Genomic DNA, 109,060 nt, shown 5'->3' with positions numbered 1-109,060 from the left:
GAAGTCAGCTGAGGTGGCTTGGCAATCTGTTTCGGATGCCTCCTGGGCGCCTACCTAGGGAGGTGTTCCAGGCATGGCCCACCGGGAGGAGGCCTCGGGGAAGACCCAGGACACACTGGAGGGACTATGTCCCTCAGCTGGCATGGTAATGCCTCGGGATCCCCCCAGAAGAGACGAAGGAAGTGTCTGGAGAGAGGGAAGTCTGGGATTCTCTCCTAAGACTGCTGCTCTCATGACCCGACCCTGGAAAAGCAGATGCAAATGAGATGAGATGAGGTGGTGGAATGCTTCCAATTATTACAAAGTAAACAAAAAAGGGTATATATTTCATAATAAATGTTTATTTAATTATATTTTGTGGTAAAACTTGATCTGAAAATTCTCGACAGATTTTGTGAGATTTCCCTTAAGCTTGTTGGGTGTGTGGGAAACTGAAATTGACCTTGCCAAGTATCCGAAATGACTGTTTGTTTATTTCAGTATGTACTAATCCTTAGCCTGCTTTAAAACAGCTCCGGCCTGCGGGAGCAGTGCAAATCCTCCTCTAGCGGTTGAGCTCAATTTTGCCCCTTGCATTTAAAAACCTGTATTTTTTCAGGCTTTGAGCTTTCATTTCTGACTAATGTCAGCCAGGCACCATGCGGACTCATCTTTACTCAGAGGGCAGATTTACAAAAGGCTAAGCCTTCCCTTAAACCCAGCCTTAACCCATCACTCATTTCATCTGGATTATTTAATCTGCCCTCAGAATGACATTTATCTCTGACAGTATTGATCAGCAGTTCCTGGGACGAATGTAATATATTTCTCACCTGAAGAAATGTCACAGTTGGTCACTAGTGATGGGAAGTTCGAATCATTTTGCTGACTCGGATCTTTGAGTCTCGTTCATCAAAATGAACGAATCTTTTTTCAAGTCATTTCGTTCATTTGGTTCAATTTGCCAAAATATTATTAAAATGTTACGAATTGCTTCCAAACACATCTACAACTAGCCCAAAAGGTTGATCACACAACAAATAATTCAATGTTTACCCGCTCTTTTGTCTATGAAGGTATTGTTGTCTCTTTGCTCAGCTCACCTCTTCATGTCTTCAAATGTCAGTGGTTCGTTCACGTTACACTGACAGTCGCATATAATCTTAATCAATGTACACAGTAGGCATAATTAGTTCACCTTTCAAGTCTTCTGGTTCTTGAGTCGTTCATTCATCATGTGACAGAATGACTCAAACCCGAGGACTCGAATCATTTTATGGGAAATGTTTAATCACATGTTTTAGGGAAAGTAACTAATCCCGTTATTACAATGACACAGCATTTGCGTAAATGTTTATTTTAAAGAAATAGAAAAAAAGAAAACGACCAAAAAAAGAAAATGACCTCATAAATTACTCACCCTCAAGCCATCCTCTGTGTACATGACTTTTTTTCTTTCAGATGAACACAGTCAGAGTAGTTTTACATTCTCCTGAGACCCAGAGAACTTTATTTTCTTTTCTTTTTTTCTTTCTATGATTTCCTACATCCTTTGGGATTTAGAGTTTTTACATTTTGTTTATATATATATATATATATATATATATATATATATATATATATATATATATATATATATATATATATATATATATATATAATTTTATTTTTTATTTTACAGCATGTCCACTATAGTGAACCACAGGACCATTTTAATAAAAAGACCCCCAAACTCAATAAAACTGTAAAGGATATGGCTGTAAAGGGATATTAATCCAATATGAATGTAACAAAAACTAAACAAAAACCATTTTTACTTTTTTATTGAAATTCCTGAAACGGCTTAGTCTGAAAGAACTCAAAACTAAAAAAAAGAATGGGAGGATATTGGGGGTCACTAGTCACAGGCATTGTAATTTTGGGGGTCGCGGGCTAAAAAGTGTGAGAACCCCTGATTTACTGCATAAACAGCAAGTAATACATTCATCTATACTCACATTCATCGAGGGGTGAGTATCTATTTTAAGCCCTGGTATCCAGAGCCAAAGAAATATTCCTCAGCCATTTGCAAAACTGTGGAGTTCAAAAATGGATTTTCTGTAAAGCTCTTTAAAAAGGGGTCTTTTCTCCACATTCAATGCGTTCTGTAATCAGCTGGCCATTTATTTATAAATCCATATCTTAATGTTTCCTGTAAGGCTGTGAGAAATGCTAATCTAATCCAAAAGTTCATGATAACAAAGTCCCAATTGAAGAGTAACACTTAAACACTATTCAGAAACAGAAGAGAAAATGTAAACCTAAAATGACTCTTACAAAAGCAAAGCAGAGAGAAAATCAATTGCAGGTTTGCATTATTCACTTTAGATAACTGGGGATTCATTTTGCGAAGGGGCTTAAAGAGAAACATTTCACAAGATTCCAAAACTAACCAAATCTCACACCAACATTTATGTCACAGGTCAATTCCAGACCTTCAATATTTAACCTTTACCACAAAGTCAATCTCCACTTACCTCAAAAAAAAACAAGCAGTGCTCCATGGGAAGGATTGACCAGCAGTTTCATCACTCATCCAAGCTGAAGCTGATAGCCGATAACTTGTGGTGTTTTCTTTAGCATGAAACCCTCTAAGCAGGGTGAGAATTACAGGGAGGTTGACCTCTCCGATTAATGCTTGATCCCCCTGAAGGATTCCAAAACAAGATATGTGGCGGATCAGCTCTGATCTGTATTTTATAAAATATTATTAATAATTAAAATAATAGATCATATAAATATTTGACTACACCTATAAGCATTCATACCATTGTGAATGCATGATCGTACGTACCCAGCAGTCTATACGAGGAAAATATTAAGTCGGCAGCCTGAAACCAGCAGATCTAGCTTAGATCTGAATGCTGTAAGTGTTCACAAGACACTTTTCTAGTAAATGATGTGTTTGTATCTACATATAATCTTAAAGTAATGTACAATTGGATGCTTAGTTTGTATTTTAATTGACATCTATGCTCAAATATGAAAGTTAAACAATAAAATAAGTGCACGGTCATCCATTTATTGATGCAGGGATTCACCGGTTGTTTTTAGTGATGAACAGATCATCTCTGAGAATCAGTGAATAGCTGAAACTACCAATCAGAGGTTATTGTAGGTCAGCATACACTGATTATACCTCATCATACTGAAAACTTCAATAAGGCATCATGGTGTTGCAGTGGGTGGCACTGTGGGATCACCTCACTGCAAGAAGGTCACTGGTTGGAGCCCTGGCTGGGTCAGTTAGCATTTCTGTGTTGTGTGTGCATGTTGGTGTGAGTTGCTCTCTGCTAAAGAGACAAAGAAGACAAGGAATATATGCAAAGCTGGTGGTCCTCCAGGAATGTGGTTGAGAAACACTGATCTAGATCCATGTGAAAGATGCCATCTATAGTTCCCACTAAGCAATGCCTCATGTACAGACTCTCACCACCAGACTCTAACCACATCTAGCCAATCATTCCAGTCACCAAAATTTTATTGCAACATGTCCGTGAACAGAATTTATGCAAAACAATCAACTCTTTGAACTGAAACACATTTTACGATCATTTAGTCAATGCATTGCACAGATCAGTTAAGATAGCTAATGAATGGAGTGATTTGTTACACAGATACACAACAGATCAAGAAAGCAACAACAGAGGAGAACAGTGATTGGGAGGGGGTCGTTTGAGGAACGTGCCTTTTGCAGCCTTCGGTGATGCAGTTGTCTTAAGGGCGGCACAATACACACACAATGACTTTATGAGGCTTGACAGGCTAGCTAAATAAGTGGCCGGCATTTTATGCGTAGTCATCTAAATTAGCTTACATAACCAAACAGATGTAGCAATTTTGCATGCTGCACTGGCTCCAGCTTCGGTTGACCCTACTGTTCTGAACACTCAAAGCCAGCTTAAGCAATACCTTGCATGAGATATTATACTTTTTGAATTTTGATATACATATATTACTGTTTAAAATGTGAGTGTTATTTTTTTAAACAAATAAATATAAGAAATGTGATTTTTTTGTAGTCTCCATACTTCGTTCGCTGTAGGCTTTGCTAAGCTAACTCTGTAAAAGCCGTTAGCTGCGTCCCAAATGGCACACTATACACTCATGCACTATGTACTTATGCACTTACACACTCAACAGGATAGTATATGTATGTAGTGTTGTCCCAAATGGCACACTAATGTTTTTTTACTAAGCGGAAATTCAAACCGTTTCCCTGATGACGTTTGACTGTTGCCAAATCAGGGAAATAAACGACCGAATTATCAAATAATACCTGCCGTGAGTATTGCCGCATTTACCATCCGGAGGCGCTATAATCACTCTCGTAGGAGAATTTTGCTTTCACAATCCAAAATAAATAAAGTTATTCAACATGTGTGTCCGATAACTCTGCCCCTTCCGCTACGTAAGCAAACCTGCGGTCGTTGAGTGCGTGAAGTGTCCATCATTACACACTTCATTTTAGCGGCTGAATGAGTGCATCATCCGGGTAATTAAAGTGCACTTATTATTTTTTAGAGTTTTCAGTGTGAACACACTACTTACACTATTTATACTACAAAATGGCGTAAAATAGTGCATAAGTATGCGATTTGGGACGCAGCTAATGTCTCCCTTTGTATTGAACTTTGAACGTGTTACATTCAGAGATGTTGTTCATGTTCACAAAGCTTCATTACACATCAACTAAAGTTTAAAATGTGATATTATAGTGGACCCCGTCTTTAAACATCATTTGAAAAACTCCACAGGAGGGCTAACAACGTTGACTTCAACTGTATATATCGTTAGATTAGTTCAAAAAGAGCTAAGATGTAATATGTTTGCAGTCTGATTTGGAGCACTTCAGCATGGACTAGATCAGGGGTCGGCAACCCGCGGCTCTAGAGCTGCATGCGGCTCTTTAGCGCTGCCCTTGTGGCTCCCTGGAGCTTTTTCAAAAATGTTTGAAAATGGAAAAAGATGGGGGAGTTTAATATATTTTTTCAGTTTTAATATGATTTCTATAGGAGGACAAACATGTTTAACGTTTTCAAATGCTGTAAAAGTGTGTAGAATTAATATTTATTTTCAACATTTCTGTCAACGAAGATTTGCATCATAACCAGCGACACACGTTTCTATCAGCAGGGCGGGATGCCAGGCAGGTGGCTGTTGTAAACAAACCGGAAGATAATAAAGCATGGAAAACCGTTCACAGATGGTGACTACATGGAGTCATTCAACATATTAGAACACCTATTTGCAGAATTCAAAAACAAAATCAAGATAATACAACAAAATTAAGGATATACCTTTCTCCGCAAAGACAGTGAAGGAAAGGGCTATTAAAATGGCAGGTAACATCAACGATCAGCAAACCAAGGACATTAATTCAGTGCCAGCATACTAAATTGCCTGTGATTTGACCGATATTCAACGCGCTTTTATGCAGGTAGGTGAACTCTAATGGGCCGCAAGAAGAAATTATCAAATTAATACCACTGCACAGCAAAATCTTCAGAGTAAAATTTACTCAGTTCAGAGAACATTTGGTCCCTCTCTAAATTGAGCAAAATTTACTCAGCAGCAGAGTTAAAAGCCCCTTTCACACATACAGACCTTTCCGGAAAATTACCGGCAATTTTCCAGAAAGGTTGTATGTGTGAACAGGCCCTTTTTGAAAATACCGGTAAATTCGTTCTGGCTATTTTCCGGAAAGAGAAGTTGTAACATTACCGGTAATTTGCCGGAATGCTGCGCTGTGTGAATGCAGAAGGAAGATTGCCGTAATAAGCGCGTGCACGTCTAGAACGGGCTGACGTGAGACACCTGCTTTAGCCAATCAGAACAGTCAGACGCATTCACGTGCGCGCGGTTTATGAGAATAAAAGCCTTTGAATATTTTTTCCAGACACCTTTAGCTGCTAGATGTTAGTCAGATAATGTTTCTATGTTCCTTCTTAATGCTGTGTAAATAATTATCGATAAAATGTTTATGATAATCCGTTGTTTGTTTACCTTCAAGCTTTGTGTGCCCGTGAGCGCCCATAGCGCCAGCACACACACATATCATGAACATCTCGACATGCGAAAGTGTTACCCTATGTTTTCATTAGAATTGTACTCAATACTGATCCATCCGAAGAGTTTGTAATTTAGTCAAATGTTTACAAACACAAGAGCAGCCGTTAAGAGGTAATTTCTGGTTAGCGATGTCAGAATTTACCGGCATTTTGCGATGGATGTGTGAATGCTCTTTTCCGGAAAAATTCCATAACGTCCTCGCCTGTGTGAACAGCGTTTTTTTGAATATACCGGTAAAGTAGTTCCGGAAATGTTCCGGATATTTACCGGTATCACTGTGTGAAAGGAGCTAAAGATAATGAGACAATAGCCCCTTTCACACAGTGATACCGGTAAATATCCGGAAAATTTCCGGAAAGACTTTACCGGTATATTGAAAAAAGCGCTGTTCACACAGGCGAGGACGTTACGGAAATTTTCCGGAAAAGAGCATTCACACATCCATTCCAAAATACCGGTAAATTCTGACATCATTCACCACAAATGAGCTTTAAACGGCTGCGCTTGTATTTGTAAACATTTGACTAAATTACAAACTCTGTGGATGATCAATATTGTGAACAACTTTTGCAGGATCACTTCCGCATGTCGAGATGTTCATAATATGTGCGTGTGCAGGCGCTCACAGGCTGTTTCACAGGCACACACAAAGCTTGAAGGTAAACAAACAACGGCTTATCATAAGCATCTCATCGATGATTATTTACACAGTTGGCATTAAGAAGAACATATAAACGTGATCTGACTAACTTCTAGCAGCTAAATGTGTCTGGAAAAATATTCAAAGGCTCTTATTCTCACAAACCGCGCGCACGTAAATGCGTCTGACTGTTGTGATTGGCTAAAGCAGACGTCTCACGTCAGCACGTTCTAGACGTGCACGCGCTTATTACGGTAATCTTCCTTCTGCATTCACACAGCACAGCATTCCGGCAAATTGCCGGTAATGTTACAACTTCTCTTTCCGGAAAATAGCCAGAACGAATTTACCGGTATTTTCAAAAAGGACCTGTTCACACATACAACCTTTCCGGAAAATTGCCGGCAATTTTCCGGAAAGGTCTGTATGTGTGAAAGGGGCTAATGAGGGGGTTAAATAAGTTGATTGAGCACTGATGATGAACACCTGCTGTTAATAAGCAGAAACAGAGAAGAAAAACACAAAATTACAACTGACTTCAGTCACAGCCGTAGATTAAATAAACTGAAATAAAACACATTAAATCTTTCCAAATGTCAGCAGAGCATCATTAAGCAACTCCACAAACAGCAGCTTAACTTATTAACCTGTTTGGCCTTATTTCAGCCACACTATACAAAATTACATATAGTGATATGAAGAAATAAGTAAATAACTTTTTACAACAGCAACAACAAAAAAAACACCACTTTCTGTGTTTTAAGCTGTCACCATTGAGGAGAACAGTAGCTGCTTTACTTGGACTCTGACTCAATTTCTAATGTTAAATTTTCTTTGTTTGTCAAATTGTGTTCTGGATAATTGACTCTGTGGTGGTTTTGTTGTCAAATGAGTAAAACCTGATCATATTTGCTCACTTTATACTTGTCATAGCAAGTAAAGCCAAATCACCATTATATATCAAGTCGAAGAGCCCAAGTAAATCCACCACTTTTCTCCATAATGGTGACATCGGGGGAAAAAAAAGTTTTTTTTTTTTTTTTTTTTTTTTGTAAAATGTAAATAACTAAAACAGTTCATTCTCAATAAATCTCATATGGACTTTTGTGAACATCTGACAGAAATAAAGTCAATCTTCTCTGTTTCTGCTTATTTATAGCAGGCAGGGGCGCAACTACACATTTACTGAGGGGTATGCAGGTTCAAATTTTGTGTGATCCCTCTTATTTTTGCAAACTAATAATTTAATTAATTAATTAATAATTAATGAAGACAAATTTTCAGATTAACCTTATAACTTTTGACATTATGTATGATTTGACAGTTTATTTTGATAAAAATAAAAACAAATCTAAACAGTTACATCTACATGAACACTTCAGGCTGTGTGACTGCATGTTATTGTGTTAAATGATTTTGAATTAAACAATAACAATGTTATATTTGTATAAAATGCAAAATAATGTTTTTTAACAAAGCATAATTATTTATTTTTATTATTTAAAACTTTTAATAAGGATAATTTTAAAAATAGTTTTGGCACAATGGCGCCCCCCCCCCCCCCCCCCCCCCCCCCCATTTGTGGCGCCCCTATGCGCCGCATATACTGCATACCCCCTTTTTGCGCCACTGATAGCAGGTGTTCATCATCAGTGCTCAATCATCACTTAATTAACCCCATCATTGTCTCATTAACTTTAACTCTGCTGCTGAGTACATTTTACTCAATTTAGAGAGGGACCAAATATTCTCTGAACTGAGTAAATTTTACTCTGAAGATTTTGCTGTGTGAAAGACCAGAGGCTGTGCTGAAGTGTTTAAATGACAACGAAATAAACACCAACCACCTTATTTCAGTGGCTATTTAATCATGAAGGCTCATTATGTATTTATAGCCAACTTACTCATTTTTTTAGAAGGCTAATATAGCTAATATAGATACATACAGCATGTGTTTCCTTCATTATGAGGCTTATATAAGGCTTTACATTTTTTGCGGCTCCAGACATATTTGTTTTTTGCTTTTTTTTGTCTAATATGGCTCTTTCAACATGTTGGGTTGCCGACCCCTGGACTAGATGTTCTAGTTGTTGTTGCGTCCCCGAGGGCTGCTGTAGTGAGCGAGTTTGAGGCGTCTGCAGAGATTTGTCACACCAGCTGTTGTGGAGCTTCCCGGTGACTCCCAGCGACACATTTGCACCAACTGCAAATCTATGTTGGCGCATGTGTATCTTTCAGCCCATCAGTTTCCACTTCAGCACACACACTGAGGCCCCTGCTCTTGAGTGTTTGTGAGCAATGTATGCCCTTAATTTGTGTGAGAATGCAAGCTTTTTCTTTTTACACGCCGGGTGAGGGATGAAAAAGAGGAGAGCAGATCATTTGTTCTCATCATCGTCTTGTTGCATCATAAATTTAACAGGACAGTTGTTTCGCATGATCAAGCGTGCCTCGATAATGAGGACGCACGGGCTCATTTTGCCAACTGCTAACAAATTACTGGCAAACTATAACCTTGGGGTTTAACCTAGGGGTTATGCGTACGTTGTGTGTTATTGTAACAACCTTAATAACAACAGTTACCGAGTTGCTCTGAGCATTTTTTATTGAAGTGAAAATGTCATACTGAATGCAGCCACTATGCTGACACATTTGTAGCTCCGCCCTCTTTAGCACAATCTAATTTGAATTTAAAGCGACAGTCACCAAAATGGTACAACTGAGATCAAAGCCTAAAAGGAGCAGTCAGTTTAAGACAATATGTGTGTGTGTGTGTTATTTTGAGCTGAAACTTCACATACACACTCTAGGGACATCAGAGAGTTATTTTACATCTTGTAGAAAGGGTAATAATAGGTCCCTTTTAAGTGTTTCTGTTCTATTGTGTCTGTTGCTGACAGACAAATGGCTGGTTGCTGGAATATTATCCTGCCACGTGTTGTTTGGATACGGTGCTGTACTTAACAATAAGGGGGATTTTTAGGTATGGATATTATACTCATCCTGAAGCAGAAGCTGATCCTTTCATTCATGTTGTGATGAACACCAGAATGGATTACTGAATAAAGTCTCAATGGCTATTTATAGGTTTGTGGATTTCAATATGTGACCCTGGACAACAAAACCAGTATTAAGGTGCACAGGTATGCTTTTAGTAATACATTGTATGGGTCAAAATTAGGGTGGCGCAGTGGGGAGCACTGTCACCTCACAGCAGGAAAGTCGCTGGTTCGAGCCTCGGCTGGCTCAGTTGTCATTTCTGGATGCAGTTTGTAAGTTTTTCCCGTGTTGATATGGGTTACCTCCAGGTGGTCCGGTTTCCCCGACAAGTCCAAAAACATTGGTACATTGGGTAAGCTAATATTGTTTGTATTGTATATGCTGGATTAGTTGGTGGTTCATTCCGCTGTGGCGACCCCTGACTAATAAAGAGACTTGGCCAAAAATAAAATAAATGAACGAATTGTCAAAATTTATTTTTATTTTACGCCAAAAAAATTATTAGAATATTAAGATCATGATCCATTTGGGATATTTAGTAAATATCCTACTGTACATACATCAAAACTCAATTTTTGATTAGTTATGTGCATTGCTAAGCATCTAATTTAGACAGCTTTAAAGGCAATATTCTCAATATTTTTATACATTTTTTTAACTTTCAGATTCCAGATTTTCAAAATCATGATATCTCATTATATCTAGTCAAATATTGTCTACTAAACTAGTAATACTTCTTTTAGAGAATTATTAAATGGCTATGAAGTTATTTTTTACAACATTCAGCATTGCTGACTATGTAAATTATTACATTGTTTATGTTCATTTTGAAACTAGAAATGACATACTTTCAATGAAATGACAGTAGAAATTACATTTTAAAAGTAGAAATAGCAACGTTTTTGAAACATGAGTTGGGGGCTTTGACTGTAAAGTCTCTCATGATGATTTTTCCAGCCTGATCTCACGAGAAAACGTAAGTATTTTACGTTTTGCCAGTTTAGTGGCTAATTCGTACGAATTCGTACGAGTTCAGTCGTACGAAATGGTACGATTATAAAAAGGAGGCGTGGCACCTGACCCCACCCCTAACCCCAACCGTCATTGGGGGATAAGCAAATCGTACTAAATTGTACGAATTAGATCGTACGAATTCATACGAATTAGCCACTAAATGAAAAAGTTACGAATTGCCGTGAGATTGTGTTGGATTTTTCAATTTATTTACAACCCCAAAACAGAAAAAGTTAGGACAGTATAGAAAACGCAAATAAAATAAAGAAAGTAAAAGATCTCTCTTTTAATGGTGCCATCAGTGAAGCGCAAGTTCCCTTTGCCAAGGGCACTGACACAACCCCGTACCATGACAGACCCTGGCTTTTGGACTTGTTGCTGGTAACAGTCGCCGAAGTACTGTTCCAATTCAAAGTTTACATCTTGCCAAGTACAGATAAAATTCCCAAATGTGTACTTGCTCTGCCCCTTTGGCCAAGGATGCTTCGAGAGGAGACTTGTGAGAACTTGCGAAGCTCAGGTCTCCCAGAATGCATTGTAGCTAAAGCAGCAAATGCTAATGGTGGAGGAAAAAACCCGCACGGTTTTAAAAATAATCCTTTACTATGTCACAAAATAAAGTTTTAACAGTTTTTCAGCCGAGAATGTAGTTGTTTTAAACTCGAATTGGCAGTTTATTCACAAAAACAGTGCTTCTTTGACGATGTGCCTCAGCTTACGCGGACTTTGACTCCCAGCATGTCAGCGGGAGCTCTGTCATCACCTCCCCTGCCAAGAGCAGCTTTACTTCGGCCAGTCCACCTCGGATGTACCGCTGGATCTCACACTTCATTGAAGTTAAAACATGATATTTAATTGATCTTGTAAATATCTAGCGGACAGTTTTTGGTCTTATAAATCTATTATTTGTTATCAGATGTATTATTTTGTCTGTGTTATTTAGTTACCTTTTATAATTGTCTTTAATTATATTACCGTGTTGTATGCTGCTTGTCTTTGTTTACATTGTTTGACGTAATCTTTATTTCTTATTGTGTATACACTTGTATAATTATCATTGCAGTTTATTAAATCTGATAATCAAAGACACGTGTCTGTGTATAATAACTCATTTAACTTCACATTTATATGAAATTCTAGGTAAATTTTCTTGAATCAAAAATGTAGATTTATAATATTAATATAATGTTAATTACAGGGTCGTGCTTTATACAATTAAATGATTTTATTGTTAATGTACAGTGAAACCGATAAATCTATGGTGAGGTAAGTGACGTTATAAAGTATGCTGCCGTTCCATTTGAAGAAGTACCCGACTTGTGTCCTCGCGTCCTCGGGAGTTCGTTCTTCCAAGTCCGAACTTTGCGTACTTGATATTGAGAAACAGCAACATGTTTATTTTGGAGTAAAAACAATAAAAATCATGAGGAACACATGAAATAATGTTTGTTGTTGGGTTTCCTATGAAATACAAGTCAAATTAAATTTGGAAATCACTACTTATTTTTTTTATTTGTGTTTTCCATTCTGTCCCAACATTTTCTAAATTGGGCTTGTATTTTTTTTAGACGTTTTTGTTAATTGAACGTTTGTTCATTGTAAAAGATGACTCACCTTGTATTTAAATTATACTGTCCTTTCTCATGGAAACCTAAAACTCACCAGACGAGAAATGAACTGCCTCTAGATATGTCTCAGGTCTCTTCTTTTAATTTACTTCTGTGTGGTATTTCACCCTTTTTATCATCGCAAGTCAAGGTGAAACTCGTAAGTCTGATCACGCTTTAAGTTATCATTCATGTCTGCAGCACAAACGGTGTTGGACGACTTAAACAACAGAGTTTAATACTAAAGGTTTGTGGTTTGTTCAAAGCCTCTGAGCACTAGCAAAACAGATGGCTGCATTAGCAAGCTTAGTTCATTACCAATAGGCGGTGTTGCGTAAGTTACTTAAAAAACAGTAATTAATTACTAATTACATCATTACAGTTGTATTCAAATCAACACTTCAGTTTAAGTGACAATTTCAACAGGCTTATTCTAAAATAAGCCTATTTTAGAATAAGCCCTATATACATTTCTGGAGATCACAAATTAAGTAGTCAGAAGTATGTATAGCTGCATTTTATCTTTCCCAGAGATGTTTCCCAGAGATTGCAGCTGGAAGGGCATCCGCTGCATAAAAATGTGCTGGATAAGTTGGCGGTTCATTCCGCTGTGACGATCCCTGATTAATAAAGGGACAAAGCCTTTAGGCAACCATTAGTTTTGTTGTTTTAGCAATAAATAGCCCTAATATATCTCTGACCATACAGTGAAATCATATTTGGAGAGAAAAAGCGATATTAAAAAATCAAAGTTTGACTGGCCTACACAAAGCCCAAACCTAAATGGCCAAGGATGACCTAAATGGAAAACGATGACCATTTTAAAATGTTGTACATGTTTCATAAAAAAAATAAAATAAATAATAATAATAATAAATAAATATATATATATATATATATATATATATATATATATATATATATATATTTTTTTTTTTACAATGTATAAAACAGTTAAATTTGTGCACAGTATTTAAGAAAAGTATATTATAAGTAACTGTGAAATGAAAAAAGTAATGTCCTACTTTACTTTTTCAGCAGAAAAGTAACTACACTCTCTCAGAAATGTACAGGAGCTGTCACTGGGGCAGTACCTTTCTTAAAAGATACATATTTGTACCTAAAGGGTCCATAATGGTACCTCAGAAACTTTACTTTCTAAATACAATTGAGCACTAATATGTTCCTTTGAGGTACCACTGGGTACAAATATGCTTCGTTTCAGAAAGGTACTGCCCCTGTCACAATCACCTGCAATCCAGCCTGTGCAGATTGCTGTTAAACATGCAGATTGCTGGAGAACCACATATCTGCCAGGAAAAGAACTACATATTCAGCCATGCACCACTCACACACCTGACCTAGATCCTTATGATTGCAAACAAACACAGCTGAAGCTGTTCAGGACTAATTACACAGACTATATACACCTCTCAAACACACACGTTGCTGAGTCTGTGAACTTTACAACAAGGTTTCCTTGCCTTCCGAGTCTGACCTTTGCTCTGTTTTGTTTGTTTTACGTTGCCTGCTGCCTGCCTTCTGACCGATTCTGCCGATTCTGGATTTCCTGTGTTCATCTGTTTGCCCCCTTGTTGACCATCCTACTAATAAACCCTGCATTTGGATCCTCACTCCTGTTGTCAGCGTCACTTCACGTTAAAGCCCCAGTGAAAGCTCCTGTACCTTTATTTCTGAGAGTTGCACTGTAAAAAATGGTAAGTACAAGTAAAAAAAAAATAAGATAAGTAGTTGCAAACAATCTATATGTGCAGAATTTAAACAAACACATCAGGCGAACATTATTAAATGCGATTTGTTTGTTTAAATTCAGCCCATGTCGATTGTTTGCAACAATTTTGCATTTGCTTTGTAACTAATTAAACCCAACATGAAACGTAGGCTACTTAAACCACATTATTACTCATTTCAAGCTTGTCCTCCATGACTAAAAGTCACTTCTGACATCCAATTATCCTCTCCAGCGATAACCGTCCTCTCCAGGACGCCTGCACGCTTTTTAAAGCCGCCGTTAAGGTGATTAAGCAGCGACTTACTCACATCTACGTTCTGCATTCCATCCAGTCAAAGCGCATTAAGAGTCATGTGAAGACAATATAAGATGCTTTCAGATGCATTATGACATGAGCTGAGCTAAAAATAATACTAATAAAATTCCCTGTTTAACAGCTGGTGAATTGCAGAGTGATGCAAGAGAAATATGTGAAGTAGAGATTTAAGATGGTGGCGCACAAGCATGAGGGTTTCATTGGCTATAGGTCAGAGTGCTGTCATCTTCCAGCGGTGTCTAAAACTGAGGTGAATGACTCAGTCCGGCTTCATATTCCTCTCACGTTCACTTGCGAGGCATTGATTTATGGCCAGGATCTTGGTGTGTGTGCGACTGAGAGTATGATTATGTGTGTGTGTGTGCGGCTTGTCAGGGCTTTGACTGACAGTCTCTATTAGCGAGCTGTAGAGCGATTTTGGACTCGGGAGATTTTTTAGTCTGTAGTGAAGTCAGTCAGCTGTGACCATCGGCACCCTGAATCCACATCTGAAGGCATCACCCACAGGTCTGCTTATCTCTCCTCCTTGGCCTCTCGTTCGCTTTCTCCACGTCTGGAATTTCTATTCTTCTTTGTTTATGCTTCTTTCCCACTTTCTCGCGTCTGACAGTGTGTTGCGCTCTTTTATGCAATGCTGTTTTTTCTACATCCAAGATTTAATGAGTGACTTGTATTGCTTGTAAGTAAAATAATAATAATACAAAAGTCTAGGAACACAATGTAGCTACAGAATTGTCCAGCTTTAAATAAGAAAATTATCAAAAACTCTTTGCTTGTTATTGAGTCAGACCTGAAATTACCATATTTTCTCTCTGTCCCTACAGTGAAATCATATTTGAGGAGAGAAAACCACTATTTAAAAAACAAAACTGACTTTTATGAACTGGCCTACACGCAGTCCTGACCTGAATGTCATACTTCATAATCATTTAAAATATATGTTGTGTCTTAAGGGGATAGTTCACTCCAAAATGAAAATTTTGTCATCATTAAATCTCCTTAATGTGGTTTAAACCCTGCTTAAGTGCTTTCTTTTGAAGATAATTTGAAGAATGTTGGAAATTATCTCCATGTCTGGAATTTTCTCCTTCTCTGGCGAGTTCATACTTTTTTTCCACTTTCTCGGATCTGAAGACTTCAGTTGTTTATTTCACAGTGTAACTACAGAAAAGTCAAGCTTTAAATAGGAAATTTTATTGAAAACCTTTGGTCATTTTTGATCGAGATGCTAATGGTCCAATCTGAATTAATAATCTATGCTAAGCTAAGCTAAAAACGGTCCGGCAACATCTGGAGATTGGCTAAATGGAGTCAAAAATAGGTCACTATTGAATTTGTTGTTTTAGTAAAGATAAATGACCATCATACATCTCTATTCCTAAAGAGAAGTCCTATTTAAAGAAAGAAAACCACTATTAAAATAAAATGAATGTCATGTCCTGGCCTACACGCAGTCCTGACCTGAATGTCATACTTCATAATCATTTAAAATATATGTTGTGTCTTAAAGGGATAGTTCACTCCAAAATGAAGATTTTGTCATCATTAACTCTCCTTCATGTGGTTCCAAATCTGTTTACGTGTTTTCTTTTGAAGATAATTTGTAGAATGTTGGAAATTATCTCTCGTTCACTTTCTCCATGTCTGTAATTCTCTCCTTCTTTGACGAGTTCATACTTTTTCCCCTTTCTCGCATCTGAACACTCCAGTTTTTTTTTTATTTCACAATGTAACTACAGAAGAGTCAAGCTTTAAATGGGAAAATTGTTGAAAATCATTGATCATTTTTATTGAGATGCTAATGGTCCAATCTGAATCAATAATCTATGCTAAGCTAAGCTAAAAATGGTCCTGCCAGATCTGGAGATTGGCTGAATGAATTTAAAATAAGCCACCATTAGATTTGTTGTTAAGCAATGATAAATGACCATAATATATCTTTGACTATACAGTGAAATCACATTTGGAGAGAGAAAACCTGTTAGAAAAACAAACCTGACTGTCATGAACTGGCCTACACACAGTCCAGACCTGAACGGCATACTTTATAATGATTGAAAATATGTTTTGTATTAAGGGGATAGTTCACTCCAAAATGAAAATCTTGTCTTCATTAACTCTCCTTCATGTGATTCAAAACCTGTTTAAGTGCTTTCTTTTGAAGAAAATTTGAAGAATGTTGAAATTTATCTATTGTTCGCTTTATCCACGTCTGAAATTCTCTACTTTGGCGAGTGACTTTTTCCCCTTTCTCACATCTTTTTTTATTTCGAATGTAACTACAGATGAGTCAGGCTTTAAATAAGAAAATTATTGAAAATCATAGGTGATTTTTGATCGAGATGCTAATGGTCCAATCCAAATCAATGATGTATGCTAAGCTAAAAACAGTCCCCCCAGATCTGAATATTGGCTGAATGGATTCAAAAATAGTCCACCATTAGATTTGATGTTTTAGCAATGATATATGACCACAATATATTTCTCTGACCATATGGTGAAATCACATTTGGAGAGAGAAAACTGCTATTAAATAAACTGACTGTCATCAACTGGCCTACACAAAGTCCAGACCTGAATAACATACTTCATACTTTCTGTTTAGGTTTTAAAGTAAAAAATCTGTCATTATTTACTCTCCTTCATAGTTCCAAACCTTTTTGAGTCCTGTCTTTTGTTGAACACAAGAGAAGATATTCTGAAGAATGTTGGAAACGCTGACTTCCATACTATTTGTTTTTCTTACTATGGATGTCAGTGGTTTCAAATTATTTTCTTCTTTTGCAACTTTAAAGAGAAACAGGTTTAGGACCACATAAAGGAGACTAAATGTTAAGTAAATTTTTATTTCAGGGTGAATTATTTCTTTATTGAAGACAGAACAAGTTTGAGTGATTTAACAATACTCAGTCGGTACTAAGGAGCCCAAAGTGAGCCAAGAAAACATACCTCACACTATTAAACCATCATCACCCTGAATCAACATCTGATGGGACCCCCCACAGGTCTGCTTATCTCTCCTCCTTGGCCTCTCTTTCGCTTTCTCCACGTCTGGAATTCTCTCCTTTTTTTGGCAAATTCATGCATTTTCCACTTTCCGCATCTGACGCTTGCTGTTTTGTAAGTCTGTAATCGAGTGATTTAAGGTTGTGTTGCTTGAAACCAAAAAATGTACAGTAACTGTACTAATATAATATTAATACTAAATACTAATATGTACCCTTGAGGTATTAATATGGAACTTTTAGGTACAAATTTGTAGCTTTTGAATAGGTACTACCCCAGTGGCAGCTTGCGTACCTTTATTTCTGAGAGTGCAGGCACTGGTGAATAACAGCAGATTTGGGTCTTGTTGGGTGATTTTTTTTTTCCCAGTCCAGTCCACAATTTATAAAAGCAATTAGCAACAGCAGCCCAGCCGACAAATAAACATTATCAAGACAGTCAATAAATGAATAATGGAGCTCAGCTGCCATCATAATGTTCCAAACTTCAGTTCTTGTGTGGAGCACTGCGGAAATTATTTAGAAAAAATGTTTAAAAAATGTTTTATCCATACAAGGGAAGTCAATGGGGTACAATGATCTGCTGTTTTGAACTGCACTGACAGACAACAATGTCTTAAAAGAAAACTGGCTGGAACAATTTAATCCTGTGAAGATTTCGGTCTGTTTTATAACACGTTAATAAGTTAATTTCTTAAATGGCACAAAAAAAAAAGCTATTAAGACTTCTCCTGTTTTACACAAGGACAAAACTATGATGTATAACACACATTATGAGAGAAGTTACTACCAAGCTGCCGTTTACCCAATATCATAAGCACAGTGATTAGGTTTTCATTTATAAAAGCATCAAAAATGTTCAAGATGATGATAAAAAAGATTTGTGAATTAATAAACGGCATAAAATAGTAAGCATTCAATAAACAAATAGAGGACATTCACAACAAAGGACTTTCATCATGCAAACATGAACTTGTCCAAGGGAATTTTTAACTTACAGCTGAAATATCGCAATGTAAACCAATAAACCATATTGTATGTGGAGTATTAATGTCAAAAAATCTATTATAGTAAAGAAAGGAGCGGGAAAGATCACTCTTTGTATTATAAAGTCCTGTAGCGCCCCCTGGAGGTGATTGAAAATCACAACCGCGATAACATGCAGTGGAGACCAAGAAAAACGATATTAATTTATTAAAATACGTATTAAAAGAAAATATTATTTAAGACACTACTCCAAATGTTAGTGTTATCGATTATTGTATAGTCTGAAAGCGATTCATGAGTAAGAAGTGTCAATTTTACCCATTTTCTGATCACCTCAGGCAAGATCTCAATGGTTAGTGCTGTAGATTTTGATGAAATACTTGTTTGAACAGGATGTTTCCAACAATTATTGGTGTTTTACTGTTTTTTTTTTACAAAGCAATAAGCAGCTAAACTCTATTATTATTATTATTATTATTATTATTGGTTAGCATTTTTCCTCACAGAAAGAAGGTCGCTGATTCGAGTCCCGACTGGGTCAGTTGGCATTTCTGTGTGGAGTTTGCATGTTTTCCCCGTGTTGGCATGGGTTTCCTCTGGGTGCTCTGGTTTCCAAAGATATGTGCTATAGGTGAACTGAATAAACAAATTTGTATGGAGTGTATGTGTGTGAATGAGTGTGTATGGATGTTTCCCAGTACTGGGTTATAGCTGAAAGGGCATCCGCTGTGTAAAACATGTGCTGGATTTAAGTTGGCAGTTCATGCTGCTGTGGCGACCACTGATGAATAAAGGGACTAAGTCAAAGGAAAATGAATGAATAATACACCACTGACATGAGAGCCCAAATAATTGATAATCTTTATTAATTTGTCATTAATTTACTGCATCGTTCTATTAAACGAGAAATAATGACGATTTGTCTTGCAAATGTAATCTGTATTAAAGTTTTCAAATAATTAAAAAGTGACCTACAATATGAGGATTCCTGAGAATCTATTAAGCATGAAACCGGCTGATTTCAAGCAATAATATTTACATACATGTCTGAGTAAATGCATATAAGATTTCATTTATTACATATAATACACACAAAACTGCATTCTTTGATTTAACCAGTGCATTGAGACAAATAGTATGTGACGAACCCAAAACCTTGTTACAGCACTGACCGAATACGGTCTATCCAAAGATGTAGGCTTATAAAATGTAGGCTTGATGCCATAATAATTCATGTGGCTAATAAATGTGTTTGAATGAGTGAGAAAACACACAGATTTCTCCTTTAGCACACACTGCAAAAAATACATTGTCTTGTTTGTAGTCCAAATATTTAAAAAATACTTAAATCAAGAAGCATTTTCTAGACACGCAAAAAAATATAGTTTTTTTAGAAATAACAAGTCAAAATGAAGTGAGTTTTTCCTTAAAACAAGCAAAATAATGTGCAAGTAGGGTAAGCTGAATAATGTTATTCCAAAGTGAAATCAAGATTATTTTGCTTACCCCATTGGCAGACTATTCGGCTTGTTTTAAGGGAAAGCTCACTTAATATTGACTTATTATTTCTGAAAACAACACAATAAGTTTTGCTTGTCTAGAAAATGCTTCTTAATTTAGGAATATTAGATATATGGACTAGAAATTGAAAGAAACTTTAAAGTAAGAAAAGCAATTTTCTGCAGTGTAGCTGTGTAACAGAGCACTAAACTCAAGCTCCTTTAACCTGATTGGACGCTGAAGGGATTTATGACACTTCCACATCCTCTTCTTTCACCTACAGAATAGAAGGGACATCAGATTAGCTGAGAAATGCCTCATAACACTTTTGATATTTTAATGATGGCTGGGTTTTCTCATTTTTCCTAGTAGTGACATTAATGGATTTAATGTTTATAAAAAGCTGAAACAAAGACTATTTGTTTATGGCAAAATTAGGACAAATTTGTATTTTTCTGTTTCAGAAACTTATCTGCATGCCATAATCTTGTCTACCTTGTCTTACTGTCTGCTTATTTGGTCTCTCACAACAAACGATATCTCGGAGCCAATAGCTAGACTGTACAATAGGGCCTACAAGATCCACAACAGACTTTCTGGATGGACACATCACTGTTTTGCTCTATCACTTCCTAAAGCTTTAACATTTCAAAACTACATTATGAACACAGGTATTAAACTGTGCTATCAAATTTTAAATAGCGCTACCTCAGCAGCCCTTTGTGCTTTGGTACCAAAACTCAACACTAGGACTGATCGTTCCACCAGAGCTGTATCAAATGGATGTTTGCCAGTACCGGCTTTTAAAAACTGTTATGGACAGAGATCTTTCTTTTATGTTTTCCCAAAAGGCTGGAATGAGATCCCACAACATCTCAAAACAATACCAACACTGAGGCTTTTTAAGAAATCCCATGCTCGTCATCTGATGGTCAACTATCGCTGTAGCCACTGAGATAGTAGCCTGCTTTTCTTTATTTTATATGTTTGGTGATTGTTTGTACTGTGTTGATGGATGAGATGTAAGTCTGTTTTTATGTTCTGCAGAGCAGGAACCTGCTGAAAAACAGCAGTCAGGCCCGATTATCTTTTAATCTTTTCCTGTTTAAAAATTATAAATAAAATAATATAAAAAGAGGTATTACACCCAAAATTTAAAATTTCCTGTTAATTTACTCGTTAATCGAACTACACTGCCAGTCAAAAGTTTGGGGTCATTTTTTTTTTTTTAAGATTTGTTCATCAAGGCGGCATTTATTAAATGTAATAAAATAGTTAAATTGTTAAATATTTATTACAATTTTAAATAACTACTAGTGCTTATTAAAACTTATTGTATTTAGTTTCAAATGAAATCATTACTCCAGTCATTATTGCTTTTATTACTATTACCATTAATAATAATAATAATAATAATAATAATAATAGTAGTAGTAATAATAATAACAATAATAGTAATAATAATAATAATAATAATAGCAATAATAATAATAATAACAATAATAATAATAATAATAATAGTAACAATAATAGTAATAATAATAATAGTAATAATAATAATAATAGTAATAATAATAGTAATAATAATAATAATAGTAGTAGTAATAATAATAATAATAATAATAGTAACAATAATAGTAGTAATAATAATAATAATAATAGCAATAATAATAATAACAATAATAGTAATAATATTAATAATAATAATAGTAATAATAATAAAATTAATAGTAATAATAATAGTAATAATAATTATAATTATTATTATTTTTTTTATTTTTATCATTGATGATATTATTATTATTAATAATAATAATATTAGAGTGATTTCTGAAGGATCATGTGACTGAAATTTTATTTTTAAAATCATGAGTGAGAAAATGATGGCAGAATTCTCCTATATCTAAAAAGCGCAGTCCTTCAGTGCTCACCTGCTCGACTCCTTCCACCTCCGGCACGTAAAACTGCAGCATGTTCTGGATGCCGTTCTTCAGAGTGATGATGGAGCTCGGACAGCTGGTGCAGGAGCCCTGCAGCTTCAGCTTCACAATGCCATCCTCAAAACCATGGTACAACACGTCACCGCCATCTTCCTGCACCGTAGGTCTGAGGATTTATGCATATGATTAAATGCCATTATTCCAGTTGAAATGTTTTCAAAATGTTTTACTTAGAATTAGGGGTTTAGTACCAGAGCTGAACCTAAAACTCTAGGGGCCTTAAAGGTTATTGCACACTGAATCCAACAATTCGACCTCAGGTTGTGTCCATTATATTCACACACTGCCTGCAAAACTTTCATCCTTCATTTAAAAATTCAGATTGGGTATGATTCGCATGAGAAAAAGCATTTTGACAGGTGTTTTGACAGTTCCGAGCCACCATACAAGCGAAAGGCAAAATCCAGAATGTCATCACTTCAGTGCAGACCACATGACAAAACACAGTGTGTAATATAAAGACAGAATGTGAAAGACAGTGCTGTAGACTACTGTATGCTGGAGTCATAAATAAATACAATAAGGCAATATTCTAATTGAAATAAACTGCTTATAGAATCGCCTTCATCATATAGCATCGCTCTTTAAGATCTCTAAATTGGGGCTTCTGGTAGTACCTAGAATAGTAAAGGAGGTCGAGCCTTCTCATTTATGGCTCCTAAACTCTGCAATAGCCTCCTGATAATATCCGAGGCTAATATCCGAATTCAAAACAAGATTAAAGACCTATCTGTTTAGTAAAGCATACACTCAGTGCATCACTTAAGCCTAGTTCACACTACAGGATTTTAAACATCAGCAGATCGTTGTGCTGTTCACACTACATGACTTGACTTTGTGTCTTTTGATCTCTGTGGTGTTCACACTACGCAACACTCCGTGAACGATCCACAAGAGGGGGGTCACACACTACATGATCTGACAACATCTCATTCCCCATCAGCTCATTCAAGCTACCAAACCACAGCCAATGAAATTTTGAGGGAGGAGTCGTCAGAAAAAAGCTGAACACTATTGGCTGCTTGTGTGCTGATTACATCACTGACAGCTTTTCAAGCTTTGGAGAAAGCATTTAAAAACATCGTCAAATCAGCTGATTTATCAGCGGATTAATCACTCATCTGCAAGGTTTGAGTGGATAGATACACAGAGAGTTTTTAATTTTTGTAATTTTATAACTCTTTGAAATAAAACTAACATATTTATAACACCCTGCCGTTTTCTAACTATTAGTGTATTTCTTTCTGACATTGTTATTTTTTTTATTACAAAACAGTAAAGAACTGAGCATTTCTGCCTTAAATTACCATATTGGTCAAAATGACTGCACGCATGTCTGATACTTTTCGCTGTGACTTTAAATATGTGTGCATTTTCTTGCCTGGCAACTTGCTGCTAACATAAACAAAACTTTCTGATGGCAAAAACATCAATTTACTTCAGATATCTTTCAAAACAGCATATTCTGTGCTGTGAAATAGCTCCTGTTTGAAAGTGAAAATGAAAGCCAAGCCTTTAAGTGTTTTAGTATCTTAACTACATATTTATAGGCTGTATTACCAAAAAAATATTATATTTTTAGGGTAATGTGTCATTAAAAATGATGCCAAACATTCAAAGCTTAATTTTAATATCTCAAAAATAGCTTTGAATGTAAATATGATGTGACAATATGGCGTTTCATATAAGAACCGTCAGAATGAGCAGTATGGTAATTCTAATAGTTACAGAATTCTAGTTCCACTGTTAATATAGCCTACTCTCATGTCTGTGTTAACGCAGAATGAAGCGAGTGCACCGATGCCCATTCTGACCAATCACAGATGTTTCTGCTTAGCTCCTGAACACACAGGCATTCAGCTCATGCTGATATGCTCTCTCATTGGCTGTAGTTCGTCACTACATCTGACCACACGTGGGGTTGAGTCGGCCGACTGCTCTGGAATATTTAGCATGCTGAATGTTGGATTTCCGTCTGCGAGGTGTCGGCGTTGATGCGTTGCTCAGTAGTTCACACATAAAGAGCGGCGAGCGGCGAGCGCCGAGCACCCGCAGATTTCTTCCCGATCACAGCCCGATCTGTCGGCGAGCTCGTTAACTTCCAAATCGGGCTCAAATCAGGCTTAAAATCCTCTAGTGTGAACTAGGCTTTAGCGGGTTTCCACACAGGATTCTGCATCTTGTTTATATTCACTATGAACAGCAGCTACGCTAATTATTCTCTTTATTCTCCATTTCCACCTGGGGATACTCGTCCCGAGGCTCGCAGACTATGCAGAGTCACTGATTCAATTTAAGACCGGAGACAAGATGATCCCAAGGTTTCCATATCCTGGACCAGGCCCTATCCTGAGCAGCTGCTGGGGTGGTCATGTAGGAGTGGAGAGCATGAGACTGATTCATGTGACGCCCCAGGGACAGACGAGTCCTCCGCCTCCGCCTCTGAGACTACAGCTCTGCACAAGACGTTTGGCCAGTGGAAAAATTGAATTGGTGGTGCCCAACTGAGTCTGGTTTCTCTCAAGGTTTTTTTTCTTCACTTTCGCCAATTTGTGAGTTTATTTTTTCCCTCTCCGCTGTCGCCACTGGCTTGCATGGTTTGGGATGTGTAGAGCTGGGCATCGATGGATTTGCCCTCCAGTGTTTAGACCCTCAGTAGTGATTATTAAACCACACTGAACTGAGCTGAACTGAACTTAAACACTAAATACTGAACTACACTGTTCCAATTTACTATGATCTTTTATGTGAAGCTGCTTTGACACAATCTACATTGTAAAAGTGCTATACAAATAAAGGTGAATTAAATTGAATATAAATAAAGTTACAAATGGTACAATTTCTTAAGCCTGAACGCTGACTAGTATTAAAAGGACAGTCCACTTTTGTTAAACAAATGAGTTTTGACCAATGACCAATTCTAAATCCAATCAGTCGATCTCCAGGTCTGGCAGGAGCACTTTTAGCCTAGCTTAGCATAGACCATTTAATCGGATTAGACCATTAGCATCTCACTCAAAAATGACTTAATTCGTTTTGATAATTTTCCCATTTAAAGCTTGACTCTTCTGCAGTTGCATTGTTTACCAAAACAGTCTAAGCTGGTATGTCTCATTCAGGCTTAATAATCAAGAAACTTTGCTGCTGTGCATTCTGCTGTGGCGACCCCTGATAAATAAGGGATTAAGTCAAAGAAAAACGAATAAAAAGCACAGAGACATTCTACTGTACCTAATACGCGTGTCCAGCAGTTCTTTAATCATAGCCACCACCTCATCGTCATCTTCTGAAGGAGCTGCAGATATAAACCAAGCATTACTCTTTTACAGATCTTAAATTTAGTGATGATGTCAAGACCACAAACACAAGAAGGACAGTACAGATCCTCATGTTCAACCTGTGTCAGCACGTGGAGCATCTGCTTCATTGACAACAGGAAGTCCAGAAGTGAAAAAGTCCATGATGGTTGCAAACACGTCTGGTTTGATCACCTTCCACTCTGTTTCACCACTGGTCTGAATGAAAAAACACACATAAAGATGTTTTTATCAGTGGGCTCTATTTTGACGGTGCATGCGCAGATTGCAAAACGCAGGGCGCAAACGTTTTCAGGGCGTGTCAGAACGCGTTTTTGCTAATTTAAGGACAGAAATATCCGCTTTGCGCCAAGGCGCATGTTCTAAAGGGTTGAGTTTATTTTCTTAATGAGTTATAGGTGTGTTTTGAGAATAACCAATTAAAGTCTCATCTCCCATTCCCTTCAAGAGCCAGCTGCGTCGCGCCAAGAGCGCATTCTCTATTTACAGGACGCAAAGTAAGTCTAAGTGGAAAAAATGAGCATTTCACTAGCAAACAGTTAACAATTGACAGTTTTTTAACAGAAACAGAAACAGAGCATCTACTGCGTGAGAAAGAGAGATAATGGAACTACTTTCACTTTCGCTCTTGGATAGGGAAACCTTTACGCACAGACATCAATTAGTCTATAAATAAATAATTTTGTTTGTTAAGCGCAAATATTCATTTCAAAACTATTTCTAAATTCAGTTCTTATTTCCAGTAAACGAATAAATGAATAATAATAGCAAAATGTGCTCAAAAACCTGTTATATCCTAAAACACATGATGTGCCCCATATGGTCTAAAACCTGACAGGTGGGCAAATCTAAGCTTGTTTTTAATAAAACAAATATAAATATGGATATAATAACTAATACTGCTAATAATAATAACATTATACAGAAGCAAATTGTTATGAATGAACTGAAAAAGCCTCTCGAGATGAAGAAGACATAAAAGCAGTGATTTTTCATATTTATGTAGGCTAGAAAATAATATGTTTTGTAATATTTTAATCCTTTATATTTATATTCTATATCTATTCTTATTATATCCTATATATATCCTTAATATTTACATTTTTTCATATGTAAAGATATTTGCCTATTGCTCTTTTGTGTGTATTAAGCAGTGTGTAAGCGAGGCGCAACTCTGCGCTGGAGTTTAGACCGGGTTTGTTTTGGTCTAATGAAAAATCTATTATAGTTTCTCAAAATAGCAACGCGCCAGCGGTCCGCCTCAGAACGCCTTCCTATTTAGACCAGAACGCCTATGGGCGCACAAATGAGCGCTAATGCATTTGCTATTTAAACAGCGTAGTGCAACGCCTCAAAACGACTCTTGCGCCAAGCTGAAACTACCAAAAGACTATTGCGCCACGCCTTGCGCCACAATGCGCCGGGTGTATGATAGGGCCCAAAGTGAGCAGGCCCAGAAGCTAGCCTGATTGCAGTAGAGTCAGGGAAGATAGACTCCAGAGGAGGAGAGGAGCATAGCAGGAGAGCGCAGACCAGGAAAAGAGCAGGCAGGAAGAGCCCGAGTTTACCACCTATTTTGTATCTTTCTTGACCATGTGACTAAAGCCCTAATGCTGAGACATTCAAACTGACCAATCAACATGTGACCACATCATAAAACCCCCACACAACAGGCCCTGATCTTATCAGTATCTGCCTTTGGAGTCAGTATGGACCTTTTAGAGTCAAAACGACATGTTTTGTCATATAAACAAATGCATATGATAATTTAGAATCTTACAGTAGTGTTTTTCTAATCTGGAATTCATATTGTGTGCAGATAATGCCTTCACATGTAAAGACCGTCGAGACAGATTCATTTGTTGATCATTTGTTTTAAATAAACGATATTATGAAGATGCTGCTCACCAGTGCAGCCTGTCTCTCTCCTGCTCTCAACAATGCAAACGTGTGAATAAATGTGTAAAAATACAGACATATTCACTGACTTTTTAATGTAATAAATTGATTTTTCGTCCGTTTTTTTTTTCTTCATCTGAACACATTTAACTCTGTCATAACTGCATTATTTACACTCCTGCATGAAATGTATAGCATATGTGACTGTATGGGCTGCTTTTCGCTGTACTTCGTGACATAAAAATAATACTGAATGTTGTTTTCTATCTGTATGGAACTTGCAGGCATATAGACATGTCCCTCACGCCTCATTTCTGTGTGCACGCGAGCGATACACTTGTTTAAAAATGTCTGATGATAATACTATGTAGGCACATTTACACATACAGTTTTAAAACTAACAACCGTAAAGCAAAACAGATGCACTTCCCACCTAAAAACGATCCAAAAAGCACGTAGGTCTATGCGTTTTTTGCGTATTTATTTGTTTATAGCATATAGCTTGTATTATATTATAATAAACAGCGAGATTAACTCTTTGTCATGTAGCATATTTCTAAAAATAAGCTTGATAAGTTGTCTGTAGGCAGTTTAGTCCGTTTATCCGCTTGGTAAGTGGTGACGTGTTTGTGACGTATGTATACTGTTTCCAGGTTCAAGCCGCCATTCATTTGAGTGGAGAAATCATTCGTTTATGATCACGTTTTATTCCTATCACACATTAAAGTTAATTTTATATAAAATCATAGTGTACACAACAATCTCTGGGCTTGCTGCATAACAAATACCAAAATTTAACAATTTGTAAAAAAATGTATCACTTTCTGGCCATCGGATATTAGGCATGGACATATATACTGCAATCGTGATTTTCGAAAGCATTAAATCGCTTTGTAAACGTTTATTATTACCATTTCATGAGTCTCCCCATTCAGTTGAATAGAGCGCTTGGACCCGGAAGCCGCTTCGCGTGACGTCACACTTAACAAGCGGATAGGCTAATGTTAGCTTTTCGGTTTTTGCGTTTTATTTTGTATTTTTAAAGTTGTATTTTCGTGTGAGGATTATCCGGCTTGACAAAACGTGTAAGTGTAATGAACATTGTTTGAACACAGAGCTTATTATTCGCAATCTTCGAAAAGCTTACGGGAAAATCCTATAGGGATTTTATTAAGGGAACCAGTTTTATGCTAGCAAGATAACGTCATAGTTCCTCCACTCTATTGGCTATTTTTTTTAAAGGGGAGGGGCTACTTTATGCCCCGCCCTCTCTTCATGTTTTGGTTAAGATTACGTCATACATCGAATTAAAAAAAAAAATAATGCCCATTTTTAAAGCACTTCACAGGACCTTCAAATATAATTGAGCATGGTGTTAGAAAAAACAGGTTCTTTACCTTGGTGATGGTTATGAAATCAGGGCCGAAGAAGACACTCTTGACTCCATCAATCCTGAACAGCTGCCTGAAGGATGAAAACAGCATCAGTACTGGCATGGTGCCCTTCAGGCGCTTCTAGAAACACAGTTCAGCAAAAATGCGCAGGAACATTCTCACAGATGCATTTCTGGATTTAAAGCTGCTGTTAGCATTTTTTGTGGAACATTACACATACAGTAAAACCCCACACAGCCTGACAGATATCACTATAATGGGCATCTTGAGAATCAGCATATCCATCAGAAGTGGTCTTTGCACAGTCATGCATCAACATTACTATTACTCGTGTCCATTTCAAGACGATTAATATTAGTGTGTTCTTCCATTCGAACAACTATCAACAGAAATATTATATTTTATATTTTTCTTCCTCCGTACAATAGAGTTTGATATTTTTATTATTATATTTAGTTGTTTGGCGTGCGACTACATACAGTCAAATATTTTGCTGAACAGATCCGCCACTTTTGACGCTAATAAATGTTGATGAAAGTCATCGTGCTGCAGGTATTAGGAGGTTTGCTGAAGGTGCAGCTGATGCGCAGAGAGGGGTTTGCATCTTTAGCCTCCTAGGGCCTGAGTGTCTGCATACATGGACAGCACATTTTTAGCTCTTAAGTGGCTATTAAAATACTTTGAATGTTTTATATTTTGTTATTGACATACAGTGTCATCCTGCAACTGTTTTGCAGCATATGAAATGTCCCAAACTCTATTTTAAACTGTCCAAAATGGAAAAAAGAAATTTGTTTTTACTCTCTGATAGTTAAAGCAAGTTAAAAAAAAAACAATTTCTATGTTAAATATGCATTAAAAAATTGGGGGAAAAAAGTGTTTTATGTAAATTCGGACCATGAGTCTACATATATGGACATCATTTTTCTCTAAAAGTACATCATATCAAAAGATGATACTTAGGTTTTTATTCTAATCAGGTTCTAATAAGCCCAAATAGCAAAGAGAAATAAAAAATGCATGTAAAAAAACACCTTGGGCTTTAAGAGGTTGATAAACTATGACAGTTTGCGTTCATTAAAAAGTAAGAATGATTAATAAATCTATATGAAACAGTCTCCTCAAAGTGACAAGGTGTCTTAATTTTCAGGCTCAGGTCCGTTTTGCATTCACACTACAAGTGTACTGCATCAAAGCCCAAACGAACCTGGCACACCTCTTCCAACCGGGCCAGGACTGGCCAACTGAACCATGCCCGGGAGCGATACTTGTCATACTTGTCAAACAAGCCGGGAAATGGGAGTCAAACGTGCCCGAGTGCGGTTCAGACAGCCTAGTGTGAGTACACCCTAGAAAATGAGAACTTTACCAATAAACTGTTAAATTGAAGAAGATTAGACTAAATTAGATTAAAACAGAAGATTATTATTATTTATTATTTTTTTATTATTATTTATTATTGTCATTCATTCATTCATTAAACCCATCTCTGGGAATTATCCACACACACATGCACACACACACTCATACACTACGGACAATTTAGACTACCCAATTCACCTGTACCGCATGTCTTTGGACTGGGAGAAACCGGAGCACACAGAGAAAACCCACGCGAATGCATGCAAACTCCACATAGAAACGCCAACTGAGCCGAGGATTGAACCAGCCACCCAGCGACCTTCTTGCTGTGAGGCCACAGCACTACCTACTGCGCCACTGCGTCACCCTATTTATTATTGTATTTATTTTATTATTTGTTTCTTTTTTTTTTTGTATTAATCTATTATCACTATACTTATGTATTTATTGTTTGTATATTGTGTCTTATTGTCAATTGTGGTGTGAATGTCTGTTGGACCAAATTTGCAAGTTGTTGTGTCTAAAAAACAATAAAGAAAGTTAAAAAAAAAAAAAAAGAAAGAAAGAAAGAAAAAGAAATGAGAACTCTGAAATAGCCTTGATGTGACATTAATTATTTTTTAATTCTGAAAATGCAATAAAAATAGCAAATCACAAAGAAAACTCAAAAGAAAGTACATTTAAACATAAATTAAACCCTTTGATCATTTGATTACCGCATTTTTACCCTTTTCAGTTCGTTACAAAGTTACAAACAATCAAATAACACAGAAGTAGTGGGAGAACAGTTTATAGTTTAGATCTAAATGCCAATGTTTATGGTAAAGATTAAAGTCAGCATCATCATAAGCCTTTAACTTCATTCATTCATTCTCCTTAGTCTCTGATTTATTACACGTCACCACAGCAGAATAAAATATAATAATAATAATATCAATAATAATAATTCCTTTCATTTATATAGTGCTTTTCTGGGCACTCAAAGCGCTTTACACATAGTGAGGAATCTCCTCATCCACCACCATTTAAATATTCAAATATTCTTATCGCTGTGAGGCAACAGTGCTAACCACTGAACCACCTTGCAACCATGCCTTTAACTTGACGCTCAAAAATGAAAGTTGTACCAATAACATTATTTAACCAATAGGTGGCAACGACCAGCAATCAAAAATATGCCACTGAATAATTCTTCAAAAATGACACATCTAGTAATGAAACGTGACGCTTTTTTGAATGAGTTACTCAATCACTGATTGAAAACGAGACTAAAAATAAATATATGTTGCAGAAATTATAATGTTAGATTTTGCATTATCAGCAACAGTGGCGAAGATCATTTTTCACAATATTAAATATTTTACAATATATCGTTTCAGCATCGATACTACTAATAATAGTCACATCACAGGATATGCAATAAACATCACAGGATATACAATGACCATATTTAATTATGATAAATTTATTGCATTATTTTAATTTTTATAATACTACTATACCTGAATACTTGAGAACTAAAAAAAAAAAACATAAAACACTGTTTATTTCAATTGTATTTTTTTCTTTACTGTATTTATCCATGTTTGTAGATTGCTTTTAAGATTTTATAAAGATACAGAATCTACAGAATCATCCAAATCAATCTAAAATGTTAAATTCTTTTCAAATAGAGATATTATATAATTTCATATAGGGTGAAATTGTAGTCATATCGCAATTTACAATTTTCCTGGCACACTTTGAGCCCATTAGTACCAATTGAGCATCGTGTCAACGCCACAGCCAACTTAACTATATTGTTGTGGATATGTCCATCCACAGTGTACTCATCTTCTGATGGCTACTTCCACCAGGATAACGGCCATGTATTAAAGCGTGAATCATCTCAGACTGGTTTCTTGAACATGACAATGAGTGTACTCCACAGTCTAATGGCCTCCAGAGTCACCAGACCTCAATCCAATAGAGCACCTTTGGTTCGCATCATGGATGTGCAGCCAACAAATCTGCAGCAACTGCGTGATGCTATCATGCCAATATGGACCAAAATCTCTGAGGAATATTTCCAGTATCTTGTTGAATCTACGCCATGAAGGATTAAGGCAGTCCTGAAGGCAAAAGGGGTCCAACCTGGTACTACTAAGGTGTACCTAATAAAGTGGCCGGTAAGTTTATATCGCAGTATAACAAAATATTGCAATGTTAGATTTGTCCAATTCCGTGCACCCCCTAATTTTTATTCAGTTGGTTATTTCTCGATTTTATTTTTTATTAAAATTACAGGCTCTGTTTGTTAAAGTCAATAGTTTCTTGCAGTAATGTTTTTGCAATAAATGGAAAGCAAATGACATTTGTCTCCTCCGATTTCTCGCTGATCTGAAAAATGAACTGATCCAAACCGTGAGATTTGTGATCCATTACACCACCATAAAACACATTACATGAGAGTATGAATTGATTATGAAACATGAGTGATAGTTTTAAGCAATTAGATCCTCCAGAAATGTCAAGTCTACGTAAAAATACGAACTCTACCTCGCTAATGGAGAACAAAAAGCATCTCTGGGTCCGGCGAAGTCCATAGTGCCTGAATCCAGCACGGCACGGCCTGGAAGAAACTTCAGGCTGTTTGGGTTTGGAGTGTCTTGGGTCTGAATGAACATGTTTCTGACTGACAAAATGGAATGAAAGGTTATAAGCCATTCTGACCGAATGCTTTATCACAAATAAGCGATCTGAATGCTGGAAATACTCACTAAACACAGTGGTTGTTTGCTGAGGAACTGGACTTCTGCCCATTGTATAGACGGGAGGTCTGATAAGCCCGCTTCCATGATAACTGCATGAACAGAAAATAATCTTGTTATTTATATTATTATAATAAATAATAATATAAATAATATAATATATTATATATATTATTATTATATATAATACTGTTATTATATATATTATGTTAACATTATAGTATTTTCCAGATTTCCTCAACATCGTGCTTTACTAATATCATCAATATAAGGACTAAAACTCCTTGCAAGAATGATTATTGTAACATTACACAATTAAAGACAACATTATTGGATTTTTATTCTTTTTTTAATATTTCTATGATGTTTAACAGAGCAGGAACATTCTTCACAGTATTTCCTATTGCATTATCCTTCTGGAGAAAGTCTTATTTCTTGTATAGTTAACCTAGTTAAGCCTTTAAATATCACTTTAAGTTGAATACTACTACTAGGCAATATAAATTACCTATTAAAACTATAATAAATATTTTTTGCTGTGCAATAAATCACAGAAATGACTGTGATAATTGATGATAATGTCATTTTAGGACCATCTAATGCCACTGATTATATAATAACATACAACAGCATGATAATGCAAACACCTTTAAATAAACAATCTTCATTTTTTTTTATTCTTTAGGTTATTTAGAATCTGTAATTCAGTGTACATGTCTATGTATAGCGTGATACGTGAATATACTGATTATTGTGACAGGCTTTATTAATCCTATTACAACGTGGCATGGATGTTGGTGCTAGAAGGGCTGCTCTGAGTATTTCAGTTAACTGCTGGTCTACTAGGATTTTCACGCACAACCATCTCTAGGGTTTACAGAGAACAGTCGGAAAAACTGAAAATATTTAGTGAGCGGCAGTTCTGTGGGCGCAAATGCCTTGTTGATGCCAGAAGTCAGAGGAGAATGGCCAGACTGGTTCCAGCAGATAGAAAGGCAACAGTAACTCAAATAAGCACTCGTTGCAATCGAGGTCTGCAGAAGAGCATCTCTGAACACACAACACGTCCAACCTTGAAGCGGATGAGCTACAGTAGCAGAAGACCACACCGAGTGCCACTCCTGTCAGCTAAGAACAGGAAACTGAGGCTACAATTTACTCAGGCTCACCAAAATTGGACAAAAGAAGACTGAAAAAATGTTGCCTGGTCTGATGAGTCTCGATCTCTGCTGTGATATTCGGATGGTCGGGTCAGAATTTGGCGTCAACAACATGAAAGCATGGATCCATACTGCCTTGTACCAATGATTCAAGCTGGTGGTGGTGGTGTATTGGTGTGAGGGATATTTTCTTAGCACACTTTGGGCCCATTAGTACCAATTGAGCATCGTGTCAACGCCACAGCCAACTGAGTATTGTTGCTGACCATGTCCATCCCTTTATGACCACAGCGTAACCATCTTCTGATGGCGACTTCCAGCAGGATAACATGCCATGTCATAAAGCGTGAATCATCTCAGACTGATTTCTTAAACATGACAATGAGTTCACTGTGCTCAAATGACCTCCACAGTCACCAGATCTCAATCCAATAGAGCACCTTTGGGATGTGGTGGAACGGGAGATTCACATCATGGATGTGCAGCCGACAAATCTGCAGAAACTTAATGATGCTATCATGTCAATATGGACCAAAATCTCTGAGGAATATTTCCAGTATCTTGTTGAATCTATGCCACGAGGGATTAAGGCAGTTCTGAAGGCAAAAGGGGGTCCAACCTGGTACTAGAAAGGTGTAATATGTTTAATATGTTTAGTTTATTTTAGTCATAGATTCTTGTGATTTCTAACAGTTAATGTTTAAAAAATAAAATGATGTAAATACAAATTTGTAACTTTGCATAAAAAGTTATACAACAAAGATATTTGAAGCAGAATAAGTTAATCGGTAATTTTTGTAAGAGGTTAGCAGAAAACAGCTGAACTTCCAGTTAATTTTTATAGAGTTTTTTCGAATTAAAATACATGCATTACTAAGTGTATAAAACGATAGTTATTACATTTAATGTTACTTGTAAATATTCATAATATTGCCTGTCCAGTAAGTGTCCTGCATCTGCGTCACTCAGACCTTGTCAGTGACACTATTAAGTATTACGAAAACATATAAAAATAAAATAAAACGCTTCACGCAACATACATATCATTTAAAACTTCACGCAGATATATCAACTTAAAGTAGAATAGCACAGTAAGGACTCACGTTCTTTTTAAAACAGCAGCTAAATTCCTCCCAAATCCGACGCTCCTGTAGGCGGCCATGCTTGTGAGGGCACCAAGGCTGCGTGACGTCACATCCTGGATCTAATGCGGGGCGGAAATTTGTCAAAACAGACCATTTATCCATTAATCCGCAGCACAATATGTACATGTGTGAAATCTTTTGAAAGCTAAACGTTCAAATGCTTTACGATACAATTGTGATTCGTACGTCCAGAAAATTTGGAGATAAGTAAACATTTCGATCGCCCTCTGGTGGCTGGTGCAGTACATCTCATAAACACTGCACTCCTGCAAAAAACAAAATCTATTTTTTTTTTCTGTAAATCTAAAGACTTTGTTATAACTTACTGGCATTTTTGATAGTTCTTTTAAGGCTGATGTTTAAAGGTAATTTTTTTCTTTAAAAATATGCTGTTGACACAGTGGTTGGTTAATATCTATGTCACAAATCTAGTTTACATTTAACTTTTCATATCAAACAACATGCAGCTGCACTCTGCATAAATGTTGTGCACACGTCTTGGATATTTAGATCTTTATTAGAATAAATTTCAATTTAACTGAAACTGTTAAAATGCAGCCTAAAATATAAAATGTTTAAACATTGAAAAAAATAAGGGGGAAATTATTTATTGTTTTGCGCAACTCTCTCAGCCTACTCACTCATTCACTTTCCTTTGTCACTATCCTTAGTCACAATTGGCATAACTAATAATAATAATAATAATAATAATAATAATAATAATAATAATAATAATAATAAAAGTTAACCTGGTTATTACATTATTATTATTATTATTATTATTATTATTATTATTATTATTATTATTATTATTATTATTATTATTATTTTATGCTATTCAACTATTATTTATTATTCACTTTAAACAAGATTTATTTACTTTTACTCATTTGCACAACTAAAAATAATAAAATTAATAATAATAATATTATTATTATTATTATTATTATTGTTGTTTTACGTTATTTAATTATAATTTATCCATCATTGTGAAAAAATAAGAGGGAAAATATATCGAGAAAAAAAGACTTTTGCTCATTTCCACAACTAATAATATTAATATTAATAATAATAATAATAATAATAATAATAATAATAATAATAATAATAATAATAATAATAATAAAAGTTAACCTGGTTATTACATTATTATTATAATGATGATTATTATAATTTTTATGTTATTTAGCTATTATTTATTCATCACTATGAACAAGGTTTATTTACTTGTACTCATTTGCACAATTAATAATATTAAAATTAAAATAATAATAATAATAATAATAATAATAATAATAATAATAATAATAAAAATAATGGTTGACCTGGTTATTACAATTTTATTAATATTAATATGAGTATTAATACTAATATTAGTATTACTATATGACTATTAACAAGATTTACTTACTTTTACTTATTTGCACAACTAATAATAATAACAATAATAATAATAATAATAATAATCATCATTATAACAATAATAATAATAATATTAATAATAATAATGATAATAATAGTAATTATAATAGTAATAATAATGGTTGACCTGGTTATGACATAACAATTATTATTATTATTATTATTATTATTATTATTATTATTATTATCATTATTATTAATAATAAAATAACATAGTTAATAATATTATTTTATAGCTATTATTTATCAATCACTAAGAACAAGATTTACTTGCTTTTATGTGTGTTTATTTATTTACCTCCTGCAAATGAGCGCAGCCACTGGTGCATCATTAGAGGCTGATGATGGTCGTGTGAAGGAAGCGTGTAGTTTCCTCAGAGCAGCCCGTCGGATCATCCTGAGCGGGTGTCATTATTATAAATAGTGGATCGTGTCTGTCGGAGCGCAACGTTATTTTACTCCTGCGGCGTGACCCGGATGTAGCGGCGCTTTACCTCCACTCGTCTGATCCTCTTATCAGCGGCAGGGCGGTCGAGATGGATGTTGCCAACCAGGTAGGGCTTTCAATCACAGCTATTCACCTGATAAATTTTAGATGGTACTGCAAAACTGCTCCCACTTGTTCTCGTGTGAAGATAAAGGTAAATAGACGTGCTGTTTGGCGGACTATTCATTCTGACAGGACGAATAACGAGTTTAAAGGAACGGCGGACCAGGACAAGACATACCTGGACACGACGTCTCGATGACTTTCAGAGAATTCCTGCTAGATGCCATCAAATAAAACGCCAGAGAAAACATCATTAGTGATTCATAAATGATTGATAAATAACAGTGGGATGTATGCAGTGCTTTGCGCCGGTGATATTTACTGTGCGATATTAGATATTTTAACGGTCGTTCGAACAAATGCGCAAGTATTTTCAAACGAGTGATTCACATTATCCAAACTGGATGTTCACAATGCAAACATGTTTATTTTCATGCTGCTTTTGAGAGATAATGCATAAAAGCCGTCTCTGTGATGCTTATATATATTCTCACTGATGTCCAATTCTCTATTGAACCGGTTCTTTTTAGTGATTCGAACGAACCGATTCGCGAAATCACTCGACGGTATAATTGATAATTTGATTAATAATACTGAGTGAGTCATAGTTTGAAACATAAACGGTCTATTTAAACGAATATTAAAATATAAATGCTTTTGTTATTGACGCCTTCAAATATATCAACGAACTAGCTCTTCAATTCAAGAGAACCGATTCGCTAAATGACTCGGAACTCAGATTTAGATTTTTATTTTAGACAGCGTTTATTAGTCATCGCACATTAATAAAACAGGCACATCATACATGGGGATTACATATGGTATAATATTTGCACGGAGATTAAAAGAGAAAGGTTACGATGAGTGTGCGACACTGTAACCGCATCACAGTCTGCAGTGCCGCATTCACCCGGTGCTCTCTGGCCTTCTGCCCGCTGTGCGAGTCAGATATATCGGCCTGGAGCCTGTAAACGCTCGCCAGTTGCACTTTCATAAAGGAAACGTTGAGATAAGCAGCTTTGCCTAATTCTAATGCTTGTAAAGTCTCCCTCTGCTCTCGCGTGCGCTGCGCTGCGGCGGGCGGCTCAGTCGTCATCCGTGACGTAAGCAGGGGGGGGGGGGCTGTCATGTTATTAGTGTGTTTTGAGGGAAGGCTGAATAGCGCTGCGCGTCTGCATTATCCACCATATGCGACTCAGAAGAAGGAATAAGCTAAAAATATTCTGCACCACACAGCCAGACTGAGGCCAGTGTGGAATGAGAGAGGTGCTTGGTTGTGTTGAATGTGTACCTGTACGTCAAATCTTGTACATTTTGAATGAGTTTGTTTTGTATAATGTTCTGTCATGCTGTAAAAGCTGGGGTTTACAGTCTTTAAGATACCACAAATGTCCAAATATTCATCAAACATGCAATTCAGCTATATTTTGTCTTGTGACAATACCCAATTTACACCGTGAAAAATAATAATAGGCTGTTACGAATGAGTCTAAATAATTTTTATTTACAATATTACACCAGCAGGCACACAATGTCATGAGACATTTATATTAAGTTAGATTTTCAAAATTCTATGTCTAGCCAGCATCTAAGGACGTTATTCTGATGTCCAATAACGACCTCAAATGATGTTGATATTTGGTGGATTTTAGGTTGTGTTGGAAAGTGACCCAAATCAAACGTCGAGCCAACATCATATAGACATAAAATACCGACATTTATTTGTCAGGTATGGCAACCTAAATCCAACATCTGATAGACGTCATAGTGGTCACGTCCACACGTTGTCAAGCTTTAACATCAATAGACGTTGATATTTGGTTTTTAGATTGCATTGGAAAGTGACCAAAATTCAAAGTCTGTCCGACGTTGGACATTGACATCGGTCTGACATTGGATATTGACGTCAATCCGATTTTCATTTCCACCCAAAATGCAACGTCCCCACAATGTTGGAGTAAAATGTCAATCTGATGTCATGTTGATGTCCTGTGCCTGTTGGCTAGTTATATTATTGCATTGCTTCTACTACGTATAGTGCTATATTTATTCTTTGTTTACGTATTATTTAGTTATTTGATTTATTTAGGCATATTTGAATCTTATTTTATCATATATTTTAATGTTTTCCCTCAATTTTGATGCCAAGCACCTGTAAATTATAAATGAGCAATTCTAGCATTTTGAATGTGACATTTGCTGTAAAAACTCAACACATAAATTTACATAAAAAGTTTACGTTAACATTATTTTAACTGTTTATATTTTTGAAAACAACTGACCACAGAGTTATGCGAGCAGAAAAAGATCAATCTGTACACATTTTTTACATTTTAAACGAGGAAAATAAACATTTGTTACGGATGTGACCAAAAAAATATCCAAGTTAACAGTATTTACTTTGCAGAAATTCTGTGAATTAAACTGCACAACCCAAGAGAAACAATGCTAATCAAAAGGTTAAGAGTCTGCTCACTATAGAACAAAAATTGTTGGTTTTATTTTATTTTATTTAACATTTTTGCATTTACGAGGGAAAAGCTTCGTTATGGATGTGACAGATGTAAATTGGCATTTGTGGGACTTTGGTAAATCAAATAAAATTGTTTGAAAACATTGACAGAAATTTTTTTGAGTATTTTTAAAGTACTATAAAATAAAAGCTTACACAAAAAATGTAGAAACGATTTCGCTATTTTGGTGAAAACTTGGCAAGATTGACATTTGCATGGAATTCCTGAAATGCTTTATTACAATTGTAGTTTATTTTTTAAAGTTAATAGAGTTTAAGCATAAATTGCGGTTTTATCATTTTAAAAAACATTTAATTAAATTAAACACATTTTAGTAGATATTTTTGGCCTTTTGTCATATAAGCAACTTATTGCATTGGGTGGGAGGCGTGCTTTGGCTCAAGGCCTTAGGCTGAGTTCCTTAGTGTCCCACCCGAGATATTGCATTTATACAACTGTTCGATGGCAAAATCATATATATAAAAAAGAAAATCAAACACGGGAGATTCTCAAAAACCCTTTTGTAAGAGTAACTACTTTCTTCTACTGTTCATAGATGCAGCTAACGATCAGAAAACGTTACTAGTTCACTAATGTCACTTTAGAGCTAGTATTTTAATGATTCTCTAGCACAATCTCTAAAATAATAACAATTTCGCTCACATTTTAAAATTATAATGCTGAACAAAATGGAAAATGCCACCAGTCTAGTGAGATTTCCCTGTGTTTCTCTGTTGCAATCGGGAGATCACAATAAATAACGCAGAAAAAGTCAGAGCAAAGCAAACACTACCAGATTACAATGGTATAAATAGAGCACTATAAAATACAACAGAGAGATCGACTTAAAATGCCATGTACCTGTTCTGTAATTATTTGGTTAGCTGTAGTTTGAAATGTATGCTGAGAAAATGCTGTTTTCTCCCCTAAAGCCTTACGTTTCATTAACATGGGGTGTCAGCGTCAACGCTTGATTGAAGACGTGTCTGAAGTAGGGGCTGACGCGATCATCATAGCAGCGTCAGCCAATGAAATTCAGTCAGCAATGGGCCACTGTCTAGCTAGTGTATTTGCATACAGCGATCTGATTGGCTGACGCTTGAAAAGCTGAGCTAGTCCCAACTTCTGCAGCAAGCAACGCCTCTGAAGCGGCGCCGACAGATCCACAATGCAGTTCGACAATGCCTGACGTCACCCTTTCAAAGTGAATGGGAAGCATTAATGCTGACGCCCTGTGTGAATGGGGCATTATCATGCGGTCTCTTTCGCCACCTTGTAGCGGAACGACTACCGGCTTTACTCTGCCCAGTATGACAGGCTGATGGCTGCCAATGCGCTGAATCTCTGAAGTTTTTTAAATAAAATTTTAAAATAGGCACTACCCTTATAAATAAACTGCATAGTTGCAATCTAAACAACTATATTCTCGCCTTAAAAGGCCTCAAAAGTACATTATGTTGTCCAACAGCTGCAATATTTGTCAAACTGTAGTCCTCTGATTGCCACACATGTGGGTGGAGTAATACACAAGGGTGATGAGGCTGTATGAGTGCTATCGAAGGCTATTAGCCAGTCAGATTTGAGAACCAGACAGAACTCTTGTGTATATATATATATATATATATATATATATATATATATATATATATATATATATATATATATATTTCCAACACTTGTCTTATTTCTTATTTGCAGCTTAATATAAATGTAAACAATATTAGTATTTAATTAAATTTTTAGTGCAATTAAATGTCAAAAACATTACATTCAGTTCGCACTAATTAAATAGTATAGTATAATATTTATTTGTTTGTTTGTTTATTTATTTATTCATTTATTCAATCTTATCCATGAGAGCCATGCTAAAGTCTACCCTTTTTTTTTACAACAGTAGCTATTTCAGATTTATTGGTCTTTAGCTCAGTGTTTTTGTTTGTTAACGTTACACATTTATTTGTTTTAGTTGGTCGCCACTGGGCAGTTTACAATCGTCAAACAGCCATTAGGATTCATCAAAATCTTACAATGGGTGAGTAATTACCTTTCTCTTTACTTAATGTATCTCTTTGGGCATTTGGATTTGCGGCATGAACACTGTCATTTTGCAGAAAGCACTGGTATTTTCTTCAGAGTGCAAATCTGGTCTCTCTTGATTATGGCTGGCAGTAAACACAGCACATGCACAGTTTGTGTGGGAGGCTGTGAACAGTCACTGCTGTCGCTTACGTAATCCACTCCCTGAGAGAAACCTGCAGCAGCTCCCAGCCATGGTCAAGACAGACTGTAAATCAGCACTGTCCACTATAAACCCTCTGAGCAGTTCAAGCATCTTTATGCATGTGTGAGCTTTCATAGAGGTGTGTGTGTGTGTGTACAGTATGTGTGTACAGTAGAGGTGTGTGTACACTATTTTATTAAAAATCAAATCATTAAAAAATAAGATATTACTAAGGGAATATTTGTATTATGATTTGCAATTGTTATGGTTTGTTATTTCACGTCAGTGCAACAGAAAATGACGCCTAATGTGTTTTCTGTTAGTGAACAAAACAGTAGGAAGTTAGACGTCTGTAGATTTAACAGCTTGCACTTTATTTTATCGTGATATGTCATGCCTTTAAGCCAAGTTTGATCTAATTTCCACTTCAAAGCTTGTTCTAATGTGATCTTGGTTGTTTCCCAGCAAAATATCTGTCCAAACAGCAGAGTGATGCCAAATCCTGTGGATTAAATAATGCTTTATTTCATAGAAACGCTTTTGATGAAATCACTCGATGCTGAACATTATTACTCACAATATTTAGAAGTTCTTGTAAATGTTTTACAAATCAATACATTTAAATAGATGTTTATATATTACAGTATCACATACAGTAATACATTTTCCATTTGATGATATTACAATTACGACTGCACAATATATTGAAAAATTATCGTTATCGCGATAATAGTATATAGCAGGGGTTCCCAACTGGTTTGGCCATGAGACCCACATTTTTACATGGTCAACAAGCCGCGACCCAAATCTTTAGGAACTATAATATAATTTTAGGAATTATAATTATTTATATTTATTTGTGAACATACACAAGTAGTGACAGATAAATTAAAAGAAAATCACCAAGACTTACAAATAATAAACTATATTTTATTGCTATCATTTAAAAAAATGTATGAAATTATAGAAATATTACAAAGTAAAAACAACAAATACTGTAAACAGTGGTTAGGGTAAGGAAAGGTTCAGTTATGAACTAAACTGAACTGTTAATAAAACATGTTGTCTGGTTTCTAAATGTCGTTTTAATTTAGAAGGTTTCATGCTCTCTTGTGAAAGCTCCTCGCTACAAATGACACACTGAGGCTTTAAGTATTTTTTGTCGTCAATATATGTAAATCCATAACTTACATATTCAGAGTCGTACTTGCGCTTCGACATATTTGTTGCTATAATTAAATTAAATTTCACATGTCAAACTGTAGGGTTGTCACGTACGGATTTCAAAATAAAAGTCAAAATAAGTTAAAATTAAACTTTTGTCATTTTTTTGTTGACTGCAAACAGTAGGTTTGTACCAAGGTTTTTTACATAGCTATTTGCTATTTGTGGCCTTCATGACAACTGTGAGGACAACTTTTGTACAACCCCAAATCAGAAAAATTTGGCACAGTATGAAAAGCTCTACTTTTTTTTTTTTAAAGTTACCTTTGCCAAGATCATTGACACTACCCTATACCATCACAGACCCTGGCTTTTGGACTTGTTGCTGGAAGCAGTCCGAATGATCCTTTACTTCTTTGGTCGTGAGCACACGGTGTGCATTTCCCCCCAAAAATAACTCAAATACTGATTTATCTAACCACAGTAAACGTTTCCACTGTGTGATGGTCCATCCCAGATGCCTCCAAGTGCAAGTTAATAGCGCTTCTGGACATTGTTAACATAGGGCTTCCTGTTAGCACAGTATAGTTTTAACTGGCATTTGTGTATGTAACGACGTATTGTGGTACTAGACCAGGGATGGGCAAACTTGATCCTCGAGGACCAGTGTCCCTGCAGAGTTTTGTTCCAACACTAGTCAAACACACCTGCTTATAGATATTTAGTGATCTTAAAGACACTGATTAGCATGTTCAGGTGTGTTTGATTAGTGTTGCAGCTAAACTGTGCAGGACACCGGCCCTCCAGGACAGAGATTGCCCACCCCTGTACTAGACAAAGGTTTGCCAAAGTACTCCTGAGCCCATGTGGTAATATCGCTAATAGATGAATGAGGATTCTTGATGCAGTGCCGCCTGAGGGATTTTAGATCACGGTTGTTCAGCTTAGGCCTGCGCCCTTGTCCTTTACACACTGAAATTCCTCCAGATTCCTTGAATCTTTAATTATGTTATACACTGTTGAAGATGAAATATCCAAATATTTTCCTATCTTTCTATGAGGAACATTGTTGTTTTTTAACATTACAATAATTTTTAATCGCCATTTCTTTGCTCCTAAAGCACTAGACCTTTCTTGGATGCTGCTTTTTTTACCAAATCATAATTACAATCACCTGTTGACATCACCTGTTTCACATCACATCATTATTTAACCAATTTATCTGATTACTAGCCCTAAACTGCTCCTGTTACAGCTTTTTTGGAATGTGTTGCAGATCTGAAAACAGGAAAGCATTTATATTTACAAATGAAATGTAGTTGACCAGACAAAACATGAAATATTTTCTTTTCATATTGTCTGCAATGAAATAAAAGGCAAAGTAAATTTAGAAATCATTATTTCTTTTATTATTTACGTTTTCCATACTTCCCCAACTTTTGGGGGATTTGGGGTTGTATAACTTATCAATTCATATTATATTATGCCTTAAATTCTGCATAATTAATGGCGTTGCCACCCATCATGTCACCTCAGCAAATTCTAGCCGCTGAACTTGGCATGCCTGCCGTGTTTGTGCTTTGGTTTTATATGGTTTGTGTGTGTTTTCAGGATTAAATCTTACTATTATGAATTACTTTGCCATCTTGTGCAATTAATACTACCCCAAACTGAGTGTGCCTCACACAGGTGAGTGGGTTTGACAAACCACCTGTAGAAAACTCTTTCATCTCTAACACTTTAAACCGACACTTTTGCACATTTGCACGTTCTTACAAGCAGCAAAAACACTGTGCATTTATGAAGTGTGCTTTACACAGGTGAGTGGGCTTGACAAACCACCTGCAGAAACACTCTTCTCTGTCTAAAAACATAAATACATAAATAAATAATAATAAATAATACAATAAAAACACTCCCCCTTACTCTAACCCTTAATCCTCTAAGCACTAGCAGTTTGTTTGTATAGTTATCGCTTCTTTTATGTACTACCTCTTCTTGTTGAATTGTTGAATGCCCCCTTAATTGCGAGTTGCGTGGGATAAGAGTGTCTGCTAAATTGCTAAATATAATGTAAATGTAAATGTACTAACGTTCTAAATGAAGTATGGCCTCCATGTCTTCCAATGAGTGAAATTATTTCTACATTTTTAAAAAGGATATAAAATCAGGAATTCTTTAGGGAACAGTTGTTTTTATTATTTCAGTTTTAATTTAATACAGAAAGGATACAACATTTGCCTATATTGTAAAACAACCTCGAACAGAAGTTAAAAGATTGCTGTAAAAAAACAATAAATAAATAAATACAAACACACATACCTACAAAATAAATAAATAAACAAACAAACAAATAAATAATGTTACACCAAATAACGAGTAGAAGTTAGGTTGGTAGAAATAAATAACTATTACATCTTGAGATCAAGTACATATAAACAGAAAAGTCGTACATTAGAAGGTAGAGACAAAAGATTTAACAATATCAAAAGCTATAATCCAGGACTTTTGGCTGAACTCCATGTATGCACGCTGTTGATAGTTCCACACAAATAATATCCAGCAAAGATAGGCCCCATTGACATTTCCTCATAATATGAGGAGGGATCCAGCGACAGACCAACATATAGCAGCTGTGAAGGCAGCTAAGAGTTAGTACTTATGTTGCATTGTGAGTGACATGTTAGAAAAATTATTTAGCGAAAAGCATACTGGAGTCAGTTCTACATTTGTCCTAACAAAAATGAAGCATCATGAGCCAGCTGATACCAAAAAGAATTGTGCAGGACATTCTTAATAATAATGAAAATAAGTGCCAACTGCCCTCTGTGAACATAATTTACAATCTGGGAAAGGTGATAAATGCATATAAAATCGTTTTTTAAGTGGATAAAAAGAGTCCATACAATAGTTTCCAATGTATCGTTTGATGATTTGGATTTTTGGAGGAGAATGAAATAGTGTCCAAAATTTAGTCCAAAAACAAAGATTGTATATCTCCTCTGATATCCTTAGATCAAACAGTAGTAATAGATAGTGGTTTGTTGGAATTTTTAGGAACCTATATGATTTTTAGAATAGGTTTTTATTTATTTAACCACTTTCAAGCTATGCTATGAATAAACAAAGTCATGCTGGCCCTTTATTGAACCAAAAGCAAAATGATTGCTCTTGAGCATCTAACGTTCTCTGATTTTTGTCTCCATATGGTTTTATCTGTTCTGTTGCTTTCTAGCAAATCAAATTCCTCAGTGCTCATAATAAAGCATTTCCTTTCCTGAAACACTCAGACAACCAGTAATGAAGTGCTGTGTTCATTACAACCGGTTGCTTGTTTCATATTACAGGGATAACTATTTGTCTACTGAGATTCACAAGTTGTGCATCTCAGAGCATTTTTCTGTCTCTCTGCTATATGGCTGTATTAATTATTAGTATTGTTTTTCCAAACGAAAATTGTGCAGCTGTAGAATTATTATTATCACTATTACTATTATAATTACCTCTATCATTGCGTATCACTTTCCTCTTCCCGTCCTAATTTTTATTTTAATTATTATTTTTATTATTATCATTATTACTATTATTATTACTGCTATCATTATGACTATTACTATTTGTCCTCTTCCTGATCTCCCACGCTCCTCCTTATTTTTATTATTAATACACTTTTGTTAATTAGTTTCATTTTTGTATTATTAATACTTTTACCATCTTTGATAATTCTCTGCATTATTGTTTAATTAGCACTGATAATACTAATGTACTTTTTTATAGTTTCTTTGCTTATATACTTCCAACCCCTCTTTACCTAGTTATTAGGGATGTAACAATGTTGTAAATACCGTCATACCGCAATAGCAATTTCTTTCAATATTACCATGGTTGTGACTCAATAAAATCATAGGTCTTTTGGTGAAGAGTTTGCTCAGGTGAATGGAGTGAATGGTAGGTAGCGGACACTACAATTTTCATCAGCCCAGGTGTGGCCATCATCCTTTGCGGTCTGTTGTCGCTACCGATCCAGTAATGCAGAAATGGAGTGTGCTGCTAGTAGCGGCAAAGAAAAGGAGCTAAAAGTGGTCGAACCTAAAGTGGGTTTTAAATCAGATGTGTGGAAGCATTTCAGTTTCTCTCTAAAAAAAACAAGAAAGAAGAAAAGGTGACAGAAAAAAAGGGTATGCAGGCACTGCCAGACTGTGCTGAAATACAAGTCAGGGAATACGACTAACATGATGGGGATTCTTTTAGTCAAGGGGACAGCAGAACACAGCACACTGCTCAGATTGATGGAGACATTAGCCCTTTTCACACATACAGACCTTTCCGGAAAATTGACGTCAATTTTCCGGAAAGGTCTGTATGTGTGAAAAGGGCTAATTGTGATTGTTGAATGACTGCATTCAGTTGGTTCTAATTTTTTGGACATTTTTATTACTGTACTTTCCATTTTTTATCCCTTATTATTATTTTTCCCTTCTTTTTTTTGTAAAAAAAAACAACAATAAAAATTACGATGTGTAACAATTTGTATTGTAATAGCGTTCATACAGACCTTTCCGGAAAATTGACGGCAATTTTCCGGAAAGGTCTGTATGTGTGAAAAGGGCTAATTGTGATTGTTGAATGACTGCATTCAGTTGGTTCTAATTTTTGTGTGAACAGGTCCTTTTTGAAAATACCGGTAAATTCGTTCTGGCTATTTTCCGGAAAGAGAAGTTGTAACATTACCGGCAATTTGCCGGAATGCTGCGCTGTGTGAATGCAGAAGGAAGATTACCGTAATAAGCGCGTGCACGTCTAAAACGTGCTGACGTGAGACGTCTGCTTTAGCCAATCACAACAGTCAGACGCATTTACGTCCGCGCGGTTTGTGAGAATAAAAGCCTTTGAATATTTTTCCAGACACATTTAGCTGCTAGAAGTTAGTCAGATCACGTTTATATGTTCATTTTAATGCCAACTCTGTAAATAATCATCGATGAGATGCTTATGATAAGCCGTTGTTTGTTTACCTTCAAGCTTTGCGTGTGCCTGTGAAACAGCCTGTGAGCGCCTGCACACGCACATATTATGAACATGTGATCCTGCGAAAGTTGTTCACAATATTGATCATCCACAGAGTTTGTAATTTAGTCAAATGTTTACAAATACAAGCGCAGCCGTTTAAAGCTCATTTGTGGTGAGTGATGTCAGAATTTACCAGTATTTTGGAATGGATGTGTGAATGCTCTTTTCCGGAAAATTTCCGTAACGTCCTCGCCTGTGTGAACAGCGCTTTTTTGAATTTACTGGTAAAGTCGTTCTGGAAATTTTCCAGATATTTACCGGTATCACTGTGTGAAAGGGGCTATTGACTTGTACCACCAAGAGACCTCTATCTCACTCATGGCTTGTCCTTTCGAGTGGTGTTTTTTTCTTTACATGGTTTAATATTTTTTGTTATTAAAATTGAATTATTTAAGTTCCTGTTTGAAAGTTTACAGATAGATAATTTGTATGTCATTGATCTGTTCAGTGTTGAGGTAACCTGAACATTCTAGCACTTTTTTTGAGTCTCTTCAATAGTTTTGTTTTTCCTTTAAATGATTCAATAAATACCGTACCGTGCCATTCATACCGAGGAATTACCGTATCGTGACATTTTGATACCGTTACATCCCTACTAGTTATAATTACTTTGAAACACACACACACACACACATACAAATATATATAAATGGCAACACAGTGGCACAGTGGATAGCACGTTTTCCTCACAGCTAGAAGGTTGCTGATTCTAACCTCGGCTGGGTCAGTTGGCATTTCTGTGTGGAGTTTGCATGTTCTCCCCATGGTTGGGTGGGTTTCCTCCGGGTGCTCCGGTTTCCCCCCACAAGTCCAAAGACGTGGTACAGGTGTTAGGTACACCTTACTAGTACCGGTTGGACCCCCTTTTACCTTCAGAACTGCCTAATCCTTCGTGTCATAGATTTAACAAGGTACTGGAAGTATTGCTCAGAGATTTTACTCCATATTGACATGATAGCATCACGCAATTGCTGCAGATTTGTCGGCTGCCCGTCCATGATGCAAATCTTCCGTTCCACCACATCCCAAAGGTGCTCTATTGGATTGAGATATGGTGACTGTAGAGGCCATTTGAGTACAGTGAACTCATTGTCATGTTCAAAAAACCAGTCTGAGATGATTCGCGCTTTATGACATGGTGTGGTATTCTGCTGGAAGCAGCCATCAGAAGATGAGTACACTGTGGTCAAAAAGGGATGGACATGGTCAGCAAATACTCAGGTAGGCTGTGGCATTGACACAATACTCAATTGTACTAATGAACCTAAACCGTTGATAAAAGGCAGGATGGTTTCATGTTTTATGCTTTCATGTTGTTGACGCCAAATTCTGCCCCTACCATCCGAATGTCGCAGCAGAAATCGAGACTCATCAGACCAGGCAACGTTTTTCCAATCTTCTATTGTTCAGTTTTGGTGAGCCTGTGCGAATTTCAGCCTCAGTTTCCTGTTCTTAGCTGACATGAGTGGCTCCCGGTGTGGTCTTCTGCTGTGTGATCTTCTGCGGTCCAAATCCCTTAAATCACCTTTCTTCCCCATTCTGATTCTCGGTTTGAACTGCAGCAGATCGTCTTGACCATGTCTACATGCCTAATTGCATTGAGTTGCTGCCATGTGATTGGCTGATTAGAAATTTGCGTTAACAAGCAGTTGGACAGGTGTACCTAATTAAGTTATGGGTGTATATAGTGAAATGTTTTTTATTGTGAACGCTATTACAATACAAATTGTTACTCATCGTAATTTTTTTTACAAAAAAAAGAAGGGAAAAATAATAATAAGGGATAAAAAATGGAAAGTACAGTAATAAAAATGTCCAAAAAATTAGAACCAACTGAATGCAGTCATTCAACAATCACAATCAAATGTTCTGATTTGCTGTAATGAAAGTATTTATTTACAATTAAACAGTATAACTCAAGATCATAATAGTTAAAACAAATAAATAAATAAATTACTAATAAATAACCTAATTAAATAAGTTTGCCTCTTTTTGAGGAAATTAGTTTTCCCAATCTAACCTTTTCCAACTTTAGAAAATACATGGTGTCCACAAGCCATTTCCAATGAAGTAGAATATGGCGCCTTGCTAATAATGAGGTAAAGGCTAAAATATCAAGTATTTAGAGTTAAACTGTGACCAAATCTTTGGAACCCCAAAAATGCCTACGCCTAAGAAGGTCGCTGGTTCAAGACCCCGCTGGGTCAATTGGCTTTTCTGTGTTTTCATGTTCTCCCCATGTTGGCGTGGGTTTCCTCCGGGTGCTCCGGTTTCCCCCACAATCCAAAGACATGCAGTACAGGGGAATTGAATAAACTAAATTGGCTGTAGTGTGTGAGTGTTTATGGATGTTTCCCAGTACTGTAATATATATAAATTGAATATGAATATATATAAATTGACTGTTCGTGCTTTTAAAAGCATTCACTTATATCCCTGTTTTTAAAAACAATATGATTTGAGGCCCCTGAAACACAGTTTGTTGTTCTGTACATTAATAGCTAAAAATAATAAAAGCTTTTTGTTAAAAAAAGTGTTATGTGTGTGTAAACAAACACCCCCTTAGAAGGCAACTGCCAGTTTGTGTATGTGTGTGTGTGTGTGTATAGATCGTGAAGTGTAGTAGATCGGCACAGCGTGTGTAGTGACAGATGGTGAAGCACCTCAGAAAGATTAATAGCCGGATTTTCTATTCAATCGGATCTTCCTGCAGTGAGGGGAGGGTGTGGTAAAAATACTCTGACCAACTAATCTGTGTGTGTGTGTGTGTGTGTGTGTGTGTGTGTGTGTGTGTGTGCGTGTGTGTGTGTGTGTGTGTGTGTGTGTGTGTGTGTGTGTGTGTGTGTGTGTGTGTGTGTGTGTGTGTGTCTGTGTGGGTTTGAGCATGTGCACCATTGAGACACCAGTGCAGTCACTAGGTGTTCTATAATTAATTCTTTAATTCCAATCAGTTCACTAATGATATTATGATAATTTGTTAACACCTAATGTCTGTCAGCTCATCTTATTTGCGTATTTGCTGCATTTCTTCACACACACTGAATAAGGTGTTGTCGGTGGTGTGATACAACAGATGGCAAATCAGCATGATATAAAAGCATTTCATTACTTTCTCATTTCTGTATTCTCTATTATACAGTTGAAGTCAAAATGATCAGCCCTCCTGTGAATTCATTTTTCTTTTCTTCTTTTCTTTCTAGATCTGTGTTTAAACCCCTTATAAAGTGATTTTTGCATTACAGGATCCCTTTAAGTAATTAATGATTTTTTAACAATACCAAACAAAATACCTGACCAAAAGTGACACAAGAGGCATGCATATTGTTAAAAAAGATGATGCATTTTAAATAAATGCTGTGCTTTCTATTCGTAAAAGAATCCTGACATCAGGGGTTACCACAACAATTGTGGAAAAAAAAATTGCAGCTGTTTGCCCAGTTATGCATAATATGGAAATATGGCATCTTGAATTGTTTTTTTTTTGTAGCTTCAAGCACTTTTAGACTCTAGATGGATGATAGTTTCAAACTGTTAGAAGCTCAACCAAAAACTATTATTCCCCTGTTGCATATAATATGTAAATATGTATTGTAAATATGATATTTATTATATAGATCCATTGAACATTTTAATGGTCTAGGCACAAAGTCTAGAGCACAGGGCGCAAACGTATTAAGGCTGTGTCTGAATCCACTTTTGCTATTTTAAGGGCAGAAAAATATGGTCTGCACCGGGGCACATTGTCTAACAGGATTGTGTTTATTCTCTTTAATAAGTTTGAGCATAACGTGCATTAAACCAATCAGAGTCTCATCTCCCATTCCCTTCAAGAGTCAGTTGTGTCGCGCCATGGTGCATTTGCTTGACATTGTAAGTGGAAAAACTGAACGCTGCACTAGCGAGAAAACAGTTAAACAGAGCATCTGCAGCACGAGGATAAAGAACAAGCCTCCTCCATTCAGCCTCTTTACTTTTACTCCTTATTCCTTTACTTTCGTGGATAAGTAAACAATGTTGTACGCACTCTTCTGGAGACATCCATTAGCCTAAATATTTAATCTTGTTTGTTCAGTGCAAAGATTTGTTTCAAAACTATTTCTAAATTCAATTCTAATTTCCAGCAAACAAATAAATGAACAATAATAACGAAGTTTGAGTTATATCCAAACACACCTGCCATGCCCCATATGGTGCAAAACCCAACAGGTGGACAAATCCAAGCTTGTTTTTATTAAAACAAATATAAATATGCATATAACAAATAATACTAAGAATAATAATAACATTATACAAAAGCAAATTGTCGAGAATAAACTGAAAAAAAGCCCCCCCGACATGAAGGTGGCATGGAGGCAGTGGTTTTTATATTTATGTAGAAAATAATAATTTTTGTAATATTTTAATTCTTTTTCATGGCGGTTCATTCCGCTGTGGCGACCCAAGATTAATAAAGGGACTAAGCTGAAAAGAAAATGAATGAATGAATGCTTTTTTTATTTGTAAAGATATTTGTGTATTGCTGTACATTCTGTGTGTATTAAGCAATGAACGCATTTAAGGCGCACAACTAACACACTCAGTGCTGGACTTTAGAGCAGCTTTTAGCTGGTCAATTGCAAGGTCTGTTTCAGTTTCTCAAAATAGCAACAACCCAACAATGCGCCTTAACACACCTCCTTTCTAGACCAGAACACCTATGAGTCCACAAAGTGGTGCAAATGGATTTGCTATTCAAAGAAAGTGACACAAAACGAAAATAGTCTGAAAATAGCAACATGTCGTGCCAAACACGTCTTGCACCTTATTGCGCCTGGTGATAGGGTCCTATATATCTCACACTGTACCTTTGTTTTCTTTTTTTTATGTTTTTGTTTCAACAAATCTCTCTTTTTTAATTTTACTAATGAAATATTTGGATGTATATGTTTTTAAATTTGATAAAATTTGACACAGGTAAAAATTGGACAGCTGTTTCATGCTAATTGCCGTTCTGCGCATTTATTCACTATGTATCTGTTGTTTTTTCTTTCTCTTTCCCAGTTCTTTGCCATCTTCGCGTTCGCCACCTGCGGTGGTTACTCTGGAGTGTTTCGTATGAGCGTGGAGTGTGAGAACCGCTCAGAGAGTGACCTGAACATTGAGGTTGAGTTTGCGTACCCGTTCAGGTCAGTGTTACACTGCCATTCCTGTACAATCAGAACAAGCGCAAAAACACAATGCTAAATTAATATTGATTATTGAGTTAGCTGTTAGGCGGCTCGGTGGCTCAGCGATTAGCACTGTCGCCTCACAGCAAAAAGTTCACTGGGTTGAGTTTCCTCCGGGTGCTCTGGTGTCCCCCACAGTCCAAAGATATGTGCTATAGATGAAATGGATTAACTAAATTGTTCGTAGTGTATGTGTATAAATGAGTAAGGATGGATGTTTGCCAGTACTCGGTTGGGCTGGAAGGGCATCCCCTGCATAAAACATATGCCAGAATAGTTGCGCGGTTCATTCCTCCATGGTGACCTCTGAAATAGAGACTAAGGGTGCTTTCACACCTACACTTTTGTTTCGGAACGTATCTCTATCCCAGTTAGAGCGGTTCGTTTGGCATATGTGAACAGGGCAATCGCGATCTGTTCCAGGCCAAAGTAATCGCTCCGAGATCGCTTGAATGAGGTGGTCTCGGCTCGATTGAAACGAACCCTGGAGCGGTTCAATTGCAGTGAGAAAGCGATCCGATCCGAGCGCAGTTATATCACAGTGTTTTATGGATATGTAATAGGCTTACGGCTATGAGTATGGCGGGACATTTCGGGAGTCTCCGGATGCCTGCAAACAAATGATGATCTCCCGGTCCTCAAATAGGCATCGTCGCATACCCTTCTCACTCCCCCCCACCACATCTCTCCTCAGACACGTCACGCGCGCTCCCTGTCAATCACCACCAAACCACCACCTCTCCTGACAGCTGCAAAATAAACCCTGACACTCTGACCAATGTAAGGAGAGTTTACTCGCACGTGACTTGTTTTAGCTCTTTTGGTCCGATTAGAAACTTTGCAGTGTGAAAGCGAACCGATTCAAGAGCAAAGAGCAACAATGTAACAATTGTAATCTCTGTTTCGGAACAACTGAATCGATTCACAGGTGTGAAAGCACCCTAAGCCGAAGGAAAATGAATGCGTTACTAAAGGCTCCTACACACCAGGACGTTTTTTGTTTGCGTTTATCGTCAGCGTTTTACGAGACGTTTTTCAAACCCAAGCGCTTTTCACTGGCGTCAAGCTACTGACACCCGCTTGTAACACAGAAGAAGTGATGGAGCGGAAGTTCACACGCTTGTTGTTAAATTTACTGGTGACTCGAACAAGCATGGATGGTTCAAGCAGCATCTCCAGCTCTAGCGATGAAGAAATGATTATTGTTTACCAGTGCAATAAGCAGCTCCATGTTCATATCGCCTCTGGGCTAGAGATGCGCGGATGGGCTATTATTTCATCCGCAACCGCATGACGAAATTCATCATCCGTCCGCCATCCATCCGCACTAACATTTTTGACCAATTTTTAAAACCGCACCCGCCCGCCATCTGCTGACTGAACTCTTTATTTGAATGGCTTATTCCTTTTTTTTATTAAAAGAATGTTTCTTTATTAATCATTATATAATAGAGAATGACTTTAATGTAGACATGCAGTTAATCCAAACGTGCAAGTCATTAATTGACGATGCTTTGAAGTTACGCTAAAGATACGAGGACGTTTCTTTTCACTTGATTCGATTCCTCGGTCCTTCAGTCTTTTCCTTGCGTCCTTCCCTCGTAAAGTTATCCCGGTGGGGTGGAAACACGAGGAAAGAAAGCAAGGAAAGGTAACGAGGATGCACAAATAAGAAATGAGAAGCACCCGAGCTCTCAGAATATCAGCAGTGAACTCTGTCTCCAATCGGCGCACAGGGACAAAAATAAATAAATAGCCTAAATTAAACGCACTGTACTATACAACTTTTTTTTTTGTAGCCTAATAGAAAACGCATTGACACATCATTTCAACATGCTGCTATTTAGCCTACTAATAAATGCCTATTTCACTTTATTTTTTAGTAAATAGATAGAATAATAAGTCATTTACATTATAGCCTAATAATGTTTACATTTGTAGTTGTCCATAGCAACCCCAAAAACGTACCTGCTTGCCTTGCACATCTAATTAATGGGCACAGTTTTTTGACTATTTTTTATTTATTTATTTTTTGCTGTGGATGTTATTGAGCTTGTAGAAATCGGAAACAACACAGTTCTGCGACACAGATAAACCTTTATTGATATCTCTATCAGACAATACCTATTTTATATGCCAAAAGAAACAACAGGCAGTAAAAAAAAATATTAACATAAATATCTTAATGTAGGCATAGGCTATAGTCGCATGCTTTGGCAAACAGTTGAAATTTTTTTAATAAAAACGTCATATCGTGCCTAAACCTTCTAGGCTCAGTCACCCCCACAATTAGAAATTAAATTAGAAAAACAGATATGCCATCCCTCTTTGAGCGAACATAGTCTGACCAGGCTAAAGTGCATGTATGACAAGTGCCCCAATAACCCATAGATTTAGGATTATCCCCATTCCCCTCAAACTTGAAGCATAACGAAATACTACGCCATTAAAGTTGCGACAAAGAAATTCTGGCAAAATAACCTTAGCCTCGGAACGTAAAAGCGAGGCCAACATGTCTAGAATAGAATAGGCTAAACCAATATGAACGTAAAGTTATCAGCTGACCGAACTCAAAAGTTTATATTGAACATATGTGTAGCCTAAATAACATAGGCTAATTGGTTTAATATGCCTGACCTTAGGTCTAGTTCGATTTTTTTCTTGGCACAATGCAGGAATAAAATAGCATCTGTGTCAGGATTCAGACGGGAGCGCCTGCATAGCCACTATAATGCGCCCTGCTGCACTGAAGGAGCGCTCGCTCGCAGCACTTGTTGCTGAAATGCATAGAATTCTCATGGAAAGGTGCTGTAGTCGTGGGAATGCCTGCCTTATTTCTCCCAAAAAGAAAGTAGATTTTGCTCTGAATATCCGTCTATACGGAAGTTTGTAGAGGAATACTTCTGTACACTTCATCCAGAATTAGTGTATCCAATTCCTCCTCCCATTCTGTGAAGTCAGTCCTAGGCTTTTTCGTTGGTGCGCCAGCTATGTATATAAAAACAGTACAACCGCCCGCCACCCGCCCGAATTTAATTAAAATATAATTTTTTCGTAACGTCATCCGCCCGATCCGCGGTTTATCCGCGGAGTCCGCGGCTATAACCGCCAACCGCGCATCTCTACTCTGGGCATCTTCTTCAATGTCCGCTCGCATTGACAGTTTTGCGCTTGAGCGCCTCCAAGTGCTGTTTACGTTAACTTTAGCAGCTCGGTGCACGTGAACAAAGGTGCCGATCTGATTGGTGGAGAAGGTTTTGACGCCTCGCGTCAAAACAAAAAAAACGAGCATGGGGCATTTTTTTAAAATGACACTTTTGCGCCTGGCGTTTTGCACGTTGGTGTGCACAATTACATTGACGCCCTTTATTTAGTTACGAGGCGTTAAACGTAGACGGAAAACGCGAGCAAAAAACGTCTCAGTGTGCACGGGGCTAAATGGGTTTGATTCACCCAGTTCACTCATGCTGCCTTAGGTCAGATGTACTGTCAGTTTTTACTCTACATAATAAATAGAGCATAGTAGACATTGCTATTTCTGTGCAGAATTTAGAATTGCCTCAACAGATGTTTACCTTGTGTGTTTCTTTACAGACTGCACCAGGTATGGTTTGATGCCCCTACGTGTAAAGGATCAGAACCCGAGCGACTCTTTCTGGTGGGAGACAACTCTTCCTCAGCAGAGTTCTTCGTCACCATCGGCGTCTTCTCCTTCCTTTATTCAATGGCAGCCATTTCTGTGTACATCTTCCTGTTGGAGAAATACCGCGAGGGAAACAAAGGAGCTCAGGCTGTGAGTCTTTATGCAGTCTCCATATCATGAGCCAGAGAGGCGTCTTGTGAAAAGGGTTCATTATTCCTAAAGATTTCCACTGGAGGAAATGTCACAGCATAACAGGATGTTAATGAAAGCATAATAATAGGTTTTTATTGTTATCCCAACATTATTGTGATGAGTATTCCACAATTATTTCACAATTATCCATGTTGTTGTTGTTGTGTAGGATTTCGTTGTGACAGCGGTTTTCACCTTCATGTGGCTGGTGAGTTCATCGGCGTGGGCTAAAGGTCTCTCAGACGTGAAGAGAGCCACCGACCCTGATGACGTCATCAACCTCATACCTGCGTGCGAACGAGAGGAAAACCGATGCAAAGAGCTGCACGAACCGGTGGTGTCTGGCCTGAACACATCTGTGGTGGGTACAGGTGTTTGAACGCTCATTTTAATTTAATTTAAGTGATTTTAATGCTGATCTTGAAATGTACAGAACTTTCTCTTTTTTAAATATTTCCCAAATGTTGTTTAACAGAGCAGAGAATTTTTCACTGTATTTCTTAGAATATTTTTTCTTCTCGAGAAAGTCTTATTTGTTTTATTTTGGCTAGAATTTTTTTTTTAACCGTTTTAAGGTCAATATTATTAGCCCCCTTAAGCAATATTTAAGCAATTTTGATAGTCAAACCATCGTTATACAATGATTTGACTAATTACCCTAACTTCCTTAATTACCCTAATTAACCTAGTTAAGCATTTAAATGTCACTTTAAGCTAAATACTAATGTCTTGAAAAAACGTCTCGTAAAATATTATGTGCTGTCATCATGTGGTTGGCAAACTGAAGCAGGATTTCCAAGGCAGGAATTTTGTCATGTTTGAGTCATGTTTGTTCTAAACATTCATTCATTCATTTTCCTGTCGGCTTAGTCCCTTTATTAATCTGGGGTCGCCACAGCGGAATGAACCGCCAATTTATCCAGCACATGTTTTACACAGCGGAGGCCCTTTCAGTTGCAACCCATCTCTGGGAAACATAAATACACACTCATACACTACGGACAATTTAGCCTACCCAATTCACCCGTACCGCAAGTCTTTGGATTTTGGGGGAAACCGGAGCACCCGGAGGAAACCCACGGGAACGCAACATGCAAACTCCACACAGAAACGCCAACTGACCCAGCTGAGGCTCGAGCCAGCGACCTTCTTGCTGTGAGGCGACTACCTACTGCGCCACTGCGTCACCCCTTACTACTTCTAATTGTAAGCTAATATCTCAAATAATACTGCTCATTCAAATCTTACACCACATACTAAATTCTGTTGGTTAAAAATATTGCAACCTTTCATGCTAACTAAGTCTTTCTTTATATGATTTAGCAGCTTTCACAGATTTTTTTCAGTGGTTTAGACAGTATAAATTGGAAAAAAAGCTTATATATATATATATATATAATATATATATATATATATATATATATATATATATAATATATATATATATATATATATATATATATATATATATATATATATATATTCATTCATTCATTTTCTTGTCGGCTTAGTCCCTTTATTAATCCAGGGTCGCCACAGCGGAATGAACCGCCAACTTATCCAGCAAGTTTTTTATGCAGCGGATGCCCTTCCAGCCGCAACCCATCTCTGGGAAACATCCACACACACATTTACACACACACTACGGACAATTTAGCCTACCCAATTCACCTGTACTGCATGTCTTTGGACTGTGGGGGAAACCGGAGCACCCGGAGGAAACCCACGCGAAGGCAGGGAGAACATGCAGACTCCACACAGAAATGCCAACTTCGAACCAGCGACCCAGCGACCTATTTGCTGTGAGGCGACAGCACTACCTACTGCACCACTGCCTTGCCCATATATATATATATATATATTAGGGTTAGGGTACATTATAGTACATTAACCATGCAAGTACAGCTAAATGACTGACTCAAAACCTAAGTGCAAACCCTCTATAGGGAATAGCAACTACTAACTGCATCATCCTTAATACAATCAGTAAGAACCGAAATTCAATTCATTTATTCTAATGTACATTTAGGATGCTCTCACAGATAGACTTTCGTTTCGGAACCTGTCTCGTTTGCCCAGATAGTGCGGTTCGTTTGGTTTATGTGAAACCACCAATCGTGCTTGGATCCGCGCCGAAACAACCGCTCCGAGATCGCTTGAATGAGGTGGCCTCGGCTCGATTGAAACGAACTCTAGAGCAGATCGATTGTAGTGAGAAAGCGATACGATCCGAGCCCGATTATATCACTGTGTTTTATGGATATGTAATAGGCATACGGCTATATGAAGAGAGAATTATGAATAGGGCGGGAGGTCATTCAACAGACATCCCAAGTCTTCCGGAAGATTCCGGAGTCTCCTACAAATGCACAGAGACTCCCAGATGCCCGCAAATGAGTGATAATTCACCCCTCCTCACCACATCCCTCCTCAAGTGGTGCTCACTGCAGAGCCTCTTGGGCAGAGCTGAGCTCCAGCAAGGGGGAGCTTGAGCTCCATCATCTCCTTCTTTGCACTTGTACGAGTGATATCACTGGGGGTTGGGGTTAGGGGTGAAGTGGGTGTACGCATTAAAATAGCTTATAGGAGGAGGAGCGAGAGCTCAAGCTCCCCTTCGCTGGAGCTCAAGTGGCTCTGCAGCGAGCTGTGTCTCTCCCTCCTCCCTCTTCAGACATGTCGCAGGCACCTTGTCGAACACCACTAAACCCCCCTACCCCCCACCCCCCCAACAGCTGAGCGAGACTGCAAAATAAACGGTGAAACTCTGACCAGTGTGAGGAGAGTTTACTCACACGTGACTTCTTTTAGCTCTTTTGGTCTGTTTAGAAACTTTGCCGTGTGAAACTGAATCGATTCACAGGTGTGCAAGCACCCTTAATCAACTTTACATGTGTGTGAGAACTGTGAAATACATGCATTTAAGTAACTCTCTGGCTGATTTCTGTGGTCCCCGCAGGCATTCGGGTTCTGTAATGTGATCCTGTGGGGAGGCAACCTCTGGTTCATCTTCAAGGAAACCGGCTGGATGGCGGCTTTCGCTGGCACCTACATGCCATCTGGAGAGAAGCAGCCAGCTCCAGACTCCTTCGGCCAGGGTGAGCCCAACTGAAAACTCATGTTAACTGAATTACTTTGCACTTTATGTTCATCATAGGAGCTTGTGTATTATCACTGCAAAGTTTACTAGCTGTTTTAAAAATGTAGAAAAGGATTGGTTTAATGTGAATCTTATGCTTAAATGTCTATATTTGGGACTATAAAGGATTTTGGTGACCCCTTGCAAAAAGTTTTCATTGGTGAAGATTAACCACAGCTAAAACAATACAGCTAAAACGCCGTCTTTCAGATGTGACGTTAAACCAAGGTTCCCAAGGACTGTCTGTGGTCGTTAAAAATACAAGGATGTCCTTCATAAAAGAGTAGGGGTTTAACCCTGGCGTCCTGGCCTAATAAGCCCACTGACCTCTGTCCATCCCATATCATAATTGGCTTCATCACTCTGTCTCCTCTAAACCAATCAGCTGGTGTGTGGTGTGCGGTCTGGCGCAATATGGCTGCCGTCCAGGTGGATGCTGCACACTGGTGGCAGATGAGGAGCTTCCCCTTAAAAATATGTAAAGCGCTTTGAGTGCCCAGAAAAGCGCTATATAAATGTTAGGAATCTTTAGAAATGACAAATGGGTATCACAACGCAAGATTCAATAATCTGTCATAACCAAAAATTCATAGTGTAATCTGAACAGGGCTTTAGAAAGAAACAAACACATCACTCTGAGTTAAACATGAACTACAAGACTGAAATAGAAAGTGGAATGAACTATCACATAATCTTATCATATTTTAACACCAAATTAATATCTGTTAACACTAGTAAATGGCAAACTTTCAGTAAATGCTGTAAAAATGTTAGTTCAGGTTAAGTTGATACATTAATTAAATCTTATTTTAAAGCATGACGATTTGTTATGTATTAAATTCAGGTGAAATGCCATTAATTCATATTGAAAGTGTTACAGAAATGAGAATACAAAAATTTGAATGGAAGTTTTACACATATTTGTTTATTTACAGTTGAAGTCATTAAAAGGCTTAATTAGGCAAGTTAGGGTAGTTAGTGTTTTGACTCAAGGTATCTCAGTGTGGTATGGAAACAGCTCAAACCAGGACCGCAAAGCACTTCAAAGAGTTGTGCGTTTAGCTGAGCGCATCTCAGGGTCTGCTTTCCCCTCCTTGCAGGACATCTATATTAAACGCTGTAAGAATAGAGCTGTTCAAATCTGTAAGGACTTAAACCATCCTGACAATTATCTATTCACTTTGCTTCCATCTAGAAAACGTTTCCGTAGCTTGATGGCAAAAACTGAGAGACTTAGGAGGAGTTTCTTTCCCCAGGCCATCAGGCTGCTAAATTCTTACCCGGTGTTACACATTACGTGATTTTTTCGTATTTATCATTGTAGTAGTCATATTCATAAGTACATCATATTGCTGCTATTCTTATTACCTTGTATAATTTTTTGCACATCTTTTTTTTGCACACTTTTTTTTTTTCTTTTTCCTTAATATTTAATTTTTGTTTATCTATACTTGCACTATCTCTGGAGCGGACCTGACCTAAATTTCACTGCTGGTCATACTTTGTATAACTATGTATGTGACAAATAAACTTGACTTGATTTGATTAGGCAAGTCATTGTATAGCAGTGGTTTGTTCTGTAGACAATCGAAAACAAACATTGCTTAAGGGGGCTAATAATTTTGACCGTAAAATAGTTGTGAAAAAGTTAAAAACTGTTTTTATTCTAGCTGAAATAAAACAATAAGACTTTCTTATTCTTATATAAAAAAATATTATCAGAAATACTGTGAAAATTTGCTAGCTCTGTTAAACATCATTTGGGAAATATTTGAAAAAATTCACAGAAAGGCTAATCATTTTAACTTTTTAAGTATATATAAGGTATAATGCCATTGCAAATCATGAAACTGAATTATCCTGCGGATAGGCTGCTTTTGGAGAATCGAATTGCATTATTATTCTTTAAAGTGCTATCATCATGTTTAATAATTTGCTGTATTTGACCAGGCTATGGACAGGAAGGTTATGGACAGGACCAGTATGCCAGCTCTCAGGGTGGATATCAGCCTGACTACGGCCAGCAGGGTGGATATGAAGGCGGTGGATACAATCAAGGAGTGTATGGTCAGGGAGAGCCCACGTCCTTCTCCAACGAGATGTGAATCCGGCCTGCAGGCTGAAGCTCTGCACTGGTATGTGACATTCTGTTTTTTTGTCTACTTTGATGGCAAACAATGCGGCACAAATATCATCTGATGCCATATCATCTGTCTTGCATATCTCCATGACTATCTTGTGGGCCGTGTGCAGTGTCCTGTGCATTTTACATACCTGTCAACATTGGGATGTGAAAATAACAAATTGCAAAATTGTCCTATCCACCTTTGTTGTTGTGTTTAGGGGGTTCACATGAATGGTGCGACCCATATTTACATTAGCAAAAAGCCCACCTCCAGCAGCGCAGGGGGTGTTGGAATGTTCTAAGGGGTGTTTGTGTCTAAAAAGTACACAGCACTCAGGAATAGCTTTTAAAAAAGAGCTTCCTCTTTCATGTTGCGATAAAATAAAACAGTTTTCATGCCAACTTGCTACTGTAAACAAGAGTTTTTCTCTAGCGACAGACGCTAGAGGTCATGGTCTTTAGTCTCATCATTAGAACAACCAACTCTCATGCAAAGAATCACCAGTTCGATCCCACCTCAGACCAGATTGGGTGCAGTAGGACAGATGGGTTACATGTGGGGGCTCGTCCGGGATAGGAATGAGGTTTAGGGGGATGAGTATAACAGAAGCTAGCTAGCGAAGTGCTATGCAGGTAAACCTCACTCCTCTGGCCTCAAAAGTTGCTCTAGCAACAGATCCTAGAGGTCATGGTCTTTAGCCTCCTTGTCAGAGCAACCGACTCCCATGCAAAGAATCACCAGTTCGATCCTACCTCGAGCCAGATTGGGTGCAGTAGGACAGATGGGTTACACGTGGGGGCTCGTCCGGGATAGGAGTGAGGTTAAGGGGGATGAGTATAACAGAGGCTAGCTAGCGAAGTGCTACGCAGGTAAACCTCACTCCTCTGATCTCTAAAGTTGCTCTAGCAACAGATGCTAGAGGTCATGGTCTTTAGTCTCATCATTAGAACAACCAACTCTCATGCAAAGAATCACCAGTTCGATCCCACCTCAGACCAGAGTGGTTGCAGTAGGACAGATGGGTTACACGTGGGGGCTCGTCTGGGATAGGAGTGAGGTTTAGGGGGATGAGTATAATAGAGGCTAGCTAGCGAAGTGCTATGCAGGTAAACCTCACTCCTCTGATCTCTAAAGTTGCTCTAGCAACAGATGCTAGAGGTCATGGTCTTTAGCCTCCTTGTTAGAGCAACCGACTCCCATGCAAAGAATCACCAGTTCGATCCTACCTCGAGCCAGATTGGGTGCAGTAGGACAGATGGGTTACACGTGGGGGCTCGTCCGGGATAGGAGTGAGGTTTAGGGGGATGAGTATAACAGAGGCTAGCTAGTGAAGTGCTATGCAGGTAAACCTCACTCCTCTGGCCTCTAAAGTTGCTCTAGCAACAGATGCTAGAGGTCATGGTCTTTAGCCTCCTTGTTAGAGCAACCGACTCCCATGCAAAGAATCACCAGTTCGATCCTACCTCGAGCCAGATTGGGTGCAGTAGGACAGATGGGTTACACGTGGGGGCTCGTCCGGGATAGGAGTGAGGTTTAGGGGAATGAGTATAACAGAGGCTAGCTAGCGAAGTGCTACGCAGGTAAACCTCACTCCTCTGATCTCTAAAGTTGCTCTAGCAACAGATGCTAGAGGTCATGGTCTTTAGCCTCCTGGTTAAACCACCAACTCTCATGCAAAGAATCACCAGTTCGATCCCACCTCAGACCAGAGTGGTTGCAATAGGACAGATGGGTTACACGTGGGGGCTCGTCCGGGATAGGAGTGAGGTTAAGGGGGATGAGTATAACAGAGGCTAGCTAGCGAAGTGCTATGCAGGTAAACCTCACTCCTCTGGCCTCTAAAGTTGCTCTAGCGACAGACGCTAGAGGTCATGGTCTTTAGCCTCCTTGTTAGAGCAACCGACTCCCATGCAAAGAATCACCAGTTCGATCCTACCTCGAGCCAGATTGGGTGCAGTAGGACAGATGGGTTACATGTGGGGGCTCGTCCGGGATAGGAGTGAGGTTAAGGGGGATGAGTATAACAGAGGCTAGCTAGCGAAGTGCTATGCAGGTAAACCTCACTCCTCTGGCCTCTAAAGTTGCTCTAGCGACAGACGCTAGAGGTCATGGTCTTTAGCCTCCTTGTTAGAGCAACCAACTCCCATGAAAAGAATCACCAGTTCGATCCTACCTCGAGCCAGATTGGGTGCAGTAGGACAGATGGGTTACATGTGGGGGCTCGTCCGGGATAGGAGTGAGGTTAAGGGGGATGAGTATAACAGAGGCTAGCTAGCGAAGTGCTATGCAGGTAAACCTCACTCCTCTGGCCTCTAAAGTTGCTCTAGCGACAGACGCTAGAGGTCATGGTCTTTAGCCTCCTTGTTAGAGCAACCGACTCCCATGAAAAGAATCACCAGTTCGATCCTACCTCAGACCAGATTGGGTGCAGTAGGACCGGTGGGTTAGACATGTAAAATGAATGCTATTATATTGTTTTTCTATTTTTTTTTTACAGGTCGCAGCAGGAGGACGGTCACATGATCAGCAAGCAGAAAATCTATTATTTGTTTCCGCTCTCTTCAGTGGGTTTAAAGGGAAGGGGAGGGAGGGAGTAAAGCACAAATATTAGCAGGGCTCCTAATAGCATCATAACCACAGGGAAACGCGTTGGACTCAGGAGGAAGTGACACCCATCAAATCCAGATCATACATCCTATAATGATGAGGAATAAACTTGAATATTCTACCAAAAAAAAACAAACAAAAAAAATGAATGAAACTTATGATGTATATGTTACATACAGGGAGCTGTTTAAATGAATTCTATATAAATATTATAATATAATTATAAATATTATAGTAATATTATACTGAATGTGTTTGTCTGTGTGGTGTAAATATGAACTATATTTCAATAGGTATATACTGTATCGTGAATTGGAACTGTCGCTTTTTATTTCGTGATGTCACTCGTGGTTATTTTCCGTATCTTAACATTATACCAACGTTATCGTTCCACCCACAGTAACAAACCTGACCTTAAACCTTGTATGTTTGTGTGTGTGTGTGTTTCCTTTTTTTTATTTGTGTGAAGCATTCGGGTTTGTGAGAACACAAAGTAGTTAAGTCAGTAGTCTTAGATGAATCTGCTAGGGAGAGAAAAGAATGGAAAGGTCTCAAAATGTGAACAAATTATGGCTTAGAGATTTATGTTTTGGGTTTAAACGTTATCATATGAAGCACATGTGTATTATCGATGCTTGTAGGACATACTGTATAGTGAACACTTAGTCATGGGTGCTCCAGTATTTGATGTTTTTTTTTCCAGTGCTGTGAAACACCACTGATGCTCTTATTCAGACATGAGTGTGAATGATCCCTTTATAATCTTGGTGTGTTTTTTTTTTTTTTTTGTTCGCACTGAAAAGAGTGTTTTAATGCAGTCTCTCTGCCTTTACATGAAGGTCCAGACTGCTTTCTTTCTCTCCCTTATTATATCATCTGATAATGCAAAATAAAGTCATGTTAGAGAACGACGTGTGTGCACGTTAATGATCCGGTGTGATTGTTTTTGATGGTGCTTTTAAGGTTTTTAAAAGGTCAGCATGATCAAGAATTGACCGAGACTTTGATTTCAGTATGTTGATGTACTTCCAGCTGAAATGGAATATTAAGTAGGGGGCGGGGCTTTCTTTTTGCGCATCATTGCCTCAGAGCAAATCATAGATTCATTCATTCATTTTCTTTTCAGCTTAGTGCTTTTATTAATCTGGGGTCACCACAGTGGAATGAACCGACAACTTATTCAGAATATGTTTTTTTTTTTTTCAGCGGATGCCCTTCCAGCTGTGACCCATCTCTGGGAAACATCCTTACACACTTATTCAACTCATACACTACAAACAGTTTTAGCTTTCCCAATTCACCTGTACCGCATGTCTTTGGGCTGTGAGTGAAACCGGAGCACCCGAAGGAAACCCAGGCAAACATAGGGAGAACATGCAGACTTCACACAGAAAAGGCCAACTGACCCAGCCGAGGCTCGAACCAGTGACCTTCTTGCTGTGAGGCGACAGCACTACCTACTGCGCCACCGCCTCGCCCTGTTTGAGGGTGGGGTTAGCTAACCTCACTCCACTGTGGCGACCCCAGATTAATAAAGGTATTAAGCAGAAAAGAAAATGAATGAATGAAGTTCCAAGTTAAAGGCTTTACTCTGATTTTTTTTTTTAAAGTAAAGTAACTAAATGTGTTTTACTGTGTAGAAAAAAATTGATTACAATAATGATATGTTTTGGATCAAGCTTAAACATCTAGAATTCTCTAGGAACGTAAACAGGAAAGAAGAAGCATGCTAATGCCTTTTAAGACCAGAAGAGGGAGACATAGTAAATTATGTATCGTAAATGAAAATTTAATGTTACACCTAAATGTCTAGACAAAGTTGTAGTTTGTTTAAATTATAGATACTAATTTTTAATTGTATTTACTTATTTATTTAATTTGATTTGGCATGTGTTTACATTTAAAATTACAATTTAGTTTTGTTATTTGACAAAATAAATAATAAAAAAAAATATTTTACAAAGAAATTTGCAGTACACTACCTGACAAAAGTCTGAATGAATATTGTGTCTGACTCCATCATGAGCTTGGAGGACTGCATCCATACATCTCTGACATGACTCAAATCACTTATTAATAAAGTCATCTGGAATGACAAAGAAAGCGTTCCTGCAGGACTCCCAGAGTTCATCAAGATCCTTTGGATTTTTCAATGCCTCCTCCTTCATCTTACCCAGACATGCTCAATAATGTTCATGTCTGGTGACTGGGCTGGCCAATCCTGGAGCACCTTGACCTTCTTTGCTTTCAGGAGCTTTGATGTGGAGGCTGAAGTATGAGAAGGAGCGCTATCCTGCTGGAGAGTTTGCCCTCTTGTGTGGTTTGTAATGTAATGGGCAGCACAAATGTCTTGACACCTCAGGCTGTTGATGTTGCCATCCACTCTGCAGATCTCTCGCACTCCACCATACTGAATATAACCCCAAACCATGATTTTTCACCTTCACCAAACTGATTTGTGTGAGAATTTCGGGTCCATTCTGGTTCCAAATTAGGTCTTCGGCAGTATTTGTGATGATTGGGATGCAGTTCAACAGATGATTCATGGGAAAAAGTCTACCTTCAGCCACTTTTCCAAATGATCAATCTGAAGTCAAGTTATTACTTGTTCCTCATACAACTGGGATACACGACAAGACTTTTGTCAGGTAGTGTATATGAGAAATAGTAAATTGACTCATTTCTACAGAATATTCTCTCTTTGTGTTAAAATAAATTGTAGAAAATTTATATAACTCACTAAATAAAAATGTTAAAAATTAAAAAATAAATAGACATAAACTGGCTGCATCAGGGGTGTGCATTATTTTACACTATAATTGTTTAACTGTATAATTACAGCAATTTTACACTGTGTATAATTAGAGCAATTTTGCATTGTGTTACAGATTAATTAGCCACAACATTATCTATCCAGAAACGGACAAAATTTTTGATGTCTTAAGATTTCGTCGTAGTATAAGTGTGTTTTACTGGTCTCCTGAGACAGAAAGTTGTGGTTTCCTGTTGGTGCCTTTCTGCATATGGCAGCACATGTGTTATGATCACTCACTTGTGTTGCCAAAACAAGGCCCCTCAGTTTGTGTGTGCGTGCGTGTGTGTGTGTGTGTGTGTGTGTGTGTGTGTGTCTGCCCAGTGAACCGGTAGGAAAAGTCATCAAAAGTGCCTTAAAGTTCTTATGGCACAGAATATTTCCACACTGCCACTTCAAATTAAACTGTTAACCGTATAGTTTCCATGAGATCTCCGTCTCTCTCTCTCCTGTCAGTGTCGATATACTGCCTGCAGATCAGGGGAAAGAAACCCATTCCAGATGGCAAGCATTAACAGTACGTTTCCCCATCAAAACCATTTTGTCGTAACTCCTCATAGATTATTTTCATTGTGCTGTTATTAAAAAGTATAATACACATAAACACATCAGCAAAAATGTCTGTTACTGATATAATTCACTTTTAAAATGCTTATTTACTTGAATCAATGGCTCTATGAACATCCACAGAACATTCCAGATGAACAAAAGGTTCTTTATAGTGAAAAGTATTATTATTATTATTATTATCATCATCATCATCATTATTATTATTATTATTATTGTCAATATTATCATTATTATTATTATTATCAATTTTATTATTATTATTATCATTATTATTATTATTATTACCAATTTTATTATCAATATTGTTATTATTATTATCAATATTATTATATCCAATTTTATTATTATTATCAATATTGTTATTATTATTATCAATATTATTATTATTATTACCAATTTTATTATTATTATCAATATTGTCATTATTATTATCATCATTATTATTACCAATTTTATTATTATTATCAATATTGTTATTATTATTATAAATATTATTATTATTATTATTATTATCATCATCATTATTATTATTAATATTATGATGATGATGATTATTATTATTATTATTATTATTATTATTATTATTATTATTAGAGTTTAACAATTTTACTTGAATGGGGACATGGTGGCCCAGTGGTTAGCACTGTCGCCTCACGGCAAGAAGGTCGCTAGTTTGGGACCCGACTGGGTCTGTTGGCATTTCTGTGCTGAGTTTTCATGTTCTCCCTGTGTTGGCATCGGTTTCCTTCGGGTGCTCCGGTTTCACCCACAGTCCAAAGACATGCGCTATAGGTGAATTGAATAAACAAAAGTGGCCGTAGGGTATGTGTGTGAATGATTGTGTATGGGTGTTTCCCAGTACTGGGTTGCAGCTGGACGGGCATCCACTACAGTACATTAAACATATGCTGGATAAGTTGACGGTTCATTTTGCTGTGGCGACCCCTGATTAATAAAGGGACTAAGCCGAACAAGAATGAATGAATGAATAACATTTAAAAACTGTGACATGCATTTGACATGTCATGATAATAATAAAAGTTATTATAAATAATATAAATTATTATTATTATATCATGTTTATAACCATATCATGTGAATATGTTTACATTGTGGGGTGAATTATACATTTAACATGATTATAAACATGGTCATTTGGTATAATAATCATGTTTATTACCATTTTAAGGGGATAATTCACTCAAAATGAAAATTTACTCACCCTCAATTTGTTATAAACCTTTATGAGTTTCTTTTTTTCTTTTTTTTTTTAACACAAACAAATATAGTTTGAAGAAAGCTGAAAACCTGTAACCGTTGACTTCCATATTAGCTAAAACATACTCTGGAATTCAATGCAGGTTTTTAGCATTCTTCTAAACATCTTCTTTTGCGTTCAGAAGAAAGGTGAACTATCCTTTTAAGTTTGTAAATGTATAATAATAGCTCTATATACATATACAGCTGAGGTCAGAATTATTTGCCCACCGGATTATTAGCCCCCTTTTTATTTTTTTCTTCAATTTCTGTTCAACTTCAACACATTTCTAAACATAATAGTTTTAATAACTCATTTCTAATAACAGATTTATTTTATCTTTGCCATGGTGACAGTAAATAATATTTGACTTGATATTTTTCAAGACACTTCTATACAGCTTAAAGTGTAATTTAAAGGCTTAACTAGGTTGATTAGGTTAACTAGGCAGGTTAGGGTAATTAGGCAAGTTATTGTATAACGATGGTTTATTCTGTAGACTATCGGAAAAAAAGTACCTTAAAAAGGCTAATAATTTTGTCCCTAAAATGTTTTAAAAAAAATCAAAACTGCTTTTATTCTAGCCGAAATAAAACAAATAAGACTTTCTCCAGAAGAAAAAAATACTATCAGACATACTGTGAAAATTTCCTTGCTCTGTTAAACATCATTTGAGAAATATTTAAAAAAGAAAATAAAAATGCAAAGGGGGCTAATAATTCTGATTTCAACTGTATATATATATATATATATATATATATATATATATATATATATATATATATATATATATATATATATATATATATATATATATATCTATATTCTTGGAGTTACATTGTGTTGTTTAATTGTCCCTTTATTTATTTATTTATTTATTTATTTATTTATTTATTTATTGAGCAGTTTATAACATGTAGGTATCAAGGAAACTTGCCTTTCATTTTGCAGCTAATTAACCCCCTCTTATAAAATTCTCTTTGTATGAGTGTAAACAGTGAATACATTTTGATTTTGAGATAATTATCCCCTCAAAATGATAATGACATGATTATTTGGTATAATAATAATTATTAATGTTATAAATAGTATAAATTATTTTTAATTTTTTTTTCAAAATCAAAATGTATTCACTGTTTATTCCCCCTCGATCGAGTTGTTTTAAACCTTTATGAGTTTCTTTCTTCTGTCAAACACAAAATTTGTTTGAAGAAAGCTTAAATTGCTCTATATTAGGAGAAACAAATACCATAGAAGTCAATGGTAATAGGTTTTTAGCTTTTTTGTAAATATCTTTTTTGTGTGTGTTCAGCAGAAGAAAGACAATAAAACAGGTTTATAACAAATTAAGGGAAAGTAAATGAAGTCTGTTAACGTATAATAAATATCTATAAATATATATATATATTTCATTTTGTACCTAATATAACTTCCTCAAAATTCGCGTTGTAAAAAAAGGCGTCTTTCAAAGACAGCTCAGCACTGTTCTGCTGAATGAGAAAGTTCCACCACTCGCAGCCATGCTTTTACTGGCTGTGTTTTAAACCGTAGTACGCTGCCTGCCTAGGCGACACTTCTTGAAACTTGTTGCGTCGAAATGCCGTCATAATTTTGTCTATGTAGGCAGCTCACGTGTTATTATTAGACACAGAGCAGTGGCCGCTCTCTAGTGGTTTAACGCAGCTTCCCAGCTTCTCTGTGATTTACCCTCAAGACAGCGCATAGTATACAAAGCCAACGCCCCACACACTCACACTTTCCCCTCGCAGTGTTCACTAGTGCTCTGCGCGCTCCAGCGACACACGTCCAGGAAATTCATGAAGCAACCGAACTCGGCGTAGGAGTTAACGGATTTAGTACATAACTACGCTTTCATTGTCTTTCACCAGAAGAAGTCTTTTAATTTGTGAACGTTTGCTGAAAAGGACACCCAGAAAGCGCTATTTATTAGGAAACATTTGCAGAATGGCAGAAACTGAAGGAAGTCCGTTTGGAGGCTGTTTGGAGAAACTGATGAACTATGCGCGGACTCGAAAGGGGACGATACTGGCCGCCGAAATAGTAAGTTTTCAACACGTCGGTGTATTTTATTTAGCCTTTATTTCATTTTGTGAGGCGTCTGATAGTCACGCAGAGCTAAACAAAATACTGGCGTGACATTATGAACGGTTGCTATGGAGACTCACTCGGTGAATAAAAATAATTCGCCCATGTTGATTTACATTAACACACTTGAGTTGCGGAGAACTTAAAGGAATTTATTTATTAATTGAAGCATAGATATGAGATATTGCTTTCATGTTACCAAGCAGGCACAAACCCAGCAAACACTTTTGTGTTTAATAGACGTCTAACGTTAATATACATCTAAATTGAGACCACTTGGCTAAAACAAGGCTAAACTTGGGCTGTGAGTGAAAATCTAATAGACATAGCCCAAAACTAGTCTTCTCGTCACATAGACATCTTAACGTTAGACAGACTGTATATGTGCTGTCATTCATTTCTGTTTATTTGATGACTAGTTGTGGCCTATTCTTTGACGTCTATCAGATTTTCACTGACAACCTAAATATAGCCAATGTTTAGACGTCTATCAGATATCTATTAGACATAATTTAAAAACAAAAAAAGCTTGCTGGACCATCATAATGTTATTATGAGGTTAGATTTAGGTAGGATTACCACTTTTAATACAAAAAATAAGGGACGCATACTGCAGCGGTTGCCACATCCACAATCACAGGCCCAATAGCATGCCAGTTGTGGTAAATCACAACAACAGCAAAAATGTTTTCAGGAAAGTGTGAAAACTTGGACATTAAAATAAACTGTCTTTTATTGAAATCTGTGTAAACATATGCAGTCAGTCTTTCTCTTTTACAACTCTGCAGCACTGATATAGCTGATGTTATGTTTAATAGTGTGGTACACCTGTGTTAACTAAACCTAGAGGAGAGGAGAAAATACTAATGAACCTAATTTTAAAGGGCCATGAAACCCCCTCGTTTCAGCAGGGTGTTTTCACACCTCTACTTTGGAAAAAGTCAGAAAAGTGGGCGTGTCCAGGTCTGTTTAGGGGGGAGTGTCGGAGGAACTAAAGTGGGATGGTGTGGGAGTGTCTATTTGGGCACGCTCGAGTTTCAGAGTCAAAATACACACACACAAACACACACGGGAGAAAGTAATGGTGTTTACATGGACATCTGTAGTCGAATTATTTGCCAAATTATTAAATGGTGGACTTTAACTGCAGTTTGGCTCTTTCATTCAGGGAATTCATTTATGCCCCTCGCGACAAACGAGATATTTTATTCGGGGAACTGATCTAAGCGTGTATTTTTCATGCAATGTTTGATACCGCACGGCGAATGAGAGAAAAAAAACCCTCCACATTTCCCGGAAACTTGGATGCACACAGCAGGTAGCGTCAGAAAGCCGCGAGTGTTATTCCGGCCACAAAATGCGGTGAAAACCCTACACGAGGTTAAAGTTTGGTTGTAGTGCTAACATGTTTACACTCGGTGCAATAGTTAACTTAGTTCGATACGAACAAACTGAATAAACAAAGAGCACTGGTCGCTCACTTACCAAATCTGTAGAGACAGGACAATCACCAGCAACTAGAGCCGCGTCTTTATTAAGAGGAGACTACAAGCGAATCCGGATCTCAGCGTTTGCAGATGAGAACACCTCTCAGGTAAACAATGTTCCTCCTTAGACACGTAAGTTATTGTTGTCGAGTGTCGCGTACACTGTTAATCCACACGTGACTCCAGCTGAGCTCTCACAGAGAAAAAATGAAAATGAAACTGAACTGCAGCAAACTATAAAAGCAACACTTCACGCTTGTTTTGCCAACACAACGTGGCGTCTCTGTCGTCTAAACACTGTGACAGTAATGAATATTAATGAAGTTGCACAATAGAGCGCGCTGATTGGTTTGATTCAAGCCTTACTCATGCATTAATGCATCACACTGTAAGATGTAATAAGACACACTCTGGCTCAGACGTACAGTCTGCACGCTGGAATACACGCTATTATGTCATAATAAAAATTCGCTTCAAACCGGAAGTACGAATTTGCTTGAAATAACGCAAAAACAACCAATTTACACTTTTTAGTGAAATAAAGGTATCCTAATAGTGTTTTTAGCAGTGTGGGACACATATACGACTGTTAACAGCTCAAAAAATGCGGTTTGGTGTTTCGTGACCCTTTAAAGAGTGGTATTGATAACAGATTTGGGCTAAAATATTTGTCATTATTTGCAGCAACAACTATTCAAACATTCAAACAGCACACAAATAAACTAGATACAAACATTAGCTAGTAAAGTTTTCGCCTATTTCTATTTTAAAAATATGGAAAGTTGCAATTTACTAGCTTAATTTCCTTACATGAGCATTATGTTGTTTATTAATGTATTAAATATAATTTTTCATGTAGTAACTTAATGCTTATGTGCCTGGCTTAACCTTAAACAAATTATAATAGAGCGAAAGTGAAAGTTAATAATGAGGAGGCTCATCTCCCATTCGCGTGCTGTAGATGCTCTGTTTAACTGTTTTCTTGCTAGTGAAATGCTCAGTTTTTCCACTTACTCTTACTTTACATCATGTAAAGAGCAAATGCGCTTATGGCGCGACACAACTGACTCTTAAAGGGAACGGGAGATGAGACGCTGATTGGTTTATTCTCAAAACACACCTATAATAACTCATTGTATACCTATGAGTCCCTGACATCCTACAACAGAGTGTGTAATACAACTTCAAAGTTTGAGCATAGATCTCATCATTTCCTCTTTGAAGACTAGAAATAGATTTGAAGAAAGTGCCAGAAGTTTCTCCAAATACTTACTCATGCAGCTGTATCTTGTATGGTAGCTACAATACGACTTTCAGTTGTACAAAACCCCCATTACGGGCCCATTTGAAACTTCACACTCACACACAACACAAGTGTGTGTGTGTGTTTTGGGGAGGAGGTGGCATGGAATGCAGACCATGTGCTTGATGGTGTGTGTGAGGTCAGAGTGCATGAGGGTTCACCCAATCTGCTGGAGAGCCAGGCTGCTGTACTCTATCAGTCATCACATGCCTCAGTCTTCAGAAAGCAGAAGTTGTGGATGATGACTAAAGACAAAGAAACCTGACAAGCAAAATGAATGTTACGTAACAGGCTTTGAATACCAGAGAACCAAAAGTAAATCACTTAGTTTTGTGTTGTTCCTTAGGGCATACTCACGCTATGCTACCCGAACCGTGTTCAGGCCCGTTTCCTGGATCATTTGAGAAGTGTGAGTGCTCTGAATCGGGCTTAGGCATGGTTCACTTGGCCGACCCTGACCCGGTTGGAAGAGGTGTGCCTGAGCACGGTTCACTTGGGCTTTGGTACGCTTGTGTGTGTGCAAAACGTGCCTGAACCCAAAAATGAAGACGAGAGGTGACTTTTAAGGGACTGTTTGATTTGGATTAATTAATCATTCTTACTGTTCAATGAACGCAAATTGACGTAGTTTAGTAAAGACGCAAACCCCTCACTGCACAACAGCTGCACCTTCAGCAAACCTCCTAATTCCTGCAGCACGAGGACTTTATGATTGTTTATGAGCGTCAAAAGGGGCTGATCTGTTCGGCGAAATATTTGACTGCGTCACCGCATATCACAACTTAAACAATTTAACTAAAGAAAACTCAGCTGGGCTGAGCGAAAGCGCTTACTGAACAGGGCACCATCGATGACGTAAGCATGCCCAGGCCTGAATGTAAGGGCCTACTCACACTATGCCATCCGTACCGTGCCCAGGCCCGTTTCCCGGATCGTTTGAGAAGTGTGAGTGTGCTGAATCAGGCTCAAGCACGGTTCACTTGACCGGCCCTGGCCTGGTTGGAAGAGGTGTGCCTGAGCGCGGTACACTTGGGCTTTGGCGCGGTACGCTTGTGTGTGAGTGCAAAACGCGCCAAAGCCCGAAACTGAAAGCGAGACGTGACTTTTAAGAGACTGTTTCATATGGATTTATTAATAATTCTTACTGTTCAGTGAACGCAAACTGCCGTAGGTTATTAAAGACGCAAACCCCTCACTGCACGACAGCTGCGCGCCTTCAGCAGACCTCCTCATTCCTGCAGCACGAGAGCATTATGATTGTTTATGAGTGCCAAAAGTGGCGGATCTGTTCGGCGAAATATCTGACTGCGTGTTCCCGCATCCCTAAGGACAGTTTGGCGAAATATTTGATGGCATATCAAACGACTGAAACAATATAACTAGAGAAATCTCCACTGTGCTGCTGAGCGAGAGAGCGCTTCTCACTGAACAGCGCAGCAGCGATGACGTAAGCGTGCCGAAGCCCGTTTGTGGTGTGAGCGCGGGCCGTCGGGGGAGACGGGAGGGGGGACAAGCGGGCTTTGGCCCGATTCGAGGCAGCTGTACCTAGTGTGAGTACGGCCTAATATATGTGCGGGCAGTCAGGGGGAGACGGGAGGGGGACAAGGGCGCTTTGGCTCGGTTCAAGGCAACTGTACATAGTGTGAGTACGCCCTTAGACCTTATCTTTCATGTAAGGTTGGGCATGGCCTTTGTAACTTGAAGGGTCAGATCACTCAAAAATGAAAATGATGTTAATTACGCTCATGTCATTCTAGAGCTGCACAGTTAATTGTAAAAAGATCGCCATCTCGATTCAACCCCCTAGAATTTAGCATTACTACGATTCTGTCAATCATATTTTCAATTTCAGGAGAGAAGCAAATGCGGCCGCACAAGTCTTCACATTGTTTTACATACGTTGTTCAGCTATGTGCCCACCTCCAAATGGTGTTGAAAAAGTCACATGCTGTATTTATAAGATATAATTCACCAAAAAAAAGTAATTTCTTCATGTAATGATTTATTTGCGACCGCAAAATCACACGTGACGTGAGCTGACCGTCAGCTGTTACCACAGAGAGTCGGTGGCTGTCCTCGGCGCCCGACCACGACTCAGGACACTGTTCATATTTCTGCCGCACCACAGAGCGCCATCTGAATAGTTTCATTTTAAATAGCATGTGAATGTGCGTGCCTGGTGTGCGTTACTATCAACTGTCATGTGCGCGATGTGTTGCGATCCGCTGTGTGACGCCCTGTCTTCTACATTCAGACACATTCATATGTTATGTTTTACCTTGCATAACAATTATGGAAGCAACAATTAAAGATTTTAGTTGTACGATTATATAGCCTGAAGAATAATCACTATTATTACGTCTAATGTAAATCTAAGCTTTATATTAGGTAAGTATTTAAATTAACTGTTGTTATCATTTGCGTTCATACATGCATAATCATTTTAATAATGTGTAATAATTCGTCTAACATATCTTTTGTTTACATTGCACTGAAAGCCACGCACAACTCTCACGGCTACGGCGTGAGATGTTTTCTACTCGGTGCGTCTGCGCGCATATTGGCATATATTCTATTATTCGATTATATTCGCTGCTATAGTTAATCCAGTGTGCATGCGTATTAGCTTTGGTGTATAAGCTCGGAACTTTAGCGCACAGCTGGCATAACTTTGTTTAGGTGCAGCAGTTTCGTTCTGTGCAACAAAAACATGACATTGAGAAGCCTTTACGATTAAGTATCCGAATGTTTTTGGCTGCTTCCGCCTCTCGCTTAATGTCAGGTGACTCACGCTTTGCACAGTGACGCACGTCACTACATAACTATAGCGGCCGTTTATTGACTGAACTAAATTTATTTTTGAAGTCTTGGTCACACTTTTCGGAGGGCCAGAACAAATTGCCGCGGGGGCCAAATTTGGACCGCGGGCCACCAATTGAAAATAGTCAGACCTTACTGTCCTAATTAAATAATTAAAAATCAAGACATGATCATATTTTATTTTGGTAAAATAAGCATAATCTAGAGGCCTTTGCCTTTCATATAAGCCACTTCTGACACCAAGTGATCAACTAGAAGTCAAGGTATTATTTGTTGTTCCTAAAACTTGAATAAACGACAAGACTTTTTTAGGTAGTGTATAATGAATTTAATTAGAATAGAAACGTAAAGATTTGGAATAACCCAGATGTAAACAAAATGCAGAAATATGCAATATATGGACAACTTAAAGAAAGTAAAATGACCCAAATTTAAGTCAACTTGAAGAATTACAAGGAATATTAAAAAGGAAAAAATAAACAAATATAGACCAGTTATTAGTTTTAGTTTAATTTTTGGAAGAAGTTTACCTTTAAACGTTTGAAACATGAGCTGAGAGATAGAGAGAACGATCCATAAGTTGACCATGTTTTTTGCATGCAAGACAAAAGATTGTAAGAGACCTGCATCATAAACCATCCTGGCTCTATCATATGTTATGCTCTAATGAAGCTATCCTGAGTTCACCACATTTTACAAGCTCAACTTCCTGCGTCTTGTTTAAATGGACAGAAATGGACTTTAAATGAATTTTTAAAAGTGAAAATGACCCCATCAACTACTCTCCCTTATGTGAGTTTAAACATTAATGAGTTTCTGTTGAACACAAAAGAAGATATTTTGAAGAATGCTGACCCACTGACTTCTATAAAACTGTGGATGTCAGTGCAACAAGCAATTTTCAAAATCACTTCTTTTGTGTTCAACTTTAAATAAGGTTTGAACAAGTGAAGGGCGAGTACAAGATGACAGAATTGACAATTTTTTGGGTGAACTCTCACTTTAAATAGACGTATATACAGGCTATGCTGTTAATCTGAATTTGTTGCATTGTTTATCTGGAAATCAAAAGCCTTCTTTAAGATGCCGTCGAGTAACTAAAAGTACACTGTTGCACCAGAAGCAGTAATAGCACGTTATATAACTAATGGATGGTTAAGGTCATAAACGTTGGACATGATAGTCTCATTTTCCAGAGTTCATTCAGACACACCCACCTCCAAACATGTAGATTCATGACACACTTTAGTGTCTTAGAGTAAGTAACCATGCGTGCTTGGACTGAGACTCAGATGAGTGATGTGCTCTATAGCCCCACATGGAAAGAATATATATATATATATATATATATATATATATATATATATATATATATATATATATATATATATATATATATATATTAATATAGGTTTTGATATAGGTTTTTAATATATTTAACATATATAAAATTGGCAGTTTTCCTATATTATATGTACATATAATATAGAAAAATGGCCAATTATATATATGGCTGATTCCAGCGTTATGGATGTGACATTTGCAGTAAAAATTCAAAACATAAATTCGCAGAGAAAGTATACGTTAACATTATATTGAATCATCTGTTTATATTTTCCAAAACAACTAACCACAGAGTTATGGGATCAAAAAAATTCAATCTGTGAACATTTTTATACTACATTTTATACATTTTTTTTTATACATTTTTATATATATTTTTAATGAGGAAAATAAACAAGCGTTATGGATGTGACAAAAAAAGTCTGCGAGTTTACAGTATACAACATATTTCGTAGAAATTCTGTGAATTAAACTGCACAACCCAAAATAAATAATGCTCAACAAAAGGATAAGAGTTGGCTCTTTATAGAACAAAACTGATTGATTTGATTTTATTTTGACATTTTTGCAGTTTTGAGGGAAAAGCTTTGTTATGGATGTGACACTTTTTCGTTATGGATGTGACGGATGTGGTAAATCAAATATAATAGTTTGAAAACATTGACAGACACATTTTTAAGTATTTTTAAAGTACTGTAAAACACTTGCCTGCGCAAAAAATGTAGAAACGATTTCGTTATTTTGGTGAAAACATTTTTCTTTTCATGGCAAGGTTGACATTTTCATGGAATTGCTCATATATATATATATATATATATATATATATATATATATATATATATATATATATATATATATATATATATATATATATATATTCAGGGCTCGAAATTAACTTTTTTACTTGGTAGCACCGGTGCTCCCAACTTCAAAAATTTAGGAGCACCAGAAAAAATTAAGGAGCACCCACCACAAATGATTGAGCACCGCTGCAAATTGTATTTTAAGGGATTTATTGTATTTTAAAACAACATCAATTAGGACTAACAAAAACCAGAAACATTTATCTAACTAATGCTGAGATGACATTGATATTTGTGTGCAATAATTCCAAAATGAATGTCGAATAATTATAAAATATTAATGATGATGAAAATGACAATAATAGTAACAATGAATTACATTTGTCATCATCATGTGGCCTTAAATGTGCTTGAATGAATTATGAAAAATAATTGTATAGTTTGCATCAATTAAAAATGAAGCATTGCAGTAAGAAATATTTATTTTGTACTGCTGTTTATATATGCATGTCAATTTGATAAATAATATTTCTGCTACAAAACAAACAAAAGATTATAATAAATAATTCAATTCAAGGCTGAAAGCTGCAAAACAGTCATCAGTAACTTAATAAAAAATAATATACACCTCAAGAAAGAATTGACAAAAGAAAGAAAGTAAAGTTTCACTTCTATCACTCTTTAAAAGTTTTGGTTTCAGTTTGTGTCAATTTAAATGTTCAGTCTGAGCTGATTTTTTTATTTTTCTGTGTTAGTGGAAAAGCAGGCGAGTTAGCCGACCCAATATATGAGCAGGTTGAGCAAGATTTTTGCGATGACCACCGGCGCAATACCGCTGTTTGTTATGAGCCGCAGTTTCAGTGTAAACTTAGTAACGGCGAGCTTTTTTGGCGATGATATTTTTTGTACCTATTAGATTTGACTTTTAGCGGACATTTGCGCTGAACACGCAGTGAATGCAACGCATCGAGATTCGTGCGCCTTCTCCGAAAACACGTACTTGATTGATCTCAGCTGGCGGATCAATATTCACCACATGTCATGATCGCTCTCCTCTGCGCCTCAACTTTAGGTGGGGTTTGCAAACCTGTGTGCTTTAAGTTTACACTCTTCAGCCGTTTGCATTTCCCGTGGTCATAAAAGCTCCTTCCCTGTTATCTGACAGCGGAATACCTTGAGTGATTGACAGGTTATATAAACCAATATAGCGGCAAGGAAGAGCTATTCAGCACGTTTTTAGAAAAAATCTAAACAGGTCGCACTACAACCATTATCTGCAGTCGCACTAATGCTCCCATATATATTATGAGGTCGCATAGATTCATTTTCGGGCGCATATGCGACCAAAATGGTCGCAATTTCGAGCCCTGTATATATATATATATATATATATATATATATATATATATATATATATATATATATATATATATATATATATATATATATATATATATATGTCACATAAATTCAAAATCTATATTAAAACATATATGTTTATATTGGTTCTTTCTGTGTGGGATGAATCTGGAAGTGACTTGAAATTGGAAAAAAGGCTTGACTGATGAAATAAAAAAAACAACAAACCATTGTTTAATACATTTCCCTCTTTTCCACTATCTTAGAAGAAAGAATTGACCTTGTAAACGATTCAGGAAAATGTGCAGACATCATAGCTTTTCATCTCCTCTCACTTATTTGCAATAGTTAAATTCCACAACATGCCAGCTACATGTGATACCAATTTCAAGTGTTCGCACATACATACGTTTTTGCATTATTCTTTTGTTCTTGGTTATCGTTATTAATAGAAAATATGAGCTAGGCATCATGTATGACAGTTGCCAAAGTGAGATATATGAGCTATATAGGAGACACATCTTGTATGTACAAATAGGGCTTATACGTGTATATAAAGAAGCAATACAGTATACCTATGTGGCCTGCATATATGCACCTCACTTTTGCCTATATGTGGCATATATACAGATATATACAGCATATTTATTAACATATATGTGCATTTATACTGCATATAGGTTTCATATATGCGCATATATCCTCATATATGTTATTTCCATGTGGGAAGAAGCAATACAGAAGACCTATTTGGCCTGTATAACATATATGCACCTCAATTCTGCCTATATGTGGCATATATACACATATATACAGCATATATGTTATCATATATATGCATATATACTGCATATAGATTTCATATATGCGCATACATACTCATGTAGGTTCTTTCCATGTGGGGCACTAGACCAGGGGTGTCAAAACTCCTGCATAGTTTAGCTCTAACATCCTTCAACACACCTGCCTGGAGGTTTCTAGTATACCTAGAAAGGGCTTGATTAGCTAGTTCAGGTTTGTTTAATTGGGGTTGGAACTAAAATATGCAGGATATCGGCCCTCCAGGATCAAGTTTGGACACCCCTGTTTTAGACAGAAAGAAATCTGCCCTACAAAGGCAAAATACCTTAACTTGCTAGAGAGTGGAACTGAAGAAAAATATACTTGCAATCTTTTGTTCACTGGCCAAATGAGTTACAATTAGGACACTTGAAAGTGAGATACATATCCTCATGATAGAAATTGAGATTGTTGCAATATCAAGCCAATTCCATGCGTGTTCAATAAGAAAAGGTCTGGAGAGGGTTTTCATCAATGCTAAAAATATTAGTAATTTATTAGATACAAATGAATAATTCGATGACAGAGCTCTGGGTTACATTACCCCAATGCAGTACAAGAATTACATTCAAGAGGTTTGCAACTAACATACATTTCCTGACACCAGCATATATACACAACTGATATTAACAGGTGGAGATTTGTTGTAACGTCACTTATCAGTCATTCTGCAGTCCTTTGGCTCTTGTACCCCCAGACATACTTCCTCTTTCTGCAACCCTTCTCTGCATACCAGAACTGAACAATTAAATGCATCTTTAATATATTTCACAACTTCTACAAGCATCATGACAACTTGTGACATGTCTAGACTTTGTATTAAACAAAGGCCCCCACACTTATTCTTATTCTGCTTTTTCCACTTGTCAGCATGTTCATTAAAGTATGCAGCACAGTAAAAAAGAGGAAGTGTGTCTGGTCAAGATGTGTTATAATACAAAAGGAACATATTGATTAATCTGTTGTTAGTCTAAAAAATTTTCTAATAAAAAATAAAAACACAACAGTATTAAAAATAAATTCCTTTTTTTTTTAGCCAAAAACAAAGTGAATGTCATTTGTCTTTTCACAGCAGAAATGTAAACACATGCAGGAATGTTTGAACTAGTGAATAGGCAAGTGGGCGTCTTGCCATTGTTAAGTGTGTCTTTGTGCACCGCAAAAAAAAGCTTTTTTCTTTTTGTCTTGTAGTCTAAATATAAGAGCTTTTGTCCAAAACAGGTTCGACAGCGAAAACTCTCATTTCTATTTTAATATGGTTTCCTTTGTCTGCGATGGCTGAACAACAGCATAAACTACTATTACAATGATTACCTCAGGTACTGATTATGTGCTTTATTCAGTGTAAATGCTACCAATAGTAGCTTAAATACCATTTTACATGACATGTACTGGCATACGGAAAGCAGCAGCTAATAGTTTACCACAGATTTGTGAAAGCTTACTAGCTAACAAATAGTTTGAAAACGAAAGTCAGATTCAGCGCAAACCAACAATTAGTCACTCGGCATGCACTTTTAATAATGTTAAGGAAGTTTAATATGGGTTAATTAGACTGTAAACCATTACCATTTACCACATACCATTTCGGTGTAACAATATAAATCTTTCCACACAGAGTTACAATATAAGCTGATAATGTTTGTTTACATTTGTAAACAAGACTGAAATGAAATACGCTGTTTTTCATCAAGGCAACCCATAGTATGGCAATATAATTGAGTAAACTGGCAGTGGGCAGGTTATAGAGGCCAAAACAAAGACAAACATTACTACAAAAGCTACACATTTTCAACTTCAGCATTCGGTATGTTCACTTAGCATGTTTCTTAAATATTAGCAAACATTTTATGGTATTTTTATGCTTTAGAGTGGTCAAAAACCTAAATACAACACCTTTAAAAAGGAAAACATTTTTAAAAACAAGACTTATTTTTAGCTTGTCTAGAAAATGCTTCTTAATGTAGGAATTTTAAGATATTTGGACTAAAAACAAGACAAAAGGTGCAGTGTTTGGGTGTTGAATGTTTCTCATGTTGGCAGGTCTACATAATTCATGTTTAATGTATTTGGAGTATTGTAAAAGCTGTACAGTGGGAGTTTTTCATCTACAGTACGTGCTTTAAGAGCTTTTGTTTATTTCTGGTGTTTCCTTATTTATCTATTTACCCTCGTGACCCTGTTCAGCTCGGAGCCCTCAGTAGTGGGTGTTCTTAAAGGAGCCAACACTGTATTCTTGAATAGAGCTTCATTGTGCGCCGGCTGCAGTTCAGTCTGCCTGTGAGGCTCATAGAGGCAGTTTGTGCCAGTCCGTACAACTCATAAAGCTCCGATACATATGTGCATGAAGGAGGGGTGCCTGATGACATCATGCTGCCCACTCAGCTTCTCGACGCCCACACGATCGGCTCACCTTCAATGGGCTGCTGTAGAAGATCTGTGACTTACGTTTAGGGGTCGCTACTAATCATTTCGTGCCATTTAAAAAAACATGTCTAAATTATATATATATATATATATATATATATATATATATATATATATATATATATATATATATATATATATATATATAGTTGAAGTCATAATTATTAGACCCCTAAATATTTTGTTTCTCAATTTCTGTTTAATGGAAAGAAGATTTTTTTCAACATTTTTTCTAAACATAATATTTTCAATAAATCATTTCTAAAATAATATAATATTCTAAAATAATATTGACCTTAAATTGGATATTAAAAATATTAAAATGTTTTTATTCTAGCCTATATATATACAAAAGAAAAAATATTATAGGAAATACTGTGAAAAATTCTTTGCTCTGTTCAACATTATTTAGGTAATATTTGAAAAAGAAGTTCACAGGAAGGTGAATAATTTTGACTTCACTCTACATAAAGGGACAGTTCGCCCAAAAATAAAAATGACCTCATTTACTCACCCTCATGTGGTTTTAAACGAAGCATTTTTTTGCACTGCAGAAATGTGAGCGCTGTTCTAAAAACACTCCATATATTAAAACTACTATGGTAAAAACAAAAACTACTTTAGAAGTGGGTACCAGCAAACAACATACTTCAAAATAACTATTGTGCTTAACGTTTTTGGTTGATCTATCCATTTAATCGTTAAGCCAGATAACTGAAAATAACTTTGAAGTGCTCTCTTAACCTTTATTTATTGTTTTTTCAGAGCTGTATGTTGACATATGTAAAGCTACAGTAGCTTACTAGCTGTATAAATACACTTATTTTTATGCCCATTTTGGATCATCGCATAAAAAATACCTGATGTAAACAGCAAGATGTACATACATTTTGAAAATGGACATTAAAAAATAAAAAACAAAAACGTTTGTGCACAACTGAGTAGGATAAACTTTTTATTCGATAAGAACAAAGACTAAAGAATACACAAGACGTGTCACTCTTATAGTTTTAAATGGGGAAAAAAGTATACAGTATAAACAGTAAAAAGTATAACAGTCAATATGGTGAATGAAGCCCCGCCCACTAGTACAGGAGCCGATCATCGATTATAGACTAACGTTTCTCCAGGGGAGAAGCTCGGAGCAGACGTGTGCTTTTACAACAGTTTTTGTGGTCAATAAACACACTGGAATCTCAATGAATACTTGCTTCACAGACATAAGAAATACATTCACATAAAGCTTGAAATCTGAACGATTAAATGAACCAACTATACTTGTAAAACATATTTATTTTTTTTTTGGTTTTGTTATATGAACCCATTAATTAATTTTTCTTCAGCTTAGTCCCATTATTCAGGGGTCATTCAACTTATCCTGCATATGTTTTACCCACGGATGTCCTTCCAGCCGCAACCCAGCACTGGGAAACACCCATACACTCGCATTCACACACATACTACGGCCAATTTAGTTTATTCAATATATAGTGCATGTCTTTGGACTGTAGGAGAAACCGGAACACCCAACACGGGGAGAAGCCAACTGGCCCTGACGGGGCTTGAACCAGCAACCTTCTTGCTGTAAGGCGACAATGCTAACCACTGAGCCATGACACTTCTGTCTCAAAACATAATTTGTGACATGGCTTTTCAATCATGTTACATTCAAAATGTTTTGAGGGCAATAAATGGGTCTGTTATAATTTATATAATTAATAAAAATATAATTATAATTTATAAGACATTTGCTGATATTCTGATAAAAACCAAGCACTAAATTTAGTCAATAATAATTATTTCAGTTATTTATATCACTATGTTATTCATTCATTTATTTTCTTGTCAGCTTAGTCCCTTTATTAATCCGAGGTCGCCACAGCGGAATGAACCGCCAACTTATCCAGCAGGTTTTAACACAACAGATGCCCTTCCAGCCACAACCCATCTTTGGGTAACATCCACACACACACTCATACACTACAGACAATTTAGCCGACTCAATTCACCTGTACCGCATGTCTTTGGACTATGGGGGAAACCGGAGCACCCGGAGGAAACCCATGCAAAGGCAGGGAGAACATGCAAACTCCACACAGAATTGCCAACTGAGCCGAGGTTCAAACCAGCAACCCACCGACCTTCTTGCTGTGAGGCGACAGCACTACCTACTGCGCCACTGCCTCGCCCTCACTACGTTATATTATATTTAAATTAGCTGTATATTTGATCTCCTTTCCCCCCTTTTTAAGTTATGTGACAGCAGCTTTTAAAAAATTTTTGGGAGAGTTTTGTTTTAATGCAGAGCAGGGGGCACATCTGTGAGATGATTTATGAATGTAGAGCTTACATATTTGTCAAAAGTATGCTATAAATCTGTGTGCCCTCATGCTGGCTTCATTTCAAAGACCAGGAGAGATAAGACTGTGTGTTTTAAACTGGCAACTCTAACGGAAAAACGCTTAACTCAGGCCTTTCTCTGGTATCCTGAGATTAGCCGAAAATCAAAACTGGATGTGCTAAAAAGAGTTTTCAGTTTAAATGATGGTTTAGTTGGTTTAGTTTAGATGGGTAGTATTAGGCTAACATTAACTCCAACCTTAGGGTAGTTTTTCCCATCTGCAGTTTGTAAATGCACAAGTAGTTGTGTTGGCTCTTTTGTAAGGCCAGTAAAAGACATCTTTGTTGAGCTTAAAATCAGATTATGAGCTGTTTTCTCTAGAAAATTGAGGCTTAAAAAAATTCCAGTCAGTGGATTTATGTTTGCGTTTGACAATTTGTGACAAAACAGTTTTAGCATATCTTTAATGTGGATTTGAGGCTTTGTGGGTGTAAATAATGCAAATATAAATCTAAAAAATAACATAAATACATATAAGTATTAATATTATAAAGTTTGTGTGTGTGTGTGCTTCATTTATTTATTCATTTTCTTTTCAGCTTAGTCCCTTTATTAATCCAGGGTCACCACAGCGGAATGAACCGCCAACTTATCCAGCACATGTTTTACACAGCGGATGCCCTTCCAGCTGCAACACATCACTGGGAAAGTGTGTGTGTGCTTACATATATTCATTAATTTTCCTTCAGCTTAGTCCCTTATTAATCAAAGGTCGCACAGCGGAATGAACCGCCAACTTATCCAGCATATGTTTTATGCAGGATTTAATGAATGCTTCACTGTGATTGTATCACAAATCGCTGTCATATATTTGCACATTTTTTAATATGTCATTATTTTAAGGATTATGTCTTGAACATCTGATTTTTCCTCAGTGCTAACATGCTTTCATTTTCTTGCCTCACTCACAGCAAGTTCAGGGGTGTGTTTCCCAAACAATGACGTAACTCGCGTCTGAACTATAATAGTACGATGCATCGTTTGGGAAAAGAACGATGTAGTGACGAGTGTTTCCCAAAACCCCTAGTTTCTCTGTCGCAAATCCATCGCTTGAACCATGTTAGTTAAAACGTAAAATGTCCATAATGATGCTCTAAACAGGGTGGTAACAACTTCTTTAGAGAAGAATCCTATAATTTCTTTGTGCAAATAATATTGTTTTACACGCACACGCTTTAAAAAAAAATACAATATTAGTTTTGCTAAAAACATGCACTCGCTGTCCATATTAATTGAAATATATGTAAATGGCACATACAGGGCCTGTGTTTCCTTTACAGATATTATTGAGAACATTACATATCCTATTCTAAAACATAACATCACTTACAAAAGCTAACACATATTCTAATCTCATATATAAATCATATAAATAAATAAATAATGAGGCTATTTATTAAGAAATGAAAAAAATCCCACTTTAATAAAATTATTAATGATGATTATGATTATTATTATTATTAAGTAGGATTTTTTTTTTTTTTTAAAGTCTACTTTTACAATTTGACACATGCAAACCACTGCAGAAATGTGCTACCCAGCTGGCCTATGCCACATACTGTACAGATACTAAATAAATAACCTACTATAAATTAAAAGCATCAACGTATGCTATGTTTTTTTGTTTTCACGAGCTTTGGAGGCGTAACAAATTCCACTTTTAAATAATAGGTCACCTATAGCCTTCGTCATGGGGCTATTTTCAAAATGACATCAATGTTTTCTGAGTGCGAAGGGAGCACAGTTGTAAACATGAAGATCGCTAAAACTGAACTGTAAAAATAGTTTGAAAGCAAATTACACTTAAGAGAGATGACTTTAATGCATTTTTATTTATAATCATTCTAAGTTAAAATGTTAAAATGATTTAAATAAATAGGGCATAGGGGGGAAAAGTTGGAATAGAACACAGCCAGGAACTATGTTTCTAACTACAGGACCAGAGGTGTAGTTGCAAGTGCACAAGTTTGCGACGCAGTTTGCGAATGTTCATTGGAACAATGGATTTGGGAAACGGCAAATCAACGAACTATGTTTGTAACAACACAACATGTGACCTTAATTGGCAATTGATGGTTTTGGGAAACACACCACAAAATGGAGTGTTTAAAAAACAACCCATGGCTAGTAAATATACATTTCGATTTCAAAGAAAATAGCTTAATATAAAAACGGAATCATTAGTTTCATTCTATCCATGTCATAAGGAATGCCCTTATATAGTTATTAGTTATTAGTTATTAGTTGTCTGCAAGCATCTGTGTTTATTGAGATTGAAATAAGATTATAAAAAATGAAATTGAGATAATAAATATTGTTATAGCAACACTTGTGACTGCTTTGGGAAATAACGCTCGTCGTAGACGTCACGGGATGACTGATCGTGAAGGAACGTGTAGTCTGGCACATTTGTTACCCATGACAAACCAATATTTTATAAAGAAAAAAAATAGCTGACAAAGTGACTTTCATAACCGACAACAATAATCGTGTCATCTGACCGAGGCTTTAGCGTTTAGCCTTAAGTAAGTCTGAAATTTCATTCATAATGGTCTCAAAAAGTCTAAAATTGAAACTTGATGAAACCTGTAGAAACCCTGCAAACAGGTTGAGGAGAAGTGAAGGGTGAGTAAATGGTGACAGAATTGACATTTTTGGGTGAGCTGTCCCTTTAAGTGACCAAATTTTGCTAAATCATCACTTAATGTTTGATTCAATAGGAGCATAAATCCATAAAGCATGCATAAATCATTCACACATTTAGAATATAGATGAATATTCATTTTGAATATTGTTGTTGCTATATATGTTGCTATTACAACGTAATTTTGTTTCTCCAAGTGAGGGTAAACAGGAAACTGGCCTCTTAACACTTTGATAATCTTCCTGTTTGAGTCGTTATCCTCACACTTGTGTTTGTGTGTGTGTGTGTGTGTGTGTGTGTGCTTTTGCTTTTGTTGCTATGGCAGCAGCACCTCGCAAATAAAAGGCACAGGTGTTGAACGGTGGTGTGTGTGTGTAGAAATCATTAACACCATGGCAACATAAATAACACTTCAGGAGGAGAAGAACCCTCGTCTAGACTGTCTAGACTACAGGCATTAAACAAGTAAATATTAATAAATAAGTATTAGTTAGTATGACTTGAGGAATTTAGGTAATCATAAATAAAAAATAAAAATGTCTTAGAAAAATCTGTAATGTAGAAATGGAGTAGAGCAGTGGTTTTCAAACTGTGGTAGGGCTTACTTCTAGTGGTACTCGGAGGAATCACTGAGTAATTATAAGAAAAAATATATACAATTTTAATCATTTGATGCGTTAAATAACACCAATGTGATCAGCATTGGCTGTTCTCTAAAGCCTACGATCAAAGCGATGTGTTTAAAATGTTTACTTTAGTGCATCGCGTCATCAGCTGCTAAAAATCGATCCAAATGATGCACAACTAGAGAAAGAGGTGTGTGGTGCTTGCAGGGCAGATACGTGCTAGAGCAGTGGTCCCCAACCCTCGGGCCACAGACCGACACCGGTCTATAGATCAATTGGTACCGGACTGCACAACAAAATTATGAATTATTTCAGTTTTATTTATAATCAGAGTCTGAAAGATTATTTATTTTGAAAAATGACCTTATTCTCTTGTTACATCTCAGTCACTTGAGTGCCAAAATTGAACCCACAGGCTAGCAAAATGAGTAAGAACTGCAGCACAACATGCTTGCGTATTCCAGGCATGCCCAGTTGAAAACATCGTAACTTTTCAGAATGCTGCACCGCGAGTCACGTGACAAGACTGATATCATATTTTGTATGGAATTAATTTAGTTAAATGAATATGACTCATTTTCTAACCGTGCAGCGCTGTAGCTGCTTATTTTAGCCAGCTATGCTACTTTATTTCAACACTGTTGATTATGGTGGTACTTGGTGAAAGTACTTAGAACCACTTGAGTAGAGGGTTGTGGTGGTGACACATTTCGTAGGCAAAACTTTTGGCAACAGGTTTTCTCACAAATAGACACAACTTTTTTTAATTCTGAGGCCTAGTCACCAGAAGTTGAAGGCTAAACACATTAGCCACTACTCTGTAAACATTGTATATGACAAAAGGTCACTACAACTAATGTTTAATGTTACTTTAACTTATTTGAATAATAGTAATACAATTTTGCAACTTAATTTAAACTAAAAAGTAAGTTCAACTTAATATGTTTAGTTATTTTCCCAGTGATGTGTTGCAGCTGGAAGGGCATAGGCTGGGTAAAACATATGCTGGATAAGTTGGTGGTTCATTCTGCTGTGGCGACCCCAGATTAATAAAGGGACTAAGCCGACAAGAAAATGAATGAATGTTTAATTATCATTTTTCAAAATAATGATAATGATATCATTATATGATAATGATCTTTCAGACTCTGATTATAAATAAAACTGAAATAATTCATAATTTTGTTGTGCAGTCCGGTACCAATTGATGTAAGTTAAGCTCCTGTCAGCGATTCCCTCACGCACATTATATGTTAATTAGTAACGCCTACTTGTTTACATCTTGCGGCATACACAAAAAAATTACATTTATTACGGTTAACAATTTATTCCACAGTATTGACCACCCAGCCCTAGTAAACATGTTAAAAAGAATTCAAATATCACATTGTTTTCCTTTCCTTGGAGCTTAAAAACAAACCATGAGCCAGAGATTATCCATGAAGTCAGACGAACAAGAAACAAACTTCTCCTAGTAGACGTTGCTGGCAGTGTTGTTTTAGTGTTTAGTGTTGCCTGACAGGATCTGCAAATACATGTATCGACTGTTTGAGTTTAAGCTAGGACTGAGTTGATTTTAACTTCATAATATCCCTGTACTCCCAAATGTATTCTTCATTTATAACCATATAAGGACTTTCTACTGAATGAATTGTGCTGTTTACACTTGTTTTTTCCTCTCTGTAGTGCGTGCCACATGTTTTAGCAATCAGAGCTTCTGAAAACTTTAGAAACTTTAGGGAAATGTGAAATTCAGAGCTCCACTGTTAACCGACACCTAGAGCAGCTGGGTCCTTCTGAGGGATTGTGAACGGTAGTAAAAAGCTTTGGTGATTTGGCAGCAAACATGAATGACGTACTGTACTTACAAGGGAGAATTTCCACACTAAAAAGCCAAATGAATTGGGGGAAGCACATTGATGCTAAGAAAAGACCAGCAAAATGAGTTCTGTTATATACAGCAGGGAAAATAAGTATTGAACACGTCACCATTTTGCTCAGATAAGATGTTGATATTAGCCAAAGAAATCCATTTATGTAAAGAAAACAAAACTAATTAGTTTAAAAATTCATAATAAATGAAATGATGCAGAGAAAAAGTATTGAACACATGAAGGAAGGGAGGTGCAGAAAGGCAGTGAAAGCCCAGACAGCAGCTGAAATCTCTCAGTAGTTCTTTAGCAACACTCTGCCCTCTATATAAAGTACACTGTAAAAAAATAAACATTATCTTACAGGTAATTTTCTGCAGTCTAGATTCTAAACCATTATTTTACAGGTAATTGAACCTTACAGAAGGACAACTATCTGTGCAGCAATTCACCAATTAGGCCTGTATGGTACACTCTCAGAAAAAGTGGTACAATGTTGTACCAAAGAAGGTACAAACCCTTGTCTCTGGGGCAGTACCTTTTTATGGGACAGAATTGTACCTCAAGACAAAATTTGTACCATTGCAGTTTGTACCTTTAAGAACATGATGTGTACCATTTTTAAAACCTGCAGATATTATACTTTCATCAAAGATACAAATGTTTTACCAGTTGTTTTGTATTATTGCATTATAGAACTTAATAATTATTGTTTATGAGTTTATTTAAACATATGCTTTTAAATGATGATTCTTGTTTTGATATGGACATTATTCATAAATCACTTTGCCTCTCCAGTAATATTTATTTTCATAGATATTGTAACAAAGAAGGAGTTGTCCAACACTTATGTACATTCTCAGAAATAAAGGTACAGGAGCTGTCACCGGGGCAGTACCTTTCAAAAGATACATATTTGTACTCAAAGAGTCTACAGTGGTACCTAAAAGGTGCATATTAGTACCTCTGAAGTACCATTATGGACCCTTCAGGTACAAATATGTACCGTTTGAAAAGGTACTGCCCCAGTGACAGCTCCTGTACCTTTATTTCTGAGAGTGTACCTTTTTATGAGAACAATTATGTACCTTCATTTCAATTGTACTATAAAAGGTACAGAACAGTATCATAAGAGGCCTTTTCTGTACCATATAAGGTACAACTTTTACACGGGTACAAAACTGGCCCTCAAGGAACGTTATTTGTACCACCGTGTACCTTTTTTTCTGAGAGTGTAGAGTGGCCAGACAGAAGCCACTCCCCGCCAGGAATTTGCCAAAAGGCATCTGAAGGACTCTCAGACCATAAAAAACTAAATTTCTTACAAAACTAAATATGAAAAAGGCTAATACCATCCCTACAGTGAAGCATGGTGGTGGCAGCATCATACTGTCGAGATGTTTTTCAGCAGCAGGAACTGAAAGACTAGTCAGGATAGAGGGAAAGATGAATGCAGCAATGTACAGAGACATCCTGAATGAAAACCTGCTTCAGAGTGCTCTTGACCTCAGACTGGGGCGACGGTTCATCTTTCATCAGGGCAATGACCCAAAGCACACCGCCAAAATATTAATGGAGTGGCTTCACAACAACTCAGTGAATGTCCTTGAGTGGCCCAGCCAGAGCCCAGACCTAAATCCTATTAAACATCTCTGGAGAGATCTGAAAATGGCAGTACACCGTCACTTCCCATCCAACCTGATAGAGGTTGAGAGGTACTACAGAGAGGAATGGGCAGAAATTCCCAAAGACAGGTGTGCCAAGCTTGTGACATCATATTCAACAAGACTTGAGTTTGTAATTACTGCCAAAGGTGCATCAACAGAGTATTTAGAATTTTTTTGTTGTGATTTTTGAGGTTTTTTATTTTTAATAAATTTGCAACAATTTCACAAACTCTTTTTTCACATTGTCATTATGGGGGATTGTGTGTAGAATGTTGAGGAAATAAATTAACTTAATCTATTTTGGAATAAGGCTGTAATATAAACAAATGTGGAAAAAGTGAAGCGCTATCAATACTTTCCAGATGCACTGTATTGCAATGGCAACAAAATGATTGAGATCATCTCCAAGTATTGCACGATAAGTCGATATATTGATTATTGTGGCATACACAATACATAAAAAACTGATCTGTATGCCAATGTTTGTTTCATTACAGTCTCAATGACAACACTGCAATAAAGAAACAAGCCTTAGGCCTGCACAATGATGTAAATGCAGCAGAGGCTAACAGCTAATGCTAACCATCAAATTTTTGACTTGCTGATCAAAATGTTCACATCCATACTGATGTAAATGCTTGTTTTCTGTTTGTCTGTAGCTCCTCAGTTTCATCATCCTGATCTGTTATGCCGCATCGATGTACGGAGGGTATACAGCGGTCGCCATCTGCGAGATGGTCTTTGCCATCATCTTCTTCGTTGTCTATATGCTGGAGCTGGACAAACAGTTCCTGGTGGTGAACTGGCTCTGGAGCGTAAGTAAATGCACACACACTAGCATCATGGTGGTGAGTCCTACATATTTGAGATCTGCTCAGATTCTCTTTGTTTGCTTCTTCAGGATCTGTTCCGTGCTGTAATTGGTGCAGCCCTTTATATAATCACCTCTCTGATCTGTGTGATCGGTGGAACTGGAGATGGGGCTCGCATCGCTGGTGGGGTAAGACAAGACATCCAACATTCAGCATCAAAACATACTGCAGCACACAGGAAAAATGATGATGATTTAAATGATGAGGGTGTTAAAGATCTCAATGAAGAACTTTACTTAAAGATTTAAACCTTTTATACAGTTTTAGTTTACTACTCCACATGTGAATGAAGTTGCTCCTGCTGTCATAGCTGTGCTCTGTATGTTAAAGTCTGTGTGACCTTGTTTTTAATAATGCTTACCCTCTCGCAGGTGTTTGGTCTGCTGGCTGGGATCTTGTTTGCGTATGATTCCTACACGCTCTACTTGGAAATCAAGAGCAGCAGACAGCACGCAGCTGCACCCACAGGTACCTGAACACTCGCATTCATTTATTAAAACATTCACTGAACACTTTGATCACTTTGCAATGTCACTGCATTATTCTTAACACGTCAAACCGTGATGTGTTGATCTGCTGCAGATATGCGTTTGCTTATGTCTCATTTCCACTGAGTGGTACAGTGCGGTACGGTTCGGTACGGGTCACCTTTATCAGGCGTGTGTCTCCACTGCCAAATGGTACCAATGGTACCAACCCAGACTCATTCTGAAAACGTAGTCCCGTGGACATTCCTGGAAACCGTGAAATATGTTCCGGGAGGTACGTAATTTTGCATTTTTTTGTTTTCACGAATCCACGAGAGGCCGCTGTGTGCGCTTTTTCGTATCTCAAATGTGCCTAGCGAGTGCCATTCGCATCTGCGCTGTTCTTGCGTAAACCCACTAGAGGTCGCTGCTGACCGACTGAATGACTGAATGATTAACTGGACGACCGGCCAATCGGCTGACCCACCCTCCTCCTTCCCTAAACCCAACCAGTTCTACCGATTGACCCGCCCTCCCACTTCCCTAAACCCAACTGACGGTTTATAAAAGCCGTCCAGAAAAAGAAAATCCCTCATTTTTACCATGTTTTCGGATTTTACCACATTCTCACCCTGTTGTTCACTATTTTTTGGATTCTGTTTTTGTCTTACTTATTTTCTGGAACCACTCTTTCCCCGGACTCGAACCCGTTCAACGTCGTCAACTGCTCTCTGCGTCTCAAGTCCGCCTACATACACGACGAGCTAACTGGACAAACAGGTTGCGGCGGGAAAGCCCTCCACATGGAGGTAAGCGGTCAGCCGGTAAGCGCGAAAAGGAATGGCGTCACACCACCCTGCAGTGTTCGCTTAAAAAAAATTAAATGCAGCCATACATAACTACGGCTACATAATTCACGGTCTCCAGAAACATCCACAGGACTATGTTTTCAGAATGAGCCTGTGTTGAATAGTACCCTTTTGGTAGGCGTGGTGTTTACGTCATTCTTTCTTGAAGCTCACATATCGTACAAGAAGCACTTCTTACTAAACAAATGCTTTATATCAATGGTCTCAAACTGAATTCCTGGAGGGCCGCAGCTCTGCACAGTTTAGTATTAACCACCTCCAACTCACACCTGCTCAATAGTCTCTAGTAGAACACCTTGATTAGTTTGATCAGCTGTGTTTGATAAGAGCTGGAACAAAACTGCAGAGCTGCGGCCCTCCAGGAATCAAGTTTGAGACTTATGCTTTATATACATTGTAAGGTCCAGCCAGTTAGTCCAATGACGGTGTCTACTGGTCTACTGTTCGGTCTTTCCAGTGCACAATGTTGCTTAACTTTAAACTGAACTCATATCTGAATTTTAGTATGAGGTGGTTTAGAATATTAATATATTTATCCTCGTTTTATCTGACTCCATTTATAAAACATTGATAAGATTATTTTGTTTCTTTTAATATTACTTTAGATTATGATTGAATATTCTCTTCGATTCGTTATTTTTTATTATTCTCGTTCATTCGGATTCCTAGAACATCCTGAGTCTTGTACCGGCCGAGTATTAGGGATGGGTCGTTCATGAATGATTCGTTCATTTTGAACAAATCTTCAGTATGACTCGGGAACTACGAGTCGTCTCAGGGAGTGATTTGTTTATCTGTGCGTGCGCACGTTTGTGCAGGTGGTATCGTTCATTCAAGTCTTTTGAGTCATTAATCGCGGAAAGGCAGAGGCCAATCATATGCGTTTAGAGCCGTAAAAAGAATTGATCCGTTCATCTCTCGAGTCCTCTATCGGGTTTGAGTCATTCGTTCATCACGGGCCAATCATATGCATTTAGAGCCAGAAAAAGAATTGAACCATTCATCTCTCGAGTCCTCGGGTTTGAGTCATTCTGTCACGTGATGAACGAACGACTCAAGAACCAGTAGACTTGAAAGGTGAACTAATTATCATGCCTCCAACTCAGACTGTGTACATTGGTTAAGATTACATGCGACTGTCAGTGTATTGTGAATGAACCACTGACATTTGAAGACATGAAGAGGTGAGCTGAGCAAAGAGACAACAATACCTTCATAGACAAAAGAGCAGGTAAACATTGAATTATTATTTTCTCCTTCTTTTAGTATTGTATTCATGACTTATTTTGTTGTGTGATCAACCTTTTGGGCTAGTTGTAGATGTGTTTGGAAGCATTTCGTAACATTTTAATACTATTTTGGCAAATTGAACCAAATGAACAAAATGACTCGAAAAAAGATTCGTTCATCTTGATGAACGAGACTCAAAGATCCGAGTCAGTAAAATGATCTGAACTTCCCATCACTGCCGAGTATACAATCTCTTAAACACATGCAGGTCAGTTGTGGTCATTAAACAGAGGCGATTAAGTGCTATGATAAAAAGGCAGAACCCTACTAACTCAGTTTAGAACATTGTTTGTGTGGTCCCCATAGATCTGCTATCTACTCAATTATAAGTTTAGAGATGAAGGTCTGTCCCCTTAGATAGCCTTTTACAGTCAAAGTATACATGAATTAATGCCAATGTGTTAGTCTGAGCTCTAAGAACATCGTATAGCGTGCCACGCTGCTCCGTCTACCGTGTTTTAGTCCATTACTAACCTGCACAGTGGCTTGTGGTGTTATGGACTTAACGTAATCTACTAGAGATATTAACACGAACTCTGTTTGAATAATTCAAAACATAATTTAATAATCAGGTTAATGTGTATTATGCCATTTCATTTAGTCAATTCATAAACGATCAATACAAGACATCAAATTAGTAAGATAAATCCAAGATTAAAAGATGCATACCTGACTTCAAAATATACATAACATGGAGCGTTAGAGCTTCACGCTATGTGCTGATCTGATTATGGGATCGCGCCAAACATTTAGAAACTTCCCCTTAAGTCGTATATCCAAGAATGCCCTCGAGGAAAAGGGTGTGTCGAATAACAAGAGGAATTTGCATATAGTGGAAAAGTTTCTGCCTATCAGAAAGGCACACGCTTCACAGTGGTTCAACAGATACCTGAAGTAATATATCTATTGTTTTGATTATGTCTATTTCTGAGGGAATGAGAGCATTGTACCAGTCGCACTGAAACATTTCAATTAATATCAAACATGATAGATAAAGTCACTTGGGTTGATTTAGAACATTCAGACTTTGACCATTCTGTGTGCGTACAGTATGTAGAGAGGGCGGGTGAACAAAGGGGTTGCAGGGATTCTTCAAATGTTAATGAAGGAAGGGAGAGCAGCTGGTTTTTCAGCATTCCCACCTTCTGGGTAGTGGAGCCGATAGCCTCCTTGATTCCAGCAAATATTTGAATTGTAAAAGACATCAAAGTATTTGTGGTATCTCAAGTCTTACAAATAAATATTTACGTATAAATAACTATTAATTACTGACCTTTCTATTAATAGGATTTATAGATTATAGCTGCAGACCAATAATAATGCGAAATAGCCTACTGTAACTTCTGGGATTATATATATAATATGAAATAAACAAAACATTTACTAACAACTTACAGTCTCTGAAATGTTACCAATTACAAAAATAGAAAAAATACCCAAAACATATGTTTCATATACGATACGATACGATACATATACAGTCGGTACAAACCTCTCATCTTTGTTCTTCACCAGCACATGTAACGTTAACATCTTGTTAAATAATAAAAGGCGATGATAATAAGTAAACACGGCAGTTTGTTCATGTTTTAGGTTGCTGAAAGAATCACTTTCTTGTTTTTTCGGGCTTCTCCTTTGTTTTTTCATGCTTCACTCTCACGTTTCAAAAAGGTTACCCAAAAAGCGTTACGGTACGGTTTGATTTTTTGGTACCTTTTGACAGTAGAAACGGGCATAAAATCGTACCGACTCGTACCGTACCACTCAGTGGAAACGGGCCAAAAGTGATTTCTGTGTGGATGAATTATGTCATTTAGGGCTGCGCTGTATTGGGAAATGGTTGTGTATTATGATAGCTTTTTTAACACTAGGTTATGATTGAATAGTAACCTGGGTTAATCGTTTCTGGTCAACTGTATGCCAATGCAAAATCAGCACGTTTAAGGTCTGTTTCCTTTAAAAATGAGCGATCTCCACTGGCTGAGTGATATCTGATATAAAGTGGGTCTCAGATTGTACAAGTACCACTGCATTAAATTACATTTTTTCCACCATGTCTTTATAATATGAGCATTTATTTTACCCCTGTATATTCAATAAAGCTTCTGCGCTAGCCTGCCGATTCTGACAGGCGCGTGCGAGCAAACGGCTTTTTGTCTCGTTTTACGCTTGAGCAACTAAATGAATTGCTTCTGTCTTGTCAGCTTAGTCCCTTTATTAATCAGGGGTCGCCACAGCGGAATGAATCGTCAACTTATCCAGCAACTTTTTTTACGCAGCGGATGCCCTTCTAGCTGCAACCCATCTCTGGGAAACATCCACACACATATTCACACACACTCATACACTACGGACAATTTAGCCTACCCATTTCACTTGGAGGAAACCCACGTGAAGGCAGGGAGAACATGCAAACTCCACACAGAAACGCCAACTGAGCCAAGGTTCGAACCAGCGACCTTCTTACTGTGAGGCGACAGCACTACCTACTGCGCCACTGCCTCGCCCCAAAGTTTATTTAACTGAATGTATTTTAATGACATTGCTTCATCGATGCTGTAAAAGAAACCGTATAAAATGGTTTATTTCCTCTGTTGAACACTAAAGATGTTTTGAAGAAAGCTGAAAACCTGTGACCATTCACTTTCATAGGAACAAACAATTACTATGGAAGTCAATGGTCACAGGTTTCTAGCTTTCTTCAAAATGTCTTCTTTAGTGTTTAACAAGGTGAGAAGCAATTGCTAAAATATCTTAAATAATGTCCCTTTGATACCTTTTTATGTACACTCACTGGCCACTTTAGTAGGTACACCTGTCAAACTGCTTGTTAACACAAATTTCTAATCAGCCAATCACAGCAACTCAATGCATTTAGACATGTAGACATGGTCAAGACGATCTGCTGCAGTTCGAACTGAGCATCAGAATGGGGAAGAAATATGATTTAAGTGACTTTGAACGTGGCATGGTTGTTGGCGTCAGATGGGCTGGTCTGAGTATTTCAGAAACTGCTGATCTACTGGGATTTTCACGCACAACCATCAGAGAATGGTCTGAAAAAGAGGAAATATCCAGTGAGTGGCAGATCTGTGGACGCACATGTCTGGTTAATGCCAGAGGTCAGAGGAGAATGGCCAGACTGGTTCCAGCTGATAGAAAGGCAACAGTAACTCAAATAACCACTCGTTACAGCCGAGGTATGCAGAAGAGCAACTCTGAGTGCACAACACGTCCAACCTTGAGGCAAATGGGCTACAGCAGCAGAAGACCACACCCCAAAACTATACAATAGAAGATTAGAAAAATGTTGCCTGGTCTAATGAGTCTCGATTTCTACTGCAGCATTTGGAAACATAAAAAAAGCACGGAACCATCCTGCCTTTTATCAACGGTTCAGGCTGGTGGTGGTGGTGTAATGGAGTGGGGGATCTTGGCACACTTTGGGCCCATTAGTACCAATTGAGCATCGTGTCAACGCCACAGCCTACCTGAGTATTGTTGCTGACCATGTCCATCCCTTTATGACCACAGCGTACCCATCTTCTGATGGCTACTTCCAGCAGGATAAACCACCATGTCATAAAGCATCAATCATCTCAGACTGGTTTCCTAAACATGACAACGAGTTCACTTTACTCAAATGGCCTCCACAGTCACCAGAACTCAATCCAATAGAGCACCTTTGGGATGTGGTGGAACGAGAGATTTACATCATGGATGTGCAGCCGACAAATCTGCAGCAACTGTGTGATGCTATCATGTCAATATGGAGCAAAATCTCTGAGGAATATTTCCAGTATCTTGTTAAATCTATGCCACGAAGAATTAAGGCAGTTCTGAAGGCAAAAGGGGGTCCATACCCAGTACTAGTAAAGTAGCCAGTGAGTGTGTATATAAAACACTTTTGTAAACAGAATTTAATACAGACACAATTGTTTGAAATAAAAGTCTATTTTTTTTCTCTGTGAACCTTTTAAAAAATTCCAACATTGGTGGAATGGCCCTTCATTGAAGAGACAGACATCAGGAGCTGTTTAAAAGATAAACACATTTCTAGAGTGTTTGGAATGACATGAGAGTGAGGAAATGATGTCAGAATTGTCCTTTCTTATATGAACCATAGCTTTAAACCTTGTGTATTGTTCAAACTGACTACCTTTTCTTTATGTTTGGGGCTGTTTTAGCCTCATCGACTTTCATTAGAACCACATTTTTTGTTGGGAAGAGGTTAAATTTGTAGTTTTTCTGTTGATCATCAGTTGGCACCATTAACCCTTTAGATAGGCCTGTGCAAAAAAGGTTCTGGCTTTTATAAAGAGTTTCCTATTTCTCAGATATATCAAGGAAAGTATACAAAGGTCTCACACACACATGCAGACACACATACTATACTCAGGCCCGGATTATTAATTCAGAGGCCGATGGGCACAATGTCTTGTAGGCCCCCTACCTGGCCGCATCCCTATAGTTAAATTTATAAAATAAGATTAATATTATTCATTCATTCATTCATTTTCTTGTCGGCTTAGTCACTTTATTAATCTGGGGTCGCCACAGCGGAATGAACCGCCAACTTATCCAGCACATGTTTTACGCAGCGGATGCCCTTCCAGCCACAACCCATCTCTGGGAAACATCCCCAAACACTCATTCACACACACTCATACACTATACGGGCAATTTAGCCTACCCAATTCACCAGTACTGCATCACTTTGGACTGTGGGGGAAACCGGAGCACCCAGAAGAAAACTCACATGAACGCAGGGAGAACATGCAAACTCCACACAGAAACTGAGCCGAGGATCAACCCAGCGACCTTCTTGCTGTGAGTTAACAGCACTATACTGCGCCACTGCTTCGCCCAGATTATTATTATATATTTTAATAAAATTAATCTGTAATGTATTGCCTGCATTTTTTAAATAAATGATATACAGTACATATATTTCTGGTCTACAAAGATTTCACTTATTTTTACAGCATTTAAAGCACACTTTGATGAAATAAATACTAATACAACTAGTGAAAATTATTGGATTTTGATGCACTTGTTCAGGTTTACTGAAGCAGTACTAAAATTTATATTAAAGAGTATTTTTAATGTATAACTTCTACAAACTTATAATGCACACGATTTGGATATAACACCTCTCCAATCCAGTTTAGTTCTATGAATCTGAGTTCTCCATAACACACACACTTACTAATGATTCGTACTTGTCTTAACATGATTAAGAGTAGACAAAATCTGATATGTAGTGTGGGAAAAAATAAGAATGACTTCATCAGACGCTGGATTCAGACCAGGTTCATGATCGGTCATGTCAAAACATGTTGCCATGTGTATTATGAGCTACGCCACTCACTCTGATGCTTGCCGCTCTCTTTAGTTATGTTGTTTCTGTCAACCAAATGCGTGGGAGTCACTCAACTAGCTCATTCCAATGAGGTGCACTTTTACACTTACCTAAGTAGACACTACAAAATCAGTTTTCCCCCCTCGCAGGGGCCCCAAGCACCCATGGGCCCCTGGGCCTGTGCCCATAATGCCTTTTGGTTAATCCGCCCCTGACTATACTAAATAAAAAAGCTATAAAGTAAGCTTTTTTTGCTCTACAACTGATGATCAACATTAAAAATGACAATAATGTTACCTCTTCCCAACAGGAAAAACCACCAACAATAAAGAATATGTAATATTATGGAGTCAAGGCATTGCAATCAGAAAATGTCATTATAATGGAAGTCAATAGGGCAAAAACAGCCCCGAACAGAACGAAAGGGTGGCCAATTTGAGTGTATTGTTGAATTTTAAAAAAATCTAAGCATTTTTGTCAAATCAAAGCATAAGTTTTGTCACCAAAAATCCTTCCATTTGCTGAAACAGAGAAAGGTGTGACTCAAAATCACCCCAGAGTGGATGAAAACATCCTCAGCAGCACACAAGGGTTAAACCTGTTGGAGTGTCTCCTGATTTTAACAGCACATGTTGTGACTCTCTTTGAACAGGTCGCTGAGGACCATCTCCCGGAGTTTTACAGCTGACATTTGGTGTTTGAGCCAAACACTTTTTCACTGGTCTCTCTGTGCCGTTTAACATGCCCGCTCTTAATGTCCTGTAACCATAACAGCTTAACTCGACTAACTATTCCCTGGTTATTTATTTGGCGTCTCCCTTTTTGTTTTCTCTCCCTTGTTTTATTTTAAACAGATGACAGAGTTTGAAAACTGCTTGCCTCACTACAACATTAACAGCAATCAAGACATGGAGATCGAGTCTAAAAATGGCAAAAGGAGAGAATTCCTGAGAGTTATCGCAAAGTTACCAAGACAGATGAAGACTGGAGGAATGCAAAAGGGATCACACACACACACACACACACACACACACACACACACACACTCACAGATGCATGCATACAAAAGAAGCAAAAGGGGCTGAACTGTAAGACTGATGAGAAGAAGAAACAGCCATATACGAAGGAACAGAGAGCTGTTGGCATCCAAAGAGTCATTGCTGTCGTCCTGCTCTAGCACAAAATCTTCAGCTTGTTTGGTTACAAAAGGGCTTAAATGGATAGTTCGCCCAAAATTGACAACTCTGTCATCATTCACACACCCTTTATGACTGTCTTACTTTTGTTGAATGCAAATGAAGGTATTTTGAAGAATGCTGAAAAACCTGTAACCATTGACTTCCAAAGTATTTGATTTACCTAGAAGTCAATGGTTTCAGATTTCCAGAAAAAAATGGCATCTGTGGATGTTCTGTCATCATCCTTTATGACCTTCTCTCTTTTCTTGAATGTAAAAGAGGATATTTTGAAGAATGTTGGAATCTTCATAAAAATAAAATAGAAAGCCATAAAAAGTGTGTAAATGATCATAGAATTGTCATTTTTCTGGAAACCGGTAACCATTGACTTCCATAGTATTTGTTTTTGCTACTGTGGAAGTCAATGGTTACCAGTTTCCAGAAAAAAAAAAATACAATTCTGTCATCATTCACACACCCTTTATGACTGTCTTACTTTTGATGAACGCAAAAGAAGATATTTTGAAGAATGCCGAAAAACCTGTAACCATTGACTTTGATTTTACTTTGAGTATTTGATTTACCTAGAAGTCAATGGTTACCGGTTTCCAGAAAAAAATGACAGTTCTGTCATTATTCACACACCCCTTATGACTTTCTTTTGTTGAACACAAAAGAGTATATTTTGAAGAATGTTGGAAAAAATTTACTTTATAAAAGGAAAAAAGACAGTCATAAAGGGTGTGTTAATGACAGAATTGTCATTTTTCTGGAAACCGGTAACCATTGACTTTCATGGTATTTGTTTTTTCTACTATGGAGGTCAATGGTTACCGGTTTTCAGAAAAATTACAACTCTGTCATCATTCACACACCCTTTATGACTGTCTTACTTTTGTGTAACTCAAAAAAAGATATTTTTAGAATGCTGAAAAAAACTGTAACCATTGACTTTCATAGTATTTGATTTACCTACTCAGCAAGACAATGGTTACTTGTTTTCAGAAAAATGACAATTCTGTCATCATACACACAGCCTTTATCTTTTTCTTTTATTAAACACAAAAGAAGATATTTTGAAGAATGCTGAAAACCTGTAACCATTGACTTTCATAGTATTTAATTTATAAACTATGGAAGTCAATGGTTACAGGTGTCCAGCTTTTTTCAAAATATCTACCTTTGTGTTTAATAGAAGAAAAAACTCATAAAGGTTTGGAAAAACTTGAGGGAGAGTAAATATTGAGTCAGTTTTCATTATTGGGTGAACTATCTCTTTAAAACATGAAGGACTATTTCAAAGTAACTCGTAATTTTTTAATTTTGTATTCCATCTTAAACAGTCGTACTATTATTATGATTATTATTATTATTATCTTGTGTTAAAAAAAAAAAACTTGATTTAATTCAGTCTGGTGCTGTTTTTCTGATAAGTTTGCTTAAGTTGGTGTTGGTGTAAAATGTCCCCTCAGCTCGTACCTGTAACTAAATTTACTACATTTTAATTAATAGTGATTGTTCTTGATGACAAACAAAGCAGTTCTATATGAACTTAGTGATTTCAGACAGGATTAGAGACAGGTTAAACATTCAGGGAAGAAAAAAGGCATTTTTCAGTGATGTGATTTTCATTTCTTCCAAGATGGCATCAATTTGTACTAACAATATGTACAACATGTTCAATTTTATCCATCATTTTTACATGTGACCTCAATGGATGCTTGCTTTCTTGATGCCATAAGTGTTTTATTATTGTTGTTATTTTATTTTAATAATAAACCAATTCATTTAGCAGACATCTTATTATTTTACTAAAATAACACAGATCAATGTCAATGATTTCCCAAGGAAATACTAGGAATAATAATAAAACAAGTTCACTCCACAGAGAGGATTTTAATGTGCCTTAAAGAGATGTTCTGGAATATTTGGACTGACAAACACCTTTTCAGAAGGAAACCAAGCGTCTGATTTTTACAGAAGTTGTCATTTTATTGTCAGAAAGTCACAAAAACATTGGTAAATCACACTAATCTGACCTGTTGTTGGTTATACGAGTGTTTGAAACTATTTATGACATATAAATTGATGCAACCATTTATAAATGATACTGTATATTCCAGTTCGTCAAGACTGCCTGTTTTTAATGAGCATTTGTTATTATATATTTGTTAGATGGTCAGAAATGCCATCAGTTCAGTAAAAATAACTTGACTCAGGGTTTTTGTGCTCTTTTAAATACACATTTTCAGATAAACACCTTTGCATATTTTTGTTTGTAGAAGTAATTCATGTCTCTGTCTAATTGGTGTTGCTGATATTTGGAGTGTCGATAACATTTAATAAAAGGCTGTTATTACTTGTTCACTTTGTTTCTCTCTCTCTCTCTGTGTGTGTGTGTGTGTGTGTGTGTGTGTGTGTGTCAAATTAAGACAGCAAGTGCAGCAGCGCCACCTGCTGGAGTGTTATGAATGGTTTGGCTGACAATCATTCGTTCATTTTCTTTTTAGCTTTGTCCCTTTATTAATCAGGGTTCGCCACAGCGGAATGAACCGCCAACTTATCCAGTATATGTTTCATGAAGCGGATGCCCTTCCAGCTGCAACCCATCACTGGGAAACACCCATACACTCTCATTCACACACATACACTACAAACAATTTAGCCTATTCAATTGATCTATAGCACGTGTTTGGACTGTGGGGGAAACAGAGCACCCGGAGGAAACCCACGCCAACAAGGGGAGAACATGCAAACTTCACACAGAAATGCCAAGTGACCCAGCTAGGACTCGAACCAGCAACCTTCGGGCGACATGGTGGCGCAGTGGTAAGCACTGTCGCCTCACAGCAAGAAGGTCGCTACTTCAATTCCTGGCTGGGCCAGTTTGCATTTCTGTGTGGAGTTTGCATGTTTTCCCGTGTTACCGTGGGTTTCCTCAAGGTGCTCTGGTTTCCCGCACAGTCCAAACACATGCGCTATATTGAACTGAATAGTGTGTGTGTGTGTGTGAATGAGAGTGTATAGATGTTTTCCAACTGGGTTGCAGCTGGAAGGGCATCTGCTGCATAAAACATATGCTGGATAAGTTGGCGGTTCATTCCTCTGTGGCGACCCCTGATTAATAAAGGGACTAAGCTAAAAGAAAATTAATGAATCTGAATGCCAGCAATTGGACTTAAAAATCCATGCGATGTGAACATGAGTCACTAGATGGCAGCATCTACTTTAATTACGTAAATATTCTGAAATTGGCATCCGTGTGTTTCGTTTTGGTAGGAAAAAAATAAATAAATGGCGTCTTAAAAAATAAATAAACTACACTTACAAAAAGTGAACTTTACACTTTTGCTTTCATTAATCTGTTATAATTTATTTTTATTTATTTATTTTTATTTTTTATGTTTTTGTTTTATTATTTAAATTTTATTGGAAAAAATATTTTATTAAAATTATATTTTTTGCATTTATTGTAAGGATCTTGGATATATTTTGTGTCTGAATTTGCATTAATACTTTATTTAATGTCCCAATGCTTATAATAATAATAATAATAATAATAATAATAATAAAATACGTTTTAGAACAAAACAAAAAAAACTAAAAAAAGGAAGACTAGAACAATGGCTAAGATTCAGGTCTGCAATTGTAGTTAAGAATATAACTATAATTTTATATAAATATATTAAACAATTGTATAATATTATAATTTACATAAAGTAATTAAATAATGTAACTAATGTATATATTTTGAAAGAGATAGATAGATAGACAGACAGACTGACAGACAGACAGTAAAACAAATTCAATAATTTTCTTGCCACACAGTTGTCTAAATGTAATGTCAAATTTATTAAAAAGACAGACAGACAGATAGATAATCTTGCAATGGGTATTTTTCTGAGATTGAGGTAAAGTTTGATTTTTTTTCTTTTTAAAATATTTCCCAAATGATGTTTAACCGAGCAAGGAAATGTTCACAGTATGTCTAACAATATTTTTTCTTCTAGATAAAGTCTTATTTGATTTATTTCGACTAGAATAAAAGCAGCTCTTATTTTTTAAAACACCATTTTAAAGGTCAATATTAATAGCCCCTTTATTTATTTTCGATAGTCTACAGCAGTGGTTCTCAAACTTTTTTCATCAAGTACCACCTCAGAAAAGAATTGTCTCTTCAAGTACCACCATAATGAGCAGTATTGAAATTCAGTAGTACAGCACTGCACAGTTCAAAAACTCCTGTCCTTAAATGTAAAGTATTAACATATAATAGCCAACTATCAACACCTGGAAATGTTGCCTGGACCTTAGATATATAGGCTATATGTCATCATATTCAATTGTTGGTAAATTTTGAAATATATGTAGCATGTACATATGACATTACTCCTCCGCGTACTACTAGAAGGAAGCCTGCATACCACTGGTGGTACATGTACCACAGTTTGAGAACCACTGGTCTACATAACATACCACTGCTATGCAATAACTTGCCTAATCACCCTAACCTGCTTAGTTAACCTAATTAACCTAGTTAAGCCTTTAAATGTCACTTTAAGCTGACTACTAGTGTCTTGAAAAATATCCAGTCAAATATTATGTGCTGTCATCATGACAAAGATAAAATAAATCAGTTATCAGAGATGAATTAGTAAAACTATTACGTTTAGAAATTTGTTGAAAAAAAAATTGCTCCCCGTTAAACAGAAATTGAAGAAAAAAAATTAACGGGGGCTAATAATTCTGACTTCAACTGTATCTCTTCTTTTTATATGAGCTTTACCTGAGACTTATTCCATCCTTTTGGCATCTTTGACATATTATATTTGACTATATTTGTACATTTATACTTTATAACACATAGCCAAAAATAAATAGTGTTTCTCATTTTATTCCTTTTCAATCATTATATTCCTTAAATAAAATATAACTTTTTAAATTGATTAATATCCTGACGTTGTTTGAGAGTCTGTTCTAGACAGTTCCATAAACTCACATCCCATACGGACGTACACACACTTGTCCTCGTTTTCAACCTCCTAAAATGTTGTTCTTCTCTCAGATTATATCCACCTTTTCTTTCTTCAAAAGACTTTTGTATGCATTTTGGAAGTAGTTTTTTTCCCTAGCTTTAAACATAAATTGTGAGTTTTTAATTTTAAGAAAATCATTGAACTGTAGCATCTTCAATTAAAAAAATAAATGCTCCAAATACCCCACATTTTCTATCAGTTTAATGGCTTTTTTCTGCATTGTACATAAGGATCTCAAGTTGGATTTATATGCATTCCCCCAAATTTCAACACAATAACTCATATATGGCTACATAAGTGTGTTATATCAGTGGTTCTCAAATGATGGGTCGCGGGACAATGACAAGGGGCCGCTTGGTGATTTCCAAAACTCACATAAAATTTATTAAACTATTTGAAATACCATATTTCATGCATAACTCACAGAAGATAATTAATAGTTGGGTTAAAGAAACGTCAACATCAACGACATACAAATAAAAATCAGCCTTTAACTTTTATATTGAAATGTAATTAAATTAATAAACGACAAAAACAAAACATTATTTGGTTTATAGACTGTTGCAGTTTTGTGTTGTTGTCAATATGCTCACGTTTATATTTACCTATAGTTGTGTCTGCAACGTTTATATATTTACAGTATAACCACCTTTTAAAATGGGGGTCGCGAGTTACTGACATTGTTATTTTGGGGGTCGCGGGCAAAAAAGTTTAGGAACCCCCGTGTTATATAATACATACATTGATTTATTGTCCAGGATAAATCCTGCTTTATACCTTGTACTTTAATTAATCGGTCAGAAATCGCATGAATGACTTCAAAACAACATTAGCACTATTGACTGTGAACAATGTTGT

The 109,060-nt window shown here is 36.9% G+C and overlaps 3 protein-coding genes across 9 annotated transcripts; 2 read left to right on the top strand and 1 right to left on the bottom strand.

Annotated features, from left to right (window-relative positions):
* Nucleotides 1–19,255: 19,255 nt before the first annotated feature.
* nfu1 (NFU1 iron-sulfur cluster scaffold homolog (S. cerevisiae)) lies at nt 19,256–34,974 on the bottom strand. 2 transcript variants are annotated; one of them, XR_015496957.1, is made up of 8 exons: nt 34,898–34,971; nt 32,644–32,726; nt 32,423–32,558; nt 28,526–28,592; nt 25,310–25,427; nt 24,068–25,207; nt 21,844–22,680; nt 19,256–20,189 (listed from the first exon to the last, which is right to left on the bottom strand). XR_015496957.1 is itself a non-coding variant. In NM_001122708.1 (8 exon segments), coding segments are annotated over 8 exon segments (732 nt in total). In that variant the 5' UTR covers nt 34,957–34,974; the 3' UTR covers nt 19,258–20,159.
* A 1,729-nt stretch (nt 34,975–36,703) lies between these two features.
* sypb (synaptophysin b) lies at nt 36,704–65,698 on the top strand. 2 transcript variants are annotated; one of them, XR_015496995.1, is made up of 9 exons: nt 36,860–36,915; nt 41,391–41,456; nt 52,920–53,044; nt 56,681–56,879; nt 57,091–57,282; nt 59,878–60,016; nt 62,008–62,630; nt 63,342–64,315; nt 64,632–64,872. XR_015496995.1 is itself a non-coding variant. In NM_001030242.3 (8 exon segments), coding segments are annotated over 7 exon segments (894 nt in total). In that variant the 5' UTR covers nt 36,704–36,897; the 3' UTR covers nt 62,163–62,192; nt 64,681–65,698.
* Nucleotides 65,699–71,175: 5,477 nt separating this feature from the next.
* plp2b (proteolipid protein 2b) lies at nt 71,176–105,533 on the top strand. 5 transcript variants are annotated; one of them, NM_001161445.1, is given in 5 exon segments: nt 71,176–71,491; nt 93,788–93,943; nt 94,030–94,128; nt 94,372–94,468; nt 102,843–103,492. In NM_001161445.1, coding segments are annotated over 5 exon segments (462 nt in total). In that variant the 5' UTR covers nt 71,176–71,395; the 3' UTR covers nt 102,857–103,492.
* The last annotated feature ends 3,527 nt before the right edge of the window (nt 105,534–109,060 follow it).

The sequence above is a fragment of the Danio rerio genome, chromosome 8 (genome assembly GCF_052040795.2).
Source record: "Danio rerio strain M-AB ecotype USA chromosome 8, GRCz13ab, whole genome shotgun sequence".
NCBI classification, from domain to species: Eukaryota; Metazoa; Chordata; class Actinopteri; order Cypriniformes; family Danionidae; genus Danio; species Danio rerio.
Note: the sequence above shows the minus strand (reverse complement) of the source record. Positions and strands in the feature narration are given on the sequence as shown.

Coding starts and splice junctions, on each gene's coding strand:
- plp2b (XM_087264004.1), top strand. CDS start 71,396: ATGGCAGAAACTGAAGGAAGTCCGTTTGGAGGCTGTTTGGAGAAACTG. Junction 71,492..93,787: donor CGATACTGGCCGCCGAAATA/GTAAGTTTTCAA, acceptor GTTTGTCTGTAG/CTCCTCAGTTTCATCATCCT. Junction 94,129..94,371: donor GGGCTCGCATCGCTGGTGGG/GTAAGACAAGAC, acceptor ACCCTCTCGCAG/GTGTTTGGTCTGCTGGCTGG.